Source organism: Dromiciops gliroides, chromosome 5 (genome assembly GCF_019393635.1).
Source record: "Dromiciops gliroides isolate mDroGli1 chromosome 5, mDroGli1.pri, whole genome shotgun sequence".
Classification (NCBI taxonomy): domain Eukaryota; kingdom Metazoa; phylum Chordata; class Mammalia; order Microbiotheria; family Microbiotheriidae; genus Dromiciops; species Dromiciops gliroides.
This window is the reverse complement of record NC_057865.1, coordinates 118,000,134-118,142,990: the sequence shown is the minus strand read 5'-3', so window position 1 is coordinate 118,142,990 and position 142,857 is coordinate 118,000,134. Positions and strand designations below refer to the sequence as shown.

The window sequence follows — 142,857 nt, the reverse complement described above, 5'->3', positions numbered from 1 at the left end:
TGTAAAATGAGCTGGAAAAGGAAATGGCAAAACACTCCAGTATCTTTGCCAAGAAAACCCCAAATGGAGTCACAAAGAGTCAGATTCGACTGAAATGACTCCATAATAAAAACATTGATCTAAAAGTTAACAGTACAATCACAATCGCTCCAAGCCCCCAGTTAGGAAAATGCCTATCATTCAGGCACAGGTTTGGCTTTCTGCCTTAATTTACATTTATATTAATCTCTAGTTAATTCAATTGAGGGAAGATTCAGGTTACTGGAAACCTTGGAGTACAGAAGCTGCAGCATCTGTTAATAAACAGTCGGGGGGGAGGGGTCCCTCGGTGTGAGGAAATAACTGACCTTTACCTGAACTTCCCACAGTTTTTGAGGATGTCTTCTGTTCCAAGAAGCCTGAAGGCATGATGACCCTCCCCAAGGTCTCAGCTGTCACCTATTGTCCTTAATATAGAAATGATAGTCACTCCTAATTGTGAGTGTATTCTAATGTTTTTGCTGTTCAGTCATTTTCAGTTGTGTCTGATTCTTCATGATTCCCTTTGGGGTTTTCTTGGTAAAGAGACTAGAGTGGTTTGCCATTTCCTTCTCCAGGCCATTTTACAGATGAGGAAAGTGAGGCAAATTAGGGTTAAATAACTGGCCTAGGGTCACACAGATAGTAACTGTTCCTGATTCCAAGCCCAGTGTTCCCTCTACTTTGCCACCTAGCTGCCTTCTAATACTTTTAGGGAGCTTATAACAATTAAAAAGGTAAACAGTACAATTACAAGCTCTGTTAGGAAAATTCCAACCATTCAGGCACAGGTTTGAGTTTTTGCCATTGAACCACTGGTGCTATGCCGGCCTTTTTTTTCTTTTTTCTTTTTCTGGTTGAGTTCTTGATATCACTCCCTCTTCTTCATTGCCAGATCCTCAAAGTCTCTCCCCAATTATGAACTTTCTTGTTCAGTTGTGTCTGACTCTGTATGGGGTTTTCTTGGCAAATACAATGGAATGGTTTGCTATAACCTTCTCCAGTGGATTAAGGCAAACGGTGACTTGCCCAGGGCCACACAACTCATGAATGTCTGAGATTGGATTTGAACTCAGGTCTTCCTGACTCCAGGTCCAGGCGCTCTATTTTCAGGGGTACCTAGCTGTCCGCTCTAGTTAACTTAGAAGGTGACTACTAGCTCTGTACTCTGCCCCATCAGACCTCATCTGGAGTATAAATATTGTACTGAATTCTGGATGTTTTTGTTATTTGTCCTTCGTTCTCAGAGGACCATGACATTGGAGTGATGTCATGGCTTGCAACAAATTGGATTTAAGTGAAGGAAGGCTGTGCAAGGTCACCAACCTCACTCTCTCCTACAGAGCCATCTGGGTCCAGTGGCACGATATATATCAGGACAACTAGAGATGGCCCTGATGTCTGAGGGATTGAGATTGTAACTGGGAGCTTGTAACTAATTGTACCGTTAACTTTTAAATGAAGTGATTTGCCATGGGGCACACAGCTAGTAAGTGTCTGAAGTCAGATTTGACCTCAGGTCCTCCCAACTTCAGGGTCAGTGCTCTATCCACTGTGCCACCTAGCTCTTCTGGATTCTGGATGACTTAGTTTAGGAACTGCTAAATTAGATAACAACAAAAGAAAAGAAACCAGTACTAAAAAGGGCCTTCAAGCTCTATCAGATAAGGATTGGTTAAAGGAACTGGAGATGTTTAGCCTGGGCTAAGAGAAGACTCAGGGACACATAAAAACTACCTTAAGTATCTAAAGTGTAGTTATGTATTAGAGAGATTAGGCTCTGTTCTGTCCTAGAGGGTAGAAGTAGAAGTGATAGCTGGTAGAAGTGAAGATGACAGGAAAATCTTCCTTAACCCCCAAAGCTGTCAATGGGGCAGCCCCTAGATGAAGTGGAGTCCATCTCATCGGGGTTCTTCAAGAAAAGGCTTTTTTAACTTGTGGAATAAATTATAATGGGAATTCTTTCTGAGTACAGGTGGGTCTAGATAGCTGATAAAGTTCCTTCTAATGCTAAAATTCTGTGATCTGATAAACTTGAGATCTAGTATTTTTCAGGGTCCTCTCAAGGTCCCTGGGCTTCATGTGTGCATTCTCTAACTAGGGCCTTCTGGAGACAATGGTTAGAATTTGGTTTTTCCATTTCATTATATCCAGTGGCAAAAGTTAAATAAAGTCATTTAAACATATAAACCAGTACACATTAAGTTGATGTAAAATCTTTTTGGAACCAACTGAGAAACTGAAAAACAAGAGTATTTTCTCTCTCTCTCTCTCTCTTTCTCTCTCTCCCCTCTTTGACAACTTCTCCCCAGACCTTGTTGCTCCCATGCTTCTTATGTATGTATATGCACACATACATGTGTGCACAGGCACATTATGCATATACATATATGAATATATACATGTGTTATGATATATGTGTGTATAGCATTTGTGTATGTGTCCTTGGAATGTGACCTCCAGAGACTGTGCTCTGGATGAACTGAGCTACTTTCTATCCTAGACTGCGTTATCCTGCCCAGAATAGTGATTAATGATCACTCCTGTAGCCCATGGAGGCGCATAGATGTGTGTATGTATGTACATGTGTACATGCATGCATGCATGCATGCATGAGCTACGGGAGCATAAACCATGCTTCTCCATCATCTTCTTGCCATGTGGCTGCTTTCCAATGGTGACTTCCCCATGCCCTTGGGAAGCTAAGCTATTGCCTTCTGCTCTTTCGGTTTCTGGCTTTGAGAACAGTAACCAAATCAGCCCTGTCACTGCTTCTGGAAAGTAAGGGTCAACTGATTGGCCTGTGGCTCTACCCACCATCCCAGTGACTTCCTAAACCAAAACACCCCTTCCTGGCCACTTTCAGCTACCTAAGTAATTGTATAAATTGCCGAGAAAACACTCCTCTGCACAGTAGAGCTCCCTATGCCAGAGAAATCACAGACCTAGCCCTGTACTGATACCACTTACCTAGCACATTCATTGGCTTTACATGCATCGATCCTCCCAACAATCCTGTTAGGGATCCATCAATCAAGAAGCACTTATTGAGCACCAGTAAATGCAGAGCAGTTGCTCTGCACCACTGCTCTGTACGAGTACGTGGACTTCAGTTATTGGAATGCTCCACCCACTAGTAAGTACCTTGAGGTAGGGACCGTTTCTCTTTATATTCATAACCCCAGCACTTAGCTGCCTGAAACATTACAGTAAATAAATAATACATAAAAAATGTTTTTTTTTAATTTCATTCATCTATTAATTCATTATGTATTTTATGATGCTTCAAAAATTTTATTCCAAGAATATTACCAGCCAGTCTGAAAAGCAACATGGGAAGAGCATTAGATCTGGAATCGGAAGAGTCTCATGCTCCTCCACCCGATGTCAGGATCCTTCTTACAAAAGCCCCTGGCCAGATGTCATCCAGCTTTTTCGAGAAGGCTTCAAGTGAGAGAGAATCCACTGCCTTCTGAGGCAGCCCCGGGGAGTGTCCCGGTCTGTTGGCCATGCCTTAGATTAAGCACATCGTCAAGGACTTTTTGGACAGCTCTAATTGGTAGGAACTTTCTTCTTTCATCAGACCCAAATCCGGCTTTTTGCAACGTTCAGGGTTGCTTCTTGTTCTGTCCTCTAGGGCCAAGCACAGAGAGTCGAATCTCTTAGACCTGATAGCTTTTCTAATATTTGTTGACAGCTCTCCTGTCATGCCAAATGGTTTCTTCTCCAGTCTGAGAATTCCCAGTTCCTTCAACTGGGGGCATGATCTTAAGGCCTCTCTTGAAATTCACCAGGTTGATTTTGTCCTTCCTAAAATGTAGTACCCCAAACGAAGCACATTGTTACTCAGGGATGGTCTGAGCAGGGATGGTCCATGCCCCCCACTGACATTCATCTGTTATTACCTATAAGATCCTAGATAAATCACTGGAAGTTTAGTTTCCCTTATCTATAAAATGAGGGGATTGGACAAGATTAAAAGCAAAGTCCTCTCCAAATATCTATCTATAAATATAGATGTACACACACACACACACACACACACACACACACACACACACACACACACACACACACACGGTGGGCCAAAAGTCACAAAGGAGTTTCAATATTGATTAACTCCTTTATTTTTTGTTTTTAATTTATAATACCATAGCATCACATAGAGTATATATAGGAAATGAATTCATATTACATGTCAAAAATCAAATCGGGTAAATGGTGAAAAATAAATTAAAAAAAAACAAGTTTCAAAAAGTTATTAAAACATCATGAATTTTGGCCCACCCTATATATGTGTATACACACATATATACATACACATCTATGTATATATACATACATATATATACACACACATATATACATTCCCCAAAAGCTTATCAAACCCCTCACGTTAAAGATGTAGCTGAGGCCCAGACAGGCTCTTACTCAAAGTCAGTTGGTGGTAAAACTAAGAACGGAGACCAAGGCTCCTGACCTTCCCCCCCACACCAATCAGATCTTCCTCTGGCCCACCCCCTTAATCGGGTTGAAGCCCTTTATAATCCCTTTTCGGCTGTGTCAACACCATGTGAGCAATGAGTTGCAAGCAGTTCAGCCAAGCATCCAGACCCTTTGTCTCTATCATGCCAAACATCCAGATATTTGGAAACTTGGACAGAATGACCTCTAAGGTCCCTTTCAGCTCTAAATCATAGATTGCTCACTGGTCATTGTGCAGATGCAATCTCATTCCCCTTAATACATTCCTAAAACCCTCTGATGGAATTATGGAAGCCCCTAGCATCTGGAGGAAAGCTGTCTCTGAATATGCAAGCCTGAATCACAACCATCTCTGACCTTTAGCTGTCCTGCCCAACAAAGAGGGGAGAATGGAGGAAGGGGAGGGAGCTGAAGTCCTTATCGCTGCTCCAGAGCTATTTGCATCCATTGAGATTAAGAGGAATATGACAGAATGGCTGCCGAGCCAGCCTGGGACACCAGGAAGACCTGTGTTCCAGTCCCATCTGACACATCACTGGTCAAATCACTAACGTCAGCTGCCTAAGTAATGGTATAAATTACAGAGAAGACACTCGTCTGCACAGTAGAGCTCCCTGTGCCAGAGAAATCACAGACCCAGCCCTGTCCTGATAACACATTCACTGGCTTTACATGCATTAATCCTCCCTACAGTCCTGTTAGGGATCCATCCATCAAGAAGCACTTATTGAGCACTGATAAATGCAGAGCAGTTGAATGAAAATGAAGCAAGGGGGGGGGGGCGGCTAGGTGGCTCAGTGGATAAAGCACTGGCCCTGGATTCAGGAGTGCCTGAGTTCAAATCCGGCCTCAGACACTTGACACTTACTAGCTGTGTGACCCTGGGCAAGTCACTTAACCCCAATTGCCCCGCAAAAAAAAAAAAAATGAAGCAGGACCAGGCTTCCAGTTTACATTCAGTAAAGGGAAAGAGCATGATCATGTCAAAGCAAATATAAAATAGATGCTCTTGCTATATATAAGACCCATTTTGCAGATTAGGAAACTGATGTTCAGAGAGGTTTGGGTGGCTTGCCCAGGGAAGGTGAGGTTCAAAACTAGATAATAGGCTCTTAGATTTATAGCTGGAAAGGACCTTTTAGGTCACAGAGATCAGCCCCTTCATTTTACAGATGAGGTCACTAAGGCCCAGAGTGACTTGCCCAAGGTCACACAGGCAGTAGCAGACCCAGGATTCAAATCCCAGTCTTCTGACATCAAATCCTGAACCCCTTTGCCGTGCCAGGTTTTCCCAACTCTAATCCCAGTAATCTTCCTGCTATACCTTGGAGCCCAAGGCTCCAGGTGTACGCGCAGCTAGAAGAGTGCTTTCTCTTACAAAGCTCAGACAGAGCCCCAAGTTTCATTTCATCCCTAGGTCGGCTACAGAGCTATGAATTTTTTTTTTTTTTGGTGAGGCAATTGGGGTTAAGTGACTTGCCCAAAGTCACACAGCCGGTAAATGTTAAGTGTCTGAGGCTGGATTTGAACTCAGGTACTCCTGAATCCAGGGCCAGTGCTCTATCCACTACGCCACCTAGCTGCCCCAGAGCTATGAATTTTTCTACCACAGCAGCTGGCAATAATGGTAATAGCAATGGTTATTGACAGTGCTAGTGCCTATTAAGGTTTATGACTTACATATTCTTTCACTGGGTCTTTCCCTCTCTATCTCTGTCTCTGTCTCTTTGAGACTGGATGTCCCTATCTCAACCAGTTTGGAAGTGCAGCAACCACTCACCCATCAGCTGGATCCCCAAACTGATCAAAATATGGGTATTTTGACCTGCTCCAATTCCAGCCAATCAGCTTAACTTGCTGAGCACTAGTGATCCACCAGCCTCAGCTGGTGACAGGCCTACCCCACCATGCCCAGCCCTACCTTCTCATTTGATGGTCGAGAAAACCTTTTGGGGCTCTCCAGGGCAGCAGAAGCCAAGGATCATGCTCTTTTTGGGGGAAGTGCTCAGGGAACACCAACAACACAGTCTAGGGAGGTGGTTTTGTTATTCGGTTGTTTCAGTCCTGTCTGACTCCTTATATTCCCATTTGGGGGATTTTCTTAGCAAAGATACTGAAGGAGCTTCCCATTGCCTTCTCTGCCTCATTTTTCAGGGGGCAATGAGGGTTAAGTGACTTGCCCAGGGTCACACAACTAGTAAGTGTCAAGTGTCTGAGGCCAGATTTGAACTCAGGTTCTCCTGAATCCAGGGCCAGTGCTTTATCCACTGTGCCACCCAGCTGACCCCCTTCATTTTTTACAGATGAGAAAACTGAGGCAAACAGGGTTAAGTAACTTTCCCAGGGTCACATGGCTAGTGTCTGAGGCCAGATTTGAACTCTGGAAGGTGAGTCTTCCTGACTCCAGGTGCAGAGGTGGCTTGGGAAGTTGTTGTTGTTTGTCCTTTGTTCTCAGAGAGTTCCAGGAACTCCAGCAGAGTGTGTATGGTGCACAAAATACTAGAAGAGAGAGATAGTTTGGTGCTTTAAACTTGGAATAAGCAAACTCAGTAACTAAGAATGAAATTTGTGACTCACCTTGGTTGCAGTTGCTGGTTTATAAAATCCACTTACTTCACAGTGATCTTTAGAGGAGTGTTTGCAGGCAGTGTGTCTGTCTGGCTGCGGGGATGGAGGAGGGAAAGGAGATACAACTAGAGATTGCAGAGAGTGGAGGAGGACCTCCTAAGAGCCAGGGGAACAGTCATGGATAGAAACATCTCCTCCTGTTTTTCCTTTAAGTGGTGGTGGTAGCAAAGAGTCAATCAAAGATATAGATCAGGGGCAGCTAGGTGGCGCAGTGGATAAAGCACCGGCCCTGGATTCAGGAGGACCTGAGTTCAAATCCAGCCTCAGACACTTAACACTTACTAGCTGTGTGACCCTGGGCAAGTCACTTAACCCCAATTGCCTCACCAAAAAAAAAAAAAAAAGAGAGAGAGATATAGATCAGGTGGAAGAAAGCATTGAACCAATCTCCTGTGGCTACAGCCTCTGGGACTTTACCATCCTTCCAGGCTGTCTCTGCCTGGTATGTTTCACATAACTCCTGTGACAAGGTAGGCAAATGTATTCAGAAACACTTAACCTCTCTATTAAACCTGATTAAGAAAAATCAGGCCTGAAAGGCCACCCTGGAAGACATCAAGAGTGACAATCTACAGGATCCTGGCTCAGGCCCCAAGATTATTACTCATGCTAGATGAGGGAAGCATGGAGGTGTGATGTGGCAGGAAGAGAAATCAAGAGATCTGGATTCTAGTCTAGGGCCTTTTGGCAGGCAGGTCACTTGCCTCTCTAGACCTGTTTCTTCATTCGTAAAATGACTAGATGATCTCATCTAGAGAATGACTAGATGCTTCTTTAAGTCTCAGGAAAAACTGTGAAAATGTAGGACACATCAAAAATACAGTGATGTAAGGGCAGCTAGGTGGCACAGTGGATAGAGCACTGGCCCTGGATTCAGGAGCACCTGAGTTCAAATCCTGCCTCAGACACTTGACACTTACTAGCTCTGTGACCCTGGGCAAGTCACTTAACCCTCATTGCCTCAGCAAAAATAATAATAATAATAATAATAATAATAATAATAATAATAATAATACAGTGATGTCAAAAGTCTATTTTTGATCTATTCTTTTTCCCAATTCAAAGTGCTCTTCCCACTTGTGCTGCTACCATTCTAATAGAGAAAGTTTTTCTGATTATACCTGTTTCCTGATCTGTAAAATGAGGGAAATATACTAAATCTTCAGGGTCTCTGCTCATCCTGGGTAACATGCCCCTTAAAAAAGAGAGGACAATGTAAATCTCATCCAAAGAAACTGATCTCTAAAGATGGAACTGCAGCTATCAGTTGGGATAGATTGGGGTGAAAGCCATTCCCATTACCCTTTAGATCATGCCCATGTCTATTCTGCCCACTTTTAATGCAAACCCCAATTAGCCATAAACATTAATTAAAATCAGAGCCAGTTTCCTTTACTCCCAACTCAGAGCTTCCCCAACTAATCCCTTTGGAGTTGTATTTGCCATCCCTGGTAAGAAAACTTGTGCCAAGTCAATCAGTTCGTTCCAGAGTCAGAGCTAGTAGGGGAAAAAAATAGTCCATTTTTTTCTATTTTCAAAACAATTTCGCTTTCTCCCCCTTCTCTTTCTGGTATGTTAAATGATTCAGAAACAGCTGAACTCTGAAAAACTGAAATTTGCACATGTCTAACCCTCCCTAAGGAAGAATCTCTCGGGCCCTGAAGAGAACATTTTAAAATAAAGACGTTCCAAGGGATTGAAAAATTGCTTATGAGCACAGCACACTGTCTAAGGGAGAGGTTAGGATGACAGAGCAGACAGAAGAAATGCTGGGAGGACAGTTTGCTCAAATAGCAACAGAGGAGATTCAAAGCTAATGTCTGAAGTCGCTGAATTCTTCCTAGGGAGACACTAAATCCTATAGATACTAAAATCCAAAGTCATCAAACTCAAGAATTGCTGGATCAATAGGCTATATCTAAATGAGGCCAATTAAATTATCTATTGAATGAATGCTCATCTGGGTCCCAGAACTCTTTTTTTTTTTTTTTTGGCCCCATAATTTACAAAACCAAGACATCAGGGAGAGCAGCCAGTGTGGAACTCACAGGGTTTAGATCTGACAGGGACCTGAAGAAGTCACCTAGGACAACCTAAAGTTAAGGAATCTGAGGCCCAAAGTAGAGTTGTCTGACATCATACCTAATAATAATAATGGTTGTTTAGTCATTTCAGTCCCTTTTGTGCCCCATTTGGGATTTTCTTGGCAAAGATACTAGAGTGGGTTTGCCATTTCCTTCTCCTTCGCATCTTATTGATGAGGAAACTGCAGCAAACAGGGTTAAGTGACTTGCCTAGAGTCACACAGCTAGTAAGTGTCTGAGGCTGGATTTGAACTCAGGTCTTCCTGTCTCCACCCTATCCACTGTGCCACCTAGTTTCCTAGTGATGATAATAGCTAGCAATCATTTAGAGCGTTGATTTGCAAAGTGCTTTACAAATATTCTATCTCATTTTATCCTTACAACAACCCTGTGAGGATGCTATTGTTATCTTCGTTCTACAGATGAAGAACCCAAGGCAGGAACAGGTCAAGTGACTAGTCCAGGGTCACATATTCAAAAGGGTCTTACTGACTCCAAGAGCTCCAGCACCGTGTCCACTGCGCCACCTGGTGACGACTGAGATTCTGACCTTCATCCTCTACACTGCAATGGAGCCTGAAAGGGTGCTTTCAAAAGAAGCCTCCAAATCATGTTTTCTTTCCCTGTGTCTTCCTTTGGGGAAAGGACAATGACTAGGCAGTAACTTCTTTGTGAATCTCATTACTGTTCTCCCATTGAGGCTGGCAAACCAGACCCACTTCAAGAGGCCCTCAGTTTAAGAAACTGGATTAAAACCTCCTGACCCCAAAAGAATCTAGGTGAGAAACTAGATGACAGTTTGGCCATCTGATTCCAAGGAACCAGAGAATCACCCACTTCTCTCTATGCAGTTGTAGACATAGTCAAGCTTACTACAGAAAGCTGTAAGCATTCAGAATTGCTCAGGATTGCTTAATGTCAAGATAGATATCAAATTATGGGGGGGGGGTTGGAGGAAAGAGGAAAAAGGAAGAAAAGGGCATGATGTTGGGAGAAATGGGTCCTGTTTTGAATGGATTTCACCTATCACGATTTCTATGTTGTCTTCTTCAGAGCCAGCAGCCCAAAAAAAGGCTGAGACTTTCACCACTTGAGAGTTTTCCAAGGCAGAACACCTGCCTAATCAAGAAAGCGCCCTGACGGTGAGCTTAGTCCAAGCCTAGGAAATCTATTTCCTCCTTGGCTCCCTAGGGATGGGCATGCACCATGGACCCCAGGGCCTGGCTCGGAAGCAAACAGGAAGAGGCCAGTTACTGCTTCACCTCTCCCTTTTTGTGGTTCTGTTGTTCTCTGCAGGGAACCTTTCCCCCAGTCCTGTAGAACTCTTCTCCCCCCACCCCCTTGAATGGACCAGACTGTTCTGTCTTCGAAGACTCTCAACATTCCTTTGCAATTGGGAGATGGACCCAGAATATCACATGGGAACTTGGCATTCTCCTTACACAATCCCCCAAACACAATCTCCTCCCACACCCCACTTCTTACACAGAATGCCCTCTATTCTGTGCCTGTGTGGGGTAGGTGAATGGAAGAAGGAATAAATAAAGATGCAGCTCTCGTGATAAAACTAGTATTAGCCTTTCCCCAGGTCTCTCGCAGGATAATCAAAATGTAGGAAACCCACAAACCCCCCAGTTCTAGCCAGATTGGCAAAACCCAGTTGCTTTCTCATTCTCTATAATGGCAACTCTCTCATTATATGGAAGGGTTTATAAATCCAACACCCTACAATCACAAGGAGCCAAGTTGTGACCTGATGACTACCCCTGCAAGTTACTGGCAAGGCGACATTTAGCTTTATACCACAAGACTATACAGGGGGTTGCTGGGGTAGCATACCACCAGTTCTTTGGTTCTGTTCATACAACAGAGAGGGATCACAGTGTTTTCCGATGTCCCAAACAAAACATTTTATTTGTCTATAATCCCCCCTGCACCTAAACACTCTAAATTTTCACAAATATTTGCTGAAGAGCAATAACAGAGTCAGAGAGTCGATTTTTAATTGGATTCTAGTCTCAACAGTTAATAAATAAACATTCATATTGGTGCTTCACTGCTCCAGGAATTGTGTTACAGTCTGGGGATACAGAGAAAGGCAAAAATGGTCCCTGCACTCAAAGAAACTACATTTAAATGGGGGAAACACGTGTAAATAACCATGAGTATACAAGAGATATACTGAGTATATATCTCAGAGGGGCATAAGCAGACAGAACTAAGGGATGGGCAAGGGCCTCCGGAAGGAAGCCAGGAGGCTCAGGTGAGGAGAGAGAGTCTCTAGGGAGAATGTGATCTTGTGGGAAGGACTGTAAGAAAGTCGGTGTTCTGGGTCATAGGTTATGAGGGTATGAAGACTGGACAAGTAGAAAGAGTTAGGAAGGTTAGGAAGTCTATGGGAAGGGCAATGGTGAAGGACCTGGAGACTGAACAGAGGGAGCAAAGTCCTATCCTGTGTGAATAGGAAGGAAATGAAATTTCCCCAGAAAACTGCCAATGCCATCAGTTCCGGAGTTTCCTGATTATCTTATCAGACCGTCACCAGTCCCTTAGGATCATAGACTGGGAACTGAGAGAGACCATGAGATGATCTAGTCCAGCCCCTTCATTTGACAGGTGAAGATACAAGGCTCAGAGAGGCAGTGACTTGCCCAAGGTCACCCAGGGGCTAAGTGGCTAGAGCCAGAATTCAAACTCAGCACTTCTAACTACAGATCTAGCGTGCTCTGTAGCATAGAAACGTTTCATTGTCTCACTTTGGATTTTAATTCACCTCTGAAGTGAAGCAGGCTGGCTCTCTTCCCCAGGGGCCCCGCGGGAGAAAGTGCCGCTGGTGTTACGGAGAGTGCTCCCCTGCTTCACACCCTGCTGAGCCTAATCACTATTGCTCCTGCAGTAACAGCAGGGGTGTTTGTTGGGGTTTTTAAATTATTATTATTTTCTGATTGAAAAGCAAGCCTCCATAACTCCCCAACAGCAAGAAAGACATTGTAAAACTGTTCTGGGCTCCTGCCTCTATTTGAGGTTCAGTGTGGCGTGGAAAGTTTTCCCCACCCTAGAACAGGAGTTGTAAGATTTCTTTTCCACGGTGGCATCAGAAGGGAGAAAATCTCATTAAAAGGATGTTAAGAGGATTTTTTAATTAAGAGGAGCATGCTGGTGATGGGGTGTCAGCTTGAGGACACAGAGGCAGCGAGAAAGAGAAAAGGAGAGAGGGACAGGGAGGAGAGGATAAAAGAAAAGGCTATTTCGGTGCTGGATTTTTTAATCACTTGAGTTTCTTGCAGCTAAGACTTCTAATGCCAGTGGATTCCATCACCCAGTCGGGCACACAGGGGTTACAGGCCCTTCTGGTAGCAATCGAACAATTTAGCTCCAAAAGCCACCACACTGGGCTAAGCAATACCTGTGGGGACCACTGACACATCCAAATAACAGGCAGCTACAAGGGTAAAAAAGGAGACAAACTGCATATGATAAATGAGGAAAAAAAGAATCCTAGGATTACTGAGAGGAATTAATAACAAGGGGTATGCGTGTGTGTGTGTGTGTGTGTGTGTGTGTGTGTGTGTGTGTGTGTGAGAGAGAGAGAGAGAGAGAGAGAGAGAGAGAGAGAGAGAGAGAGAGAGAGAGAGAGAGAGATTTCATATACATTTTCTCAAAGTAGCATATACCATGTCCTTCAGTATGAATCAATCCAGTGCCTGGATAAAATGGGGGGAAGTGGGGAGGCAAACTATTTTCATTCACTACTGGGTGCATGTCTGCTGAGAGATATATAGACCAGCCAGAGAGAAATTCAAAAAGTGAAACACTGTGAACACACAAGCAGGTTGAAGATGACCCTGCCAATCGAGAGGTTGACCCCTTACTGTAAAGAAAATTACACCCTGTGAATCGTGTGGACCTTCCTAGGCACCCAGGCTGAAATGATTGCCAATATGTTGCCCTTGAGATTTGGTCCCTGGTCTCTCTTACCCAAGGTTTGAATTCTTCCACCCCCTCTCCACGTTGCCAAGGTCACTCTGACATTTTTCACTGGCTTCTGACGCCATATTGCTAGGTCTGAAATGGTTCTGAAAGCCCGGGATAGAACACTGGATTGGATTCTCAGAACACTTTGGGTCCCGTTAGCCACTGTCCCTCAGCTATTCCCCTTCTCCCCACTCCTAGAAATGGAGATAAGTTGCCTCAGCTAAAGGTGACTTCAGGGTCATTCTGAAAAGTTACACTGAAGTACTGAAAAACAGTGAAGTAACTTATGGAGAAACCCAAGGACACTTCCTCCAAAACAGACACAACCATTTAGGATTATACATACAGAATGTTGGGGGTGGGGGAAGGCCTCGGGGAAGTCATCAAAAGTGGTAAACAGCGGGGCAGCTAGATGGCGCAGTGGATAAGGCACCGGCCCTGGATTCAGGAGTAGCTGAGTTCAAATCCGGCCTCAGACACTTAACACTTACTAGCTGTGTGACCCTGGGCAAGTCACTTAACCCCAACTGCCTCACCAAAAAAAAAAAAAAAAAAGTGGTAAACATGAGCTAAAAGGATCAAAGCCTCTCTCAGTCCTACAAACCTAAGAAATACTGCTTTTTTCTCCTTAGCATGAACTTTTAAAAAATAATAATAGCACTTATGTGGCAATTAAAGATTTACAAAGCATCTTCCATGTATTACCTCACTTAATCCTCACAATAACATCGGGAGGAAGCTGCTAGAATCATCTCTATCTTGCCGAGGAAGGAAATGAGGCAGATGGGTTCAGTGACTTGCCCAAGGTCAGCTAATGTCTAGGCCAAGATTTCAACTTGGATCTTCCCAACTCCAATCTGATGTTCTACCTACTACCCCATCCAGCCACCTGAAAAAAAATAAGGACAACTTTTCGGGTAGATATATTTTATTAACATAATACAAAAGGTTGCCATGAAATAACTCAAGAAAGGAGAAGCTAGTTTGTCCTCTAGGATACATTGCAAGCTACTATTGCCTAGCCTGAGGCCTCATTCCCCCTGGCTAATTCTCCATTTTGAGCCTCCCCACAGAAAGCTCTGGCTTGGAGGTTGTTTCTCTGAGCTTACTGCTTTGGCATGGTTAAACACTGAGAGAGAATAATGATTACTCAATTGTAACTGTATCATTTAACTTTTTTCTTTATTTTCTACATATCTACCATGTTGGCCTGAAAATAAAATCAGAACTGTTCACCGATCTGCCCAGGGTTTCACCCTGGGAGCGGAGGGGCAGAGCAGGAATTCCACTGCTCCCAGCCCAGTCTGATCTGGCCATTCATTAGACAGGTCAATAACTTGAGCCTGGGAGCTAGGTGTAGAAATATTGCTCCTTCACAAAGTTGGAGAGAGTCATTCACTCATTCAATAAACACTTAATGGACTACTGTGTACAAAACACTGTACTAGGCACTGGCAAAGATACAAATTTTAATTATAGGAAATGTCTGAAATCAGCTGACTTCTTCAAGTCACTTAACTGTTGAGTCAAGTAGAAACCAGTGTAGACAAGAAATACAGAAAATTCAGGGTCAATATAGACAAGCAATGCAGAAAGCTGTTTCCTCAGCAGAAGAGAATTTTTTAAAAAAGACAATGTATTTATACAAGTACATATTCATGTTACATCACTAAATTCCCCTCTCCACTCACTTGGGGTAAAGGTTGTCAACACTCATTGTCAGCACCTCTTTAAGGATAATTATTTCCGGCAAAGGGAGCTATAAATTAAACTTCCCCAAAATGAACCCAACTTCCCCACTGACATGATGAAATAAAACCATATTGGCATGGGAAATGGTCCCTGACAGATTGAGGTGAAAACTTTGAGCTTGTAGGAGGTTAAGACGGCGGCTAAGTCTGCAATATTTGGGGTACCAGGAATGTTTCTAGGGCATTTAAAAATATTTGTAGCACTTTTTAAACTCACTCTCACATTCTTTATCTCTTTCCCCTGGCTCAGACCATTAGGAATTTCTCCAATACATCAAGATCCCAAAGACACAGCTCTCTAAACTTTGCTCCCCTTCTTCCCCTTTTGTGTGACTAGTTACTATAATTTTAAGTGATGCATACCTCTATGATCTGAGACAACCCATGGTAGCAAGGTTGTGCCTGAGGTGTTTCTCCCAATATACGCTGAGAAGCTATGGCATATGGTTTATAACAGCATCTCAGAAAGAGGCACTGGTGGGGGAGAGGCATTTGAAGACAGTGGGCAAAGTAGCACTCCTCACAGGGCAGGAGAAGCCTATTGGACCACTGCATTCACCTACAGATCAATGCAGTCGTCCCAAAGGCATCCTGTGAGATTAGAGAGCATCGTTTTCAACTTCTCCGTGCTGACTCTTATCTGGCCAGCTCTCCATGCGCAGCACACAGAGATTAGACACAAGGATAGTTCGTGAATAGCATGATGAGCTGTTATTTTTAAAACATCAAAAATGTTTCCTTGAGACAGGATGCTTATCAAAACAGACATATCAAAAGTCGTCACGAGAAGGAATTTTTTTACAATTGTTTTCCCTCAAGAAACAAGAATAAATATGGAACGATGAGCTATGGCTCCACAGAACAATCTGGATATAAATACCAAATGATCATCACAACATCTTTCTGACTTTTCTCTCGGTGGCCAGCAGACCTCAGGGAGAGGGGCTGTTGTCCACTTCAGGGCTAAGAAGATGCCCCCCTTGGCAGTCCATTGTCTCTTTCCTGCCACCAGGCAGGATGTTGGGCAGTGTAGCAAAGGAGGCAGGTGCTTACGCCATCTGCTGCTATGGTTACGTGTCAAACCATTTGCTCTTCTTTCCAAGAGGGGCTCCCTTTGTGGGTCCTAGTATTTTCTGCTTGTACTGTTCGACCAGCTGGTTGAATCGAATTTCTGCCTTATTTCCCTTAGCCTTTTTCTTTGGTACCTACAGAAGAAAGGGAAGGGGGCAAAAGGGAATTCATGTGAAATTTCGCCTTTATCTAGCCATCCAGAGAATGCAGTATTCAGAGCGTTTGTTCACCAGTAAGTCTTCCCAAGCTAGACTCCATTTAAGAAATCCCAGACAGGAATCCTCAAAGAGAAGACCTCAAAAAGATCTCTATCATCTTCCTGACACTGCTGAAAAAAAGAGGATCTTTCTGAGTGCCCCACACCTATAGGCAGCAAACCTAGAAACCCGAGGGAGAAGGCAGAGGTGTGTGTCCAGGGCTTTGAGCCACACAGTTCAGGCCGTTACCTCGTCAGCTTGGCAATGTCAAGCCAGAACCTGGCCAGGGTCTGAAGGAAAAAACCCTTCCCAAGAATCTCTAGAGAGGGGGAGGTGGTTAATGAGCCTGGAAGGAGCACAGTGACCCTTGAAACTATCACCACGCCTGGGCCTTCCCACACCCCTCCCTGCTCATCTTCCCCCAGCACACCAGGAAAGAATCTTGCTTACTGGCAAAAGGACTTGGGAAGGATGGCTGCAGCCCAGCCCGAAGCCTTGCTCTTTGCTAGAATAACAAGTGACAAGAATGTGCCTGCACACTGTACTCACCTGAACAGGCATGGAATGTCGCTTCTGCTGTTTCTGCTGTCTCATCTGGACCTTTGGCTTTTTGGGTGGAGGGGGTTTAGCCTTGCCTTTGTCCCGCATTCTGAAATTGGAGAGTCAAGCATTCACTCTGGGTTACCTCTCAGGGGCCGAATGGGTCAGGAATCCCACAATCAAAAAGACAGTCTCTCTTACAGTCTGGCAGGCTAAACAATGCCCTACTGCAAACACTCTCTAGCCTCATAGGAGGTAGAACTAATTTTTAAATGACACTACAGCAGGGCATTTTGATGTCCAGTCTTTGTATCCTTGTTCCACAAACCAATCCAAATGGCTTCCCATTTCAGCCATTCCACATTCATTCATTCCACAAATACTCACTGAGTACCTATTGTACATGGATATGACACAGCAGTGTGAGGTATCCATGGTATCATGTATTAGAGAAAACAGACTTAAAATTTCTGCCAAAGCGTCCTTTCTGAACTCAAGAGAAAATCTAATGAGACGAATCTCAGCAAATACTGAAAGCCCCATTTAGAAAGTAAGGTCTTTGTCCATACTGTTCTCTGGGGCTTCTCTACACTCGGTCGTGAACCACACAGGAGTGATACGAAGCCCGGCCCTCAGAAGATCCCCAAATCTAAGGTCCCATGCCTACATGTGTTTTCCTCCCAAAGTCTGACAAGGCATGAGTACCACTGCAAAGATGGGCTCTTTGGGGAGTCCTTCCAAATAAGATTTTGTTGTACAGTCATATTCAACTCTTCCTGACCCCATCTGGGGTTTTCTTGGAATGGTTTGCCATTTCCTTTTCCATCTCACTTTACAGATGAGGAAACTGAGGCAAACAGGGTTGCCTGACTTGTTCAGGGTCACACAGCTAGTAAGTGCCTGAGGCCAGATTTGAACTCAGGTAGATGTCTTCCTAACTTCAGAGCCAGCACTCTATCCACTGCACCATGGAGCTGCCTCTGAACAAGGTAACACATCACTGAATGTCCTAGTCATCTGTCCCCAAAGAAGACAATAGCTAACTCCTGACTTTGGAGTAAACTTCTGTGAAACAAGGCCTGGCTTAGAAGCATCCTCCTCACCTGCCACCCATCCACTGCTGCCCTCCCTAAGCTTCCTCTCACCTGATTTTTGGCCCTCGATGTGAGGGGAGCATCAAGACCTTTCTCCGCTTCTTCCCATCTGGCATCTCCACATGCTCCACTTCTGCCTTGGTCTGGAATCCTGCCCATGAGCCTGTTGTCCCTTTCGGTTTCATAGGAAGCTTGCTTGGGCCCTGGGTGTGACTATGAGCTGCCTTATGCTTCTGGAACTTCCCAGGCTGTTGCTGCTGGTCTTTTGGGGGCCCATCAGCTACAGACTTTGATTTCATTTTCTGCTGCATAAACCAAGAGTTCACAGTGATTTTCCCACCTGGTTTCTCTATAAAACCTGGCTGCTGACAAGGCTCAGCAGAATATGGGCTTTCCATGAAGTGGGTAGAATCAGAAGAAAGAAAGAGCAGTGCACTTTGGTTTCCCCAAACCTATGGGGATTAAGAAAAAAACAATAGGGGCAGCTAGGTGGCACAGTGGATAGAGCACCGGCCCTGGATTCAGGAGGACCTGAGTTCAAGTCCGACCTCAGACACTTAACATTTACTAGCTGTGTGACCCTGGGCAAGTCACTTAACCCCAATTGCCTCACTAAAAAAAACCAAAAAAAACAAAACAGGCATTTGACATGCACTTAGCTGTCAAAAAGGGTCAGAAGAGAGGACTCTGCCTCTTCTTTGATAAAAATAAGGAGGAAAGAAAATACTCAGGATCTAAAAGCAAGAAACTTTAGAACTGCTTCCAAAGCAATAACACAATAATATTTTTAGATAATAACTGCACGTTTCCTTTTTATAGGGCATCAAAACAGTCCTTGAATAACACTTAAATTTACACTCCCAGGTTTTCCATGCTAGGCTTACTGTCCTATTTAGATTTCACACGTAAATGACCTGCACCCCAAAAGCATGCTGAATAGGCAAGTTAATTATGATTTTTTTAAAAGCCATAAATGCAAAAACTAAAATAAGAATAATAGTTTCTATGTGTATATATACTGTGTATCTATTTTTTAGAAATATATGATTAGAACTCCAATGTATTATACATTGCACAGTAAACCAAAAGGCAGTGAAAATCCAGGGAAGGATACCATTCTAATCTTAGCTTTAATATCTATCCTGACCAAATGTTTAACCAGTCATAATATCAATCTAGAGTTTCTTCTCTCTTGTCCCTTGCCCTCCTTCTAGTATGGTGTGGTTTTTCCTAGCAAGAGGTCAAAGTAAAATGACCAAGAGATGAAATTAGCAGGAGGAAAAAGGGTCTGAATAATCAATAAATTGGTAGCCCCCAAATAATTAAGAATTAAAGATATGAAAAGCTCTGAAGCAACAGGGACCTAAGCTCTAGGACTTGCATTTTAAATGGCTACAAAAACAAGCTCAGGTCTATACCAGGTTTCGCTGGGCCCTCAGTTCCTTCATCTTCAGTTTCCTGCGATCTTCCAAAGAGAACTCTACTATTGGCCTCTGCATAAGGGAAAAAGAGAAAAGCTTTCATTAAATCACTTATGGGTACAGTAGATCATGTGAGTGTGCAGTACAAGCCAGGCCTGGCTATTTACTTCCTTTACACGGTGGTGAGCTTTACTAGTTCTGCAAGCAACCTGTCCAAATCACAATTCCCCTTACACCCAGCCCTTTGATTTCATGTCCTTAACTACTCCCACCCCTCTATTCTATTACAAGGGGAAAATAGCCACAACAGGTCCAGCCTGGGCAGTCCATGCCTCTCCACAGGACACCCCTCACCTTCTGAGGTCCAAAGATCTCTGGGTTGTTGTTAATGTGACGAAGGGCTGCCAACGAATGCTCATGTTCTTCAAACTCCACAAAAGCGTAACCCAAGGATTGTCCCTTCACATTCCCATGTGCACCTTTAAGGTCACGCATCACTCGACACTGTGGGTAATGAAGGGAAAGAACAATGATGATCTGACCAAGAGAGAAAAACATCATCCCTGTCCTCAACAGGTTTCTGATACGGATAGATCTAACAATACCAAGTTCTTTGGCTACTTAAAACAGGAAAACAATCCTCATCCGGGTCACTATCAACCTGACAGAGCACTTGGCTGGGCATTCAAAGTATGTGTTAAACAGATAAGAGTTCCCTTACCTCTAGGAACTTATATTCTAAAAATATACATCAACATGAAAATCAAATTTCTATACAAGTGGGGCAGCTAGGTGGCACCAGCCCTGGAGTCAGGAGGACCTGAGTTCAAATCCGGCCTCAGACACCTAACACTTACTAGCTGTGTGACCCTGGGCAAGTCACTTAACCCCAAATGCCTCACTTTAAAAAAAAAAATTTCTATACAAGAGTAAAGGTAAGATAACTAAGTACAAAAAGAAATAAGCTGCCAATAGCTAACTGGCTCAGTGGATACAACACTGGGCCTAGTGTCAGAAAGGCCTGAGTTCAAATCTGACCTCAGACACATCCTAGCTGTATGACCCTGGGCAAGTAACTTAATCTGTTTGCCTTAATTCACTGGAAATGGCAAACCACTCCAGTATCTCTGCCAAGAAAACCCCATGGACAGCACTGGCTGCCACAGTCCACAGGGTCATGAAGAGTCAGACATGACTGAACAACAATTCAATAATAGGTAACCATTTCTTTCGCTAGAGCCCTACACCAAAGCTTTATCTTGGCTTAGAGGTGAATTTGGTTTTTCAAATACTATGCTAGTGGAGAACAAATTCTTTCAGTTTTCCTAAGTAGGAAAGTTTTTAAGAACAGAGCTGATGACAGATACCATAACTGTTGATAGAAAACGTAGCCCAGCTCATCACCAAGTTGACCAAAAGGTGATTAATTTTTTTGGCCATAGCCAACTCTTAAAAGATCATCTATTAGGGGCAGCTAGGTGGCGCAGTGAATAAAGCATCAGCCCTGGATTCAGGAGGACCTGAGTTCAAATCTGGCCTCAGACACTTGACACTTAGTAGCTGTGTGACCCTAGGCAAGTCACTTAACTCCAACTGCCTCACCAAAAAAAAAAAGAGTTAATAGTAATTTGCATTAGAAGAAAAGAGTATCCACCCACAGTGATGAAATTACAGGTTCACTTAAATATTAAAGTGCATATAAGCTTGGTCAACTTCAGTATGTGTTTGAAGGTGGAGAAAGCTCTAGGATTATATTGTGTCCAAACCTCTCTTTCCCTTGAAGACCTTGCTGAAGAAGGAAAGGAGTGGATTCTACTGGATTTGAGCAAAAAGGACATTCCAGGTATAGGAAGAACACGAAGAACATAAAGATACAGAGAAATGGAGAGAAGACTCAATATGGCTCAGAGTTCAGGTTTGGTGTGGGGTTTTTTTCTGTTCAAAATTTGTTAAGTCACTCCAAGTTTTTTGGATAACAGCATGCAAATAATACTAAGTGACTGCCAAAAATGACAAGGACTAAGACCTCAGGACATCAAGATGATGAATTCCATATGCAACAACTATTTGCTGAGGACCTATGTGTCTAGCATTGTGCAAAGCCCTGTCAGGGGCTTTAAAGTCCAAGAGATGGTCACTGACTTCGAGGATATTACAATCTTGATGAAGAGGCAAGCTTTTTACAAAACAATTAAATAACAGTGTAAATCAGTAAATAATATGCCAACAGGAAAGAGTACTGAATTTGGAGTTCCAATACTGGGTCTCACAATATTCATCATGTGGCTATGGGCCAGTCACATAATCTTTCAGGGGTCCCAGGGAATTCTCTAAGATTCTAAGCTACAAAAGGGCTGCTGATTTGCATCAGTGGAGGTTGTTGCCACATGAGAAATTCCCTGCACCTAAGTGAAATTACAGGTAAGAACAAAAAAAACCAAGTTGTTAAAAGGAACAAATGAGATGTTCGTAAAGTGCTTTGTGAACCTTAAATCATTATGTAAACATCAGTTGTTATCTCAATACATACCAAATTTAAAATGCATTAATCATAACCACATGCTACCCTTTATATCTGGCAGACAGTCAATAATATTAGTTGTTGAGGATAATGAAAATAATTTGTGGTGATGGATTTAGTTAGCCCTTCCCAGCAAGCTCCTCTTGTGACCAACAGCGCTTATTTACAAGCTAGTGAAGTAAAGTAGTCTGAAACCACAGAACAGAGGAAAGCGACTCGGTCGATGCTGGGACTAAACCCCCACCCCTGCCTGCATCATAGCACACAGTGCCTGACCAACTGAGTCACAGATGTTGGCATAGACCACCCCACCCCCTTTGAATGTGAGCAAATGCCAAAGGGATACTTTAAAAGAAATGGAAGAGAGGAAGAAAAAAGGGGCAAAGGGGCACCCTCTCACCTCCTTCAGGCGTACAGCCCTTCCGCCTCCGACTGCAGTCAGCACCAACCTCCGGAGCTGTTTGTCATCCGCTGTCTTTGGGAGATTGTGGAGACAGAGCCGGGTCTTAGAGACAAAGATGTTCTGATCCTTCAGCTTCTGATGTTTGAGAAGCTCAAACTGCAAGAACAATGAAGAACACAGAGCTCAAGTCGACCTTAAGAAAAGCAGACTTAGGGTTTGGCAAGAAGGAATATTAACGATAGTGAGGAGGTTAGCTACTGACATTTAGAGTCATAACTTCATTTGATTCTCACAAGAGGCCTTTGAGGGAGGATGTTATAGATGAAGGCCAGGCGAGAAGAGATGAGAAAGAGCCTAGGGTCACACAGCTAGTAAGTGACAGTGCCAGGACTCAAAGCCAGGCTTTAAACCCTGGTTCTAAATACAGTGTTACGCCCACCACACAACAGCTGCCTTCTAAAAGCAAGCAATTGTGTCATCAAATGAGAGAGAGAGAGAGAGAGAGTGTGTGTGTGTGTGTGTGTGTGTAAGTAAAATGGAAAAGGCTGGACATAATACAGTCTCACAAAGGAAGGAGAATACCAGGTGCTTTCCTTTGCTGTGCTAGTTTGTTTGTTCTGAAAGTACAAGATATCTTCTCAAATGACAAGACCTTCAGGAAATTCCAACTCTGCCATCTTGAGGCAAAGAAATGTCTGTACCCATAGTCATGTCACCGGAACTGTACTGTATGGCTACTTGACAACACAAGATACAATGTCTTTATTTAAATGCTGTCTTTTTTTTTGGGGGGGGGGGGCAGGCAATGAAGATTAAGTGATTTGCCCAAGGTCACACAGTTAGTAAGTTGTCAAGTGATGGAGGCCGAATTTGAACTCAGGTCCTCCTGAATCCAGGGCCGGTCCCTTATCCACTGTGCCACTTAGCTGCCCCATCTTTTTTTTTTTTTAAGTTAATTTTACTAAACAAACTGTGGTATATAAATGTGATGGAATATTATTCTACTGAAAATTATTCCATGAGAAATTATGAAGGGGATGGTTTCAGAAAAATCTGGGAACATTTACACGAACTGTTTCAAAGTGGAGCAGAAGCAGAACAATTTATACAATAACAACACTGATCAACACAGTGAACCACAATTCCAAAGGATTCATGATAAAACATGCTATCCACCTCCAGATAGAAGATGGACAGAGATTAGATTAAACATATTTTATTTTCTTTCTCTCTCTCTCTCTCTCTCTTTTTTTGGCACACAGCTAAGGAGGGAATTTGTTTTGTAGACTATACATATTTGTAATGGGTTTTGTTTTTCTTGGTTTCTCAATGGGTGGGGGAGAAGAAATGGGGAGAAATGTGGAAATGAAAATAAACTTCAAGAGTAAAAATTATGTCTCTCTCATGAGCTCCTATCACCTGTCCACTTGACTTTTCAAGGTGAATGTCTCATAGGCATCTCAAACTCAACACGTCCAAAACATAACTTATCATCTCCCATACCCACCCTTCTTTTAAACTTCCCAATTTCTGTCAAGGGCAACACCAGTCTCCCAACCATCCGAGGTTTACAATCTTGGTGTCATCAATTCTTCACTCTTCCTAACCAGACACATTCAATCAGTTGCCAAGGTCTTGTGTCTACCACCATACTGTTCCCATCTCTCTCCACACAGCTTCCACTCTAATTCAGGCCCTGATCTCTTTCTTATCTAGACTATCCCAACAGCCTCTTAATTGGACTCCCTGATTCATGTCACTCAAATCCATCCTCTGCACAGCTGCTCAAGTGACTTTCCTTAAATACACAGTTCTGACCACATCATAATTTCCCTAATATACTTCAGTGGCTCCTGCTATACAAGCACAGAATTTGAAAGCTGGAAGGGGCCTCAGTGGCCATATTGTTCAACTCGGTGCTGAAAGGAATCCAAAATATAATACAACTGACAAATGGTTCAAGTTCTGCTTGAAGACCTCCAGGGAGGGGGAAAGCCACTACCCCTGGAAACAGTTCTGGTACTTTTGAACAGCTCTAAATTGAGTTCGGTTTTAATGATACCGAGACATTTGGCCTCTTTTCCACCTCTGCCTGTTGCTCCTGGTTTTGCCTTTTAGGGCTAAACAGAACATGTCTTAACTTGCTCCCAAATGATAGCCCTTCAAATACTTAATAACAGCTATTGTGTCCCCCAGGGACTTCTCTTCTGCAAAGCTAAATATTCCCGGTTTTTCAACCAATCAATTTTTGCTATGATAAGAATCCAGGGCCCTTGGCCAATTACTGGCTGCTGACCTCCAAACACTCTCTTAAACTGGGGGCAAAATACAGTAGGATTAGCAGCCTCTTACTCCTAAAAAGGTACACCTCTCTGAATTCAGCCCAAGACCAAATTAGCGCTTTTGGTTGCCATACCACTGCCTCACACTGAGTGTGCACTGCCACTAAAACCCCCAAGGTCTTTTGGAGAAGAGCTAACGACACCTTCTCATCTTGTACTTGGCGAAGCTGATCTTTTTACTCAAGTATAAGACCTGACATTATCCTGATTGATTTTCAGTTTATAACAATCAGACTGTCAACCTATTGAGATCTTGTTTGGGATCCTGGCCACTGTCCAGCATCCAGCCTTTAGGATGAAATATAAACTCCTCTGTTGTTGGTTGGGTTTTTTTGTTTGTTTGTTTTGTGGGGCAATGAGGGTTAAGAGATTTGCCCAGAGTCACACAGCTAGTAAGTGTCAAGTGTCAAGTGTCTGAGGTCAGATTTGAACTCAGGTCCTCCTGAATCCAGGGCCTTGTACACTGTGACACCTAGCTGCCCCCTCTGTTGGTTTTTAAAGACCTCCACAAGCTGGTCCCAACCCACCTTTCCAACCCTGTTGTACATTACTCCCCGCTTCCTGCACTCTGCAGCAGTCTTGACAAGTGCCTTCTTGTTAGGTCTTGTACACCACACTCCGCTTTCCCTTCCCGTGTTTTTGCTCTGGGGCCTTCCCCTTTCTCACCTCCACCTCTAAGAACTCCACTACCCTCACAAATTAGCCCAAATGGCGCCCTCTGCATGAAGCCCTTCCTGCTACCCCAGTTGTTGGTGCCCTCATCATCAAAACTACTTGGGTTTCTTTTGCACATTCCTGTGTATGTATAATGTAAAGAATTAATTGTTATTTGAGGTTTTTATGCCTGGGTGCGCACTGGCCTGGGGCTCTGCAAACTGCACGGTGCTCCACCCACTGGTCATAGCCGTTGCCAGGGCTCTGGCACCTCACATCATCACTACTTGCCGACGCCTCCATGGGCCTGGCAAAATTATAATGACTGGAAGCCTAGTGAGGGCAGTCATGTGACTGTCAGAGCAGACATCCCATTGGCTGGGGCTGTGTGGGGTGTTTCAAGGTTTGGGGGGAGGAGAATTGGGCATTCTAGGTGGAAGCTGGAAAGCGACAGGCGTTCTGCTGTGTATTTTCGGCTCATTCCTGGGCGGTGGTATTTTTTCCGGCATTATAATTTCCCTTTCCCCATTTTATTTCCTTTCCCTTGATCCTACTGATCCTGTTTGTGTTTTTTTTTTTTTAAGTTCATTCTTGTTAAAATAAATCTTATTCTGTTTTGAGGGAGGCTGCTGGTCTCCTTCCTTGCCCCAATATCGCGGCGAGCCGCTTAGCTAGCACTCCCCAATTAAAAATTGGTCCCCACAATAGGCTGCCTACTTCCCCTTTCCCTCCTCTCACCAAGTACCAAGCATACAGCTCCTGACACAGAGTAGGAGCTTAATAAATGCTTACAGAGTGATACAGTGACTTGCTCAAGTTCAATCAACTAAGTGAATAACCTCTACACCTCCTAAATCTCAGAATTTCATGTGCAACTCAAAAATCCAATCACAGCTCTATGGCCTGATGGCCAATACAGGGTGATAAGAAAGTGATGTGGTGTCCATTCACCCCAGAGAAAAGGAAATAAAGAAAGAGACATTATTTCTGCCCATGTATACAGTCATTCTTCAACTGTGGGAATATCCAAAAGAGGGCCTGCTTCTGGGTATACTTACCCGTTCTCTCTTGGCAATATCAGCAGCACTCAGACCTTCTGCAGCTTTTGTCCCAGCACGAATCACTGCAAAAAAAGAGGGCAAAAGGCCAGGGGGTCACCAAGGGAGTTTTCACTGAGCAATCAGAAGAATATTTTCTGAATGATGCAAACTACATTCAGGACCCAGAGGGCTGTGCTGGTCAGGACACAGCAGTACAGCCTTGAAAGAGGCGACAATTCTCTGAACTCAGAACTGCCCTTAAGTCTAAAACATTGAACATTTTGTTTTTACAAAGAGGTTGAATGTATATGGAGAACATTGGATGGAGAGGCCCAGAAGTAGTGCCCAATGATTTATACTTCCCAGACATGTATAGGGCAAACTTCTCTAGCCCCTGATATGGAGTTTATCACCTACAGAGTGAAACAGACTCACTCAATTAAGTTAAACTCAACAAACACATTTAGGGCTTTCTATGAGCAAGATGTTGTGCTAGGTTCTGGGGATTCAAACATAAAAATGAAAGCAAACCCTATCCTCAAGGAGCTTATATTTTGTGGGAAGAATACAACATGTACACAAATAAATCAATTTGTACCTAGTCTTCACTGGCACTCTGAGCAAATAAGCAAAAGCCATCCATGAAGATGTCTAAAGAGGGAACTAATGAGAACAGATAATATGAAAGAATGGAGGATCAAACTCTATAAAGTCCAACCCAGGGCTCTGAAGAAAATGGCACTGGAAATAGTTCTGCATTTTTCTGAGGGCTCCATGATTCTGTTTGTGGGGACCTGCTGCTGTCAAGAACACTGTCATTCGGCTTTTTTGGAGACAGTTTTCCATAGCCCTTAAAAGAATAAGAAGCGGGGCAGCTAGATGGCGCAGTGGAAAGAGCACTGCACCTAGATTCAGGAGTACCTGAGTTCAAATCCGGCCTCAGACACTTAACACTTACTAGCTGTGTGACCCTGGGCAAGTCACTTAACTCCAAATGCCTCACTTAAAAAAAAAAAAAAGAATAGGAAGCAGCAGAGGTCAAGACAAGAAGGGGTCAAGTCCTGCCAGTGACACATGTGTGACTGCAGGAAAAACAGAAGTGCTAAATGCCCTCAGGGAACTCTCTGAGGCCTGAAGTGACAGGTGAACTGCTAGTCTACATCGGAAGGGGGACTTTTCCTAAGCTGAAAAAAATTACAGGTCCAGACTAAAAACAAAAGGAAGACTCAAGAATCCAAACATATAATGAATGTTAGCAACTGGTTTGAAACTCCAGTACAGACCTTTTAGCAGAAATGGTGACAAGGAGATAAGATTCCTGGTTTGAGTCTCCTCTGCCCTCTTTGCTCCTCACCACCCTCTGGTGAAAGGTTTAAATGCATACTTGCAAAGAAGATACAAGGACCTGGTTTTTCCACAACATGGAAAGTCACTTCCTCACCAATCAAAGTTATCTGCAAAGCTAGACTAACATATAACAGATGCTTAATAAATGTCTTTGAATTGAATAACACAAATAGAGCCAGAAGGTCACAGAATTTAGAACCTGAAAGAAGTCTTAGAAGTCATATAATACCATGTGAATCTCCGTGTAATAGAAAGTTTTTGATTTTCAATGCAAAATTTTGCCCAGAATATATTACTGCTGAATCTTTTCTGAGACATGAGAATGTAGCTGTGAAAATGCATTAGCTGAAAGGTGATCCAAGAGCCCCCTGAAAATACGGCATTCTCCCGGCCCCTGGAGCTGTGCGTAATGTCTCCCCTTACTCACAGCCTTCTCTGGCCAGATAGAGGTTCCGGGTTCCTGTTTGCTTCTTTACATTCTTGGTTCGCAATTTTTCAGCTTCATCCCGGGTCACGGCCAAGTCCACCTTGAGTTTCCGGCCATCCAACTTTAGACCTCCATCCTACAATAAAATACACTTCTATCTCTTAAGCTAGGCAGGCAGAAACAGACAGATAGGAAGAAGCAATTAAGCATTTAACAAGCAATACAGTGAAAGGGTAATCCAAATCCTTCTGTCTGAAATGTCAATTCAGGATATTCTGGTCTACTGGTAACAAGTGTGTACTAGCTTCTAGACTGAGAGCCAATGACAAATACGGCCTTGCAAATAGCAAACCATTACTTAACTACCGATTCCAAATAGTCCCTAGCTATCTAAATGGTCCAGAAGGCTGAATCAAGTCAGTAAGGATATTGTAAACTGCCAAATACTTAGTACCAGAAGTAAGGTTACTATAAGAACAAATGAGGATACACTTTATTAAAGAAAAGAGAATCATGGCAATACAGAATAACAGAATACCAAAAAATCATCCAGCTTTGGAATGCCGTCAAAAACAAAGTGCCATCTATACCTGGCATCATCTCTTATCTAGACTAACCATGTTGCTGGGTGAAGATTCTTGTAGGAATGCCACATCCTCCGAAAGTGCATCATCTGCCTTTATTCATGCTAGCTTCCAAATTTGAAAAATATCCCTTTGCTTCTTCCCTTCAATTCCAGCGTTAAAGTACCATGAAATTTTCACTACCTTTCCACCCCAAATGAAAGTGAGCTCTCTCTACAAACTCTTCATAGCACTCTGCCTAGACAACCTTGTATTCCAGCTATTTCTGTGTCTGTTTTAACCCTTCCCTCTCCCCTCCATTAGACTGTAAGTCTCTTGAATCGTATTCATTACACTTGTTTTGGGGCCCAGACCTGTGATTTCATCTATGTACATGTGGAAACTCTCACCATGGATGAAAATCAGCAACTCATCTGTAACCTATTAGAAAACTGCAAGGTCACACTGAGGTTAAGTGATTTGCCCAGAGTCACACAGCCAATGTTTCAGAGGCAGCCCTTGAACTCAGGTCTTCCTAACCTGCAGGACAGCTCTCTATCCATTGCTCCTTAACAAATGTTTACTGAATTAAATCTTCTTGTAGATAATCAAGAGTTGACAATAATCAAAGGTTTTGCCACTGGAAATCACTATGGCAAAAAATATAGGTCAAGGAAAATGTCTTACCTCGGTCTCTGCAGAAGCTGCTGCAAGACATGCCTGAGCTGCTTCCTGAGTCATGAACTGGGCAAATGCACAACCTAGAGAGAAACAGAAATGAGACATCTTCCTAGGGCCCATCAAAGCTAAGTCCAGGCTGTGCATACCCTTTGACCCAGCAATACCACGACTAGGTCTGTATCCCAAAGAGATCACAAAAAAAGGAAAAGGACCCACATGCACAAAAATATTTATAGCAGCTCTCTTTGTAGTAGCAAAGAACTGGAATGGAGGGAATGGCTGAACAAGTTGTGGTATGAAAATGTAGCGGAATACTGTTGTGCTGTAAGAAATGATGAGCAGGCAGATTTCAGAAAAACCTTGAAACACTTAAGGGGACTGATGCTGAGTGAACACTGTCCACAGTAACAGCAGCACTGCGTGGTGATCAGCTGTGACAGACTTGGCTTTTCTCAGCAATACAGTGATCCAAGACATTTCCAAAGGACTCATGATGGGGAATGGTCTCCACATCCAGAAAAAGAACTGTGGAGTCTGAATGCAGATTGAACTACACTATTTTTACTTTTTCTTTTGTGTTTGTCTTTCTTGAGGTTTTTTCCCTTTTGTTCTGATTCTTCTTTTACAACATGACTAATGCAGAAATGTGTTCAATGTGAATGTACATATATAACCTATATCAGATTGCTTTCTGTCTTGGGGAGGGAGAAAATTTTGGAATTCAAAATCTTATAAAAACAAATGTTAGAGGCAGCTAGGTGGCGCAGTGGATAGAGCACCACCCTGGAGTCAGGAGGACCTGAGTTCAAATCCGACTCAGACACTTAACACTTACTAGCTGTGTGACCCTGGGCAAGTCACGTAACCCCAACTGCCTCACAAAAATAAATAAATGAATAAAAACAAATGTTGAAAACTATCTTTACATGTAACTGGAAAAAAATAAAATATTATTAAGAAAAAAAAAAGAAATCAAGCCCAGTACATTGTAGAAGCTGATGTGAGCTAGGCTCATGATGCCATTTAGAGCATATCCCCTTAGTGAGCTCTGACCTTAGTCCCATCTTTCCTTTTTTGCTCCCTCCTAGCAGCCTGTCCAAGCCTCTCTTCAACAAGAGATCTACTTCTCAGTACTGCTGAGCAGAAGAAGTGGGGGCAGATGGCCTGAGGGACACAAGGAAGGGACACCCATTTTGTTTGCAGTTTTTTGCTACCACATAAAGCGTTGCCATGAATATGCTGTGTGCTCTGTGTGTGTGTGTGAGTAAGAGACTTTCTTTCTGTCTCTGACCTGCTTGGGGTATATGCCCACAAGAGGACTGATAGGTATGAGCTTCGTAATTTTTTGCTTTTCATGCTTCACAGATATTGCTAACTCCATGATTCTGAAAGAATGAGATTAATGGGCCCCTTACCACCTGCCCCTTTCAAAGTTGGAAGACATCAGAAAAACTTTAGTTCACATTACTGTCTGAATATAGGGATTCTGCTGTGTAAATTAGCTCTCCCTTCACTTATGTTCATACTATCCTTCCTTCTTTCTTTTGCAAGGCAATGAGGGTTAAGTGACCTGCCCAAGGTCACACAGCTAGTAAGTGTCTGAGTTGAGATCTGAACTCAGGTCCTCCCAGCTTCAAGGCCAGTGTTCTATCCACTGCACCACCTAGCTGCCCCCACAAACTATCTTTCTCAATGAATAAATGACTGAAGAGGCATTTATTAAGCATAGTGTAAAGCACCAGAGATCCACAAAAAGCAAGGCAATGCCAGCTCTCAAGGAGCTCACAAGCTAACAAGAAGGCAACCCAGAGAGAAAGGTTCAGCTGGAAGACTGGGAGGAGGGAGGAAACAAGCATTTCTTTTTTGGGGTTTTTGTTTGTTTGTTTGTTTGTTTTTTGCGGGGCAAAAAGTGACTTGCCCAGGGTCACACAGCTAGTAAGTGTCTGAGGCCGGATTTGAACTCAGGTACTCCTGAATCCAGGGCCGGTGCTTTATCCACTGCGCCACCTAGCCGCCCCCGAAACAAGCATTTCTTAAGCACCTACTATGTGTCAGGCACTGGCCAAGCACTTTACAAATATTACCTCATTCAAGCTTTAGGTAAAGCATGGCAGACAGTGACACACCTTCCTTGGTGTTCTCTCCAAGGATTAAAACAAGATCCATTTCCAGTATTTAACCAGTTGACAGAGCCAGGGTCTCTGGGCCTTCAGTCGCTGTGGCTACTGAGAAGACAAGGGCTGCAGCACCTACAGAGGGGGCTGTCAGGCCTTTTCTCCAGAGGGTAGTGGGTGCCAGGTTGGAAGAAAGGCCAGTGAACTGCAGGGCACTGCAATTCCCAGGGCTCCTGGCTCCAGGGCCTGAGAGAAAGCAGAGGTCAAGGTGGTGGCAATCACCTTGTATGTGTTTGCCCCACTTTTGGCTACCCTGTTTAGCCTGTCACAAATGGCAATGATTAGCAACTGATACAGGGAGTCGGGTGTGGCTTCCCAGTTCCAGTATTCTCTGATTTGGAGACTCCATGCTATTCAAAGCCTTATTTTTTAATGTCTGCATACAACTAGGAAGAGTAAAAAAACCTTAATACAGCAAGCATCTGTTTCGCTGTGACTTTCTTTAACTCCATTATCTTTCTGCAAGTGCAATAATCCTTTTTGTTTTGTTTCTAATATTCCTCCTGATTTTTTTTTTTGACCTTTTTGGTTATAGCAACATTCTGGGAGGAAGATTATCTTTAGGGAACAATCTACAATGACTAAAAGATCTCTTTGCTAAGGTGTAGGCTCAAAACTAATTGTCTCAATAGGTATAATTCAAATTATTTTTTCTCAAAATGGCATTTTTCACTTGCCAACATTGCATCTCATCTGCTACTTTTCTGCCTGCCTACTCACACAACCTGATGAGATCTTCCTACAATTCAAGTCTTTCAATGTGACATCATACTACCTCGAAGAGATGAGTGCCATCTGCATAAGTATTTTCTCTTTCTCTTCCAGATCATTTTTACAAATGTTAAAGACTAAATCCAACATTCTCATCCAGAGAACTGAGGGTTTATCCAGGTTGGCTGGAAAGAATTTTCTTTGCTCCTACACCATGCTGTTGTCTTCACTCTGGCACACAGAAGGAAGTACTGGGATGCAGCACCCTTAAAGTCACCTACAAAAGCAACCAAGCTATCCTGTCCTTTTCCCTTCCTACAGAAAATAGCTGAGTAATGTCCAAACAACCTCGTAGATGTAGGAGATCTCCATCACATTTGAAATGGAGACAGACACAAACGTGACAAAAAATGCATCTTACATTTCTTTCCCTGTTGTCTGTTGCATGCCATACCTTCTTATTAATTCTTACATTAAAAGTATTCTAGGGGCAGCTAGGTGGCGCAGTGGATAGAGCACCGGCCCTGGAGTCAGGAGGACCTGAGTTCAAATCCGGCCTCAGACCCTTGACACTTACTAGCTGTGTGACCCTGGGCAAGTCACTTAATCCCAATTGCCTCACGAAAAAACCCAAAAAACCCAAAAAACCCCAAAACAATTAACATCATGAAGCATATGATACCCAGATCTACACAGCCAGCCCTAATGTCTCTCTGAAACCATAGTCCCACCAACTGTATGGTAGATATCTCACACTGAATATCTCAGACATCCCAAACTCAACATGCTGAAAACAGAACTTTCCCCCAGACCTGATCCTCTTTCAAACTTCTACAAACAGAACTGTTGTTCTTCCAGTCACTCAGGTTCACAACCTTGTAGTTATTCTCAACTCTCTCCCTCTTCTCCTCTTCTGTCCTTTTTTTGTCTTTTGGGGGGGGTGGGGCAATGAGGGTTAAGTGACTTGCCCAGGGTCACACAGCTAGTAAGTGTCAAGTGTCTGAGGCTGGATTTGAACTCAGGTCCTCCTGAGTCCAGGACCAGGGGATGTGTTTTTTTTAATTAATATTACTTCCTTTCTTAATCCCCATCATATCCAATCAGTTGCCAAGTCTTAACAATTCTGTCTTCAGAATTATCTTGCAAATACTTTCTTCTCCTCTTTATTCACAACTGCCTAGAGAAGATCATCATCCTAGGCTCTTACTATAATCTAATTAAACTCTCCTTTCCAATACACCTTCCACATAGTTGCCAAAATAATCTTCCTTAAACAAGTCTGACCAAGTTACTACCCCGATCCCCTTCGTGGCTCTCAGTGGCCTCTGGGATATAATATAAATTCCTCCACTGGGGATTAAGGCTCTTCCAATTTTGGCCCCAGGCCAGTGTTCCAAGCTTATTTCACATTATTTTCCCTCACCCACTAGGTGGGCCAGACTGGCCCATCTGCTGTTTCCAAAACTCAACGTGCCATTTCCCAATTCTGCACCATTGAACAGGCCTGAATCCCTCCAGCTCCCAGCATCCCTGATTTCCTTCAAAGTTCAGTCGTCTTGTGGGATACCTTTTCCTGATCCCTCTGGTTAGTGCTCTGTCCCTCTTCAGGTGATCACGAAGACTTATGTGCTTACACGCTGTATCCCCCCAACTCTGTCCTTGAAGACAGAGACTGTTTTCCATTTGTCTTTATTTCTCCACATGAGCAAAAGGGCCTAGCAAGTAGAACATACTTTGAACAAAAAAGGAAAGAGGAGAGGAGGGAAGTTTAGGGAAGACTAAGTGATCACAACATCTTAGGTGGGCCAGTTTTTCTTCTCCTTTAAGGATGGACACAACAGAAGACAAAAGGTAACCATAACATCGTCTTTTATAGTTGATTAGCTTTACAATATATTGATATTACTATGTAAAAAAATTCTTGCTGAATTGGATTAAATTGGAGAATAGCTAAATGAATTGGGGTATGTGAGCATACTGTATTATTGTGTCATAAAAAGTGACAAATATAAAAAATTTTTAAATTATAAAAATTTTTAAATGACAAATATGAGGAATTCAGAGAAAAATGGAAATATTTATATGAACTAATTTAGGAAGAAAGCAGATCCAGAAGAATGATATACATCATAATTATAATGTCAGTGAAAACTCTCAAAGGTAGATGAACTCAGATTAAGCTATGACCTTATTCACAGAGGACAGACAATGAAACACACTTCCCTCATCTCAACAGAGATAAGGGGACCACAGAATATTGTATGTACTGGCAGACCAGACCACTATATAACTGTTTTTCTTCGTTAAAAGGGAAAGTCTATGGGCATGGAATGTCAGGAAATGACTGTGATGTAAAAAATAGAAAGAAACAATACAAAACTTTTAAAATATGTAGGAGGGGACAGCTAGGTGGCGCAGTGGATAAAGTACCAGCCCTGGATTCAGGAGGACCCGAGTTCATTAACCCTCATTGCCCTGCAAAAAACAAAAAACAAACAAACAAAAAACATGTAGAAGATGACATTTCCCCATTCTTTCATGAGCTGCCTTTGGACAATGAACTAGGCTCTACATTGAAGGAGGAGAGCTTGTATTTCAGAAGTTATATAGCATTTTCAATGATCCTAAGCTGCTTTCTGACAAGTAGTCCATATTTAAAACAACAATATTCTCCTGATGATTCTACGTACACGATGAATCACATCAAAATCTCTTAAGAATCAAAACTTTAGGTGACTAGAAAGGGCAATGGATAGAAGTACAGTGGGCAGCGTATTTACAATTGCTTAGGCACAAGGAGTAGTATAAAAGATATCAACAAGGAAATCTATGCTCAGAAAAGGAGGTAAACTGGTAATATAGTGAGATCCAGGAATTAACAGACAACCTGAATGCTGTACTAATATCCACAAAGCGTTAAAAAGTCTAGAGCCGGAACACTTGATAGATTTCAGGAGGTTCAGAAACTTGGATAGAAAAAAAAAATTACATCTTTTTATGTTCAATAACATTTAGTTTCTTTTTTGCAATACAACATTTTTGATTTTACACATTTAAAAACATTAATCTGAGAGGGGAGTTATAAACTTTATCAGATTGCCAAAGGATTCCTGGGTGCAAGAAAGGTAAAGGGTCCCTGATGTAGAAGGCCTCCGGTTCAATGGTTAGATACTCCAAAGGAAGCTGAGTAAGACTTGGACAAGAATCTCAAAGAATGAGAAGGCAGGAATGGGTTTGGATCTGCACCACCAGAGACAGAACCCACAGAGCTGAGATTAACAATTTACTGAAGTATCAAAATATAGGAGATACTGCTACATTTTCAATTAAAGGGAATAATGGAAATCTATTAAACCTGTTACACTAAGGAATCCAGTACAGAGAGACAACACTATGGATGAGAACCCCTTCATAGTTATTCGTGGGTAGCTAGGACTGTAATGAATACCAAATGAGCTTCATGAACAGCAACCACAAAAAATCCTTTGGTACTTCTGTTACAGACAGAACATGGAGTAAACCACCAATCTGACAGATAAAGCACTTCTTATGTTCTCAAGTAAAATAGCCTATTAAAATTGTACCTTGTAAGGTTATGTTCTATAAGACATGCTACCCAAAGAAAAATTTTCAATGTGATTTTAGTAAAAGGTCTTAAATGATACTACATAAAAGATCACTGGAGGCAAAGATCAGATCTCATTTTTCTTTTGATCTCCTTCAGCACCTTGTACATACCCTGAACACAGATAGTCAACGAAAGGTGAATGTGTTTACTAGCAATAGCAGCGGGCTCCAGACCTCTTAAGGACCCAACCAGCTGCCAATAGTTACCTTTGGAATGCTCTGTGTCTCGATGTAAAACAATACGAACATACTTCAGGTCCCCAAATTGCTGGAGGATCTCTCCCAGGTCCTCTTCCTCTGAGTCAAAGGACAGGTTTCTATGAAAGACAATCAGAAGTCACAAGAGCATAACCCATTACATATGCAAGGTCCGGTGTCCTTGCATTGTCTGAAATGCCTCTCCCATAGCTGCTTGAACTGAATGCAACTGATAGAATTTATCAGTTTTATCTGACTGCAGCTGCTAGGAAATTCAGATTTTAGTTGAAATTTTGAAAAGTAGCCAAAACTTCAAAATAATAAACTTCCAGACTTAAAACACAAGATGTTTACAAGCTTACTGAAAGAAGAGAAAATAGTTACAAACCCTTTATTTTTCTAGATAAGATTTAGGAATGTTGGAAACCATTATTTGTTTTCTGATATTTCAACACAATGTTAAAATTCCGTATTTCCCCAGCTGTGCACACTCTTCCAGGAACAGAGAAAAATGGATTCTAATACAAATCTACAGAGTTTGACTTTTTCTCCTTAAGTAGCTATCATAAACTCTGTGCACAATTATTTCACACAGAAGACCAGATGGATATTCCAGACAGCATTCCATACTGAGACACACTTTATTTTGTCTCTCTCATTCTCTCCATCCTTTGCACATATGGTTGATTCCTTTACTTTGCCATATTATTTACTATTTGAGAATTTGTAAGAAATGCTCTCCTTGGTTCTAAGAGAACTATCTTCTGACTTTTGATTTTTTTTCTTCCAGTTATTCCTTGTGACAATATAATTATCTTCACAGAAGTCTCAAATTATAACAAAAACAGAAGTCTGTAACTTTGGGGGCAAAAAGGCAAAATAAACTATAGGAAGTGATTTGCATTCATTCTGAATGTAATTTTATATGTACATGTTCTCTCCTCCTCCTTTTATTCCTGATAGGACAGAGACTATTTCATTTTTGGTTTTCTATACAAGATGCCTAGCATAATGCCAGATACATCATAAATCTTTGTTGATTTCCTGGCACTGGTATGAAAGACAGCCTGAAGAAGTGAGCAGAAGCAGGAAGAGCCATAAAAAGACGACTGCTATAGTTCATATGGGTGGTAATGAGGGCCTGTTACAGGATAGCAATTGTAGAAAAAGAGGGAGGGATCAAAGGATTACTTTATAGAATTAGGAAAAAGATAACACAATTCCTTTGGAAGAACAAAATGTCAAGACTCTCAAAGGAAATAATGGCAAAAGGAGGCAGCTAGGTGGTGCAGTGGATAAAACATGGGCCCTGGATTCAGGAGGACCTGAAGAAACCGAGTTCAAATCCGGCTTCAGACACTTGACACTTACTAGCTGTGTGACCTTGGGTAAGTCACTTAACCCTCATTACCCCAAGCAAAAAAAAAAAAAAAGTACAACGAAATAATGGGGGGGGAAAAGAGAAGAAAGGGGCTTAGAAGCATCAGATCTCAAACTCTACTGCAAAGATTTAGGACTGGTTAAGAAATAGAAAGGTCAATCAGTGGAACAAATTTGGTACACAATATACAGAAGGAAACAAGCCCAGTGGCCTAGTATTTGACAAGCCTAAAGATCCCAGATGTTGGCAGTAAAAACTCACAATTTAACAAAAGCTCCTGGGAAAACTGGAAAACAGGCTGGTAGAGATGTCAGAAATGTTCAAGAGAGCAACATCTCACACACCACTAAGCTTCAAAGATAAGCTTCAAATGAGCACATGATGGAGAAATAAAAGGTGACATCATAAACAAATCAGAGGCCCACGGCAGAAATTACCTATCAGATCTAAGGAAAAGAATCCATGACCAAACAAAAGATCGAGAGCTTCACAGGAGGTAAAATGGACAACTTTAATTACATAAAATTAAAACATTTGTGCAAATCAATTCAACAAAACAAATTCGACTAAAATTAGGAGGGAAACAGAATTGGAGGGAAAAAAATCTTTGCAGAAAGCTTCTTTAATAAACATCTCACATTTGAAATAATGGGGAAAAGATTCAAAGACTTTTAAAAAGGCATTTCCCAACTGATAAACAATCAAAGGATGTGAACAGGCAGTTTTCAGAGGAAGAAATTCAAGTCATTAAAAGTCACATGAAAAATACTCTAAATCACTAATAATTAGAGAAATGAAAATTAAAACAATTCTGAGGTACTATCTCCTATCCTGGATTGGCAAAGTTGACAAAAAAATGTGACAAGTGCTGAAGGGGCTGTGGAAAAACAGGTACATTAATATACAGTTACTGTGCCCCCAAAGTTTTTAAACTGTGCATACCCTTTAACTCAACAATACCACCATGACCTCTATACCCCAGAGAGAATAAAGAAAAGGACATACAAAAATATTTGTAACAGCTCTTTTTGTGGCCTAGATGGGAAACTGAGGGGGGATGCCCATCAATGGGGAAGAAGTTATGGTATATGAAGGCAATGGAATGTTGTTGAGTTCTAAAAAATGATGAAGGTAGGGGTGGCTAGGTGGCGCAGTGGATAAAGCACTGGCCTTGGATTCAGGAGTACCTGAGTTCAAATCCGGCCTCAGACACTTGACTTACTAGCTGTGTGACCCTGGGCAAGTCACTTAACCCCCACTGCCCAGCAAAAAAAAAAAAAAAAAATGATGAAGGATACAGCTTCAGAGAAGACTTTGGGAAGACTTTGCACGAACTGATGCACAATGAGCAGAACTAAGAGAACAATTTCTACAGTAACAACAATATTGTAAAAACAACTTTAAAGACTTAAGAACTTCACAGCAACAGCAACATCGTGTGATGATCAGCTGTGATAGACTTGGCTCTTCTCAGCAGTGCAATGATCCAAGATAATTCCAAAGAACTCATGAAAGAAAACGTTCTCCACATCCAGAAAAAAGAACTGTGGATTCTCAATGCAGATTGAACCATACTGTTTCTACTTTTTGGCTGTTTTTTTTTTCCTTTTTTGAGGTTTTTTCCCTTGTGTTCTGATTCTTCTTTCACACTATGACTAATGCAGAAATATGTTTAATGTGATTGCACATATATAACCTATATCAGGTTGCTTTCTGTATTGGGGAGAAGGGAGGGAAGGGAGGGAGAAAAATTTGGAACTAAAAATCTTATGAAAATAAATGTTGAAAACTATCTTTTATGATAAAAAAAATGATAAGCAGGATGATTTCAGAAAAACCTGGACTTACATGAATTGATGCTGAGTGAAATGAGCAGAACCAAGAAAACATTGTACATAGAACAACATTTTATGATGATCAACTGCGATAAGACTTAACTCTTCCCAGCAATACAATGATCCAAGACAAGGCCAAAAGACTTATGGTGGAAAATGCTCTCCACATTCAGAAAAAGAACTATGGAGTCTGAATGCAGACTGAAGTATACTATTTTCACTTTTGTTGTTGCTTTTTTGTTATTGTTCTTGTTTATTCTTTCTTCCTTTTTTTCCCTTTTGTTCTAATTAATGTGGACATATGTTTAACACGATAGTAATATATTTTTTAAAAAAAGAGTTAAGAACTAATCAGTACAATGACCACCACAATTCCAGAGAACTAATGATGAAACATGCTGCCTACCTCCTAACAGAGAGGTGATGGGATACAGACTGAGACATATATTTTTTCTTTTCTTTTTTTTTTTTTTGGTGAGGCAATTGGGGTTAAGTGACTTGCCCAGGGTCACACAGCTAGTAAGTGTCAAGTGTCTGAGACCGAATTTGAACTCAGGTCCTCCTGAATCCAGGGCCGGTGCTCTATCCATTGCACCACCTAGCTGCCCCTTGGTTAGTTTTCTTATTGATGTGGTTGATTATGTTAATAGTTTTCCTAATGTTGAACCAGCCCTGCATTCCTGGTACAAATCCCACCTGGTCATAGTGTATTATCCTGGTGATCACTTGCTGTAATCTCCTTACTAATATCTTATCTAAGATTTTAGCATCAATATTCATTAGGGAAATTGGTCTATAAGTTTCTTTCTCTGTTTTTGCTCTGCCTGGTTTTGATATCACCACCATATTTGTGTCATAAAATGAATGTGGTAGAACTCCTTGAGGATAGGGACTACCTTCTTTTTCTATATGTATCCCCAGTGCTTAGCACACTTCCTGGTTCATGATGTTTGTGTTTACTGAGCAATGACTATATGCTGGTCTATGGCTGATCAGAAGGCCTTGACTAGACACAATGATTTAGGAATCATTTGTATGGAGGCAGCTGTGAAAGCTGTGGAAGTGAGGGTGCACAGGAAAAAAGTACAGATCAAAAAGGAAAAGGAGGACGAGGACCAAGTCTTGCCAAACACCCACATGAAGTGATGTAAAAGACAGAGCTGGCAAGGAGAGGAGGGAAGCAGCATTCACAGGAGCCAGGCACTGTGCAAAGCACTTTTACAAATATCATCTCATTGATCTTCACAACCACCCTGGGGACAGAAGGTATTATTATCCCCATTTTACAGTTGAAGAAACTGAAACAAGCAGGGGTGACTTCACACCCCTAGGGTGAAATCCAGTCTGAGCCAGATTTTAACTTAGGTCTTCCTGAGTCCAGAACCATCGTTCTGTGCACTGTAGATAAGTGTTCAAAGAGGCAAGAGGAACACCAGGTATCTCTAAAACCCAAGACAGAATGTCCATCAGGAGGACATGGCCAAAGGTACCAAAAACTAGAGAGGTCAGAAGATAAGGCATGAAGAAAGGAGAGTGAATTTGGGGGTTACCTGTGACCTCAGAGCAGTTTCAGGAGACGGATGGAGGTGCAAGTCTAAGAGCAAGAGGCAACACAAAAGAAAAAGAGGGAGTGAAGTAGACACTTTGGATGCAGGAAACTTTTTCTGGCAAGGCAGTGAAGGTTAAGTGACTTGTCCAGGGTCACAGAGCTAGCAAATGTCAAGTGTCTGAGGCTGGATTTGAACTCAGGTCCTCCTGAATCCAGGGCCGGTGCTCTATCCACTGTAGTGCCACCCAGCTGCCCCCCAGAAAACTTTCAGTAAGTTCAGTAGCAAGGAGGAAACAGGAAGGGAGCTAGATGGGGCAGAAGAGCCACAGCAAGGCTTTTTGGGCTTACTGAGACTGTTTGTTGGTAGGAAGACAAGAAGGATAAAACAATGAGAAAAAACTTGAAAACAAATGAGAAAGAAGGGAAGAGCCAGGCATTAAAGTCAGGCATGACAACAAATAATGGTGAACCTTACAGATTCCTTTCTGGCTCACTGAAACCTCCCTTTACCATCATTTCTCAGTACATTCCTAGGCTTCAAAGTTGGGGTGTAAGTACCCTGGGCATTGTCCTTCAGGGCTCATCTGCAGCACTGACCCCCGAGTGGCACATAATGTCATTCTGTAGGAACACGGCCTACCTGATAAATACGGTTTTCCCCTCATTCACATCAGATGGCAACTTCCTTTTCTTCTTCTTTGGAACTTCTACATCTAAAGAGAAACGGAAAGAGGCCTGAACTCACAATTACAGAAGAAAGGAGATGGGCGGGTGTTGTCATTAAAACACTTCCCCTATAAAAGGAGGGCATGGTTACTAATTCAATAGCAATTTCTGTACCTGCAATGCCTTCTTCAAAAAAGCTTCCAGGGTTATACTCAACTGCTTTGGACTTTCCCATGGCAACGTGGCATAAATGTTCCAACAGGTATTGCTTCTTTTTGGGGGGGGTCCAGATTTGGGATTCCATTAGAGCAGGGAATATTCAGTGAAGAAATTCCCTTCATCAATGTAGGTGAGCAACTATTCTCCAACCAATAACAATCTTACAGAATTGTCTGGTCTACTGAGAGGTTAAATGACTTGCCCTGGGTCACAGAGCCAGTAGATGTCAGCATTAGGATTTGAACCCAGGTCTCTCTGACTCCCAGATCCCAGTCCTTTAGTCACTATATCATCCTAGCTCTCACTGACATGTTTAGGAAGTACAGTTGCAACTTTAAGAAGTGTTCCAGGGGGCAGCTAGGTGGTGCAGTGGATAAAGCACAGGCCCTGGATTCAGGAGAACCTGAGTTCAAATCTGGCTTCAGACACTTGACACTTACTAGTTGTGTGACCCTGGACAAGTCACTTAACCCTAATTTCCGCCCCCCCCCCCCGGAAGAAGTGTTCCAATAGGTCCTATAATACCTACAGTGTATATGAGGTATAGGTGTATCACCCATGGTGAGAGGTAGACAAATCTTTTGAATGTCTAAGCTATCACCCTCTCTGCTTGAATATTTCACTTAAGTAGGATAGTGTCCAATGACTATTTAATTTAGGTTTTTAATTCACTAGGGAAGAATATTCACCTTCCCAACATATATACTTCCTACTCCAGCCTCTCAAAAATGAGCTCTGAGTAAGGTGACAGAGCAGGAAATAGATTTCTTAAAGTAAGTTTTGTTTTGTTTTTTGTGGTTTGTTGTTGTTGGTTTTTTTCAGGGCAATGAGGATTAAGTGACTTGTCCATGGTCACACAGCTAGTAAGTGTCAAGTGTCTGAGGCAGGACTTGAACTCAGGTCCTCCTGAATTCAGGGCCAGTGTTTTATCCACTGCACCACCTAGTTGCCTCTTAAAATAAGTTTTATACAAATATGAAGGGCCTATTTAAAGTGTTTGGCTTGACTTCTTAATAAATGAGTAAAGATCTGTACTCAATACAAAACAGTTACTAGGCAAACCTTGGTCTTCTTCATCTGAATCCACTTCATTCTGATCTTGCTCCTCTTCATCCTCACTGCTATTTTTGTCCTCCAGGTCACTGTCTTCATCTTCCTCACTGCTCTCTGCATCCAAAGAGAGTGGTCTTTTGCCTTCCCTGAAAAGTGAACCATCAGCAATTAAGAATCTATGCCAGAGGGGCAGCTAGGTGGCGCAGTGGATAGAGCACTGACCCTTGAGTCAGGAGTACCTGAGTTCAAATCCAGCCTCAGACACTTAACACTTACTAGCTGTGTGACCTTGGGCAAGTCACTTAACCCCAATTGCCTCACTAAAAAAAAAAAAATGAATCTATGCCAGGGGGCAGCTAGGTGGCACAGTGGATAGAGCATTGGCCTGAACTCAGGAGGACCTGAGTTCAAATCCAGCCTCAGACACTTGACACTTACTAGCTGTGTGACCCTGGGCAAGTCACTTAACCCCAATTGCCTCACGAAAAACAAAACAAAACAAAAACAAAAACAAAAGAATCTATGCCAGTCAAGAGGCCTTCCTGGTTTCACCAGACAAATCAATTCTGTCTCCAAACCAATAAAGTTGTAGTTCCTCTACCTAAAGACAATTAGCAAACCTTCCAACTAGAACCCTTCTCTCTATTCGCAAAAAAGGCTTTGCTGCTCACCTCTTTTGAGTCTTTGCTCCCTTGGTCACTTGTAATTCTTCCTCATCGTCCTCTTCCTCTTCCTCTTCTTCCTCCTCCTCCTCCTCCTCCTCCCTGCCCTCCTCTTGACTTGCACCCTGCTGTCTGGGTTCAGTGGTTTTCTTCTCCTCACCTGTGAAGTGAAGTAAGGAATGTAACAGACCATCTGGCACAAAAAGCCAAGAAGCTTTCGAATACCACTACAAGGTATGTATCCCAAAGAGATCATAAAAAAGGGGAAAGGACCCACATGTACAAAAATATTTATAGCAGCTCTCTTTATGGTGGCAAAGAACTGGAAATCGAGGGAATGCCCATCAACTGGGGAATGGCTGAACAAGTTGTGGTATATGAATGTAATGGAATTCTATTGTGCTGTAAGAAATGATGAGCAGGCAGATTTCAGAAAAACCTGGAAAAACTTAAATGGAGTGATGCTGAGGGAAGTGGGCAGAACCAGAACATTGTACACAGAAACAGCAACCTTATGTGATGATCAATTGTGAAAGACTTGGCTCTTTTCAGCAATACAATGATCAAAGACAATAATAAAATCTAACCCCAGTGGCTTTATAGGTTCCTCAGGGTTTATTTTTTCAGTTGCTAAGAGATTAAATGGAAGGTGAGGCTCGTCATTCGACTTTTTAAAAATCTCCCCCTTCCTACCAAAATACTGAACATTATTCTTACTTAGAATAAAGAAAAAGAGTCTGCATCAAAAACCTTATTTTGGCCTGACATAAAGCTCAAACCAAAGACCACCATCCTAAACCAAAGTCACACAACTTGCTCTCCCATGAAGTCTACTCTTTTGAGCTGGCCATGAACTGAAAGTTACTTGTTTTCTCGGTCAAAGGGGTATGGCTAAACAAATGGTATTGCTAAGTCAAATGGGCACGCACAGTTTAAAAACTTTGGAGACATAGTAATAGTGCATTAATGTACCTGTTTTTCCCATAGCCCCTCCAGTATTTGTTGTGCAGTCTGCAGGTTGTGGTCCGTTAATCCCTAGATCTCACTACATTACCAGCATTTTCTTTAATCCACTTACTCAGCAATGCTGTGAATTAAGTCGATGAGCAAAGATAACAAACACAATACTACATGACATTACAGGGGAAGCAGATTAAACAAAGTGTTGGTAGTATAATGAGATGAGGAGGTATCACTTGAATTTTAAAAGATGGATAGGAATTCGACAGGAATTCAAGAGGGTAAGAAAGGACACTCCAAGCATCCTTTCCAGAGAACTAATAAACACTTACCTGAAGTAGAAGATTGTGTTGCATTATATTTATCTTTGGCCACAGCCCAATCCACAGCCACTGTCCGCCCTGCCACACAAAGAATGGACATTAGAAAGAATATTTCCTTCCTTTAACACTATCCCTTCTTTGAGGGGCCCTTGGCCTACTAGCCTCAGGACACAAGGAACTGCCAGCCCAGAGAATGGTGGTACTGCCCCCTGCAGAAAACTTCTAGAATTGGCCTATGATCTAGATCTATTTAACGATATAACACATCCTCCAACAACAGCTGCCCCAATGAGGGCTGGAAGGAAATAGGAAATTAGAAATGTCCCAACTCCCCAAGTTTCCGGGGAGAGGAGAAACTGAAATGTCAGAAAGGAAAAATGGAGGGGACAAATAACACTGGACTAACAGAAGATCTGTTCAAAGTCTGTCTCTGACCCTAAGTAAATCAGTTCAATTCTCTGACCTGGAGGGTTTTTTTTACTTAAAAAGGGAAGGAGAGGGCAAAGGCTAAATATCTAACCTAGCAACCTCACAGAGTTGCTAGTACTTTATAAACCTTAAAGTATTACATAAATATGAGTTATTATTATCATCAGCCAATGTCTTCAGTGTTTGCACACTGTTAATTTAGCAGGACAGGGTTATTGGAACTGTACCTCTAGAGCCACAGCTCATACTGAGATGTCACGTTGTATCACTGCTTTTGTTTAATAATTTGGGTATATTTTCCTTACAAGGGAGGGCTCATTGAGAGGGAAAGATATATATATATATATATGGAAATAACCATAACAAAAGAAGCATCAATAAATCTGAATTTTCAAAACAAATCAAGAGAATTTGATTAGATCACCATAAAAGAGAGAAATACGGGGCAGCTAGGTGTCGTAGTGGATGAAACACTGGCCCTGGATTCAGAAGATCTTGAGTTCAAATCCGGCCCAAGACACTTGACACTTACTAGCTGTGCGGCCCTGGGCAAGTCACTTAACCCTCATTGTCCCGCAAAAAAGAGAGAGAGAGAGAGAGAGAGAGAGAGAGAGAGAGAGAGAGAGAAATACAAGACTCCCATCCTACCTCAATGCCAATATTCAGCCATTGTCAATTGTTTTAGGTCATTTGTCCAGCCAAAGTTTTAAAAATATATAAAGTAAGGACGAGCAAGAAAATGGATACTTTTAGTAACCTTGGTACTTTCAAATTTAACCATTAAGAGATACTGTTGTCAGAAAAATGTCACCAAACTGGTTCATACGGTGACAGTGAAAACTGACACATAAAACCCTGCATTTTTCAGAAGGTAGGAAGAAATTTACTTGTTATGCCACTTTACCTAAATACCATATATTAGGCCTTTATGGGACAAAGAAGGCAAAGCAGACCTACCTTTTATCTCTTTCATGTTTGTGCCTTTCAAGGCTTTCCCTGCTTCTAAGAGATTCTTGAACTGAACAAAAGCAAATCCTCGCATTTTTCCATCTGTAAGTAGACAGAAAGTCAAGTAACTGAGCAATTAGTGTTGGAAGGTAAGACCACAAAAACACAAGCTGCAAAGATGGAAAAAAATGTTTTTAATTGACTAGAGCCTCCTTCCAGATTAAAATGGTACTTTCCCCCACCAGAATGAGGTTAGCTCTATGACCCAAGTTCAAGGCAAATAATATATCTTTTAGGACCATATTCCCAAGACTAATAAGATATATGATCTATCCTGAAATATCCAAAGGAAAAGGCAAAAACCTCATACATGTGTTCTGGACAGTGTCTAACATAAATCATATGCTAGCTAAATATTTTTAAGACTTCATTCTGGGGGCAGCTAGGTGGTGCAGTGGATAGAGCACTGGCCCTGGATTCAGGAGGACCTGAATTCAAATCTGGCCTCAGACACTTGCCACTTACTAGCTGTGTGACCCTGGGCAAGTCACTTAACCCTCATTGTCCTGCAAAAACAAAACAAAACAAACAAAAAAGAAGACTTCATTCTGATTCATAAGATGGGCAGAGAGGCTCATCAGTACCTGGCTTCCTAGGAATGTTCACCTCCAAGACAGTGCCATACTGAGCAAACAAGGTCTTCAGATCATCTTCTGAACACTGAAGATAAAAATCAAAGTGATAAAAAGAGTGTAACCACAAACAAACCTGAAGCATCGGTCAGCTCTTAAGAGTTTATTTAGTCCACTAAGATGAAGGTACTTTTCGGTTTTAGAGAATAGAAAAATCAGATTTTTGGAAAGGGGGTGTTTCATTACAGAATCTATGGCAGAAAGGGTAGAAAACCATGGAGGACTTATGTTCTTCCAAAGCAGTCCTTCCTCTGCATTTGGTGCTCTCATAGGTTTTCATCTAAGCAGATCCCATGTTCGATACCACTATTGCTAAGACTCGTTTTTAAAAAGACAACAAGCTGCTGACACTGTCGCTGGCCGATGATGCCACTGACAATGCGCGTGTGTTACAGGTGACATTCTCCAGCACTCACGAGGCCCATTTGATGACCAGGTTCAGATTCTTCAGCGGCTCACGCCTACCTTAAAACTCAGGTTCCGGATGATCAGTCTAGCTTTTTTGTCAGCTACTTTTGCTTTTTTAGGCTTGGGCTTTGGTTCTGGTTCTTCCTGTGGAGTCACTGAACATTCTGGAAGACAAAAGAAAGGGTCAGAAGCAAATACTCACCCTTGATTATACAGAAAAAAAACCTGAGGATTTCAAGCAGAAAGTAATGTGGGAAGAGAAATGATAACTAAGATGACATCTATCAGAAAAATGAATGCCAGGATACAGAAACACTGGAGCTACAGAGAATACCTTGGGTCATGATCAACACCTTGAGGGAAATAATCAAGACCAAAATCCAAACACAGGTTTACTAAGGATAGCATCAAAATAGGACAGACCTTCCATGAAGTTGCCTATGCCCAGGAATTTCTCAATTTCAGGACTAAATGAAGGAATACAATGAGTAGCCAATGAGACCTGAATGCATTAGAGAATTAGAAGCTATTTTGGAGTCCTTAATCTCTAGACTCTCTGAGCCCCAATACCTATCTTTTCATATCCCAATACTTTCCTTCACCAAAAACAATAACTGACTCCTTTAATAACTTACGCTTCTTCTCCTTCTCCTTTGTTTTGTTCTTTAGTTTTCTCTTGGCAACAGTCACATTGATCTTGCAACCTTCAAAAGTGGTAACTTCTTTGAGGGCCCTCTGAGCATCCTCCAACATGGAAAAAGTGACATAGCCAAAGCCACGACATATCTTACTGCCTAAAAAGCAAAAGGGTATGGGGGAGGGAGGGGGGGGGAGTTATAAGCCACAGAAATATCTTCATAAAAAGGCAGGAGACCTGCTATAAATTATATCACAGTAAGTAGGCACACTTCAGCCAAGAGAGGTTAAGTAACTTGCTTAAGGTCACAAGGGTAGTGGCAGATCAAGACTTTTTCAAACTCAGGCCCTCTGAATCCAAATCCAACAGTTTGCTGCTGTATCATGTTGTCTCCCTCCTGTTATTTTTGTGTTTCAGGAAATACCGATGTACTGCTCCATCTGCTGCCTCTTATTCCCACTACATGATCAGTTTATCCAGTTATGCTGTGAGAATATCTTCTGTGCCATTTCTTGGGTGCTAGTTACTGCTGGTAATATGCTGCAGTCTGCTTAAACCCACAACACACATCTTTCCGTTACTCTTTCTGTTCATTGTACTTTTAAATCTTTCTAAACTTGTAGAAAGCGGTCAAGACTGAAAATGACCAAATAAATATGAAAGTGGCAGAGCAAGAAGCGAGATGGTTCTGTGGTTCAGTTTCAATTTAAGAAGCACATAACACCTGGTGAATTAAGAGCCTATTGTGACAAAGTTTGTCAATTAGGCAGATCAGATTCCAGTTTGATGGGTAGCCAAACAAAGAAATAAATATACTAGGGCAGGTAGAAATGGAGGATCAAAGTCCAATCAATCTGTCCTAGCAGTACACAGATGCTTTTGCCAGAAACCTTCTATTTTACTGTAGAACTCTGCTTCTCAAGGAAAATATATTAAAAATTACAAAATAAAGATTTAGTTTGTCCATATCCTAACTATTCCAGTACAGTTTTATCTCTTCTTTGATTTTTCTCTCTCCTCCCCATTCTTTTATTGTACTTAAAGTATACAAGCATAATGCTAAATTACTATATGTATACAGGTACAATGGTAATAGGTTATTTGAGGGGTCTTGTTTTTTTAACTAAATGGCCAATGCTATGTTTTCATCAAAATCAAACAGATGAGAACTAGCTAAACAAATTATAGTATATAAATTTAATAGAAAATTATTATCCCACAAGAACTGATGAAATGGATGGTTTCAGAAAAGGCTAGGAAGGCCTGTATGAACTGACAAGTAAAGTAAGCAGAACCAAGAGAACAATAACATTATTATAAAGAAAAACAACTTTAAAAGACTTGAAAATTCTGATGGATGCAATGACAAACCAAAATTCTAAAAGATTTATAGATGAAGCATGCTACCCACCTCTTGATGAGGTGATAGATTCAAGGTGCAGAATAAAACCTACATTTCTAGACATGCCCAAAGTAAGAATTTGCTTTATTTGTTTATATAGATTTATTAATTTTTTTTAAATAGTGGATAGGGAGGTAGGAATCAGAAAAAATGAATGCTTGTTATTTGAAAAAATATATTTTTTAAAAACTATCAAATGGAAATGAGGAAATGGAAAAACCAACTGCCTCTGTGAGAATATTCCTTTTTTCCATTAGTGGCATGTTCATTCATTTTTAATTTTTATTTTCCAATGAGTTATCTTACTCTCATGGCTAAAACACACACACAAAAAAAGCAAGCAAAAAAAAAATCCTTGCATTCCTCACTGATGGGATAGTTTCAGGATTTTTCTTTTATTGTAAAATACAATGTTATAATTTTTGGTATATAGTTGATACATGTAGGGCTATCTGTATTTAAGTAGGGATAATTACTCTAAAGAAACTAGTCCTAGATAGAATTCCCTTCAAATCGAGCATTTTATATAACTTGTTTAAAAATTTTTAGGAAATTATTATGTTCTATGATTCAAGGGCATAAAAAATCGCCAGAAGAATATTGTTGCTAAAGAAATGTGTTTTTCACTATTTGTGATAATAGAAAGCTGGAAACAAAATGAGTACCCAATGACTGGAAACTAGATGAAAAAAAGATCTATTAATGTAATGGAATGTTACTGTGCCATATGGAATGATAGAAATGAAAAATTCAGAAAAATAAAGGAAGATCTGCATGAAGGAACTCAGTGAAGAAAACAGAACCAAAAGAACCATTTAAAAAGTCAATATAGAGGGGTTAGTAAAACAAACTAAAAAAGCTAAAAGCTTAAACTAAAAAAAAAAAAGCTTAAACTAAAAGCTCAAGTCAAATAAGTCAGTTTTAGCATCATATTATTAAAATTAAGACATTTTTTTTTCTTTTAATAACTAACTTTTTCAGGAACAGTACTTAGAAGAGGGATGGGAAAGTCAATAAACATTTATTACGAGCCTACTCTGTGCTAAGTGATGGGGATACAAAGTGTTGGGTAGTATATTTGTGCCAGAACAAAATGTATTGGGGACAGCTAGGTGGTGCAGTGGATAAAGCACTGGCCTTGGATTCAGGAGGACCTCAGTTCAAATCCAGCTTCAGACACTTGACACTAGCTGTGTGACCCTGGGCAAGTCTTAAGTAACCCTCACTGCCCCGCAAAAAAACGCCAAACAAACAAAACAAAATGTATCAATCCTTTTTTTTTTTTAAGATGAACATGTGCAGTAAGCTTTTAAGTAGAATCAATGAAAGTATCTCTGTGGACGACCATGTGAATAAAACAGTAAGAATTCTTCACTTAATCAAGAAGAGCAACTAGATCTGACTAAGTACATAAGAAAGAAATCCATTTAAAAGTGTCCCAAAGAGGGGGCGGCTAGGTGGCGCAGTGGATAAAGCACCAGCCCTGGATTCAGGAGGACCTGAATTCAAATCCGACCTCAGACACTTGACACTCAATAGCTGTGTGACCCTGGGCAAGTCACTTAACCCCCATTGCCCTGCAAAAAAAAAAAAAAACCAAACAAACAAAAAAAGTGTCCCAAAGGGAGATTTGTGAGAACACAGGGTGAAGTACACAGAACTAAGAAAACAAAATATACAATGACCACAATAATATAGAAAGAATTTTTTTAAAAAACACTAAATCATAGGTAATTAAAATGACCAGGCTTGGCCCCAAAGAAATGAGAAAATACTACTTTCTTTCCTTTCTTTGCAGGGGTAGAGGGCTGCGTGAGGAACACTTTACATTCATGGCCTCAGCTGAAGTATTAGTTTTGCTGAACTGCTTTTTTTCCTTTTCCTTTTTTAAATTTTTCGTTACAAGGGATGGCTCACTGGGGGAAAAGAGAAACATTCAGACATGAAGATGCTATTTAAAAAAAGATATCAATGAAAATGAAACATTAAAAAAAACCAAGTATTCATGGATTAGTTCTGAAAAGAGGAAGATTTCAAACAAAAAAAAGAGGAACATTTCAGAAGAATGGAAAAGATGGTAAATAGTGCATATAGTGGGGAGAACAAAGATCAATGAGAAGATACCAGTGCTACTTCTGACCCATATAACTAATTTCTCATTATTATAAAATCTTTATGAAAATGTTTTACACACATATGCAGGGTATCATTGATGAAAATACTAAAAGGGAAATTTTCTGGGCAATTTTCTACAGCTGATGATAATTTTGGAATCACAAATAAGAGGTATAGAGAATATGAACTCCTATTCTGTGGTTTTACTGATTTTCGTAACTGCACAGTAGAAGTGCAAAATACAGGACTGAATATTCTCCTCCATAATACCTCTAATACCAAAGTGACAGAAGAATCCATCACAAATACAACTACAGAAATTGCTTTGCTTAATTATCCATTAAGTAAGAACAGCAATCAAAGCAGTTAAACATAAAGACAGAGGTTCAGGGGGCAGCTAGGTGGCGCAGTGGATAGAGCACCGGCCCTGGAGTCAGGAGGACCTGAGTTCAAATCCAGCCTCAGACACTTAACACTTACTAGCTGTGTGACCCTGGGCAAGTCACTTAACCCCAATTGCCCTCCCCCCAAAAAAGATAGAGGTTCAAAGGTGATCATCAGTATCACAAATTACAGACAGCTTAAAACAGAAGAAGATTATTGGATCTGAAATCAGAGGACATGGGTTCAAATCCTAGTTCTGTTACTTATTACCTGTTTAAGCCTGAACAAGTCACTTAAGTTTCCTCATCTGTAAAAGGAAGGGGTCAAACAATTACGTCCTCTAAACCTATGATCCTATTTGGTAAAATCCAGAAAAGGGAAAGCTGTCCTACTAATGGCAAAGCTCTTCAAAATGCTTCTACTTACAGCTGACAACTTATAAATTCCATAAACTTTGAATACTACAAATCCCTTTCAATGAAATCTAAGTAACATAAAAGAATCCATCCATTATGAAAAAAAAAATAAAAGATTAAAAGCACACATTGTCCAGATTATCACATTAAGCTAGATAAGCAACCAGTTGAATTAGACCATCAGCATGTACACTCTGAACAAGTATGGATGAGCTAGACTCAGAATTATACAGGAAAAGATTAGGTTGGAAAAGATCAAGGAAATTGGGTAATTTTTTCCCCAATTATCCCAAAATAAGAAACAGAAAAGATAAATGACTCGAAGCAGAGACTGTCGAAAGAAAAGTTTTACAGTGAGCTCAAAGCATGGCCTGGTCCCTTGATTGACAGGACCATGATCTTTCTACCAGGCATCATTTTCTCCCCAGTTACCAGGGTCAGAGGGGGACCATCAGCATTTATGTGTTATAATAGAAAGAGAATTGAATTGGGTGTCAGAAGACTTTTGTGTGAATCCCAAGCATTATCTATATGACCCTAAGCAACTCATTTAGTCTCTCTGGTCCTCAGTTTCCCTGTTGGTAAAATGGGGGAGTTGGATGAGATAATCATGGAAGGTCTCTTCTAGCTCTAAGTACCATTGTCTCTTTTTTGGAACACTCATTAGTGTTTCATGCAAATTATCACATCCAATTTTCAAATTAATTTTGGTGATCAATAAACTATTGTATGGCATTTTAAAGATGTTATATACTCACATTTTAAGGGCAGCTAGGTGGTCAGGTGGATAGAGTGCTAGGCCTGGAGTCAGGACAACCTAAATTTAAATCCAACCTCACGCACTAACAAGCTATGTGACTTTGTTGACCTCACTTAATCCTGTTGACCTCAGTTTCCCCATCTGTAAAATGAGCTGAAGAAGGAAATGGCAAACCACTCCAGTATCTCTGCCAAGAAAATCCCAAATGGGGTCACAAAGAGTTGGACACCACTGAAACACATTTTTATGGCTTACATTTTAAGCTAAAATAAGCCTACACCCCTTTTCCTCTAAAAGGATGAAAGAAGACTTAACTTTCTAAAAAACCATATCGTCTAAAGGTCAACCCTGTCAGAAAGGTACAAATCACATCATTTTGCCTAACATCAAAAAAAGAAACAGAATTCAAAAGCACTTCCCATATGGTTGCACTATATACTTATCCTGTACAAGAGCCCTGCAAACAGGTGATTGACCATATAATCCAATTAGATCTCATTATCTGGCAGCACAACATAGTTTGTTTCCTTTCTAAGTGAAGACACTCATATGTTAATTTGTCTGTTCACAATTAAGGAAACAGGACCAGCCGGATCAGACCCTGCTCTGCTTAGCAGAGACAAAAAGATGATTCTGGGACTGGGAGCTGTCCAGAAGCTCAATGTGCAGAGTTCCATGGCTTTGGAAAAAGCAACAGAACCTGCTGAGGCTTTGGGTCTGGTACTTAACACACATGGTAAAAATCTGCCCCCATATATAAAAGGTATAAAAGAAATATTCCTTATGTACATCCAATGTACATCCATACTCTTCCTGATTCAAAGAGAAGGGAAGAGGAAAAAAAAAAAAGATGGGGAAACATAAATACAGGTGAACAGGAAAAATAAAGCACATTTCTGCAGTTTCAGGTAAGACTGCATGGAAATACTAGTCTCTACAATGAAATGCTAAGCCACGAAAACCAAATGCCAAGGATTTAGTCTGCCCTGTTGTCTTGCAGCCCCACTCTCTTGCTTGTGTGTGTCTACTTAAAAGAGCAAAGATATAAATAGATGTTATGGCTCACACAACACTCAGTCCTATTAGCAGTAGTCAGATTGGCAATGGTGCCCTAACAAAAATAGAAGTTTGGGATATGGGTGATTATTAGAGAGGCAGTTTTCCCTGTTACTCATCTGATATAGAGGTTTCTGATCTGCCAGGGCACAACATCTATGTGATGCTGATTTCCCAACAGTCCTCCTGCTGCCACCTACACGAACTTCTTTGGTGATTCAGCTGACACACCTAGCTGCTCTGGGCATGTACCCCATTCTGGGTACCCAAGACAGTATGGAGAAAAGGGAAATGAACTTCTTAAGACTGGCTCCCCTCTCATTCTTCCACCTCCCTACTGAATCCACGCAAGCCAGTATCAGGTTGAGAAAAAACTCCCAGTTCACTGGAGCTATAGCACCAAAGAGACTAAAAATATATATATATAAATATATATATATATTATATATATATAATATATATATAATAAATATATATGTGAAAAGGTAATTTTTTAATTTGTTTTGTTTTTTAGTGAGGCAATTGGGGTTAAGTGACATGCCCAGGGTCACACATCTAGTAAGTGTTAAGTGTCTGAGGCTGGATTTGAACTCAGGTATTCCTGACTCCAGGGCCAGTGGTCTATCCACTGTGCCACCTAGCTGCCCCAAAATATCAATTTTACAAGTACAAGAGGGAGGAGGCTTGGCTCAACATTACTTTTTTTAAAAATCCAAGTGTTTTTGTTTTTGTTTTTGCAGGGAATGAGGGTTAAGTGACTTGCCCAGGGTCACACAGCTAGTTAACTGTCAAGTGTCTGAGGCTGGCTTTGAACTCAGGTCCTCCTGAATCCAAGGCCAGTGATTTATCCACTGGGCCACCTAGCTGCCCCTGTGAAAAGGTATTTTACGTACAAAAAGGTCTTTTATGTACAAAAATATTTCTAGCAGCTTTTTCTATAGTGGCAAAGAACTGGGAGGGCATGTCATCCATTAGGAAATGGCTGAACAAATTATACATTTAATATGATTACAAAAATAATGGAATAGTATTGCACCAGAAGAAATGAAATTATGAAGGGAATCATTTCTGTGAAACTTAGACTTATGAAGTGACGCAGAGAGAAGGGAGCAGAATCAGAAGAACAATTTATACAATAACAACACTGTAAATAAAAATAATGTTGAAGGCCTTAAGAACTCTCAACAATGTACTGGCCAACCATGGTTCCAAAGGACAGATGATGAAGCATGCTACCACTTACACATAGAAAACACAAGACAAGATGCAAAATGAGACACAGATTTTTTTCAACATGTCAGGGGTAGAGATTTAATCTTGCTTGACTATACATATTTGTTATTAGGATTTTCCTTTTCTTTTTCAAGGTGATGGAGAAGGTGAGAGAGAGAAAATTAAATACTTGGTAATTATTTTAAAATGTAAAATAAAAGTTACATAAAAAAGAAAAGAGGTCCCAGGTCCGACTCCCTCCTTTTCAAGTACTTCTGCCCCTCAGAGAAGAAAAAGAAAAAATGTATGTTGGAGAAGGAGACTGGGGGGAAAAGGGCCTGTCCCCTTTCTTTTAAATCAGTGGTTCTTAACCTGGGGAGCTATATACTTACTTTTTTAACATTTTGGTAACTATTTCAATAGAATTGGTTTCTTTTGTCATCTTATGCCTTTTATGCATTTCAAACAATATTGTGAGAAGGGATCTATAAGCTTCGCCAGAATACCAAAGGGGTCCATGACACAAAAAAGTTTATAAGAACCCCTACAGGCGCAGCTAGGTAGCGCAGTAGATAAAGCACTGGCCCTGGATTCAGGAGGACCTGAGTTCAAATCCAGCCTCAGACACTTAACACTTACTAGCTGTGGGACCCTGGGCAAGTCACTTAACCCCAATTGCCACACTAAAAAAAAGAACAAACAAAACAAAACAAAGAACCCCTGCTATAAAGTTTGCAGAAATCACTCTCAATCAACAAATATTCATTAAGCATTCAATAAGTGCTATATACTATGCTAACTGCCCGACACAAAGCTCCTGCTTTCAAACCTGTAGGCTCTCTCTCCTCTGTCTCTCCCTCTCCCTTTCTCTTTCTGTCTCCCTCTCTCTTCTTCTTCCCTGTCTTTCTGTCTCTCTTTCTGTGTGTTCCTGTCCCTCCTCTGTGTTTCTTCTTCTCTGTCTTCCTGTCTCTCTCCCCACCCTCCTTCTCCCTGTCTCTCATCTCCTCTCTCAGTCCCTCTCCTGTCTGTCTCTCTCCTCTCCCTCCTGTCTCTCCTTCTTCTCTGCCTCCCTATCTCTCATCTCCTCTCTCTGTCTCTATCCCTGTATCTGTCTCTCCTCTCTCGCCCTCCCGTCTCTTTCTTCTCTATCTCTCCTCTTTCTGTCTCCCTGTTTCTCTCCCCCCTCCTTCTCTCTATGCCTCTCATCTTCTCTCAGTTCCTCTCCTCTCTGTGTCCCTGTCCCTCCTCTCCCCCCCCCCCCCCGCCTCCCATCTTCTGTCTGTCTCTCATCTCCTCTCTCTGTCCCCTCCTCTCGGCCTCTCATCTTCTGTCTCTCTTCTCCCCCTCCCCTCCCGCCCACCACTTCCGGTTTATCCCCCAGGCCTCTCTCCGGCCAGTGAGCAGTCCCATTTCCATCCCTCTCCCCAGGCCCCTAACACGCCCCCTAGGATGTGGGCCATCCGGGGCCCCTGGCGGTGGGGAAGGGGGAGCGGAGAGGAAGAGAGATGTCCCTCCCACCCCTGCAGTCCGGAGACACAGCCTCCACCACCACCACCCCCGCACTCCCTACCTTTCTCGGTGACCACGAAACATTGCTTCACTGGCCCCACTTGACTGAAGAGACTCTCCAGCTGCGGGGTGCTGGCCGAGGCCGGGAGGCGCCCCACGAACAGGGTCTGACCCGCCATCGCGCCGAAAAGCAGGAACCGCGCGTGCTCAGAACGACCAGGGAACCGTGAAGAGAGCACGCACGCCGAGACGGAAAGCCTTCAGCACGCCGGCTCCGCCATTTTAGCCGCGAGCCGGGCCGGAAGTGCCCGCCAAAGAAAAGCGTCCGGCTGAAAGCGCGGGGACTGGGAGAAAGCAGTTCCGACAAGACCTGGGCTGCTCCCTAGGCCGCCGCAAGGGGGCGCTAACCTAACCCGGCTCCGGGAAGAGTTCCCGCCCCAGCCTCTCTGGTCTACTCCCATGCTTGCGCCTCCTGTTGGGTCGGAGTTGAGTTTTTTTGTTTTTTTGTTTGTTTGTTTGTTTTCAGCTCAATAACTCACCTCTTCTCCGGACCTACGCCCTCCATATTACCTAAGTAATTGACGACTTCCTGTTCTTTAATGTATATTTCCACCCCATGTTTCAGGGATGCCATGTGGCATCTGGCCATCTAGTCCCGCTCGTGGGAAGAGCTAGAAAGGACCTTAAAGATCAACATTCCCGTCCACAGAAGGGGAAACTGAGGCCCTTGTCTTGTGCAAGGACACAGAGAGGGCAAGTGGCAGAGGTTGGGTTCGAGCTTGGGTCCGCGGACTCCCAGATTCAGGGATGGCAAACAGCTCCAATATCCTTTGCCAAGAAAACCCTATGGACAATAGGGTCCACGGGGTCACTAAGAGTTGGACACAACTGAATGAACGACAACAAGCATTAGTAAAAGTCAAGGGGTGAGGGTGGACCCATACCCATGGCATACAATCTCACACTGACGATATATTTGGGGGAAGCACTTAATAAAATGCGAGAGCACCGACTCTGAAGAAAACTGGGGTTAAAATCCCATTTCTTATATTTAACTACCCCGTAACCTTAGGCAAATCACTTTCCCAGTGCCACAATCATCAGTAAAATGAGGGGGGTGCTTCTCTGCTCACCCTCCTTAGAACATATATTTGCAGATTGTTCGCCTATCCATGAGACGGAACAAAGTATATGTTTGTTTGGTTGGTGGTTTGTATTGATATTTTTTGCTTTTACATCTTCCAATATATCTCTCCCCCTTCCTCATTTCGGATGTCAAAAAATAAGAGAAAAAACAGTTCAGGAAAAATAAACAATACATCAACTACGTTGAATATTCTATGCAGTATTCCATACTCATACTCCACTACCTCTGCAAAGAAGCAAAAGAAAAGAAAAGAAAAGAAAAAAGATGCCTTGAACCAAAGTATTGAAAATATAATAACCTCTATGTTTCCTCTTCTGTAAAATGATGGGGTTGGATTAGATCAGAGATTCTTGACCTTTTTAATGTCTTGGATCCCTTTATTGGTCTACTGAAACCTAAGAACTCCTCCAAATACTGTTTTTTAATGCTCAAAATAAAATGCACAGGTTTACAAAAGAAAACTATATTGAAATAGTTATCAAAATATGTATTTTTTAAAACAAGTAGACTAGTCCCCAAATTAAGAATCCCTGGATTAAATGATCTCTGAAGTTCTTCTAGTTCTAAATTATGATCCTATGACCAAACCTCCATTCAGATGTCATTATTCAGAGAACAGCATGACATGTAAAACAGATATTTGCACCAATTAACACAATCACCACCAGAATAAGAAGAGATGGACAGACATGGGCTTAAATCAGATAAAGGAGACAGGAGTAGTTGGAAATTCTATGTGCAGAAGAAACTCCCAACATACACATATACATGCACTAACCCTTGTGAGAAAATAATTATTAATAATGGATTTCTAAGGGGGACCCAGAGATCAGTTTCAGTCCTTTCTCCCCCCCACCCCCAGAAGCTTAGTGAAGCACCACTCTTAGACACTGGACTTTGCCCTCAGCTAGGGTCTTTTGCCTACTCTTCTCTGATGTTATCTGTAGAATTCATTTTAATTTAGACCACCCTCAAGACATGTCAATCAGTGGAACTGAATGATGCTAACCAATTAGTTTTGATCAAATATAATGACCCATCTCTAAAGAAGTTAAAACTCTTGACCATGCCACGGTCCCTCTCTCTTGCCTGCTTCTCAGGAGCAATGTAGGTCTGAAGGCCGGAGACCATGAGGAGTTAGGAGATGCTCGGTCAATACCGATATATAATATTAATTAATAATAAATGTTTACTGGGGCAGCTAGGTGGCACAGTGGTTAAAGCACCAACCCTGGATTCAGGAGGACCTGAGTTCAAATCTGGCCTTAGGCACTTAACACTTACTAGCTGTGTGACCATGGGCAAGTCACTTAACCCCAATTGCCTCACCAAAAAAAACCCCACCCCAAAACAAATAATAAATGCTTACTGCCAAAACTGGTGCAATAGCAATTTTTTTCACTCTTTTGACTGTTTTATTTTTTTGTTTAATCATAGTTTTCAACATTTGTTTTCATAAGATTTTTTAGTTCCAAATTTTTCTCCCACCCTCCCTTTCCTCCCCCCTCCCCAAGACATAAAGCAGTCTGATATAAGCTATATAGGTACAATCACATTTAAACACATTTCTGCATTAATCATGATGTGAAAGAAGAATCAGAACAAAAGGGGAAAACCTCGAAAAAGGGGGAAAACCCAACAAAAAAAGTAGAAATAGTATGGTTCAATCTGCATTCAGAATCCACAGTTCTTTTTTCTGGATGTGAAGAACATTTTCCATCATGAGGTCTTTTGAATTGTCTTAGATCATTGCACTGCTCAGAAGAGCCAAGTCTATCACAGTTGATCATCGAACAATGTTGCTGTTTCTGTGTACAATGTTCTCCTGCTTCTGCTCACTTCACTCAGCATCAGTCCACTTAAGTCTTTCCAGGTTTTTCTGAAATCTGCTTGCTCATCATTTCTTACAGTACAGTAGTATTCCATTACATTCATATAGCACAACTTGTTCAGCCATTCCCCAATGGATGGGCATTAGCTCGATTTCCAATTCTTTGCCACCACAAACAGAGCAGCTATAAGTGTGTAATAGCAATTTAATAAAATACAGTTATGGCAAATAATAACAATTATAGAAAATACAATTTTAGTAATATTCATTTTAAAAAACATACCCCCTGGCCCTGGATTCAGGAGGACCTGAGTTCAAATTGTAATGATTGGAATGACACCACCTGCTGGAGACTTACTATAGGAAAGCTCCACCATGAGGAGAATGCCTCTGAGGACAAGGCCATGTGGCTTTTCCTTGACGTCAGGAAGTGACCTTTGCTCATGGGTACTATCTATCAAGGCTACCAGCCAATCAACTTGAGGATCCTCCCATTTCTGGGAGGAACACATGAAGGAGGAAGCCGACACTGGGGGAGGAGTTCATGCTCTTTGGGTTCCTGACTTCACCTTTGTGGAGGAGAGAGACTCCAGAGGACTTCACAGGAAAATTGAGGAAAGATAGTATTGCCAAGCTGTAGGAATTCTGTTCTCAATCTTTCTCTTTCTATCTTTCAATAAACCCTTAAAAGCCTAAACTCATTTTATCAGTGATTTTAGTCAGTTTCCCCCAAAATTTGGGGAACAGATTAGAACCCACATTTAGAATTTTAAATTACACAAAATCCAGCCTCAGACACTTGACACTTACTAGCTGTGTGACCCTGGGCAAGTCACTTAACCCTCATTGCCCCACAAAAAAACAAAACAAATACTGTGGTTTAGGGTCTCATACATAAATTTGACTCATGTGTCAATTGGATTTAAGTGAGGCAGAGTTACATGAAGTGGTCAGCCCTACTCTCTCTTCCAGAGTCATCAAAGTCCAGTGGGAAGACACAAGTCAAAACGACTGGCAATGGGGGCAGCTAGGTGGTTCAGTGGATAGAGCACCGGCCCTGGAGTCAGGAGGACCTGAGTTCAAATCCAGCCTCAGACACTTGGCACTTACTAGCTGTGTGACCCTAGGCAAGTCACTTAACCCCAACTGCCTCACTGAAAAAAAAAAGATGACTGGCGATGGTATGGGATGCAGTGGGTGACCATGGTGTCCTCAATGTCTGACCAAGCTCTAAGTGTTCCACGGCTATTGCTTCAGCTCCCTTCATGGCCTGTTGGAACAGATTGTTCACACCTGCCTATTCTGCCAGGGGAAGTCTTACATGCTCTGGGTAGTCATCCCCCTTATTCACCCATGGGTTTGAGGCCTGTTGGTCACCCTCATCCTGGGTTAGCCTGTCTTCAAGATGGTTTTACTGGGGCGTGGCCGTCCTGTGAGTCACAGCTTCTTGGAGCCACCAATGAGAGTTGACTGGATAAGCAGCCCTGAAAAGGGCTCAGCTACCCTCATCCCAGAGGTGCTAGTCCTCTGAATACTCCAATAAATAAATAGCCAAATAATTTGCAAAGACTGAACCGTTTGACAGTACCGAGGCCACTAGGTAGCCCAGTGGATAGAGCACAAGGTCTGGGTTAGGAGGACCTGAAGTAAAATCTGACCTCAGACACCTACTAGCGGTGTGACCAAGTCGCTTAACTCCTGCCTCAGTTTCTTCTATTGCAAAATGGCAATAACAGCACCTATTTCAAAGGGTCATTGTGAGGATCAAATGAGAGAATATTTGTAAAGCACTGAGTGAATAAGCGTTTATATAGCACATGCTAGGCGCTGTATAAATGCTTATTTGCTTCCCTACCGAGGTCTTTGATGGCAAGAACTTTTCTGGGTCTCCAGTAGCTGTGGCTATAGCACCTGCAGGAGCAGTTACCAGGCTGTATCTCTGCAGGATGTCAGCACTGCTAGTCACAAGACTCTTGGACTCAGGTTCCCAGACTGTCCCCATCAGGGTCTAAGAGGAGATAACGGTGGTCTGAGCCCTGGGAGCCTCTGAAACCCAGCACAGCGACTTCTCTCTAGTCCCAACGACCTTGAAAGGCCAGAAGCAGGTCTGGGAAAATGGTTATAAATTGGCATATTCTATGTACCTTATTTACTGTTTAGCCTGAAGCTGCCATAGGCCCTGTCTGCTTTCATAGAACCTATCTGGTCTTCAGAGGACATTGCAGTATTGACCATCAGAGGGCAGTAGCCACCCACAGTATAGCACTGTGGGCACCCAGAGACTGACGCATCACCCCCATGTTTCCCGAATCAAGCAGAGGATAGCCAAGCTCCCCATCCCAACCTTCAAAGCCTCTTGCTTAGCCTCAATCCCTTCCCCTGCTGCTTCAGATCTGGCAGGGCAAGAGGCTCACTCAGTCGAGAATATTCGTTCATAAATCTCCTCCGGACACATGCGGGGTATTTTTATTAAATAGCAGCAGCGGTGGTGCCCCTGCCCTACACCACTGCTCACCAGGCTGCCAGGGGAAATAAACGGGGAACTGCCTCCCATCCATCACTACGTAGGAGAACAAGGGACTGGCAGAGTCTTTTCCCAAATATCATCTTCCAAAGTCATCATCCTCTATCCATTCCCCTTTGGAAACCCAGGCTGGTTTGACCCACATTCTAAGTCCCACACAGTTTGGGGCAAAGGAGTGCAGCTTGGGACACAGATCAGTTGCTCCCCTGGAGAAGATACCCTGGGCAGGAAGCTGTGAATATGGCCCAAGGGGGAGGTTAGGAAGGCAGAACAAAGTATCTCTGAAGGCCTTTTGATGGGGTTGATGAAGTTAGGAGGGGTTCTTGCTTAAGAGACGGCAATGCTCCCCCTCACCAAAAACCTAAAAAACACCACCCCACAGGTAGAAAGATCTGAGATTCATAAATCTAGCATCAGTGGTCACTTAGTCCAACCTCTTAATTTTTTCAGGTGGGTATACTGAGGCCCAGAGCAAGTCACTTAACCCTGATTGCCTCTCAAAAAAAAAGAAAAGAAAAAGAAAAGAAATTAGTCATTCTGATTAATGATTTCCGTGTTTATTCCACTGCTGGGCTTCAGGCAGCCACTTGTTTTTGTGAGGCAATCAGGGTTAAGTGACTTGACACAGCTAGTAAGTGTCAAGTGTCTGAGGCCACATTTGAACACAGGTCTCCTCCTGAATCCGGGACCACTGCTTTATCCACTGCGCCACTTAGCTGCTCCTAGCCATCACCTTTTTGTTTTGTTTTTTGGTGAGGCAATTGGGGTTAAGTGACTTGCCCAGGGTCACACAGCCAGTAAGTGTTAAGTGTCTGAGGCCGGATCCGAACTCAGGTCCTCCTGACTCCAGGGCCGGTGCTCTATCCACTGCGCCATCTAGCTGCCCCGTAGCCATCACCTTTTATCAGGGGCTCTTAACCTTTTTTGCATTGAGGGCCCCTTCTCAGAATGTTTTAAAATATGCAAAACAAAATAATTTGTTAAATATTGAAATAGTTATCAAAATGCATTTTTAACTGCAAGTTAAGAACTTCTGTTTCTGTATGACTAGGGCAGGGATGTAGGTAATCAAATTTACAGCTAGATCATAAACCCCCTGAGGGAAAGGGTTTTCTTTTACTCTTCTTTGTATCTCATTCAGCACCTCTAGAGGATGCTTGACACTTAATTGGTGCCTGATAAATACTGGTCAAATTAACTTCATGTGAAGGGCTAGAGGGAGAGAATACCTAGGGTAAGGTACTTCCTGGTTTTTGTGTGTTTTTTTTTAAAGTGAATGAATGAGGGCAGCTAGGTGGCGCAGTGGATAGAGCACCGGCCCTGGATTCAGGAGGACCTGAGTTCAAATCCAGCCTCAGACACTTAACACTTACTAGCTGTGTGACCCTGGGCAAGTCACTTAACCCCAATTGCCTCACTAAAAAAAAAGGTGAATGAATGCCCAAATACCTAAACTCTAGAGGAAAAAAGGGAGCGCACTTATCTGTGAATCTGGGCTCACTGAGATAGGAGCTGAGAGGAGGCAAGATGAGGAGTTGAGCGCTGGAAGAGAAGAGGAGGGCTGGAGAAAGGGGAGAGTGGGGATCAGAGAAGCTTTCTCTTCATTCAAAAGCCATTCTCTTAATCAAGAGCAGCTGAAACAAGCCGGCAGCCCTGCTCTACCTCTGTTACTATCCGGGTGAGAAAGGCCGGGTGATTCAGGGGTTGGCAGCTTTTTGGGTCCTGGGCCAAAGTAAAGATGCAGCAGGATGTCTGAGCCAAGCCCCCGGTGATGGAGCAACCACGCCCCTCGCTACCCCTCTAATGGCTCTGTCTCCATCATCCCCACCTCCGGAGCACAGCTGCTCAGCGTTCACCCCTCTCTTGACACCTCCCACTAAGGGAACCAAGCCAGAACTCTGCACACCCCTTGTTCAAGGCAGTTCTTTATCTGTAGAGATCATAGCTCTGGCCCTTTAATCTCATCCTCCCCGCACTTTGGAGAGATTCTCTTCTCTCTTTCCTCCCTCTCCCTCTTCTCTCCTTCTATTGCTCAAAGACTACCCATTTCAAGCCCCAATATATGCGCCCTACAAGTCAACCCTTGGCCTTCACTAAACGCATAAACATGTGTGTTGTGTGTCTGTGTTTCTGCCAGATTTGAACCTGAAGCATTTATTCAGGAGTGTTGCTAGATTTTTTTAAATCGTGTTACACGCCTGATCCATAACTCTAATGTCATCAGGTCAACCACATTGACAGTGCACTGAAGAAACAAGTCAAAATGTCCTTATTACTATACTTCGGGAAAATGCCAGATGTACCTTGCTCTAAAACACCAATCCTCCTAGAAATACTGGAAAATTGTCATATGCCTGGCAGCTGCATATTTGTATGCCTCTGTGTCTCTCAGCCTTCTGACTTCTGCCCCATTGGTGAGTGGGAAAGGAAGCTAAGAGAGAGAATAATGCTATCCCTGAGAGATAGGAATTTTCCCCAGGAACCCCTAACGTATCTTCAGGTGGGAAGGAAGTGTGTCCCCACATTGGTGCTTGTGCCACTGTTGACATGTAAAGGATATAAGGGCAGATGTTTCTCTTTGTGAATCACCTATTTTTATCTTACCACGTTTGTGCACTGCTTGCCATGTGGTGTAATAGAAAGAGTCAGGAGAGAGCTCATTTAAAGCCCCACCTCCAGCTAGATGCATGACCGTGGGGACGTGGCTTGATCTCGCTTGAGTCTCAGTTTCCTCATCTATAAAATGAGGATAACGATACCTCACAGGATCATTGTGAAAATCGAATGAGGAAAATGCACACAAAATGATTCGCAGACCTTAAAATCCCAGGAAAATGCCAGCTGAAATGAGGGGAAAAAGACAGGCTGGCCAGGTGATAAGGGTGAACAGTTCTATTGGTGCCTTCAATACGTCAGGAAGAATCAAAGAAGGTTTCTTGGATTCCAAGTAGAGAACTCTATGAGAGCCTCACAAAGGATAGACAGTCGTGAATAAGTTATTTTCTGTATCAGTGAGGGGGGAAGAGGAACTTCCAAATCAATGAGTTCACAGATGAGAGTATTTCTAGTAGCAGAAGCAGGGGATCCCACTTGAAACTCACCAGGCCCTCTGGTAATGCCTACGTACCTAATCCTTTCCCATTCCCAGTGCTTTTCAGGGAAGATGGTCAGAACCTTCTGGTATTCACAGAGCTCCTGTTGGGTGCACATCCCCAGGCAGAATGGCCTTTGCCTTTCAGAATTGCGTTTCTATCCCATCTCTCAGTCCCCATGTTGATTGGGCTACGTGAAATTAACCTCCCAGAACCAGACGCTATGGGGCAGTTAAGGTAGATGAGCCCCAACTTGTCATCCCCTGGTGGTTAGTCAGGAGGTCCTCAGGAAGGTGTTTCCAGGAACAGCTGGGGCCCCCAGAAGTTCCAAACCCAGTTATGGGCTCAGGAGTCATGAATGTTAGAGCCCTTCTCTCACCACGTGGTGTTGTCCTCACATCTCTCCCAAATCATCAGATGCATCTCTTCAGAAAATATTTTATTGATAAATTAACTCTAGAAGTAGCCACTTTCCTTCCAGCCACCAGACGAGCCAATGGGGCCGTCCGTGGGGGACGGAAGGGCAGGAAAGAGGTGGGACCCATGTCACACACGCAGGCTATGGGATCCCTGGGAAGGCAGAAGTGGGGGTAAGAACTGACATAGGGGTTCTGAGAGAACAGCCCCCTACCACCACACTTACCACCCTGAGTGGAACCCAGGGTTGTCAGAAGGAATGGAGCACCTTGGAACTTTATTGCTGGTGAATCCAAGGAGAGTCAGACTCTGCCAGGCTGCAGTTGCCCATAGGGTGGGCATTGGGCATCAGTGCCCAGGGCTGCAGAGAAGAGGCCTTTCGGGTGCCTTCCTCTGATAGGCCCCATTCATGGTCACAAGCCCCAACCCACTCATCCCCAGGGGAGGGAAGAGACCAGGGGAGAAGGGGTGTTTGAGCCAGGCAGGATCGGGGGAGGGTTATAGTGCACGGGTCATGGGCAGTGCAGATGCCCGGAGGAACAGGGCAGAGAGAGGACAGCAGAGGACCGAGTGGCCCCTCACAGGTCTATGGTTTCGCTGCTGACGCTGAGCTCGTCAATCTGTCGGCAGGCATCCAGGAACTGCTCCTGAAGCAGGGCTTCTTCCCTGGCCAGCTCCGATCTTTCTGGGGAATTGCAGGAGGGCAGGGACAGAGCCCTGTAGCACCTGGGGACAGGGGGGATGGAGCTATTCCCGGAAGGTCGGGGGGTGCTGCAGATTCCTGCCAAAGACACTCGAGGGGCCTTCTCTGGGCTGGAGCAGAGCAGCATGGATGAGCTGTCCCTGGAGAGTCCGTAGAGAGAGCCTGAGGAGGCGCTGCTGCCTACCAGCCAGGCCCCCGGGGAGGGAAGCACTGGGGCTGGGGAGCTCGGCTCCTCTCCATTGACCCCATGTGTCCCGGTCCCAGAACTCTCCTCGCTGGAGGTGGTACCAGAGAGGCTAGGCCCCGGCGGGGTCTCCCTAAAGACAGGGCCCTGAAAAAAGCTTGGGGCGATGAGGACCTCACTGCAGAGGGCCTCGGCAATGCTCCGGTGCAGGTCGATGGGGGAGGGGGGGCAGAAGTCCACAGTGCAATCACTGCCTGTGCCCGGGGAAGAAGCTGCTGAAGGGGCTGTGTTGGTAGCTCCACCCTCGATGCCCAGGTGGCCACCGCCTGGGAGGAGGAGGTCAGGACCCGGCCCAGTCAGGGCACACAGAGGCAACAGCTCAGCCTCACCCTGTTCGATGGCATTTCCTGGGGGCAACTTGTTCTGGGGCCCTGGTTCCCAGCCTGAGGGCAGCAGGGGAGCCCCGTGACCCGGGGACAAACGGAACAGTTTGGCCCAGCATCTCTGGGAAAGACGGGGGCTGCAGAGTGCCGGGTAGAGCCCCAGCAGGGCTAATGGTAGTGCCACACCAACCTCGCCCAGCCTCATGCCCAGCTGGAAAGCCCACCAGGGCCAGGGCCCTGCCAGGCCCAGCTGGCCTCCATAGCCCAGAGTGTACAACACCATGTAGCCCTGGAGTCCCCCACTTAGCAAGCCAAAGGCCCCTGCCACCGGGGCTGTACGGGCTGCCCGCTGCCAGGACTGGGGCAGTGCAAAGGGGCCCCGGGGCAGCGGGGTTGGGGTGGGGCCCTTGAGACCGGCACCCCCCATGAGGACCCCTGGCCTCCGGCGGCTCCTCCTGCAGGAGAGAGCTAGCAAGAGTCCTGAGAAAAGGGACGCCAGGAGGGCGGCAAGGCCCCGGGAAGCTAGCAGAAGGGGAAGGAGGGGCCTTGACACAGCTCCGGCCATGGTGGCCCCCGCAGAGAGCCCCAGCACCAGGAGGAGCAGCGTGGCCAGGCCCCCGGGGCAGCGGGGCGGGTGAGGACGGGCCAGCAGCAGGCAGGCCAGCCCCAAACAGGCAGAGAGGCAAGGCAGAGACAGGTCATGAAGGAGCAGACGGACCAGGGCAGGCAACCTCTCTCTGTGCCCGTAGGCATCATAGAAGAGGGGGAAGGCCCTGGCAGCACCAGCTGAGAGCAGAAGTAGATTGAGTAGAGCTAAGCAAGGGGCTCCTGGTGGGCAGCGCCAAGGCAGGAGTGCCAGACTCAGCAGGGCCAACAAGGCCACCAGCCCAAAGAGAGCACCCACCCCATACACGTGGGCCTCCCATGCCAGCCCCCATCGGGCTCGGGCAGAGGCCCAGTCAGCCTCTAAGTTCAGAAAAATGGGGGGCAGTGGAGCCACAGGAGGGGGATCCTCAGGTTCAGGCAGATCCAGGGTGCCACAGGCCTCTGACCCACACTCTGGCTGTGCTGATGAGCTTCTCAGGCTGGTGGGAGAAGGGTCATTTGGGGTGGAAGTGATATCTATAGACAAGGGGACAGATAATTAGTAAAAGCCACCACGGGGCCAACCTCCAGCCCACTAAGCACCCAGCTTAGGTACTTCACCCTACACCATCCCTAGGATAGACAGGATTTGTTAGTCCATCCAGAGCCTCTCCTTTCCTTCTCTGGCAATCTGACCCTTGGGGCTGCTCCCCAGTCAAACAAGCAAGCTTGTATTACCTACCATGTGCAAAGCCACAGAGACACAAAATCAAAAATGAAACCTTGCTCCCCAATGCCCGAGCTCTCCCTGTGGTCCGCTGTCTACTCCTTGGGCCTCCCTTCTCCCTTGGTTCCGCCCCCCTGCCCCCAGGTCACATTCAAACTCCTCACCGCAGATGCTTAGCCTTGCTCCTGACAATTGTAACCCCCATAGTGCACATGAGCTTTTTCACATGGAACCTAAAATGTTTGAGAGGGAAGAGACTCCTGATCATCATAGAAGGAAGGGTCAGAACTCTCAGGACAGAAGGGTACCCATTTTATAGAAGTGGAACTGAACACCAAGGAAGTTAAATTGGTGGTATCAAATTCAGACAGAAACAGGGGCCACTGAACCATGCAGAAACATCTCTGAGGACCATATACCTTGTATTAAAAGTATCTATGTCCTATTGCATTTTTATTTATCTTATTAAATAGTCCATTTCCATGGACATGAAATGGACATTACATGAAATATTCCTATTACCTTTTGTTGTTTGTTTGTTTGTTTTTGCCGGGCAATGAGGGTTAAGTGACTTGCCCAGAGTCACACAGCTAGTAAGTGTTAAGTGTCTGAGGCCGGATTTGAACCCAGGTACTCCTGACTCCAGGGCCGGTGCTCTATCCACTGCGCCACCTAGCCGCCCCACCCCCATTACCTTTCAATCTGATTAGGCCTGATCTCAGGAGCAGCCTGGGCTGGAGCATCTGTGTCAGACTCTGGGGTAAATCACTCACCCAAGGTTTCCAAAATTGTAATTGTCAGAAGCAGGATTTGAATCCAGACCCTCTAACTTCAGAGTTGATTCTCAATCCAATCCTTCTTCCTACCTCCTCCCAGTTTTACAGCTCAAAAAAATGAATTCTGGGCCCAGAGCAGTGAAAGTGACTTGTACAAAGTTAAGCAACTGGTTAGAGGCAGAGCTAGAACCAGAATCCAAGTTTCCTGGGCTCCCCATCAGGAGTATTTCCCACCCTAGAAGAGTATTTTCCATAATGGTTCTTTCTCTTTCTTTCTCCTTTCTCCTTCTTTCTTTTTTTCTCTCTCTCTCTCTTCCTTCCTCCCTTCCTCTCTTTCTTTCTTTCCTTTTTCCTTCCTTCTCTTCCTCCCTCCCTCCTTCCTTCCTTCCTCTCTTTCTTTCCTTCCTTCCTTCTTTCTTTCTTCCTTCCTTCTCTCCCTCTCTCCTTCCTTCCTCTTTCTTTCCTTCCTTCCTTTCTCTCTTTCTTTCTTTCTTTCTTTCTTTCTTTCTTTCTTTCTTTCTTTCTTTCTTTCTTTCTTTCTTTCTTTCTTTCTTTCTTCCTTCCTTCCTTTTTCTTCTGGCAATCAGGGTTAAGTGACTTGCCCAGGGTCACAAAGCTAGTAAGTATCTGAGGTCAAATTTGAACTCAGATCCTCTTGACTCCAGGACTGGTGTTCTATCCAATGTTTTTTTTCTTCTTCTTCCCATCCCTTGTTCTGTACTATCCCCAGATCCTGTAACAGTCTCTTCCTGCCCTTCCCCCTCATATCCTTATCTCCTCAAGAAAGCTCCCTCATTCCTCCACCCCTCCCCCTTGCTCTCACTTCCCTGAAAGCCTAGGATAGATAGAAGTTTCCCCTCCCCCCGGGCATTCTGATAAGAGTACAACCTCTCCTCATTCTGAACCATCTAAGGGTCTCATTGGGTCTTCCTGGCAAACACTAGGAAGAAGACAGCCAAGCTAATCCCTGGAAAGTCTGCCAGGCTGCTCCTTTCAGGGCAGGCTAACAGAACTGAGATCATTTTTACTGAAGCAGACATCGAGATAAAGACGTGTCCCCAGCCTGAGGGGAGGGGGGATAATTGGGGAGGGGGTAATGGGAAGGAAGAAGAGTGAGTTCCTAATCTCTTCTAAATTGACAAACTCCCCCTCAGCACCCAGCTTGTGTTCCCAGAATTCCAGGTCCCAAATCCATGGGAGGTGGGAATAGGGAAGGAAATAAGCATTCATCTGGTGGCCACTATGTGTGCCAAGTCCTTAGAACCAGGAATACCTCCATTGGAGTCCTGCCTCTGACCCACATTGGCCGTGTGCCTGTGTGCAAGGCACTTAACCTCTTAACGCTTGAGGCTGCTATTTTATTTTTTCTTCTTTTTTGGGGGGGGGGGCATGTGCAATGAGGGTTAAGTGACTTGCCCAGGGTCACACAGCTAGTAAGTGTCAAGTGTCTGAATCCAGATTTGAACTCAGGTCCTCCTGACTCCAGGGCCGGTGCTCTATCCACTGCTCCACCTAGCTGCCCTGAAGCTGCTATTTTAGAGAAGGCGCCTACACCAATGGAATCCCAGGTTTAGGAGGAAGCAGAGATGCTTTGTGTTTGAGAAGTTGCAGAAATAGAGATTCTTGCAATTCTACAACAGGAGAGGAGTCAGGAGGGGTCACTGGAAGCCATGACCACCCATCAACCCAGCAGGCTCAGCTGTACTATGGTCAGAAAAGATGAGGGACAGGGACACTCTGAGAAGGGAGGGGGGGATAGTGTGGGAAAGACTGGAAACAGCTGGGAATGGGAAGGGGGAAGGGCACCTCACTACCAGACTCATGACGCCAAAGGCCTGGCCAAGTCAAAGTTGGTCAATCCAAGGAAAGCCCCAAAAATCCCCCTGGAGGCTGCTCTAGGATGGGCTCTTGGGACATAAACAGTCTCAGGGGCACTCAAGAGAAGGAAAGGGAAAGGCAGGAATCTGAGAAAGAACCTGGAGAATGAAGGGGGGGGAGAGAATTGGAGAGGTGGGAAGGGGTGAGAGTTAGAAAAGTCAGGAGGAAGGTGATTAGGACAGGTGGTGAGTGAGAGAGTGGGACAGGTGGGGAAGAGAGGAATTGAGGGGTCAGAAGGACTGAGTGCTCAAGAGAGCAGAAGGGCAAAGAGACACAGTTCAATTCCAGTTGGAAATTGATGCTACTGTAGCATCTCTATTTAATGCCACTTCCTAACTTACTCCCCCTTTCCAACCCACCCCCACCCTCTGCCACATATATGTCATGGCTTAAATCTATAAAATGTCTAATATTCATCACCGATCAGCAAAACCACCAGCTTCTGTCTTTATGGATCCTTCTTGTGGTTTATTTAACTGAAGGCTGCTGGGGGGGGGGGGGCGGGGAGGAGAAGAGGTTTTCAGCACTTCAGAAAGGTGCAGGAGGCAGAAGAATGAATAATGGGTTGCGGGTCAGAGGGTCTGGGTTGGAATTCTGACTCTGCCATTTACTTAGCCTGTTGATATGGGGGAAAATGGGGTACGGGTTGGGTTAGGGATTGGGGTTCTTGGGAATTCCTCTTTAAAGAATTACACCCTCTTGCACACAAAACGTAGTTAGAATAAGGTGATAGTTTATTGAGGAACAAGGGAAGGGAAGTGCGGGGGGAGGGAAACCATGAAAGAAATCCTTGGACTTTTCATGGGGAGATTTGGCATAAAGCACATGGCTCAGAGGTACCAAATCTCCTCGAACAGGAGACTGGAAGGTACTTTTATAGAGGACTGATGGGGGTGGACCATCTGCCCATGAAAAGTTCCTTTTGTGAGAGAGGACCATCCCCCACTGGTGGTAGCTGGGGGAATTGGGTGAGGGGTGGCTATGGATCCCTCTTCAGAACACAAAGGCCGAAGCCACACCCAAATTTATCTCCCCAGAGTAAGGGAGACCAGAATGAAGGGTAGGAATCAGAAGCTAGCTCAGTCCGGTTTGGTTCAGCTTATCTCTCTAGGCGTTATCTGTCCTCTGGTTTAGTTTCTCAAGGAGAAGATTCCTTGGTGTGCCCCAGAGAACTTCTGGGGTGCTCTGCACCCCATGACACTGTGAAACTTTGGGAAAGTCACTGAACCCCAGTCTCTTTATCTGTAAAATGAGAGGATTGGCCCTCTCATGGGAAAAAGGAGGAACCCCCTAGTGTATTTATTTAGTGATTCCTGCATTTGAGTCAAGAGATCCTCAAAGTTAACACTTCCTTCCCCAGTTGCTGAACTATTTATTGTATGGGGTACAAATTCTTATTTACTGGGGAGGAAAACACCTCGGGGAAAGGGAAGAAGGGAAATATAGAATTAAGCTTTTTCATCTTAATTTAATGCTTGACAGAAAATGAATAAACTATTAACTCAAGACATTCCACTTTTTTCCATCTGCATGATCTGTAGTTACAGCGACATGACAAAAATTCTCTGCCCTATCCTGATGTTTGTTCACGATGAGTTCTCAAAATTGTAAATGATAGCTCACTTAACCACTGAAATTTATCTTAACGTCTTTATCTAGTTCTTCAAGAATATATCTAAAAAAAAAAGGATATATCTGGTGCTTGCTTCAGCAGAACATATACTAAGAATATAGCTGTTTCTTCCTATAAAGAACTTTGTGTTTTGCCTTTTGTTGTATACAACATTGCAAAAATAAATAAAACTGATAAGCAAAAAAAAAAAAAACCAAAAAACTCCAAAACCCCCAAACCAACTTACTAGCTGTGTGACTCTGGGCAAGTCACTTAACCCTCATTGCCCCGCAAAACAAAAACAAAAACAACAAAAATAAAGTGTTGGGTTTTTTTAATGGCCTCCAAGGTCCCTCCAAGTTCTAAAGCTCTGGTCTTATGATCCTAATTAACATCATAAATAAATGTGGGGGCAGCTAGGTGGCGCAGTGGATAGAGCACCAGCCTGGAGTCCGGAGGACCTGAGTTCAAATCCAGCCTCAAACACTTGGCACTTACTAGCTGTGTGACCCTGGGCAAGTCACTTAACCCCAATTGCCTCACCCCAAAAATAAATAAATAAATAAATAAATGTGAACACAGTACATGGCTTTACTGAACTCAACAAATACCATTTGGATGTACTTACCAGTCTCTAATGAAGGCTGCAGTACCTAGTGACTAAATAAACCATTAGCTAAAGTAGTGAAAGGACAACAGACAGAATTTAAGTTTCTTCAACTTAAAAAAAAAAAAGTTGGACTAGGTAACCTTCAAGGTCACTTCTAGCTGGAAAGCCATTATCCTAATTAGCATAATGAATAAACATGAACACAATGCTGTACCAACTCCTATGATATGGCTATGTTAATAATCCTTAATTAAGATCTCAGCTCCGTAGTGAATAAACAAGTCATTGGGTTGGGCACTGATCCTGGCACATAGTAGGCTGCTTATTGATTGATTACCTGAGAGTTGAGGACAAGGTGAAGGACAACTGAGACATGACCTGTTCAGTTTCCTCAACTGTAAAATGAAAGGATCATAGCTTTAGAGCCAGAAGAAATCGTAAAGTTGGAAAAGATGGCCTCTGTTGTTCCTTCTGGCTCTGGCTCTATGATCTTATGATCCTACTTTATTGATCAGTAAGGTACATTAATTGGGTATTACACATCACCTAGGCAAACAGATATATTCTCTCTCTCTCTCTCTCTCTCTCTCTCTCTCTCTCTCTCTCTCTCTCTCTCTCTCTCTCGGTGTCTCTCTGTCTCTCTGTCTCCGTCTCTTTCTTCCTGACTCCCCCCCCACCCCCACCCCCCCGCCATTCTTTAGTGTCTTTTCTGTCCAATTCAGTCCTTCTATAAAGTTTTCTCTTGGACACCATCTCCAGTCTATCTTGTAGTATTCGCAGTAATAGCTCAAACAAGTGATAATTACTGACATTTATATAGGGTTTTAAAGTTTACAAAGCACTTTCCACCTCACCCCCAACAGCATTGAAAGGTAAATCATAAGAAAAGTAAAGGAACAGGAAGGAAATCCTAAAAAACCCCCAACACTCTTCTCATCCTTTTTCCTTTCCTTTCTTTCCTCTGCTCCCATCTGTTGGATAATCTTGTTTTCCTGGCCCTGAAGGCATGTCCACGAAGCTGCAAAGGAAGTAACCCTCCCCCTGGCACGGAACATAAAACTATCCAAGAAATCCACCCAGGTCAGAAAGACCCCAGAAGAAACAGAATGACCCCAACCCCACTCTTCCCTCTCATCACCAATTTCATTAGGATGTTCTGGGAAATCAGGCCCTTAAAGAGCTCTGGATTAGCCCACCCCTCTTTTCTCCCTTCATTATCATAGTCAAATTCATCCTTTCCCAAAGGCTTGCCCCCAACCCACTCTTCAACACCAACATCAGCCCTCTATATAATGGGGAAAGTGCCAGATTTTGGGGCGGGGGAAGAAAAGAAAACCCAGCCCCGAGCCCTGGTTCTGTCTCTTACAGCTTTTTGATCTTGAATAAATCATTTGACTCATCTGAATCTCATTTCTTTCATTTGTATAATAGAGATAAAAATACTGGCACTTTCTGCTTATTGCAAGGAAAGCACCTGACAAACCTTAAATTACAGAATTCTATTACATTAAGAATCATCATAGAATCTACCTCAGAGGGTTGTTGGGGGGTTCCAATGATAAAAATAATAACTGATATTTATATGCAAAGTGCTTTACAAACATCATTTCTTTTGATCCTCACAACAACCCTGTAAGGTAAGTGCTATGGAAACTGAGACTCAGAGAGGTTAAGTAATTTGCCTGAGGTCACACAGTAAGTACTTGGCAGTAATGGCATTTGAATCCAGGTCTTCCAAAGTCTAAGGCCAGCACTACCCTAGCCCCACTAAAACACTGTCTCAAATGAGACTCTTTTTTTGTTTGTTTGTTTGTTAGTTTTTTGTGGGGCTATGGGGGTTAAGTGACTTGCCCAGGGTCACATAGGTAGTAAGTGTCAAGTGTCTGAGGCCAGATTTGAACTCAGGTACTCCTGAATCCAAGGCCGGTTCTTTATCCACTGTGCCACCTAGCTGCCCCCTCAAATGAGACTCTTTTTGAACCCTAAGTATTATACGAATGGTGGCATCGATGAAGCCAATTTGTAGCCAACACACACACACACACACACACACACACACACACACACACAGAGGGAACCCCTGCAGATTCAGAGGCATTGAGGCAGGGAACATTAACATAGTCCACAGGAGAGGAAGGAGGTAGAAATGACTGCACGAAAGATTCTACTTGGCAAGCTCAGCCTCCACAACTCTTCCAAGTTTCCCGATTCAAGTCGTCAACATCACTCAACACCCACCATGTGCCTGGCATTGTGCTAGGTATTATTGATGCGTGTGTTCGTGCCCCGAAGAGTGGGGGTGTTACAAAAGAGAGAGAAAACTCAGTTTCTGCCCTCACAGAAGAGATGGAACTTTAACGTCGGTCTCTATGCCTTCTCCTCAACAGGATTCAGTTTCAATGCCTGGGACATCTCAAAGATTCTGCCTTTCTCCTCCATCTTTCCTGGTAAAGGGCAATAGTCTTCCGCTTTTTCCTGCCTGGGGGCACTGAGTGGAATTTCCTGGGTTCCTAGGAGTGAGATGTTAGTGTGGGGGTTCTTAGCTTTTTTTGTGTCACCGACTCCTTTGGCAGTCAAGGTATGCCTATGGACCTCTGCTCAGAATACTGCTTTTAAATGCATAAAATAAAATGCACAGGAATACAAAGGAAACCAATGGTATGGAAATAGTTACAATTTTCTTTAAAGTTCACACACTCCAGATTAAGAACCCTGGTTTAGAAGGACCTTAGAAATCATCTTGTCCAATTGTCTTATATCACAGATGAGGAAATGGAGGCACAAAAGGGAGCTAAAGTGACTTTCCCAAGTCACATAGTCGGTAAGTAACAGACCCAGAATTGGGATCCTGGTTCTCTGGCCCCCACTGCTTCTCTCTACCCTGAGGTGTTTCCCTTCAAGGTAGCTTCCTCTATAGCCTCCTGCCCAGTCTTCCAGTGGATATGAGGGACAAAAGGAAAAAACTGGAAGCATTAGTTTGCAGTTTATAAAAGTGGCTGAGGGGGGCAGCTAGGTGGCGCAGTGGAGAAAGCATCGGCCTTGGATTCAGGAGTACCTGAGTTCAAATCCAGCCTCAGACACTTGACACTTATTAGCTGTGTGACCCTGGGCAAGTCACTTAACCCCCATTGCCCCGCAAAAAAAAAAAAAAGAAAAAAAAAGTGGCTGAGGGACAGAAGCTGGGCCCAGGGGGTGGTAAGTCTGGAGGAAAAGCCAAGCCCATTTTATCCAGAAGTAGTCCAGATCAAAGGGACTAAGAGAAAGTCTGCTCTGTTCTGAAAGCTTGGAGGCCACAGCTGGTATAGCTCCTTATCACCCCACCCCCACTCCCACTCCATTCAAGGAGACCTTAAATTTCCACAAGGCATCTAGGGAATGGGACACATTGTGGAACTAGTCAGAGACCAATCTACAAATCTCACCCAGGTTCAAAAGACCTCAGAAAAATCAGATTGGATTCATCCTCCCCTGGACCAGGTTGGCCACTTGAGCTATCCCAGTTGGCCCGGTCAAGGCTCACTGACCTCTCCAAAATGTACCAACCATCCAGAGCCTGTCCCAGGGAAACAGGAAGAAAAGAGACTAGCTCCCCTAATTTCCACCAGCAAGGAGGGAGGAGGAAGAAGAGGAGGAGGACCTCGCTTTCCAACTAAGCTGAGCCGTGCTGCCCCTGACTGTCCAGAGTCATTAGGCCTTTCTTGGCCAAGGCTGTCACCTGGGCTGACAGGCTGCCAACCAGCATCCTTTCAAGCCATCTCCCACCCTGAGGGCCACAGATACCTCTTTGACACCTCCTTCCCATACAGACAGAGGTGGAAGGTGTCACCAGGACACCAGGACTGGCTGGCACCTCACCTGAGGGGGATTTCTATGACTTTGACCTGAGGAGGAAACATAAATAGCAGGATTAACTCAGCCCCACATCAAACTTCAGCTCCAGTTCACTCTTGTGGAGTCATGGAATGACTGCCTCAGAGTTGGTTTCTGTACCCAAGACAGTTTTAAGATGTACTCTCAAGGAGCAGCTAGGTGACACAGTGGATAGAACACTGGCCCTAGAATTGGGAGGACCTGAGTTCAAATCCAGTCTTAGACACTTACTAGCTGTGTGACCCTGGGCAAGTCACTTAACCCCTATTGCCTCCAAAAAAAAAAAAAAAAAAGACTCTCAAGACTCAATGTTCAGGATAGTTGAGTATCTTCCTACCCATAGTCAGCCCCTGAAAGCAATCCAGTGCGGATCACTTTGGAGCTGGTTGTCTTCCTGCCCAGGGAATCCAAGAAAATGAACAATCTCATCCTCACTGTGAGCAGTGCCCAGCGCCATCTTATACCACTGCATATGAGTAATTGGTGGGGGGAGGGCAGGTTTCAAATACCAGCTAAAACCTTACCTTCTATAAGAAACTTTTCCCAACCCCACTTAATGCCTTGGTTATCTCTAATTAATCTTGTACATATCTTATTTGATGTGGTCTTTTGAAAGTTGTCTCCAAAAAATAAATAAATAAATAAATAAATAAATAAATAAATAAATAAATAGATAGATAGATAGATAGATAGATAGATAGATAGATAGATAGATAGATAAATAAATAAATGAATGAATGAATAAATGAATAAATGAATGAATGAATAAATAAATAAATAAATAAATAAATAAATAAATAAATAAATAAATAAATAAATAAATAAATAAATAAATAAATAAATAAATAAATAAATAAATAAATAAATAAATAAATAAATAAATAAATAAATAAATAAATAAATAAATAAGGGGCAGCTAGGTGGCGCAGTGGATAGATCGCCGGCCCTGGAGTCAGGAGTACCTGAGTTAAAATCCGGCCACAGACACTTAACACTTACTAGCTGTGTGACACTGGGCAAGTCACTTAACCCCAATTGCCTCACTTAAAAAAATTTTTAAAAAGAAAGAAAGAAAGAAAGAAAGAAAGAAAGAAAGAAAGAAAGAAAGAAAGAAAGAAAGAAAGAAAGAAAGAAAGAAAGAAAGAAAGTTGTCTTCCTCATTAGGCTTCAAGGTCCTTGAGAGCAGGGATTGTCTTTTGTCTTTTTTTTGTATCTCCAGGGCTTAGCACAATAGGCACAATAGGCACATAGGAAAGAGGCACTTAATAAATGCTTATTGACTGACTGGCCAACTAATCAGGACATATGTATGTTGAACAGGCCTTGGCTACAGTTCAACAACAAATCAACAAGCACTGAGTGCTATGCTAGGTACATCGCCTAAGTACAATGGTGAGACACTTCCACCCTTGAAGAACAAGACTAGGTCTAGTGAAGGGAAAAGGGAGAAGGGAGCTCGGGCTTCCTGCATCTTCTGAAGTTCTCTACCTACACTACGGTGCACACAGAGGATTTGTTTTTGCTCCAAGTCTACGTTCTCACATCTTTCCCCTGAGGGGCCAAGCTCGGTCTGCTCCTGACAGCATGTCGTGTCAGATCCCACTGCAAAAGAAGATAGCAGCACAGAGAATCGAGAGACAATGGCAGGCCAGGCAGAATGTAGAGGAAAGAGAGAAGCTGGAAGGGGACCTTGAGGTCTTTATCTGAGGGAGGAGGGAAGCTTCAGATCCTAAAAGGGACTGAGCCTTGGATGCCTGACAATACATCAAAGATCTATGATTCTGTTGGCATAGAAACCCCTTCCAACCGCTGCAGGTCACAAACCTGACAATTTACTAGATAAGTCTAAGAAAGGTGTCTAAATGGGAGAGGGGTTAAGTCACTTGCCCCCATACAAAGCTGTTAAATGCCCAAGGATGCCACAGTGAGTAGACTATTGGAATGGGAGCCTGGAAGACCAGATTTCAAACATTGTCTCCTGTACTTAGTAAATACGTGACCCTGGCAGGGATCCTTCTCCCAGCCTCAGATTCCTTCCTGGTTTTATTCATTCATTCATTCATTCATTCATTCATTCATTTATTATTAATGTATTTACCTATTTATCTATCTATGCATTCATTCATTCATTTATTTATCTGTTTGTTTATTTAGTGGGGCAATGAGGATTAAGTGACTTGCCCAGGGTCACATAGCTAGTAAGTATCCAGTGTCTGAGGTCGGATTTGAACTCAGGTCCTCCTGACTCCAGGGCTGGTGATCTGTCCACTGTGCCACCTAGCTGCCCCCGCTTCCTTCCTGTTTCAAATCTATGAACCCATAGAATGTGTGAGGCATGACTTGAACCGAGGTCTTTCAGACTCCAAACCCAGCACCCTACCCACTAAGGCATGCTGACTCACAGGCCTTAAGAATAGTAGCCTCTAAATGTGTGTTTGTTGAATTTGTTGAATCAGCCAGTGTTAGTAGAAAGCAAGGAGAGGGAGGGGAGTGCAGCAGCTGTAGAAATAACTAATGGAAGAACTCTTAGTTGGCTGCCTGACTTGTCTCTTTGTATATTTATTTGCCTCATGGCATCAGTCTTAAACTAAGGCAGCTAGGTTGGCACAGTGGATAGAGCACCAGGCCTGGAGTCAAGAAGACTCATCTTCCTGAGTTCAAATCTGGCCTCAGATACTTATTATGTGTGACCCTGGGCAAGTCACTTCCCCTGTTTGCTTCAGTTTCCTCATATGTCAATTAAGCCAAATAAGGAGACGGCAAACCACTCCAGTGTCTTTGCCAAGAAAACCCCAAATGGGGCCACAAAGAGTTGCACATGATTGAAATGAATAAAAATCAGTCTTAAAACCATACTCTCTGGTAGGCAAGAACTGTGTCCACGTGCCTTCCTACAACACCCAGCACAGCAGCAAAGCAAGGAGTAATAACTTCTCCTCCACTAGAATGTAACCTCCTTGAGGGTGGAAATAGTTTTGGGTTTTGTGTGCCCCACAGTGCCTGGCATATAGTAAGTACTTAAAAATGCTTTTTGACTTGATAGCTTCATTTGAGGAGGAGGAGGAGATGACAGCAAGCTCTTACCTGGAGGTTCACTCCCCACTGAATCATTGCTTGGGGAGGGGCCTGGGCCCACGGTACTGTTGGTGAGGTTATTCTCCAAAGGTTCCAGCTGGGAGGACAGGGTAGTGCCAAAGAATCCTGCAAAGGGAGCGGGAGGCCCTGAGACCATGTCCCAATTCACCCACCCTTCCTCTCTCTGGCCTGTCACAAGTGTACTTGAAGAGAGCTTAGGGAGAAAAGCCCAGAGGCTCACAGGATGTGGAATGGGATGAAGGAAGGGTCCCTAGACATCATGTAACCCAACCTCTTGGGTACATGACTTGATCTAAGTCACACAGATAACTCAGACCAGAATAAAGTGTTTTGACTTGACTTTCAACATGCCTCAGCCCACCCATGACATGCACTTTCTCCTAGACACAATTCCTAAGTAATCAGGTAGGTGGGCCTGGAAGATATATCTACACGTGAGTTAATGGGATGAAAGACAGATGCAATGCATGAGCTAGGGTCTGCACCAGCCATTTCATAAACAGTACACACCCCACTGTCTGAGACAAGCACAACTCATTCCAGTTCAAAGTCTAAAAGGATGGGAAAGGGTTGGATCCATGGTCCTCTCTCCTGTAAGCTGGGGCTAGGGTAGCCCACCAGTGGTTTCCACATCCTGTCTCTGGGGCCCCCATGGCTAGAATGCAGGTACTCACCAAAGGGCCCCAGGCGGCCCGCTATCTCTGCCAGGCTGGCCCGAAGGCTAGGTAGCAAGGGCAGCATCTTGTGCCCAAGTGTAGGTGCTGCCCCTGCTCTCAGTGCCACATCAAACTTCAGCTCCAATTCACCCTTGTGGGGCCATGGGGTGCTGGGTGGAGGGGCTGTGGCTTGGAAGGCAGTGTCCAGGGATAGTGTGCCCAGGAGAGGGAACCCCTCTTTAGGCCTGGGGTTGGGAGAGGTGGTCTGCCAAGGCAGAGTGGAGGTACTGGAGACAGCGCTGCCCTCGGCAGATCCCCACTCTGGGGAGCTCAACAGTCCAGGAAGAGTATCAGTTCTCAGCCCACCGACCACGTCATCAGGCCCCTGATCCAGAACTTGGAGTCGAGGCTGGGTCTCTGTGGCAAATCCTTCCCAGGCAGATCCAGGTCCCCGAACGTGAAACTTAAAGTTGAGGCCCAGGTTGAGAGACAGCATGGAGGCCTCACTCTGAGGGCGTGGGGCCAAGGTGGTAAGAAAAGTACCAGGAACTGGGGAGCCAGGCTGGGGGGCCACAGGAGCACCCAGGAGGACCCAGCAAATCAGCCCCAGCCCTACCCAGCCCTGCCCAGCCATGGCCCCCACACTCACCTCCAGAGAGAGAGAGAAGCACCGTCCTTCTGTCTATCCTAAAGAAAGGACAGATGCCCCAGTTAGTCTAGCTTGCCAAGGGAAATGCTTTGTCCTCCCCTGTCCCAGGGACAGACACATGGATAGGGGGTGGGGTGCGCTTCTGACTCAATGAAAAAGGTACTGGGAGGGCAAGTAACAAGATCCTACGGAGAAGGCTGAGGTCTTTGGTCCCTGGAAGGGGATTCTGGAAGCTGTCCTGGCTAACTTAGTGCATTGCACATCGTAGCCACTGGATTTATTGAATGAATGAACCTCTCTCACTCCATCTCCCAGCCTTTTATTACTCTGGCCAGCGGCCCTGGCCCATCCCTTGCCTCCACAGATCTGGGGCTGTGTGTCCTAAATGCTGCAGTGCACATCCCTGTGGCCCCATCAATTCCCTCCAATGCTTCCTCCTACCCTTTCTTACCTTAACCTAAATCAACCCTGTATTCCCCCACTCCAATTCACATAGGATGCCCACATAGGATGTGGGGGGGCTTCCAGCCTTTTCTCTGACTCACCCCCACCTGTCCACTTTGCAGGACTAGAATGACTGACCCCAAGCCAGGACACCGGCTCTTTAACCTAGCTGAGCAACCAGGGCATACAGGAGACAACTGGGACCTGGGGGAGGGGAGTGAAAGAGGAGGGAGGACCCATGAGGTGGTTAGGGAATTGGGAGAGCAAATGGGGGGAGGGGAGCTTCAGATTCTAGCAGAAGCCCCTCCCAGCATAGGAAGTTCACTCCTGCCTCAGATTCTAGCTCTCTTCTCCTTCTTTCTCAACTTGAACCCCCGCCCCCCAAACCCAGAACCTTCTTGTGGCTTTTCTGTCCCTTTCCCTACAGGGAGTGGGGGTTGGGGGGTAGGATTTTCTACTTCAAGGCCCCAGGCTCCTGGCTCCCCAGGGAAGAAAGCCAGGCAAACCCAGACTTTTGACTCCTGCAGCTGATCACAGACACACACACCACCACCACGGATGGGATAAGCAGCCACATCAGGCTGGGTGGGGTGGGGGATAGGGGGTGGGGCCGGGAAAGGAGGAAGAGAGGGTGAAAGGAATAGGAAGGGGGAGGGATGAGATATAGATACACACATGCAAAAACAACCCTCCCATGTAGTGCACACACACACACACACACACATGCACCCTATTACACACACCCCCTACAGACACCCATATAGGCAGCACACACACCAGTCCATTCTCTCACACATTCTCTTCCCCCTATTCAAGTCCTCCTTCACTCAACGTGCCCCCACACTAGTAACACCTATGTCTTCACTCACACCCCTCCCCACATACACACAACCCACAATCCAAACCATTCCTACACACAAGCACGCGCACACACATGCATTTACACTCCCCCAAGACCAGGGATGCGCTCATCCACCCCCTCTCCACTCCCACTCAGCCCGATTCCATTGGGCTACCCCTGGGGTCAGCCTCACCTGAAAGTCCCCTCTCAGAAAGGGGAGGAAACAGACCTTCCCCGGTCCAGCCCAGCTTGGAAAAGGCCAGAAATGTTGAGCCCCTTCCTCCGCCTCCCCCCCCCCATCCATTCTTGGCTACCCTCATCTTTGGTAATGAAAGGAAGAAGGGGGTAATGAATGGGGGGGCGGGGTAGATGGATGGAGGGTCTGCCCTTGAGACATCTACACACACACACACACACACACGCTCTTCCCCTCTCTTGCCCACCGCCCCTCGTGTCCAGATGCGTATCGCGAATCCCCCGGCTTTCTCCAACCCTTGGTCCTTCCTCATCACCCCGTCTCCCGGTCACGGTCATCGCCCATCTGCGGATCCCGGAGCCCCGCATCCCTCGGCCCCAACCCGAGTCCCAGAGCCGGCTCTCACCGTGCCCAGATCCAGAGGCTCCGCTGCCTCTCGCTTCCTGCGGGCTCCGCCTCCTAGCTCTGAGCCTCCAGCTCCAGCAAAACCTCCTCTCTCTGGGTTTTGGTCTCTGTCTCTCTCTGATGATTTTTCCCTCCCCTTCTGCCTCCCTCACTCCCTCCCTCTCTCCCTCTCTCCCTCCCTCCTCCGTCCCCTTCTCCACCCCCTCCCTTCACCCACCACATCAGCTGCCAGTGTGAAACCCAATACACAACCGCCCAGAACCACGTACACTCAGTCAGTATTATCACTCCGACAGTCCTACACACAGCTCACCCATACACAAGTCACCCTCACTCCCATGGCCATGCGTTGTGCAATCCACCATACACAAATGCAGTTGCACGCTGTGCTCAGAGTCAATTTCAACACACACACACACACACACACACACACACAACCATAGGCATAGCAACCGCTCTAGTCACACATGCTTAAACACAGCCCATTCATAACGAGCAAACCCTGGAAACCCCACTCTGCAATAAGAGCAAAGATCTAGTACCCCGAGCTCCCTAAACCATCTTCTCCCTGAATTCAGCTTCCATGCTAGTCAGCTCTCTGAGCAGTATAAGAGGCTAAAAGAGCTATCCTCACCAAGTGTTGATTTGCTTGGTTTAACCGTATTTATTAGTTGCATGGGAGGGCTCAATTAAGAGTGAAAGTTGACTGGTGAGGGAGACCCAAATGGGGAGACAGTCAGGCAATAAAGCAGACAAGCAAACAGAGAGACACACACAGGGAAAGACAGAGACAGAGAGAGGGAGAGAGAAAAGAAAGTGGAAGGAAGGAAGGAAGGAGGGAGGGAGGAAGGAAAGGAAGGAAATTACCTATTTTGTTCCAAATTCTTGCCAGGGGTGAAATTAATTCTGGGGCTATCCCAAATGAGAAGTAAATCTTGCACCCCAGGTCCCCCTTGCCCTATTTATGTGTGTGTGTGTGTGTGTGTGTATGTATGTATGTATGTATGTATGTATATAAAATCAGGCAGCCCACTTCTTTAGTTTTGTAGCTCTGGTTAAATAATTTTGATTCTTTGAGTCTCAGTTTCTTTATCTATAAAGCAGGGCTAATAATGCCACCATGATCTACTTCATGGGACTGGTATAAGGATCAAGTGAGATGATATAAGTATGTAAAGTGCTGCCTAAACTTCAATGTGCCATATAAATGTCACCTCTTATTACCCCTTATATCACAGTATTGTTATGAAGAAAGTGCTTTGTAAACTGTATAGCATTATATAAACTCAAGCCATTGGTGGAGCTTTTTAGTATTATTGAAGGAACTAGGTATTTTAAAAAACTCTATTTCATCCCAGAATTTAATGACATAAATTCAAATTCCAAGCCTCTACACAACTTTCTCCACTTTCCCCAGAAACTTCTTTGCCTTGTTTCCCAAAGGATCATTCTTTCTAGTGTGGTTCCCTGAGCCCTAGAAAGTCTGCTTGGGTCATAGTTGTAACTAAGGTCAGGGAGTATTTCCTGACTTTCTCCCCAAGTACCTAAGGGCATTTTTCAGCTTGCTTCGGGGGACATTTTCCTTGAATCCTTCTTAGAGACTCTTTCCTTGCTAATCTCTTTTACTTAAATAAACTCAAAAAACCAAAATAACCCAAGAAACAAATAAACCCAGATGGGATTGTAAATACCAAAGCATTTTCATTTAAACAACCCCCATACACCTCCCCCCCCCAAAGGAGGCACTTTCAAGATAGCAGGCATCTTTGCCCCTTCCCCCAAAGCTGGAGTTTCCATCTCTAATACACATCACACGTAGGGCTCAGGATGAATAGCTGTGATGTTACTCAAAAGGAGTCTAGAGAACTGGATTCTAGTCCTGCTCTGCTATTAACTTGCGATGTAACACTGGACAAGTCAGCTTCTTTGAGACTCAGTTTGCTCATTTGCAAAATAATGGAGTTGACCCATATTGGGGTTCTTTTTATTTCAGAGATCAAACCCTTTGACAATCTATTAAAATCTGTGAGACCTCTTCTCAGAATAATGTTTTTAAATGCATAAAATTAAATAGGGTTACAAAGGAAAATTATGTTAAAATACAGTTATATATATACATATATATGTATGTACATATGTATATTATGTATATCACAAGCTCCCAGGTTAAGAACCTCTGAACTAGATGACACAATAAGAGCTAGAATTTTTATATTACTTTAAGGTTTGCAAAGCACTTTGAAAATATTATCACATTTTATACAATACAATTCAGTAAATTTTTACTAAATTCCTACTATATTCTGAGAACTCTGCTATGCTCTGGGAAAAGATGCAGAGTTTAGATGCAAAATGTAGAACACAGGTCCTACCATAGTAGATAGATAAAACACCAACACAGATACTATAAGAGCTACATGGTAAGTGCATTAGAGTTTACAAAACAAAGTACTATGTGAATTATGAAGGATAAAGGTTGTTAACTGGCTAGGGTACTAAAGAAAGATTTCTAGAAGAAACTACATTTGAATTGGGCTCTATAGGTTAAGTGGTATCAATAGTCAAAGAACAGTAGGAAGGAAATTCCACATATAAAAAATTATGAAAGGGAGGGGCAGCTAGGTGGTGCAGTGGATAAAGCACTAGCCTTGGATTCAGGAGGATCTGAGTTCAAATCCAGCCTCAGACATGTGATACTTAACTAGCTGTGTGACCCTGGGCAAGTCACTTAACCTCCATTGCCCTGCCCCCCCCAAAAAAAAACCAGAAAAGAAAAGAAAGAAAAGGCTTGGAGGCAGGAGATTTACATGTTGAAGGAACAAAAAGTAGAATAAATTGGCAATGTATATGAAGGGAAACAACATGAGAAAAGGGCTGGAAAAATAAGGTAGTATCAGATAGTGGAAGATCTTGAATGCTAGGCAGAGTAGGCAATAGGGAACCATGGATGATTTTGAGCAGAGTACTGACTTGATCAGATCTATGTATAAGAAAATTTTTTCTATGTTTATAAAAGCAGGTTTTGGGGTAATAAAGAATTGAAAACAAAGTAGATGGACATCAAGTGAAGAATCCACATCAATATGAGATAGATGAAGTCAATAGAATATTACTGTTTTGTAAGAAATGACAAATACGATTAATATAGAGAACCATGGAAAGATTTACATGATTTGATGCAGAATGAAGTAAAGAGCCAAGAAAAGATTATACACAATGACTACAACAATGTAAATGGAAAGAACAACAATGACAAATCCATCAAGATAGAATGCTGTGAAATTCTTATACAAAGAATAAGTCTGGTTATAATGAGATATGAAAATACACCACACCTACCCTTCCCATTTTAAACTTAAATAGAAAATGAATTTTTAAAAAAGAACATTTCAGGGCAGCTAGGTGGCGCAGTGGTAGAGCACCGGCCCTAGAGTCAGGAGTACCTGAGTTCAAATCTGGCCTCAGACATTTAACACTTACTAGCTGTGTGACCCTGGGCAAGTCACTTAACCCCAATTGCCTCACTAAAAAAAAAAAAAAAAGAACATTTCCATGTACACAGCAGAACACAGAAGATTCGATGTAAAACAAACTGTTTCAAACTGTTTACTTAGAAAAAAACCTATGTAATAAACACTACGCATTGTTTTCAAAACTACCCAACCTTGTTGTACTTCCTTCTAAGTTTTCTCTTGTTCTTTGCTGTGCTCTTTTAATTTTTTTCTCCCTCCCTTTCTCCCCACTCCACCCTAGAGAAGATTACAATTAAATACAGATGTGTATGTATACACATACACATAAATACCTATATACACACATATACATATAATGTAAGACCATACTATAGATATTTCTATTTGTCAGTTTTCTCTAGAAGTAGATAGCATCTTCCTTCATAAATTCAAGTCTTTCCATTCTTTTCTAAAATCAACCAGCTCGTAATTTCTTATATCACAATTTTGTCACAATTATATACCACAACTTGTTTAGCCATTCCTCAGTTGAAGAGTATCATTCATTTTATCCAATCTGATAGGTGTAAGATGATATCTCAAATTTGTTTTAATTTGTATTTTTTAAATCAATAATGATTTAGAACATTTTTTCATATAACTATACATGGTTTTGATTTCTTCATCGACAATTGCCTGTTCCGATTCCAAAGCACGCAGGATAGAAAATGCTCTCCACATTCAGAAAAAAAGAACTGTGGAATCTGGATGCAGATTGAACCACACTGTTTCTATTTTTTTTCTTCTTTTTTTGAGGTTTTTCTCTTTTGTTCTGATTCTTCTTTCACAACATGACTAATACAGAAATATGTCTAGTGTGATTGCACATGTATCAAAATATATCAGATTGCTTTCTGTCTTGGGGAGGGGGGAGGGAAGGGAGGGAAGTAGAACAATCTGAAACCTGAAATCTTAGAAAAACAAATGTTGAAAACTATCTTTACATGGAACTGTAAAATAATAAAATGCTTTTATGGTTTTAAAAATTGCCTGTTCATAGGGGGCGGCTAGGTGGCGCAGTGGAAAGAGCACCGGCCCTGGAGTCAGGAGTGCCTGAGTTCAAATCTGGCCTCAGACACTTAACGCTTACTAGCTGTGTGACCCTGAGCAAGTCACTTAACCCCAATTGCCTCACTTAAAAAAAAAATGCCTGTTCATAACCTTTGACCATTCATCAGTTGGGGAATGATTCTTCTTCTTTTATTTGTTATTTGTTATACTGGGTCACTGTCTGGGAGAGGAAGGGAGGATACTGAAATTCTGGTGATATAAAAAAGATAAAACATTTTTTAAAAAGATTATTCTGGCTACAGTGTGAAGGATACTTTGGAAGAGGATGACATTAAAAGCTGAAAGATCTACGGGGAAACTATTGCAATAATCCGGGTGGGTGGCCTTGTACTAGGATCATAAAATTTAAGGCTGAAGAAAATCTGGGAGATCATCAGGGCCAATCCCTAATTTTTGTTTTTTTTGGGTTTTGTTTTGTTTTGTTTTTTGCAGGCAATGGGGGCTAAGTGACTTGCCCAAGTGTCAAGTATCTGAGGCCTGATCTGAACTCAGGTACTCCTGAATCCAGGGTTGGTGCCTTAACCACTGTACCATCTAGCTGCCCTCCAATCCCTAATTTTACAGATGAGAAAACTGAGGCAGACACAAGTTCAGTAACTTGACCAAAGTTACATAGGGAATATAGAGATTGTTGGTATTCCAAAGTCAGGGCTGTTGCTACTACACTGTAGTTGCCTCTCTGGTGGTGGCAGGGACAATGGAGAAGAGGGAACAGAAAAGATGCAAGAGTTGTTGCACAGGTGGAATTGATAAGATTTGGTCATTGATTGGCTTTAAGAGGTGAGAAAGAAGGAAGGGTAAAAGATGCAATTCCAGGGTTTGAAAGGTAAAGTAATTGATTCTGCCACAGACAGAAATAGTGCAGTTAAAACAATAAGCAGTTTTAGATCAAGAGTTCATGATAATAATAATAACTATCATTAATATGGAGCTTTAAGGTTTGCAAAGCACTTTATAAATATTATGTCTTTTTTTTGTGTGGGGCAATGAGGGTTAAGTGACTTGTCCAGGGTCACACAGCTAGTAAATGTCAAGTGTCTGAGGCCGGATTTGAACTCAGGTCCTCCTGAATCTAGGGCTGGTGCTTTATCCACTGCATCACCTAGCTTCCCCAGTATTATATAATTTTATTCTCATAATAACCCTGGGACATAGGTGCTATTATTGTCCCCATTTTACAGATGAGAAAACTGAGGCAAAGAGAGGTTAAGTGACTTGCCTGGGGTCATACAGCTGGTAAGAGTCTGAGGTTGGATTTGATGAACTCAGGGCTTCCTGACTCCAGGTTCAGCACTCTATTCACTGTACCACATTGGCTTGTTTATTTTTATTTCTTTTCAGTTCCCAAATCCTCTCCCTCCTTTCACCCAACCTCTCCCTCATTGAGAAGTGAAGAAATATGATACCTATTACATATACATGGTATCATTATATATATACATATCTATCTATCTATATACATATTAGTCATGCAAAACATATTTCCATATTTTCCATATTGGGGGTGGGGTGGGGAAAGCTTCAGTTTGCACTCAGAGTTCATCAGTTCTCTCTGGAAGTGAATAACATTTTTCATCATGAGTTCTTTGCAATTATCTTGCATCATTGCATTGATAAGAGTAGCTAAATCTTTCACAGTTGATTATTGTTACAATATTATTGTCACTGTGTATAATCTTCTTACTTCACTTTGCATCAGTTCTTATAAGTCTTCCCAGGTTTTTCTGAAACCATCCCCTTCATAATTTCTTACAGCACAGCAGTATCCCATCGCAATCATATTCCACAGTTTATTCAGCCATTCCCCAATTGATGGCCATCTCCTTAGTTTCTAATGCTTTGCCACCACAAAAAGAGCTTCTATAAATATTTTTGTACATATAAGTCCATTTCCCTTTCCTCTAATCTCTTTGGGATACAGACCTAGTAGTGGTATTTCTGGGTCAAAGAGTATGCAGTTTTATGGCCCTTTGGGTATAGTTCCAAACTGTTCTCCAGAATGGTTAGAGCAATTCATAGCTCTACCAATAATGTATTAGTGTCCCCATTTGTCCACATCTCCTCCAGCATTTGTTATTACCCTTTTCTGTCATATTAGTCAATCTTATGGGTATAAGGTGGCACCTCGGAGTCATTTTAATTTGCATTTCTCTAACTACTAGTGATTTAGGGCATTTTATATGACTTGATCTTTCATATGACTTTCATCTTTTGCATGACTATTGATGTTCCTTTCTTGACTTAATGAGTCTGAGGTATCAACAAATTTCCCTTAGGAAATATGAGATCCATGTCTTTAGCTCAGAGAAGACATGTGACTGGACATACAGATTTTGGAATCACTTGCATAGAGGTGGCAGTTGAATCTAATAAACATTTATTAAATGCCTATGACATGCCAGGCAGTGTGCTAAGTTCTGGGGATACAATTAATAAAAAGAAAGGCAATTCCTGTCCTCAGTGAGCTTACAATCTTTTTGTCTGTTTGTTTGTTTTAGGAGCAGTTAGCAAGTTTATTTGGTGAAAGCAGAGAGCAGGTAGGCCAAAGAGGACATGTGGTGGGGGTTGGAAGGAAGGATGTTGGTAACCCTGACAATGTATAGTTAGTTGCTTCAGGGCCAAGAGGATCATTTTCTTTTTTTCTTTTTTTTTTTTTTAGTGAGGGCAATTGGGGTTAGGTGACTTGCCCAGGGGTCACACAGCTAGTAAGTGTTAAGTGTCTGAGGCCCCTTGAGGATCATTTTCACACTGAGAAAATTGGGGGAGGTGCAGCTAGGTGGCGCAGTGGATAGAGCACCGGCCCTGGAGTCAGGAGGACCTGAGTTCAAATCTGGCCTCAGACACTAAACACGTACTAGCTGTGTGACCCTGGGCAAGTCACTTACCCCCAAATGCCTCACCAAAAAAAAGAAAAGAAAAGAAAAGAAAGTTAGGGGATTCTTTGTGGAAAAGGGACTTTTGTTCTCAGCCATTCAGCACCATTCGGACTAGCTCTTCATAGTTGATACAACCATTGCTGTGCTCATGCCCTACCACCAACACATCCACTTCTTCCTCTGTCATCTTCCCACGCAGAGTGATGAGGATGTGCCGTATTTCAGCCCCCATGACTGTGCCATTCCCTTCTTTATCAAACACCCGAAGCCCCTCTACATAGTCTTCATATGTGCCCTGGTCCTTATTCTTTGCAATGGTCTGCAGCAAAGTCCAGCCCCTTCACATTCATCTCATCACTCTTGGGATTCCCTAAGACCTTGAGCACCTCAGCATTGGTGGGGTTCTGGCTCAGGACCCGTATCACATCCCCACACTGGCTGTAGAAGATCTTTCCATCCCCCGTGAGGTCCAACAGCTAGAAGGCCTCCTTGAACTCTGCCATCTGATTCTCTGTGCAGTCACACATCTTGGTCGGGCAGCTTGGTTGTAGTGCTGCTGCTGCTGTAAGTAATGGCTCCATTGGAGCTTACGATCTTAACAGGGAGACAACCCCCAAAAGGAGGCAGGAAAACAAGGTGGGGGAGGGAAGGAGGAGGAGTGCCAAAGAAATTAAGGGGATGACCAAGAAAAAAGAGGGAAGCACCAAAGACAGTTCCTTGGGTAGTTAGGGCATCAAGAAGAAAAAGAGCAACCAGTGATGGAGACAGGAATGGATGGAGAGGTTGCAAGAGAATTAGGAGAACATGGTGTTTCTGAAGCCAAGTAAGAAGAGGGGGATCTGGTAAAATATAAATAACTGAAGAGAGTTTGAGAAGTATAAAGAATGGAGGGGGAGGGGCAGCTAGGTGGTGTACTGGATAAAGTACTGGTCTTGGATTCAGGAGGACCTGAGTTCAAATCTGGCCTCAGACACTTGACACTTACTAGCTGTGTGACCTTGGGCAAGTCACTTAACCCTCATTTCCCCAACCCCCCCCCCAAAAAAAACCACATACACAACACACAAAAAAAAAAGAAAGAAAGAAAGAAAAAGGGAAGTATAAAGAATGGGGGAAAACAATTGGATGCATTGATTAGGTCACTGGTTGTCTCAAAGTTCTTAACCTTTTTTGTGTCATGGGTAAGAAGGAGGAAAGGGTATAAGCCTTTGCTAAATATATGTAAGGTACTGTGCTAAACATTTTACAAATGTTATTTCATTCATTCCTCACAACAACCCAGTGGGTAGGGGCTAATTGTTATCCCTATTACACAGATGAGAAAACTGAAGCACACTAGGAGGTTGGAAAATGGTAGTGTTTTTAACAATAATAGGGATACTCGGAAAGGGAGAGCTTAGAGGGAAAAGATAAAGAATTCTGTTGGTTTTGAGATGTCCCCAGGATATTCAATTTGAAATGTCCAATCAGTAATCTAGGATCGAAGTTCTGGGACTGAATGTACGTCTGGGAATTATTGGAATAGAGAAAATGGCTAAGCCTATAGGAATTAATGAAGTCACCAAGAAAGCAAGTCGATATAGAGAAGAGTAGAGAGCCTAGGACAGATTTTTAGGGAACACTTATAGTTAGTGGGCATGATATGATGAACCAACCAAGACTGAAGAAGAGTCTGACTGCTGTTGGGTAGAAGAACCAGGAAAGCCCAGAGAGGAGAGGGTGTCTAGGAGAAGAGGTAATCTATTGTCAAATGCAGCAGCAGATAGGTCAAGGATTTGGCCTCTGAAATCAGATCTGACAATGGAGAAATCTTTGGTAACTTTGAAGAGACAAGTTCCAGTCAAGTGATGAGGTCAGAAGCCAGAAGAGAGGAAGTAGAGGCATAGAATGTAGCCAACTTTTTCTAGAAGTTTGGCTGAGAAAGAATGAAAGATATAACAGGGGGATGGTAGCATCTAGTGACTTTTTTTTAAGGATGAAGGAGACTTTGGTATATTTGAAGGAAGTAGGGAAGGAATCCGCAGATAAGTAGGATTTGAAAGGGAGGGAAAAGAGGGAGGGGGAGGGAGAGAAAGGAAAAAAGAGAGGAGGGGAAGGAGAGGAGAGAGAAAGAGAAAGAGAGAAAGGGAGAGGTTGAGGGAGGGAAAGAGAGAGAGATGATTGAGGTTGCAATCGACTGGAGGAAACAGAAGTAAATCTGATCAAGGATAAATGTCAATCAGTAAGCCTTTACCAGGAAATCCACCTCATCGTCAAAGACAAAATCACTGAATGGATGTTGTCTCAGATAAATTGAGACCTGGGAAAGGCTTAGTTTAAAAAGGCCAAGGTCTAGGGGGCAGCTAGGTGGTGTACTGGATAAAGCACTGGCCTTGGATTCAGGAGGACCTGATTTCAAATTTGACCTCAGACACTTGACACTTAACTAGCTGTGTGACCCTGGGTAAGTCAATTAACCCTCATTGCCCCACCAAAAAAAAAAAAAGCCAAGGTCTCCCACTGCATCCCAGGGCATCACCAGTTGTCCTGACCTATGCCTTGCTACTGGATTCCAAATGACTCTGGAGGAGAAAGTGAGCTGATAATTTTGCACAGCTTGGCATCACTTAAATCCAATTCACTTGCAAGTCAAGACATCACCCTTCAGATGTCATTGGTCCTCTTTGAGAAAGAAGGATGAAACAAAGACTAGGGAAAAGAAATAGACAATGGAGGATAGTGTCAAAGAATTTTAAGATGATGGGAAGAGAGGAAGGAGATCACATTGTATGGTCTCAATTTTCTCAGTAAATTCAGAGTACAAATTCTCAGCTGAAAGAGAAGGGGAAAAGGGGGGCATGGAAGGCTTGATGAAAGAAGAGAAAGTTTAGAATAGTTTCTATGATTAATGTAGAGTGAAGTGAGCAGAACCAAGAGAACATTGTGCATAGTGACAGCAATATTGTTTGATGAAGAACTATGAATGACTTGACTATTCTCAGCAATACAATGATCCAAGACAATCCCAAAGGACTAATGATGAAGCATACTATCCACATCCAAAGAAAGAACTGATATTGATTAAACACAGACTGAAGCATGCTATTTTTCACTTTCTTTCATTTTTTTTCTTTTATACAAGTTTTCTTATTCAAAATGACTAATATGAGGGACAGCTAGGTGGTGTAGTGGATAAAGCACTGGTCCTGGTTTTAGGAGGACCTGAGTTCAAATCCAGCCTCAGCCACTTGACACTAGCTGTGTGACCCTGGGCAAGTCACTTAACCCTCATTGTCTTGCAAACAAACAAAACAAATGAAAACAAAAAATGACAGATATGGTAATGTTTTACATAATTGCACATGTATAACCTATATCTGATTACTAACCACGTCCAGGAGGGGGAGAGGAAGGGAAGGAGGGATAAAATTTGGAACTCAAAACTTTAAATAAAAATGTTTATTTTTTTTAAAAAAAGAAATGATGAGCAGGCAGATTTCAGAAAAACCTGGAAAAACTCACATGAACTGATGCTGGGTAAAATGAGCAGACCCATGAGAACATTGTACACAGTAACAGCAACATTGTGTGCTAATCAACTGACCGATGCATTGTTTTTCACTTTCTTTCATTTTCTCTTTTATTCAGGGTTTCTTATACAAAATGACTAACATAATAATGTTTTACATATTTGCACATGTATAACCTATATCTGATTGCTCACCGCGTAGGGGCAGGGAAGGGACAGAAGGAGGGATAGAACTTGGAACTCAAAACTTAAATAAAAATGTATATTATTATTTTTTTAAAGTACAAAAAAAGAGAATAGCTTCTTTGAGGAGTAAGAAAGAGAATCAATTAGAGAAGAATAAAAAGATTGTCTTGCTATAATGAAGGCCCCATTGAGGTTGGATAACATGAATCTGTAACGAATCCAGTCAGCGCAGTTATACACCTTCCTCCAGCTCGGTTCAGCAGCATGTGAGTAGTCAACCAGCATTTATTAATCTCTTACTTTGTGTTAGATACTATGCCAAGTGCTGATGATACAAAAGAAAGGCAAAGAAAAAAAATTAGTCCCTGTCCTCAAGCATCGTGCATTTTTTTTTAAGGGCAATGGGGGTTAAGGGACTTGCCCAGGGTCATACAGCTAGTAAGTGTTAAGTGTCTGAGGCCGGATTTGAACTCAGGTACTCCTGAATCCAGGGCCGGTGCTTTATCCATGGCGCCACCCAGCTGCCCCACCATCATGCATTTTAATAGAGGAGATATTCTAACAGGAATTGGAGTGGGGAAAGCAAGGGTAATAGTGAAAGTAATCCTGGCCTGAGAACAAGAGATCTCCTGATTAAGGTTCAGTCACTTCAGTGGAATTGCTTGGTTTGGAGCTACCCCTTTCACTTCCTGGAGGCTGCTGAAAAGAATTGATTGGCTTGATCCCTTGAAAGCATGGGCTATCTTAGGAAAAGTTGGTCATTGTGATGTTGCACTGCTCTCTAAAAGTGAACTAGCAAATCCATTCAGTCTTTTGTCTTCTCTTCACCATTTTCCTTCTGCCTTTCTTTTGGTGAGAAAGCAGCAAGTTGGAGGAGGGGGGAATTATGTTTCTCTAGTATCACACGATACTGGCTGCACATGGGCAGCTGTGTGTGCTTGCCCAAGCCCAGAGGCTAAAATGGGGGAGTTCCTGTCTACTTCTGCCTTTCTTTTTTCCCTTTCTGAGCATGAAACCCAAGAGTGAACTTTCCTAAAACAAGGCCCTGCAGAAATGACCTGGAGAAGTACAGAAGAATGACATCTGTTTGCTCATTGGACCCAAAGTGGAGTTCATGAACACTGCCATTCTTTGTTTTGTTTTGTTTTGGTTTTTTTGTTTGTTTTATTTTGTTTTGTTTTTTCGGTGGGGCAATGGGGGTTAAGTGACTTGCCCAGGGTCACACAGCTAGTATCAAGTGTCTGAGGCTAGATTTGAACTCAGGTCCTCCTGAATCCAGGGCCGGTGCTTTATCCACTGTGCCAGCTAGCTGCCCCGAACACTGTCACTCTTGTACCCCAATTTGCCAATTAGAGGAGGAGAATTTACAATATAATCACAGAAAGTAAGGAAATTTCTTGAGCAGCTCCAACCTTGGAGGTGGCTTCTTAAACAACCCCAAATTCAAGAATTTGTATCTATCGAGGAAAGAGAAAATGTCTAAGTATAACGTCTATTAGGAAGAGAAAACAGGGGGCAGCTAGGTGGTGGAGTGGAAAGAGCACCAGCCCTGGAGTCAGGAGGACCTGAGTTCAAATCTGGCCTCAGACACTTAGCACTTACTAGCTGTGTGACCCTGGGCAAGTAACTTAACCCCAATTACCTCACCAAAAAAAAGGAACCATGATACCAGAGAATGTAACAATAAAAATAAATATGGTTAAGAGAAAACAGTTACCCATATCAACCCTTCAGCTGGAGGAGCAATAAGAGACTGTAGCCATAGTATGAGGGAGGAAAAAGCCTTGGCTTTGCTCCTAGATATTACATCAAATTATTTAGATAGTACAGATCTGACAGGAATTTAGTTGGCTGTGGATCAGCTCCAACGTGTGTTTTCCTTCTACAGGGAGTTCAATCAATCACTGTGAATTTGTTAACTTCTTACTATATGGCAGGCATAGTGCTAAACACTTCAGGATACAAAGAAAGGAAAAAACTTGGTCCCTTCTCTCAGGGAGCTCCTATTCCAAACCACAAGGTAACAATATGTTAGGGTTGCATGCTGTGGGAAAGAAGTATTCATCAGAATATTGAGATTTTACTTGGGGTCAGTCCTCTGAAGGGAGTCCCAACCATAAGGTGGAATTGAGTCTGTGGAAGGAAAGGGGAACTGCCAGAAATGGAGAAGAATTTCATCCATCACCAGAGAACAATTTTGAGTTCTTTATGTATTTTCCATATTGCCTAAAGGACTCCTTTGCATATTTTGAATTTTCTATGGGGTGATATAAAAGCTGAGGCAGCTAGATGGCTCAGTGGATAGAGTGTTGGGCCTGGAATCAAAAAGATCTGAATTTAAATTCCTAGCTATGTGATCCTGGGCAAGTCACTTAACCTCTGTTTACCTCAATCTACTAGAGAAGGAAATGGCAAACCACTCCAGTATCTTTGCCAAGAAAAAGGAGTCATGAAGAGTTGAACGTGACTGAAGGACAACAATGATATAAAAGGCTGTGTTATGTACAACATGCATTTATTGAGTGCTTATATGAGAACAAGGGGCCCAATTACCCATGTTTATGGAAACCTGGACACTGGCTATGCATAAGCTGTATTCTGAAATTTCCCATAGTAAACTTTGGGTGGGCTAATGACAAGCCAGAGATATTGAAAGATTTAGAGCCGCACTCCAAGACTAGATTGAGATCTGGGAGCTTAGGATGGGTCAATAAAAATTAAGATTGTACATCTGTTTATTATTTTGTAAACAAAATGTCATGCAAATACTATTTATTATTATTGTTATATACTGTTATTATTATTAGATGGTGTGGTATAAGGGTAAAAGCAACTGATTTTAGAGTTATATGACCTGGGTTGCTACTTTACTACCTGTTTGACCTTAGGAAAGGTCTGTGAAACCCTATGGATCTCAGTAAAATGAGAAAGTTGGTCTAGAAACTCTGTAAGGACTTTTCTGGTTCTGTGTTCCTAATCCTGACCCGCACTATAGGCCAGGGAAGTAAAGAATGTCTATAACCCATTGAGATGCCCAAGAAGTATGGACTTAATTAGCAGAGAGTAACTAGTTTAGGGAAGGAAGTGACTTGCCAGAGAAGGGAATGGCTAGGATTTGGTTGTTCCCTGGGACAAAGAATAGGTCAGAATCGAATAGTTTTTCTGGAAGATGGCGATGGCCCTGTAAAAGAATAGCAAGGGGGGCAGCCAGGTGGCACAGTGGATAGAGCACTGGCCCTGGAGTCAGGGGGACCTGAGTTCAAATCCAGCCTCAGACACTTAACACTTACTAGCTGTGTGACCCTGGGCAAGTCACTTAACCCCAATTGCCTCACTTAAAAAAAAAATAGCAAGGCCCGTAAAAGTTTTGACAGAGGGGGCAGCTAGGTGGCGCAATGGATAAGGCACTAGCCTTGGATTCAGGAGGACCTGAGTTCAAACCCAGCCTTAGACACTTACAAGCTGTGTGACCCTGGGCAAGTCACTTAAACCCCATTGTCCTGCAAAAAAAAAAAAAAGTTTTGACAGAGAGCCTGCCTGCAGCTAGGTGGCGCCATAGTGCATAGAGTGCCAAGCCTAGATTCAGGAAGACTCATCTTCCTGACTTCAAATCTGACCTCAGACACTTAGTAGCTGTGTTACCCTGGGCAAGTCACTTAACCCTCATTGCCCCATTAAAAAAATTTTTTTAATTTTAAAAAATAAATAATAAAAAGAGCCAAGGTCATCCACTGCTACCCCAGACCATCACCAGTCATCCTGACTTTTGTTCTGCCTTTGGACTTCAATGACTGTGGAAGAGAGAGTGAGACCAATAACTTTGTGCAACTCTGCTTCATTTACATCCAATTCATGTTTGAGTCAAGACATCACCTGGGATGTCATTAGTCCTCTTCTAAAATGAAGGCTGCAGGATGCAGGAGGAGGAGTTGGAGAGGAGGGGAAGAAGAAACACCATCACCACCTTGGACGTGAACCACCTCATTTGTAACATAAGGAAAATAGACTAGATGGTCTCTAAGGTTCCTTCTACTTCTAAATCTACTATCCTCTGAATTTCCAGAATTTCTGTTATCTTAAAGCTGGCAGCTACCCTAGGGAATAGACTTCTGCTGTTCTCCTTTAGCCAATAAAAGCAAGGTGGTGACATTACCTGGGCTTCTCCTCTTCTTAACTAGAAAGTATCTGCCTCCCCCCCCCCCCAAGAATGGTGAGGTATGTGGAAACAGGCAGTGTTGACAGAGGAAACTATAGCTAAGGAGCCCCCAAGTTTGGGGAGGGAAGGGTGAAGAAACATTGGAGGAATGGCCCAGGATTACTGTTACCATCACCAAAACTAGTCAGTGTGTAGGGAAAGAAAACCACTCTCTCCTATCTCCAGCTGCGAATGAAAAGCAATATCAGAAGAAGGCCCCTTCTTCAGGGCCTCTCACCTCCCTGCCCCTTCCCAGTGGGGAGGAAAACCTCTCAGGAATTTCTGTCCCGTCCCAGCTCTCCTCTGAGACCCGATGCTCTTATTACAGAAATGAGAGGATTATTATCGGCAAGCCTCACTCACCCAGGGGGAGACCCAGCCTTCCCACCTGTGAGAAGTGACTACCAAGAGTAACCGGGTCATGAAGGGAGTAATCTCTACCTCAGGGCTGACAGAGAGGAACCTTCCAAATGAGTCGCTGCAACTGATCCCATTCCCTGGGCAAACCTGTTAGGCTCGTGAGGGAGGGATAGAGTGAAAGTTTGACTTGGGCAGAGTAGACTCTGGCTTATAAAAGCACTTTAAAGGCTACAGCATCTTTTATCTCTTTTGATCCTCTGAAGCACCTGGGGAGGTAGATGCTACAGACATTATTATCCCTCTTTTAAATTTTTAAAAAAATTTTATTTTTTGTAGGGCAATGAGGGTTAAGTGACTTGCCCAGGGTCACACAGCTAGTAAGTGGCAAGTGTCTGAGGCCAGATTTGAACTCAGGTCCTCCTGAATCCAGGGCTGCTGGTGCTTTAGCCACTGTGCCACCTAGCTGCCCCCATTATTATCCCTTTTTACAGATGAGGAAACCAAAGCTCAGAGAAACTAGAGACTTGTCCATGGTGACACCATCTAGTAAGCTCAGGAATTCACCACTGGACCTCGCCCCAACCCTTTCTCTACTGCTTCCAGCTCCATTAGGCGCCACTGAATGTCCTGTAGAATTAAGTACAGCGACATATTGTCCCTCCATCTTTTGTTCCAGTTCCCGACCTGGGCCTCAGAGCCCATCGGTGTAGCTATTTTCCTAGGAACCCACAGAAGGAAAGGCTCCCACTCATTCATCAACAAACATTTATTAAGCTCTTACTATGTGCTGGGTACATACTAAGATCATCAACAAAGATGATGGACTGGGGGAAAATGTTCATTGAAATGCTCACAAGAAATGCTACAGTAGAGGACAGCTAGGTGGTGCAGCGGATAAAGTACCAGTCCTGGATTCAGGAGGACCTGAGTTACTAGCTGTGTGACCCTGGGCAAGTCATTTAACCCTCATTGCCCACCCCCCCCCCCCCCCACCAAAATGCTACAGTACCTCAGGCTCCAGGTAAACAAGCTACTTTGAAGCCTAAGTTTTATGAATTGGAATTGATGGTTCAGAAAACTCCATCTCAAGACCTGGGCATTCCAAAAATGGGCCTTAGCTAACCTTAGCTAGAAGTCAGGATTCCTGGGTCCCAGCCCTTCCATAAAGACAACTGAGGGGTTCTCCACTTTCCTTCTCAGACTGGGCTGCAGCTGGGAGGAGAGTGACGTCATGTCTCTGAATTGAGAGTGAAGGGATAGGGGGGCAGCTAGGTGGCCCAGTGGATAAAGCACTGGCCCTGGATTCAGGAGGACCTGAGTTCAAATCCGGCCTCAGACACTTGACATTTTTACTAGCTGTGTGACCCTGGGCAAGTCGCTTAACCCTCATTGCCCTGCACCCCCCCAAAAAGAGAGAGAGAGAGAAGGGATAAAGACAAAGGAGGAGAGGGGGGGGTGGTTTGGGTTAGGATGGGGGAGAAGAAAATTTATCAGGGGGCATGACTTGTTAAAGACTGGCCAAAACTGGAGCAATACAGGAGGGACCTGGCTTGCACATTAGGAATATTGGCACTGTCGGTTGGAGTGGAATGGAAGATAAAAGAGGATCCCATAAGGTGATTCTCTAGTGTTCTACCCAGGGCAGAGATGGAGAGCCAAGAGTAGGGGTGAGAAAAACCTTAGTCTGATACCCTCTGACGTGTACCTCTTACCCAATCCCAGTACTCCTCCCTTGAGATGAACCCAGGGCATCTGTCCCTCATGACTTACCCTGGGAGGAGGAGGAGGATGTATGGAATTCATTCTCTGCCAAGTTCAGGAAAGGAAACAACCTTATTCCAATCCAGTTCCCCCACTAATAACCAGCACTACACACCCGGGGTGAAGCTAGTTGGGGGAAGGGAATGGGAGAGGGATTAAGAGGGAGCTAAGAGGGTAGGGGAGCACCTCCACAGCAAATTCCAGCCTCAGGTCCTTGAGAGGACAGATCAAGAAGTGCTCCCGGGGCAGCTAGGTGGCGCAGTGGATAAAGCACTGGCCCTGGATTCAGGAGGACCTGAGTTCAAATCCAACTTCAGGCACTTTACACACTTACTAGCTGTGTGACCCTGGGCAAGTCACTTAACCCCAATTTCCCCCCACCCCAAAAAAAGAAGTGCTCCCCACCCCATGTCCTGCTAGTCCTGGAAGGTCTAAGTCTGTTCTGTCATGATTGGATTTCTCTCACAAGGACCTCAGTATCGCCAAGGGAGAGTCTCTGGGCTATGGACCGGCAGCTCTGAGCAGGCTTTCTTGGAAAGGAGGCCAGAGATGGTTGAAGGGCTCTTCTCCATGGAGTCAGAAGGCAGGCTCTGCTCCAGTCTCTCTCTTCTACGACCTCCTCCTCTCCCTCCATACATTATGACTTAGTGACCTGGTGACTGATGACACCTGCTGGTAAGAAACAAAAGCCACCCCTCCCCAGGACCAAATGAATTGTCTCATTGCACATGGGGGGCTGCAGGAGAGAGTTGAGGTGAGCTTTGAAAGCATCCCAGATGCTGCCTTCTTCCTTCTCCTAGTGATCATGACACTGAAATTCGGTTTCCCCCTGAGACACTGGAAGGACCCAGTGACTGTGGGTGGGGGGAGGCCTGAAGGATATTGGGCAGAAAGGCAGAGTAGGGGAGAGCCTCCCATGGGGGAAGGGGAGTCTGGCAGGCACTGAGCGCCCAGCCCCATGACCTCACCCATGGCTTCGCCCAGAGGTACCCTTGCCGGATGCCTGTCAGCCCTGAGTTATCCGCCTGACTGGCCCAGAAAGGGATTCCTGTACAGCCAGCGATGGGGTGGGGGTGGCCACAAAGGGCAGGGAGCCAGGGACAAGGAGCTCACACAGACTGAACTAAGGTGAGAGGGGATAGTCAGATGGACAGAAGGGGAGCTGGAGGGCAGAGGTGAAATGAGAGGCTGGCTAGATGACCTCTCTCAGGAATGTCCCCCCAATCATTCAGTATCAGTTGGTGTCTCCCCCTCTGGCAATGCAAAGGTGGTCTGACCAGAAGCACCCCTACCTGGAGCATCTCCAAAAGAACTCTCATTTCGATGGGAGATTCCAACTTCCAGCCTCCTCAGTTCAGCCTCCAAAGTTTCCTCATCACTATTTCTACCATCTTCCTTTTCTTCTTCCTTTTCCTTCTTTCCTGTCTTTCCTGAGTCCAACCTTCCCCTGTATTCTGCTGCTTTCACCCTAGGAAGGTGTCCTAGGGCTCTGACACCCAATCCTTAAGTCTCTCCCCAATATTATTCTCTGCTTCTCTGGCTTAGCTGTCAACTGCTTCTTCAGTCTCCTCTCTGAGTCTTGGAATTTGAATGTACTCCTTCCCCTCCCACTCCCCTGCCCATTAGTGCTATCCTATCTTGGCCTTCTTTTCTCTCCTTAAGAACCCAACTGCTGTCCCGGATACAACTCCAATTCTATGGGGATGATGTTGACCTATGCTGGTCCTCCCTCAGTGTGTCCCTGAATCCCTCACCCTTCACTTAGAGCTGTATCTCCGGCAAACTGGACCCAATCCAATCCCTCTCAACTTCCTAGCTCCTCACCCTGTGGTGGGGGAGAGGGAGGAGGACCAGTCTCCTTGTCCCTCTGGTCTGGAATCTCTGAATTGCCTTTTCCAAGATTTGCCCCTCTCCTCCTGTATCAGTAAACTGAGTCAGGTAAAGCATCTTCCACCTGCTTCCTCCCAACTTCTTGTAGATCAGGCGGGTTCTAGCTTTGCGTCAGGGGGCGGCTAGATAGCACAGTGGATAAAGCACCGGCCCTGGATTCAGGAGTACCTGAGTTCAAATCTGGCCTCAGACACTTGACACTTACTAGCTGTGTGACCCTGGGCAAGTCACTTAACCCCCATTGCCCCACAGAAAAAAAAAAAAAAAAAGAAAGACTCTAGCTTTGCCTCAGGGACTCCCAAATGCTGGCTAGACAGGAAAAAGACTCAGTACCAGGGGGTTGGACAAGGCAGCTTCTAGCTCTCAGTCTACATGACTCTGTGGCTGCCACCACCATGAACCCCAGGGATGGAGTGGGAAGGAGACACTCATGGCTAGGCCGGATTTCCCTGGGATCGCTTCAGAACAGAGTGGGAGCCCCCACCCCCCTGGTTGCTAAGCTGCAGGGAAGCAAAGCTTCATCAGTAAAGGCTGGGGATGTAGTTATTCACATTCCCTCCTCATCCACGGCTGCTGGCTGGCTGGCTGGCGTTTCCATGACACTGCTCTTTTCTCCGTCCCTGCAGCCATATATATGGATGGAACTTAGGGTCCCCTGAGCCTCCCCATTCCCCTCCCATGCCCCCGATTCCACCTCTCTCCTACTCAACAGGTTAACTTTACCCTCCCACCCACTACCCAGTTCTTTCGCTCCTTCTCTCCCCTCCCAAGCAAAGTTAAATTATGGAATCAGAGCTGTCCTACTGCCTCGTGGCCAGAGACCAGAGACCAGTGTCTAAGGGCCGCTCTTAAAGCCTGGACCACACAGGGCATTCCATCCAGGCTCAGAGAAGCCACAGCCCCTGGTTTTCCTAGCTGGACGGTGGGGGATGCTGGCGCCATCTGGTGGATAAGGGCCCATAACTCAAAAGAAGAAAAGTATCCACCCTCTAACCCCAACGCGAGGAGAGGATCAAGTTAAAGGAGAGGGCCCTGAAGCAAAAGCTGTTTACCTTTCCTGACCTCCTGATCCTCAAAGCTCCTCCCCATTCAGCCTCTCAACTCTCACCAGTCTTAGCTCCCACTTATTTCAATGCTTGGACCACCTATGATCTTCCTGATGCCAGTCCCCAAGGCGCCAACAGAACTTAGCAGAGCCGGATGGCTACAAGATCCATCAGCCTGCAGCCAACTTGAGGATGACTCAGGATTTGACGGGCTGGGTCTTGGATGACAGACATACGTTATAGGGCCTATAGCTGGTCAATCAGCAAACACTTAATAACTGGCTTATCAGGTGCCAGGGAACCACAATGAGTGGTCCCTGGCCTCAGGGGGCTTACATTCCAATTGAGACAATGCGTAAGTGACTGGACGCATACAGGATAGACACAGCACTTACGTTCCATCTCCTCTACGGACCAGAAAGGCCCTTTGCAGGAGGGATTGGAGCCAAGTTGAAAAGAGCCCATAGGGGCAGCTAGGTGGTGCAGTAGATAAAGCACCGGCCATGGATTCAGGAGGACCTGAGTTCAAATTCGACCTCAGACACTTGATACTTATTAGCTATGTGACCCTGGGCAAGTCACTTAACCCTCATTGCCCTCCCAGAGAAAGAGAGAGAGAGACCTTGCCTTTCTAGTCCAACTCCCTCATTTTACATATAATGGGATTTGGAAAGCAGAAATAAGCCGTCTGTCCTCTTGGGAGTTGATTAATTTGGGGTATTTGGTCATTTGGGGACATGGCCAGTGCAATGATTTATATTATTTGACTTCGCATATTTGTTTTAAGGGTTTTGTTTTTCTTTTTTCTTTCAAGGGAGAGAAAACAGATTTTTGTTAATTAAAAAAAAAACTCATCTGATATAAACCTCATCATTTTGTCTCCTGGTCATGCTGCCCAGAGTGTCTTCTCCTGATATTCAGATACTCAAATTCTTAGCTCTGGGATTTGTGTACAGGAATGGTGGAAGATGAGAGGAAAGGCATGCTAAATAGTAAAACCATAATCCCGACCCCCACCACACACACACACACACACACACACACACCCACACCCAAAAACCCATCTACATGCACACTGAATTCTCTGGAGGATTTTAAATTTTTTTTTTTTTTTTTGCTGAGGCAATTGGGGTTAAGTGACTTGCCCAGGGTCACACAACTAGTAAGTGTTAAGTATCTGAGGCCAGATTTCAACTCATTCTGACTCCAGGGCCGGTGCTCTATCCACTGTGCCACCTAACTGCCCCAGGATATTCTAATAATGCCCCCCTACCCAATACCTATGCCCACACCCAGTTCTCAGTGGGATATTCTAACAACGCTCTCTCCTTGACCCTATCAGTCTCTACAGCCAGCCAAATTCTGACTTGGACACCAGGCTCTGCCTCTTACTAATGCCACTGCTCTCCTTGGGAACAAGCCCATCCTGCTCTGTCAGCCTCAGGGGTTTGAGTCATGAAGCACCCAGAGTCAGGACTGGCCAACACTGCCATTGCTACAGGGCTCTGAATGGACTGGCATCATGCCCACCCATGCATGGAACTCATCTTCATTCTTTTAATGAGTCATTACAGTCTTTCTGAGACAAGGGGAACAGGCCTTTCCCTTGAGACTTAGGGGTCTTAGTCAATGATTACATAGGAATGTGAGTGTTACACCTCCACATACCACGCAATCATGAGGCTTCCTGATTGGCCTAGAGTCATCTTGGAACTAGAGAATTGGTGAATCCCAGATCGGTGCTCTGGGGAGGAAGCTGGATGAAAAAGCGTAGAAATCAAGTAGCATCCAGTGAAGATGAGGTAAGTTTTCTTTTATTTGATTTTCTAATTGCCTTACCCAGGTGGGTTATTTCTGACTTTATATATCCTCTCTTCCCTTGTAGATATTGCCAAAAAAGCCCTACTTTCCCTGGTCCGTGAGATAAACAAAATTAAGGGGAGAAGGAAGCAGGTACTCTCAGGCAGACAGTTATGTCAACAGGGGTCCCCCCAAAAGGGAGACCAGTTTACTATAATCTCTGAAGCCAGGGTGCTAAGCAGGTTGTTCAGAAATCTCATGTCTGGTTGGGAATTAGGCAACAGTGACAATTACAAAAGTGAATCATGAAGGCCCTAGAGCCACATGCATGACATGCATGTCCTCATGGGTTCTATTTTTTTTTTTTAGTGAGGCAATTGGGGTTAAGTGACTTGCCCAGGGTCACACAGCTAGTAAGTGTTAAGTGTCTGAGGCCAGATTTGAACTCAGGTCCTCCTGACTCCAGGGCTGGTGCTCTATCCACTGTGCCACCTAGCTGCCCCCCCCCCATGGGTTCTAAACTGGAGTCGGTGCCTCTGGAAGCTCAAGCAAAGAAAGGCCTAACATCCAGGGTTGGATCCTTCATGAGATCAAAGAATCTTATAGCTAGAAGAGAATTTCAGCAATCTAGTTCGTTCCCACTTCACAGGTAAAGAAACTGAGGCCCAGAGATATGACACTAGAATAGGAAGTTAGTCCCTCTGCTCCCACAGTTACACATCTTGTGCCCCCACCAAAAATGGTGTTACTTAGCGTCATTCCCATCTGTCTTGATGCTTTTCCTGCCAAACTGGGCCAGTTAGCACCACGGCCAGGGAACTCAAAAGTAGGTAGCTTGGGTGTGATGCCACTGGTGTAATGAGCAACCCCTGGGCAGTGATTTGAGGGCACCAAAACAAGATGGTGTCTTTGGAAGGTCAAGTATCGTCTGTTTACATGTATGTGTGTGTGTATTCCTGTTTCGAGATTTCTTCCAGTCCCAATCTCTTCAACTGTGTTTCTATTTGGGTCTCCATGGCTCTCAGAAGTTCTTAACCTGGGGTTCATCAACTTTTTTTTGGGGGGGGGCAGTTGGGGTTAAGGGACTTGCCCTGGGTCACACAGCTAATATCTGAGGCTGAATTTGAACTCGGGTCTTCTTAACTGCAGGCCCAGTACTGTTTCACTGTGCCACCTAGCTGTTCCATGATAAACTTGTTTTTAGAAACATTTTAAAAACTATTTCAATATAATTTCCCTTCCAGTCCTATGTATTCGGTGCATTTAAAAACATGAGCCAGGTTAATAATGGAGATTTATCTAGGGATAGGGAATTGAATCTGTGATTTAACTGATTTAGTGAACTCTCACATGAAAAAACTCCTACCAGAGCAGCTTGGTGCCTATTCTGCAGAACCCTCCTATAGTTTTAGAGAGTTGTCTAGAGATGAAATGACTTGCCCAGGGTCATACATAGTCAGTGGCAGAGGTGGGAGAGTGTGGACTCAAATTTTCCGAGCTGTACGGCTAGCTTTTTGACCACTAGATCACGAGTGTCGAATCTGTCCTTCCCCCCCCCCAATATAATTGGGAAAAATTTTAACAAAATAAAAATATAACAGAACATGTCATGCAGTTGTGTCTGACTCTTCATGGCCCCATCTGGGGTTTTCTTGGCAGAGACGCTAGAGTTATTTGCCATTTCCTTCTCCAGTTCATTTTACAGATGAGGAAACTGAGGCCAACAAGGTTGAATAACTTGCCCAGGGTCATAAAGTCAGTGTCTTGAGGCTGGATTTGAACTCGGGTCAGGTCCAGCACTCTCTATTACGCCACCTAGCTGTCATGCAGTAGAATACAGATGTCAATAGGTAATTTTCTAAGTCGGTATGTGCTCTGCAGGGATCCTTTTGTGGTTTTGCAGCTTGTTTCTGCTTGGGTTTGAATAAAACCCACATGGGCATTGCTGCGTTCAATGTGAGGCTCACAATTCAGTAAGGTGGAGACTACAGGTACTCATTCCTATTTTAGAAAATGAGGCAAATGGAGGCTCAAGGGGGGTTCAGGGTTTGCCAACAGTCAAACTGCTAAGGGGTAGGATTTGAATGCAGATCCTTGAAACCCAACACTTCACATACTATACCACAAGAACTCTATATGCAGAGGGAGACAGGAGGCAGCCATTCCCATGCTCTGGTTTATTAAGTGCTGCCTGCTTGGCGTCCAGAAGAATGGGGAAGACCAAGTCCAAGGCAGTCTGTCCTATCTGTCTGAAGATCAGATTGTAAATAAACCAACATCTGAATGTGTGGCAGCATGCAAGTCTCTTCCATGTATTAGCAATGGAAGAAATTGTTTACATAAATGTGTGGGATTTTTTTTTTAAAGCCTCACAGCTCTCTAGGGAAATCTCCAATTTTCTTTTCTTTAAACTGGGTCTTAGCTTCCCCTAACTTCAATCACACTCCTGCCTCCAGAGTAGTTGGCCAGCTTCCCGTAAGCCCAACCCAAAGCTCATTCCAACCCATCGGCTTCTTACATTACGTTTTTCTGCCCGTAGGAGTCAAGCATCCAATGCCCACACAGGAGGGGGTGCCCTTAAGGGAAAAAATGCAGGCGTTCTTGTTCTCCCCACACCAGACACATGGCTGCATGGAGCCCTGGGAGCTAACTAGCTGAACTGGGGTCCTGGCTCAGCCACTCCCCAACTGGAGGGCCCCGGGCAGTTTATGTAAATCTCTGGGCTTCAGACTCAGGACAGAATGAGGGGATCAGATAACCCCGCAAGTGCTGCCCACTGAATTAAACTCCCCACCTTGTCTTGTGTCCCAGAAGTAGGGACAGTGGGCACACTGCCTCCACCTGTGCCCAGGACATAGTGCCATTGGACTTGGGAGCCAAGGGGATAGGGTTCAAATGCTGCCTACACTTAGTATTGTGCAATCCTGGTACCTCAGTTTCCTCATCTGTGAAGGGAGAAGTTGGGCTGGACGGCCTCCAAGGTGTCTTCCAGCTTCACATTCTGTTTACCAGTATCAGCCCCATCATGGGCAGTCCCAGAAGCCCCCCCACAGAGCACATACATGGGAAGGCCTTCCCGTGTATCACCTGGCTGCTGTCCTTTGAAAAGGTTGGAGCTGGTGACCCTGCTCCTTCCTCAAAGAAGTACACACGACCTGAGGTGGGCACTGGGCCTCAACCGCTAGCCTAGGCAAGGAAATCCAGGGACCCCAAGGTGCGACGAGGGAAGAGAGCAGGACCGCTAAATCCTTGGAGACCCGCTTGCTTTATTCAGCTTATTTAATACACAACAACACAACCGTGGCCCCAAAGTGTGCAAAGTCAAAGCCTTCAGCCGTGGCTGGGGATGGAGAAGGGGCTATGGGCTGGAGCAGCAAGGGAATGAGACTGAACAGGGTGCCTTCCCGCTCGGCAGTCTCTGCCTCGGTCTGAAGTCTCGGTCTGAAGACCGAGTCCCTGTGGGCAGCTGGAGGGACCAGGGGAAGGGGGCAGAGACCTCCCTCTGGCTGGTGGGGCGAGGAGGGGGCGTAGAGGAGCAAAGAAGTAAGTCTCCTTGGGCTGGAGGCCCACCGTCTGAGGAAGTGGACTGCAGCTGGACAGAGGTGGGAAGGGGGAGGCAGGGCCAAGGAGAGCACCATTCGCTGTGGGGCGAGGGGGTGGGAAGCACCCTACAGGACAAGAAGCTAGGAATGCTGGGGGAAGGGCCTTCCCGGGAGCCGACACCGTACCCACCTCAGAGCCGGGGCCTCAGAACAGCCCACATTTAGAGAACAGGAGCAGGGTGCAGCAAGAGAGACCTGAGGCAGGCGCAAGGCCTGGACAACCAGGCTACTGGGCTCACAGGGGCCTGAGGCGTGAGCGGCTCCTAGGAGGAGGCCCCTAGAGAGAGCAGTCCTGGCTCGAGGGGAAGGGGTGGGGTGAGGGGTGAGGGGGAGAGACCACAGCCTCCTAAGGGGCCAACTCCAGCTCCCTGCTCCCCTCCCGGGATCCCGTAGTGCAAATCCATGGGGGCCTCTCAGTTACGGAGGGAGGCGGTGCCTGAGGGGGCCCCACGGGGGACTCCTCCACCCCCTCCTCGGCCACCGCCGCCGTCCTCAGTACAGCCGCTTCTCGTAACTGTGAGAGAAGGCAGAGAGAAGGCAGAGTTAGCATCCTTGCCCTGTCTCCATGGCAACCCTTGTCCACTCCTGCCAGAACAGCACCCGGGAGCACCGAGGGAGCTGAGGGCAGTGGAGCCAGAGGGGGGAGGGCAGAGACAGCAGCAAAGGATGCTGGATTGGGGCTTTTCTCCCGTCCCCCAGCAGCCACATCCAAGACATGCTGAGACCGGGGATAGAAACAAGAGCATGATACCACTTCGGCAGGACCCTACACAGCCACAGACAGACCAGAGGGTCAGGGGAACTCTCCCATAATCCCTCCACCTGCGTAATACACAGGCTCTGGGTTTCCAATCCCTCCACTCCGATGCTTTCTACCCATGTGAATCTGGACGAGCCATTTAAATCTCAATGCACCTCAGTTTCCTCATCTGTAAAATGGGTGGGCTGGGTAAGAAAATCCCTGAGGTCCCCTATGGTCTTCTGTTTCCCCCACAAGTTGGTATCACCCTCATGACTGGGTTCCCCACAAGGCAGCGCAAGTGCCCACACTGGACCCTGGATTGGACATGCCCTTGGTATGGGTGAGCGAGGATGGTCTTTAAAGACCACGGTTTTCACTGGAAGGAATCTCGGAGGCCACCCAACCCAACCCCCTCATTTTACAGATGAAGAAACCGAGGCCCCGAGAGCCATAGTGACTTGTTCTGGGTCACTCGGGTAGTCAAAGGCAAAGCCAGGATCAGAACTCAGGTCCTGTACCCCAAATCCAGCACCCTTCCCACAGCACCACCTCCCCACCTCCCCGACCACCCCATTAATCAATTCCCTTGGCGAGCTCTCCTGCCCCCGGCCCAAGGAGAGGGACTGAGGGGTCACCTCTAGGGGTAACTGGCACGCTGCAAGTTCCCACCTGCCCACCTGGTTTGGGTGGTGGAGGCAGCCAAGAGAAACAAGGACAGGGTCGTGTGTACCGCAGTTGTACCCCGAGGCCTACCCATCCCGGCCCCCCCATCCCCCAGCCGTCCCCCACCCACACTAATGTCTCTACTCTACTCTACGCTGGGCCCCGGGCTTTGCAGTTACTTACATGGCAGAAAGGTATAGCTACGGGAGGGCAGGGCAGAAAGAGACACAGGTTAGATGCCCGCCTGGTGCCAGGGAAGACAGGACCCCTAGCTACCCCCAAACCAGCCAAGTGCCAGGGCCACATGCCCCAGACTGCTGTCACTGTGGGTACCACCCGCTTCCCCTCAGCCCTCCCAATGCCAACACTATTCTCTAATCACCCTGCTTGAATGCAGTGCCCCTACCAAAAGCCCCTTGGCAACCTAGGCACCACCACCACCAGCGAGAGCCCGCAGCAGCCCCAGCTCTCCTGCTGCCAGCCACCAAGCCCCCGAGGCCAAGCCACACCTACGCACAGGTTCTCAGAACCAGGTGGCCATACCTACCATTCCTATGCCCAAGGAAGGGAAGACATGATTGGGGGCCAGAGCTCTAGTTCATGGGGAAGCCCACAGAGTGGGCAAGAGCTTCCTGGAATGGACAGAGCCAACAGGAAGACTCGCCTGGGCCAGGCCCTGCAACTAAGCCAGCTAATGCCGCGAGCCTCACCACCAACTGCGGGGCCTGCTTCCACCTCCTTGATACCCAGATGGACCCCCACTACTGTCAGGCTTGGAGAGGGGAGCCCCACACTTACGAATGGAGGCCATGGACGCCGCCTTCGATCTGGGCCGACATCGTCCGCTTCTCAAACTTAAGCTCTCCAGAATACATCATGGATCTGGGGAGGTGGGGGGAGGAAGGAAGGGAGAGGTTGAGAAAGGAGAGGGAAGCCCGCCCTTCCCCCACCCAGAGCACATCCCTCCCCAGCAAGGAGCACTGACCGCAGGACAGAGAGACTCCGGGCACCGATATCCTGGCAGCCGTGCTGGATGCCAGCGATGAGGTAGGGTACAAACTTCTGGATGGAGCCTTTGTCTTGAATGGAGCCCGAGACACCCTGTGCAACCTTCACCTTGTCCCCCTCACTGTAAGGGACAAAGAAGAGAGCTCAGGAACTCCATCCTACCTTGAGACCCTGTGCTCCATCTCACCTGGCAGCTGAGCCAAGGCAGGACTGGAGAGGATGAGACCTGAGGCAGGAATCCCACTGGAGATCAGAGCCGTGGCCTGGACCAGCCAGCGCCAAGGAGGAAGGCACACAGCATCTCCAACCCAGAACTCATGGTTTTTCCAGTGTGTCCTGTGCTAGTCTACTGTACAAAAGCGGGCTAATGAACCTCCTAAAGGGAGCTCAGTGGCTCCCTATTACCTCAGGATCAAATGCTGACCTGACTATTTGAGGTTTAAAATTCTTCACAACCATGCCCATGGGCAGACACGGTATCTCAGTGGTTAGAGCACCAGGCCTCAGGAAGACCTGAGTTCAAATCTGGTCCCCGACACTTACTAGCTGAGTAACCCTGGATAAGTCACTTAACCCCCTTTGCTTCAGTTTCCTTATCTGTAAAATGAGCTGTAGAAGATGGCAAACCAGTCTAGTATGTGCCAAGAAACCACAAAAGGGTCATGAAGAGTCAGACAACAACACATACCACCCAGGCCTCTTCCCACCTCTCCAGGTTTCTTGCACTCCTCCCCTCCCACTCACCCTGTGACGAGTCAGCTACACTGGACCTGAATGATGCTGGCTGCCCCAGGCCTGAATGCCCTGCCCCTCCCGCAGCCTTCAAGCTCAGGCTCCAACCTCACCTTTTAGGGGAGGCCTTTCCCAATACCTGAAGCTGCTAATGCCATCCTCTCACATGTCTGTTTCTGTGCATTGTGTATGCGGCTTATCTGCATCAGGCTATGTGAGCTCCCTGAGAGCAGAGCTGCTTCTCCCCCTTCCTTGTCACCTTGATGCTCAGTGTAGGGCTTGGTATACAGTGAGCACTTAATAAATGAATGCTAACCAGCAGTATGAGGCATGTGGGGGCCAACAGAGGAGGCCTGCCTCCCACTCCTCAGGCAAGAGATTTGGAATAAGGTCTGTGTTGTTCAACTGAGGGGAAGGAAATCACCGGGAAATGACAGGGATCTTGGATAAGCATCAATAAAAGGTAGTCCTGATATACAAATGCCAGAGAGCTAGCTTTTTGAGGGTTCAAGACCTTTCAAGTCCAATCTTTTTTTCCTCTGTGTGTTTTTGAGGCAATCAGGACTAAATGACTTGCCCAGGGTCACATAGGTAGTAAGTATCTGAGGCCAGATTTGAACTCAGGTCTTCCTGAACCCAGGGTTGGCCCTCTATCCACTGAACCACTTAGCAGCTGCCCCCAGTCACTTAATCTTGCATTCTAAGATATTTGGTTGAAGAGGAAGCTTTCTCAAAATTAAAACAAAAAAACCCCAAAACCACACATTAAAAATAAATATATGGGGCAGCTAGATGGCACAGTCGATAAAGCACTGGCCCTGGATTCAGGAGGACCTGAGTTCAAATCCAGTATCAGACACTTGACACTTACTAGCTGTGTGACCCTAGGCAAGTCATTTAACCCTCACTGCCCCGCAAAAAAAAAAAAAATACATGATTTGTCTGTGCTCACATATAACTGATATCATATCACTTGTCTCTCAATGGGTAAGGAGGGAAGAGAATTTGAAACTCAAAAATTTTTTAAAAATGAATATTGAAAAGGCGCTTCTCTATGGTGTTCTTATGCGATGTATATCACAGGTACCAACTCCCCACCCCCATCCTCAACCTCCCAGCATCAGATAATTTTTTGTTTTGTTTTGGTTTTTTTGCAGGGCAATGAGGGTCAAGTTGACTTGCCCAGGGTCACCACCGCTAGTAATGTGTCAAAGTGTCTGAGGTCGGATTTGAACTCAGCTCTATCCACTGTGCCACCTAGCTGCCCCCTTTGTTTTGTTTTTTTAAAGACCCTCTAGTCCTTTTTAACTCGGCCCAACAAGGGCAGCTGCCCACAGCCAATCACGGTAAGGAGGCAGGCTCTGTCCTTGCCCACAGTGACCACAGGCAGAAGCCTGTGTAGCAGAAGGGAGCGAAGCACCCACCTGAAGTATCTCTTCTGGCTGCTGCTGCTCTTCTCCATGGCATCCAGAGAGCCCATGCCCCTGTACTTCTTGAGCCGCACGCCATCGGAGAAGAAGTACTCCCCTGGGGCTTCTGTGGTGGCAGCCAGCAGGGAGCCCATCATCACTGTGGGAGGAGCAGGAGGAATGACAATCAGGCGATCAGCACTCGGACACCTGCTTGCCACTTCTCCACCCACCTGGTTACTCCCCCTTTGTCTAGCTCTACTAGCCTCTCAAACCCTTTAGAAGTTAACCCACCCTACCCAGTTTTCCCCTTCCTCTTCTCCCCACCCCGAGTCACCTGTAGAGGCTCCGAGGGCCAGGGCCTTGACCACATGCCCCACTGTCTGGATCCCACCATCAGCAATGACAGGGACTCCAAAGCGACGGGCGTATTCAGCCACCTTGTACACAGCGGTGCCCTGGGGCCGGCCACATGCCATCACTGCCAGGGGATGGGGGTGGCAAAAGAGAGAGACATGAGGAGCAGATAGTGGCCGGCTCTGTGACCCTGGGCCAGTCATTTTAACCTCTCTGTGCCTCAGTCTCCCTGTCTGTAAAATGGGGTCAAAAAACAGTACCTGCCTCCCAGGTTTGAAAGGCTCAAACGTATACAAAATATAGGAAGGGCTCTGTACCTTCAAGCACTCTGAATGCTAGCTGTTATTTATTAACAACAACAACTTTCTGGGGGAGAAGAGAGATGTGAGGCTCAGCTTCAGACCTCTGCCAGCAGAGGGGCTCTACTGCTGTGAGAGACTTGGCCGTGTAATCAAAAGAGGGGAGAAAAACCTGGTTGGGGGGAGGGAGCCCAGACACAGGATGTGCCATGTGCGTTCGTGCACACACACACCCAGGGGCTACAGGTGGTGGTTTAGAACACATTTCTACAACACAGAAGCATCTGATAAAAGTTACAGGCCCAGGCAGCTAAATGTTCCCCAGCCTTTTGAGAATATTATCAATCACCATCATCAACAATAACAATAAAAATACTAAAAACTAGCTTTGTGGTTTGCAGGGTGCCTTCTACCTGTTAATTCATTTGATCCTTACAAAAAATGCTATGGAGGTGCTATTTGCTATTATCACCCCCATTTTATAGATGGGGAAACCAAGGCACATAGAACTCTGGAAAGTATTTTTGCCAGGATCACAGAGTCCCTAAGTGTGTGAGGCAGGTTTCAAACTCAGATCTTCTTGATCCCAAGTCCCACACTGTATACGTTCCTGTCCAGCAAATGCTAATGACACCTGAGTTCAAATTCTGGCTCAGATACTTTCTAGTTGTGTGAACCTAGGCAAGTTGCTATGCCTCAATTTACTAAACTATAAAATGGGACTCAATGACTCTTAAGGTCCCTTCCATGGGTAGTAAGCATTGGTTAGGGAGCAGGGAAGAAAGGGGAGGAGGAAAGTAGATCCCACACCTAGCTACAAAGCTGACTCAGGGCTCCAGAGCAGGAGACCACAGAACATAGTCTATAGTTCAAAGTCTCCTACTGCCAGATGCTTCCATGTCATGAGATCCTAGAACACAGAACTGGAGATCTAATGAGACCAAATACTGACCCATTATTTTACAAATGAAAAATCTGAGAGCCAGAGAAGTGACAATCAGAGCCAAAATTTGAACTTAGTTCTTTCTTCTAACTGCACACCAGTGCAATTTCTTTCTTAACTTTTTTGTTGTTTTTTTGCAGGGCAATGGGGGTTAAGTGACTTGCGCAGGGTCACACAGCTAGTAAGTGTCAAGTGTCTGAGGCTGGATTTGAACTCAGGTCCTCCTGAATCCAGGGCCAGTGCTTTATCCACTGCACCACCTAGCTGCCCCCTCTTCTTAATTTAAAAAGACAAAATTAAAAGTTAACAAGTATTTTATCCCCCACCCCACGCCCACCCCCCCCCAACCTTGGTTAAAAAAAAAAAAAAAGAGAAAATCCTTGTAACAAATACAAGGGTCCATGTGTATTCAATGCTATTGGTATTATGCCACCAGGAGGGATAAATGTGGGTAAAATCAGCCGGGATGCGTGGGTGCCACTCACCTTCCTGGGTGATACAGATGGAGCCACAGCCCATGCCCACTCGAAGCCCGTCCACACCTGCATCAATCAGGTTCTTGGCCTGTGCTGCTGTCACCACTGTAGGCAGGGGCACAGATAAATGAGGATCTGGATATGCTATTCTTGTCCATGATGAAAATAGCTAAGACGCCCCTTCCCCACAGAAGCACCCCATTGATGGAGGGTACAAACCAGATAATAGGCTGGGAAATGCTGCCACCACCACCACCCCATTGGGAGCCAGGAGACTGGAAGGAAAAGGGGGACCCCAGACTCACCATTCCCACCAATCACCTGCAGCTGGGGGTACTTATGCTTGATGTAGTGCACCATAGCAATCTGATACACTGAATTCCCTTGAGATGAGTCCTGGGGGGAGGCATGAATAGGAACCTCAGGTCCTCTCCTAAGTACAGGCACACCCTTACCTGTGGTGTGCGCCCCAACTCTAGGAAGGCACCTTTACCCCCGGGCACTCCCCTCGTGGGCACTCCCGAGAACCTCCCTCTCCACATCATACCCACTTCCCAAGCACCCCCTTTGCTCTCACCAGCACAATGACATCAGCACCCGCCTGTGTGAGCAAGTCCAGTCGGTATTTGTCATCTTCGCGGGTGCCCACAGCGGCTCCACAGAGCAACTGCTTGTGGGCATCTTTGGAGGCCAGGGGATAATCCCGGTTTTTCTTCAGGTCAGTCCGGGCGATGATGGCTATCAATTCATCACGGTCATTCACAATAGGCAGCTTTCCTAGCAAGGAAAGATGATGGCACAAGAGGGCAAAAGTTCATCACATTCCATACCTAAGTTACGGAAATCTAGTCTTTCCTTCTCTCTTTTTTTTTGGGGTATGTGTGTGTGTGTGTGTGTGTCATTTCACTACATCACCAAACACTGCCATGAAATGGCAGCCCCTGCTGAGAACACTTCTCAGGGCCCAGAGGGAATAATGTATCTCTGCCCTTGGTCACGCTAATTCTGGGGTGAGATCTCGAAGCAACTTTGAAGTTCCAGCCCAGGCCTGGGTCATCCCTTTCCTAGAGGACCCCAAGGTCTACTCCGGCATACTCATTCTAGAGCCACAGCCAAGCCCCTCTCCTTGGGAGCCCTGAAGTGGTCCATGGTTGGGCCAGGCCCACAAAACAATAAGAAGTGACCTTTACAGACAGTGTTAAGGTTTGACAGGTGCTTTACAAACCTAGCGTTCACTGCCTGGGGAATGGCTAAACAAATGAGGGACTGAATGTCATAGAACACTAATGTGATATAAGAAATACAACAAACATGACAGATATAGAGAAGCATCAAAAAACTTATATGGGGGGCAGCTAGGTGGCGCAATGGATAGAGCACTGGCCCTGGAGTCAAGAGTACCTGAGTTCAAATCCGGCCTCAGACACTTAACACTTACTGGCTGTGTGACCCTGGGCAAGTCACTTAACCCCAATTGCCTCACAAAAACAAAAACAAAAAAACTTATATGAACTAATGCAAAATAAAGGAAGAAAACCCAGGAAAACTATACACAATGACTACAATGATGTGAATGGAAACATCTCTTCCTGTTCCTTTGTAGGGGTTGGGTTGGGGAGGGACCATTGTATATAAACATTTCTTTCTTTTTTTTTTTGTGAGACAATTGGGGTTAAGTGACTTGCCCAGAGTCACACAGCTAGTAAGTGTCTGAGGCCGGATTTGAACTCAGGTCCTCCTGACTCCAGGGCCAGTGCTCTATCCACTGTGCCACTTAGCTGCCCCCTATAAACATTTCTGTTGATTGTTTTATCTGATTGTTTTTCTTTTTAAAAAGATTCTTGGGGCAGCTAGGTGGCACAGCAGATAGAGCACTGGCCCTGGACTCAGGAGTACCTGAGTTCAAATCTGGCCTCAGACACTTAACACTTACTAGCTGTGTGACCTTGGGCAAGTCACTTAACCCCAATTGCCTCACTAAAAACAAAAAACCAAACAAACAAAAAGATTCTCTGTTATTAGGGGTGGCTTTCTGGAAGCAAGAAAGGAAAAGACACAGGGGAAAATGTAGATGACATAAAAACCAAGAGATGCCAACATAAGTCCAAAAAGCTTTTCTCCTTGCTAAGTGGCACGCCCCTCAGCATACCCTTAGATACCTTCACCATCTGCTACTGGGAAGAACCCATATTTGTGCTCCTGCTACAGTAAATAAAAGGCAACAGGGGCAATGTCATGGGGCTGCTGTCTGATCCAGGGGCAGGACCCCTCATGACAAGCTGGCGCCAGTCTCCCATAGACTGAAGCCCTACCAAGAGGCCCAGGATACAAAGCCACATCCTCCTGCAGGAGTATTGAGGGGGGCCCAGGGAGAGGTGGAACAAGCTAAAAAGAGTTGGTATTGCTTTCTAGGCTGGGTACTCCCCCAGTACCTTTCTTGCTGCGCTGCAGGATCTCATTGGCTTCCTTCAATGTCACACCCGCTGGTGCCACCACCAAGTCATTCCGACTTGTCATCACCTGTTGGGGTTAAGTAGAGTAGGTATGTTAGTCAGAAAGCAGCCGGGGAAGGGAACCTTCCCTTTTAAGGTACTTAGAAACCCCACCTGTTGTCACCTGTCCCGCCAGCATGAGCCCTTCCAGGGCCTGCCTTAGAGGATATCACCCCGGCCTAGCAGGCATACCTCACTGAGGTAGGTCGAGTGGTCCTTCTCGGCGAGGAAGTCTATGTCACGGGAAGTAACAATGCCAACCAGCTTGCTGCCCATGGTGCCTGTCTCGGTTATGGGTATGCCCGAGAAACCATGCCGCATCTTGGCCTCTAGCACGTCTCCCACTGTGTGTGAAGGGCTCAAAACAACGGGATCTGTGATAAAGCCCTGTTCAAATTTCTGAGAAGAAAGAGATAGTGTAGGAATGAGGTTGGAAGCAAGCAGGGAGACAAATTAGGGCAGGATGTCCTGCTCAAACAAAGCAGGTACCCAGACTCTGCTTACTCTCAAGGCAGAGCCTATGGGGCATGATGTGGGCCAGAAGACCCATCCCTGCCCCCCACCCCCTACCCCACATCACCACCACCCTTGTTACAGAAGGTAGAGAGCAGCCAAGATAATAAAGCCTGGTACCCAGTAGACAGGTGTCTGAAAGTAAAGTTAGTGAAAGGCATGTGGGGGCAGCTAGGTGGCGCAGTAGTTAGAGCACTAGCCCTGGAGTCAGGAGTACCTGAGTTCAAATCCAGCCTCAGACACTTACTTACTAGCTGTGTGACCCTGGGCAAGTCACTTAACCCCAATTGCCTCACTAAAAGGGGGGGAGGGGGCAGCTAGGTGGTACAGTGGATGGAGCTCTGGCCCTGAATTCGGGAGGACCTGAGTTCAAATCTGGCCTCAGATACTTAACACTTACTAGCTGTGTGACCCTGGGCAAGTCACTTAACCCCAACTGCCTCACTAAAAAAAAAAAAAAAACATGTGGAATGTGTCCCATTGGCCATGGATAAAGCAGATGAAAGCTGTTCTGTGGGTCTCTCCAAAGATTCTAGTACTCACCTTGACCTTGCGCACCTCATTGGCCTGGAACTCAGGGGTACAGTTATGGTGGATGAAACCAATGCCACCCATCAACTGGAAGGAACAAAGGGCAGAGTCAGAATTGACAGTGGTCCTCCCCGTTCCCAACTGAAAACCCAGCTGATCACACCCCTACCCTCCAGCTTCCAATAGGCCTCCAATCTGTTCTTTCCCCACTCTCTAGTTCTACTCACAGCCATTGCAATGGCCATATCAGCTTCAGTTACAGTGTCCATAGGAGATGAGATCAACGGTGTCTTCAGAGTGATTTTCCGAGTTAGAGCTGAAGTCAAATCCTAGAGGCAGAAAAAGCAGGAAATATAGGGGAAAGGAGGGGAGGGAGAAAAAGAGGGGAGGTATGATGAGGGGGAGAGGAAAAGCACTTACTAAGGACCCTTTCCTTCTCCATAATATCAAATACATGAAAAGTGCCAAGCAGCCCAGTGCTCTGTCACTGAGGACAGAGAGGGGGATGGTGTGTAGCAGGGCAGGGGAGCTGCTAGGTTAATGACAAATCCTGAAAGTTGTTTTCAGTCCTGTCCCACTCTGTGACCCCATTTGGGGTTTTCTTGACGGAAGCTACTAGAGTGATTTGCCATTTCCTTCTCCAATTCTTTTTGCAGATGAGCAAACTGAGGGCAACAGGGTAAAATGATTTGCCCACGGTCACACAGCTAGTAAGTTTCTGAGGCCAGATTTGAACTCAGGAAGATTGGTCTTCCTAGATCTAGACCTAGCACTCTGTCCACTGAGCCACCTAGCTGCCCTGGCACTGGTAGCAAAGGAAAGAAGGATCTACGTCACCAAGGAGTCAATTATTCCTGATTTTGGAATGGCTCTCCTCTGTCTACCAGAATACTGGGTCAGAGGCAATTTACCTTCAATTAGACTAGGGGGAAAAAACAACAAAGCTGTCCCGAATACTCCTAGCTGTCCCTTAATATTGTTTTTAAATAAATCATCTACTATGCTCGAGTGGCATCAAGGAAATACAGGCATGAAGAAGTAGGGCCAGTCACTCATCAAGATCACTGGTGAGATGTTAAAAAGAATAAACCAGGGGCAGCTAGGTGGCACAGTAGATAGAGCACTGGCCCTGGATTCAAGAGGACCTGGGTTCAAATCCGGCCTCAGACACTTGACACTTACTAGCTGTGTGACCCTGGGCAAGTCACTTAACCCCAAATGCCTCACCAAAAAAAAAAAAAAAAAAGAATAAACCAAGGAAGGCCCCCAGCACTTTGAGGCGAGATCCTGTGGTAAAGTTATGGCAGCTGAACACCATGAGAAAGCAAAGCAGACTGAAATCTGTATCACTGAAAGGGGTCATCTTATTGATAAGATCACAGTTCCAAGAAGCACTGAAGAATTCAGATGGGTGATTTTTTGTTTCTTGGAGTAAGGAATTCCATGAGTTTATTACCCCCTATATAAAATATCTCTCTATAAAACAAGTAGGAGGGCTGGCCTCATGGGCAACTGGGTGGTAAAATGAGAGGATGAGGCCAGATGAACAAGGCTCCTCCATCTCTCAATGCTACAAACCCAACCTCTTTTAAGCTCTCGACTAAGCTATGACCCTGTGATTTGGTAAACAAATTCACCCTCACCCAGCACAAACAAACTAGGATATAGCAGGCCTCTTATTGCTCCTCCTTTTATCTATTCTGGCTGAAGAATCTTGATTCTTTTTCAAGTCTTCCATCTACAGCTATTCCCTATCTCAAAGGCTACTTGTAGTATTTTGTTTTGTGGAGTTTGGGTTTTTTGTTTTTGGTGGGAAAAAGCTCAGTTCTCTAAACCATTTCCAGTGGGGTGGCACAGTGGATAGAGTGGCAGGCCTGGAGTTAGGAAGACTCATTTTCCTGAGTTCAAATCTGGCTTCAGGGGGACAGCTAGGTGGCACAGTAGATAAAGCACTGGCCCTGTATTCAGGAAGACCTGAGTTCAAATATGGCCTCAGACACTTGACACTAGCTGTGTGACCCTGGGCAAGTCACTTAACCCTCATTGCCCTGCAAAAAAAACAAAACCAAATCTGGTCTCAGAAACTAGATGTGTAACCCTGGGCAAGTCACTGCACCCTGTTGGCCCGTAAAATGAGCTAAAGGAAGAAATGGCAAACCTTTCCAGTTCTATTCCTTTCTTGAAGGGGAGAGACAGAACACATACTAAGTTGATTTTGAGAGTTCAGGTTTACCAGCACCACCCTGGGTCACATTTATATGCCTGAGGTAAGATTTTCTTTTTTTTTTGCAGGGCAATGAGGGTTAAGTGACTTCCCCAGGGTCACACAGCTAATAAGTGGCAAGTGTCTGAGGCCACATTTGAACTCGGGTCCTCCTGAATCCAGGCCTGGTGCTTTAACCACTGTGCCATCTAGCTGCCCCCAAGATTTCCTTTTAATCACCTCCAAGGAAACTCAAACATCTAATAGTTATATACAATGGGTAAATTTGATTGGATAAGCCCAATCTCTTCAGATTTCCTCATTAACCCACAATGCTAATGGAATCAATCAATCCCACAATAAGCAATTACTAAGCATCAGACACAGTGTTAGTTATGGACTTTTAAGTATTTGAGTAACTCTGTGGGTAGGCAATCTTTGTGTCTGGTTGACTTATTCTACTTGAGTATGAGAAGGGAGGGGAGGGGAGGGTTAGGTCACCAGATACCCATTTGTATTTTGTTTTTATCTACTGGTATGGGAAGAAGTTAGCTAGACAAACCTCATCATTCAATCAAATTTCCTAATCAGCTAAGAATGAATTCAGGATGCACTCAAGGGAAGGGATTAATAAATCCCATCAAAGGAGGCCAGGTAAGACTGATCATCCCAAAATGACTTAGCAGAGAGTTAGTTCTAAAATTGGACTGAAAGACATCTTCTAGTCTACTACCACCATTTTACGGATAGGAAATCCCTTGCCTATGGTCAGTGGGCTGGGAGTTAAAGGACAGGACTGAACCTAGGTTTTCTCACTACAAATGTAGCTCTCTTCTCCATGACAATAGGATGTGAGGATGAAGGAGTAATTCTCTTGAAGAACAGGAGGCTGGGGAGAGCAGTGAGAATAGAATAACTCAAGAAATATATATCATCTAGTTGAGGATTGGGTAGAGTTTCCATTCAATGCTTCTAATTAAATGCTTTCTCCCCCTTTAACTAGACCTGTGATCCCATTAGTTTAAGGAGAATCCAGTGAGGTGTTTCCTCTACCAAAACAGATAAGTATAGCTAGATAGGTCAGTGAGCACTGGCTCAGGAGTTAGGAGGACCTGGGTTTAAATCCGGCCTCAGATGTGTACTAGCTGTGGGACCTTGGGCAAGTCACTTAACCCTGATTGCTTCCCACAAAAAAGATATAAAACTTATCAGTTTTAGAGAGTTGCTGGGGGATTAAATGGATAAATATGTATAAGAGATAGGACTTCAAAAGAAGGGATTCCTAAATCCAGGATTAGCTCTCCTTGCTTCTGCCTAATTACCTTATAATGCATGGTATGTTATATCTAAATTTGTATATTTTCTTTTTCCTTGTAAATAAACTCTGGGGGAAAAAATGCACTCTCATGGTCTGGAACTCCTCAAGACTTGGGTTAGCAGGACAAAAGAGAAGTCGGAGCCAAAGCCAGACACCCAGACATGGTGACAGTGCAGAAGAAGGGGGACAGGTAATTAGGGTTTAAATAAGTAGATCTCTCTGGATGTAAGGAGTCAAGCTGTTTCAGGGACCCAGGAAGGTCCAGGAGGCTGAATGCCAGCCATTAAGGGAAGTCTGGAAAGTAGGGAAAGATGAAAGCCTTTAAAACCAAAGCAAAAGCCCCCTGGACAGGCTCCAAGCAGGGTAGATGTTGTCCTGGCAAGAGGGCAGGAGTCCTTAGGAGACCTAAGACTCAGCCTAAGGATGAGGGCACCCCTTTCCCTTTGTAAGAAAAACCAAGTAGGGGCAGCTAGGTGGCACAGTGGATAAAGCACTGGCCTTGGATTCAGGAGGACCTGAGTTCAAATCCAGCCTCAGACACTTGACACTAGCTGTGTGACCCTGGGCAAGTCACTTAACCCTCACTGCCCTGCCAAAAAAAAATACAAAAATACAAGAAAAACCAAGTAGGGAAGAGCCTACTCTCAAACCAAAACCAAAGCAGCAAACCCTCAAAAAAGGAGGTACTTACCACCTCATCCGCTGTGAAGTCGATGAATCCTGGCAGGATCAGGAAATCACTGTGGAGATACAGATAAGACGTGATTACTAAGGGGGAAGTGGAGGCAGGCGGAAAGGAAAGCCATCCTTCACAGTGCTAAGGACAACCCAACAAGAGCGATGTCCTCTGGACCCCTACCCATTTCTCTCCAACAACCCTTCTGGCCCATGCCCACTGCCCAGAGAGTGGATGCCAAGAACTAAAAAGGGGAGGGGGCACTTCTGGCTGGCAGCAGTCACTGCCCCTATTCTTCTAAGTCCCATTAGGGAATGCCAAAGTACAACAACTCCTTGTGAGGGCTGCTTCCCCTTGGCCTGATACACAGTAGGTGCTTAACAAACTTATTGTCTCCCAGTCAGTTGAATTTTTCGGAATTCCTACTAGATGCAGGAGAGTGCTATGTGAAATACCATGAGAAGCAGTGGCCCCATACAACCAAATGTACATGTGCTGTCCTTGCTCTTTTCCCATGCAATCACGAAAGGAAGAAAACCAACCAAGCAACCAAAAGCCCAAGAGCTTACTTGAGAACAACTCTTCTGCCCCTCTGAGTCTCTACCAAGAGACCTAGTTTAAACCTGTGATTTCACCAGTATGGGAAACTCCCTTTGCCCAAGCAGATAACAGTTTTGGGTAATTCACAGGCTGATCGGTTGGGGGGAGGGGAGCCTAAGGTTCTAAATGAACCTTAGCCAGTCAGTGTCAGAGTGGGACTTGAACCTGGGTTTAACAGAGCATGTTCTAAATGGATTAAAGAAATGTTTCCAGTCTCAAAAACGCAATAATCAGAATAGGGTCACAGTTCCATCAAGGAAGGAGTCCTGAGTGCATTTTAGAAAGAACATGAATTGAAGGGAAGACAGGAGAGATCATTCCAGATGGGATCTTATTGGTTGGAAATGGTTTAGAAACCGTGGGGCAGGGAGCAGAGTGCCTAGTCTTCAGGCCTGAGGGGAGGGAGGTAATTTGCCCCAAAGAGTGTCATTTCTTAAATGAGAAAGAGCTACCAAGCCACATAACTCCAGGGCCCCAAACAGCATGAACCTAACAGATCACACAGCCTGCCAGACACGCCCAAAGCAAACCCCCAGAGCCACTCCCCACAGTGCTAAGAGAAGTGGCCCAACTTCTGCCACGTCTAAGAGGTGCCACATCAGACTACAGAAGGAAGAGGACAGGCACCCTTTCCACAGTCACCTGGCCTAAAGCTCCCTGGAATCCAGGCTTTCAGGTACTGTGGCTAGAGCAAACCTGAGGAGGAAGCTAGCTGGCAAGCTGGAACTTAGATGGGCAGGTGGGGTTCTTCCACACACCCCCAACCCAACCTGTCTCAGCACTCACATCAGACCCACATCACTGTCAGACCCACATCTCCTGTGTTCTTTTTCTGGGCTGTCTCCTTGGGTATCAAATTTAGACCCTTCCCCTATTTAAGCCTTGGTTCTCCTGGCTGTTTTCAGTCAGGAGGAAGGATAAGCCGTGGGTGAACAAATAAAACTCTCAAAGATTCTTCAGCACCTAGGGAAGGGAAAAACTCTAACCAAGGTATGGGGATCCTCCAATCTCCACTGCCTCTCAGTTAAGGTCTATCCCATCCATCCTCCCACACACAGAGCCCAGAACCTAGGTTGGGACACTGGAGGCCAGCTCAACTATCCCCTTCATCTTAAGGAAGACCCACACCTATTAATGGTCTGACCCAGTGGACAATAGGGCCCAAATTCCCAGTACTTAACATTCCCCACTGGAACTGGTGCAGGAAGGATTGACAGAATCATGGATTTAGACACGGAAGGGACCTTAAAGTTCATTTAGTCCACTTCCCTGATTTTACAGAGTATGAAACTTAAGGCCCAAGGAGTGACTTGGCCCTAGGAGTGACTTGGTCATAGAAGTGATGGCAGGGCCAAGAACTGTACCAAACGGCTGATTCCAAATCCATTAACTCTTCCCATTGCACCAATTAAAGGAGGGCTGTCCTGCCCGATGCTGGGGTGCAGATGCCTTTGAGCTCGTGACCACCCCCTAGAGGCAATGATAAGGACTCCCTCTGGGGAGGAGGGTTTTTTAAACCTGTTCTGAGGGTCACTTTAACTCCATCCCCAATTGGGAAAGTAAAAGTTGTGTTCACCAGCACTACCGGGCAGGGGAGGGGACTGGACTGGCAGAGGGTGAGAGAAGAGGAGACCACTTGGCTTGTGAGGGACTTCTGCCACAGGCTCCAATGCTTCTGTCTGGCACGTGCCCGGCCCTGCAGCCATGATCCAGGGCTAGTGCCAGGCCTGTGGCCAGCCAAGCAGCTGGAATTGGGCCTGGGGAACAAAAAAGAGCCGCAGACCAGACGAAAGCTACCCCCTGCCCCCACACACCCAAATCAGAACGGAGAAGGCCAGAGGAAACTTGGGGACAAAACTGTTCACGTCAAAGTGAGCGCCAGTGCCAACCTGTGGGGCTGTGGAACCATCTGGGACAACTGGATGGGGAGGGCAGGGACGGAGAAGGGGAGGGGGGGGAGGGGGAGGCGACCCAATGCCGTGGCCCTTTCCCCTGCAGTGGACGATCATTATCTGGGCTCCAGGGGCCCCTCCACCAGAAGCAAGGCTTGGGCACCGAAATGCCCGTGGCAGAGCTGGGAGCCTGGGTATCCAGGGAGGGAGGCACCATTGGGGCAGGGGTCCAAGGAGAGAGCTCCGAGACTACCACTGTCCCTTCCATGAGACTACCCAAGAAACCCACACGAGAGGGACAGGGATCGTATCCCTTCCAGCCCTCGGGATCGGCCCGGACTCTGGGGGATCCTATGGGATCTCTAGGAACCCTCAGGCCTGCAGACCTGCTGCCACCTGTGTATGTGTACCATATGGAGGGCCGGGCCCCTCGCTCGCACACAGTAGGTGCTGCATAAATTATCTGCTGACCCGGGTGCCAACAACCGGGAAGGGGTGGGAGGCACGTGTCGGCTGGGATGCGGCTCGGCGTGCCCCTCCTTCCCCGTACCCGAGCCCCCGCGCCGCGGGCCAGCCAGGGGGCGGTAGTAGGGGAACCCCCGAGACTGCCAGGGGAGGGCCGGAAGGCTGCAGGGGAAGGGGCAGCCCGGGGCGGAGGGGGGGAGGGATGAGGGGTCGGGGTCGGCTCTGCGGCGGCGCGGAGGGGAGGTCCCCGGGGGGCGCGGGCACGCCGGCTCCGAGGCCCGCGGCGCGCGGACTTACTTGTAGGTGAGGCCGTCGGCGATGGCGAAGAGCTGCTGCGCCGTGAGCCCGTCCTCGGGCACGTAGCCGGTGCCGCCGCTGATCAGGTAGTCCGCCATGCTGCTGAGAGACACGGACAGCCGGCATCAACTACCCGAGCGCGCGCGGCCGTGCCGCTGGTGCGGCGCCCTCCCGCTCGGGCCGGGGGCTGCGGCGGGACTGCCTGCGGCGGCGGCGGGACGGACGCGGGCCACCGCCCTCCCTCTCGCTCTCCCGGCGACTCCTCGATCCCGGCCGCGCCGCACAAAGAAGCCCCGGGCAGAGTCAGGCTCCGTGTGGCGCGCTCAGAGCACGGGCCCGGGGGCGCGAGGAGGGGAGAAAAAGAGGAGGAGGAGGGGGCGGCCGGGAGGGAAGCGCGGGGGAGGAGGAAAGCTTAGAGGAAGGGGCCGAGCCAGCGCCGGGGACACGCCCCCTCCACCGCCCCTCGTCCCGACCCGCCTCCCCAGCCCCTACTGCGTGCGCCCTGCCCACCCCCACCCCGCCCTCTGCAAGGGGCTGTTTCGCCAACCCCTGCCGGCGTTCTCCCCTCCCCTGCCGGGGGGCCTCTCTAGCAGGGTCTCATCCCAGCCAGAGCCCGCGCCACCCCGCAGATCTGGAAAATGAGCTCAGCTCCCGTCCCTATCGGCGGCGGCGCTTTGGACCGGACCCTTTCGGACTTGGGTGGGGCAAGTAGGGCCGCCGCTCTCAGGCACTGCCCATAGGGGGCTGCAGAGCTCACACATCTCGCCCCTGAAGCTGCTCCAACCCCAGGGTAAAATGCAGTGTCACCAGGCAGGATGGTGGGGGTGGGAGGCATGTAAGTTTCGATAGGGGTGAAGGAGCTGGGAACATGCCTGGGCCTTTCATTAAACATTCCTGGTTTCGGAGTGGCCTTCTTCTTACAGTAGAATACGACACACGTTCGGATCATCAGGCACTGGACGTGTCAAAGTATGCCTCAAATCTAGAACGCTGGCCCTGGAGTCAGGAAGACCCAAATTCAAATTTGGCCTCAAACAACCCCTTGCTGCCTCAGTTTCCAAATGTAAAGTGGAGATAATAATAGCACCTACCTCCCAGGCTGCCTGGGAGGTATTAGTGAAGAGCTTTGCAAACCTTAAAGAGCTCTGTAATTGCTAACTATTAATAGAGCCGGAAGAGACCTCCAAATTCAGCCCCTTCTTGGAGATGAAGCAATTTGCCCAAGGTCGCCCAGGTAGGAAGTCAGGGGTGGGAGTTTAATCTGACTCCAGAGGCATCACCTGGCTCCTCCTGCCTACCGCGGCCCGGTTAACCAAAGCTACCCCCTTGATGCTCAGAAAGAGAACAAATCCAAGGTGACTCAGCGCTAGGGTTCTCCTCCAATTGGCCTTCCAGTCCAAAGGACCTTCCAGCTCGGGACTCCTGATGCATTTGGGGACCCTCTCTGTAACTTATGAGCAAACAGCTAATACTTGTCAAGGAAGAAAATTTAAGCCCAGGTCCTCTGAGCTCCAGGGTCAGGCCCCTCTTCATTATCCCAGCCTGCCTCCCACGTTAGCATTTCTGGCCTCATAATCAGGCAGGTGAAGATGGCCTTTGCTCTTCCAAGTCCCCACCTCTCACCTTGGAGGTAGAAAGGGTCTAGGTTCAAATCTTCACCCTGTTACTACCTATATAATATCTGAAGTACTTAAATTCTCTGGACCTCATTCTCCTCGTTGAAAAATGTGGAGGTTGGACTAGATGTCTCTTTCAGTTCTAAATCTGTGCTGTGTTTTCGAAGTGGAAGAAATGGCAGGAAGGACCCAGGCCCAGGATACAGTTATCAGGCTGGGCATATGCAGAACAGTACTGGGCATCACACTTGAACCCTGAGTGATGGGCTAGGTAGGTTGCTGGTCTCTCTTGCCCCTGCCTAGCACAGATCTCTGGTCCCTGTGGAGGCCCTGAGTTTTGTTTACTTTGTGATATATTGTGGTGGTAGGATGATGGCAGAAGACTCTCTAGGGGAGTCTTGGCCTCCAACCTGGGATCCTCCCTGGGATGCCCAGCCTTCCCGTTAATGACACCTCCAGGGAACCTGCTGGGAAAACACAGGCTTTTCCTACCATCTGTTCAAGGTTAGAGTGTATTGGGGGAGGTTGATCCTAGATACTTGAGGGCACCCAAAGCCTAATTAATTAGATCATAGATGACTGGAAATGGAAAGCAACCTTCCAGAGCAACCTTGTCCAACCTCCACACTTTATAGCTAAGGAAACTTGAGGGTCTAGAAGGTTGAAGCTCTCATAAGTACCTTACCACACCATGAAGGTAATGAACAACATAGGTTTTCCAGAGCTTTCAAGATAGCTCACACGCTCAGTGATCACTTGGGTCAAGAAGTTTGCTTCTGGGAGTTCTCCGTTCACTAGTAGCCCAGTGATCTCTGCTGAGGATTGTCAGGTCAAGGGCTAAGGCCAGGCGGAGAGTTAAGGATATGGAAACTTCTGTCATTTGGGGAAGGGAAAGAGAGGGTCTACTTAAGAGATGGGTTGCGAAGTTGTCTTTAGAGGTGTGTGTGTGGGGGAAATTGCTGGGTATGGAGTCAAAGGATTTGGGTTCAAATTCTGGTTCAGCAACTTACTGCCTGCATAATAATAATAATAGCTAACATTTATATTGCACTATGTGCCAGGCACTGTGCTAAGCACTTTACAATTATTATCTCATTTGATCCTCACAAAAACCTTAGAAGGTAAGTGCTATTATTTATTATCCTCATTTTAGAGATGACAATAATGATAATAATAATAATAATACCTGCTAACATTTATAGAGTGATTACTATATGCCAGGCACTGTGCTAAGCACTTTACAACTGTTATCTCATTTGATCTTCACAACTCAGGAAGGTAAATGCTGTTATTATCCCCATTTTAGAGATTAGGAAACTAAGGCAAACAAAAGTTGAGTGACTTGCACTAGTACGTTTCTGAGGCTGGATTTGAACTCAGATCTTCCTGACTGTGGGCTCAGTGCTTTGCTTGGACAAGTCACTTAACCTCTGAACTTTCCGAATCTACAAAATGAAAGGGTTGGAATATGTGATTTGCAGCCCCTTCTAGGCCTAAGTCTCTGAAACTGGAATCAGAGTTACCAGCTGTGGCTCGAGGTTGGCAGCACCTTGAAGCCACCTTTTGGCCTCATCTTTTCTAGAGAAAGGCAGAGCTGTGGCCTGAGGTAGCATTCACAGAGCATAACATGCCTTCTGCTGCAACCTCAACTCTTCCCATTTCAGTGGTCTGCTATGGGCCAGACATTTCTATAAGATAAGGGTACAGCAGGGTGTGGCTTAAGGCTAATAAAGAGAACACCTGGGTTCTGGTTCTTGCCTGGAATAATCCTGCTTCATGTCCTCGCTATGAGAATGTAAGAACCTTGGAGAGGGAATCTTTATCATTCCCAGTGCCTAGCACAGGTATTGGAACATTATAGATTCGTCTGTTGACTTGTCCAACCACTTTCACTGGTGTAGCAATCTTCCCATGGGGAAACTCCCTCTACTAATGCAGATGAGGAAACGGTTCTTTTATAGAGTTGACTGAAGGGCATTTAGAAGTTAACTGACTTGCCCAATGTCATACAGCCAATATGTGTCAAAGGCAGGACTAGAACCCAGGTCTTCAGATCCTGAAGTCAGGCAGGCCGGCTATCTTCCACCCTATGTTATAGCCCCTTAATAAATGGGTTTTTTGAGTCTCATTAAAGTGAATTGCCTCTGACCCGGAATTCTACTACAAGGAGGAAGGTCACTCCAAAAATCAGGAATACTTAGTGATCCATAGATTCCTTCCTCCCTTTCCTACCAACACAAGGGCAGCTAGGGGAAGATGGATATAATGCCAGGCCTGGAGACAGGAAGACTCCTCTTCCTGAGTTCAAATCCGGTCTCAGACACTCACTTCCCCCTGTTTGCCTCAGTTTCCTCATCTGTAAAATGAGCTGGAGGGGCAGCTGGGTGGCACAGTGGATTGAGCACCAGCCCTGGAGTCAGGAGGACCTGAGTTCAAATCTGGCCTCAGACACTCAACACTAGCTGTGTGACCCTGGGCCAGTCACTTAACCCCAATTGCCTCACCAAAAAAAAAAAAAAAAAAAAAAGAGCTGGAAAAGGAAATGGCCAACCACTCCACTATTTTTGCTAAGAAAACCCCACATGGGGTCACAACACAACTGAACAACAACAAAAATTACTACCAGCATCTTGAAATGGCCCTTGTCTCTCCTGGCCCTAGCCCAGCAACCTGACTAATTAAAGGGTCAGAGGCTGCTCATTACTCTAAGCTGCTGGGCTACTCTAAGCTTGTGGTATATTCCTGCCCTCTTCTAATAACCCTGCTAATCCATGATGTTCCCCCCTCCCTCTTCCTGACCTTCTCCAGCTGCTTCCTCCTTGGGAAAGGGAAATCAAGATTGCCCAACCCACAGCGATCTGTCCCATGCTTCTCCAGCCAGGTAGTGGCTGGGATAGGGCAATAAGACAGAGCTTGTTCCCAAAACAGACTGGCTTGGGAATGCCATGTTGGCTTCAGCCAACTCCTTGGGACAAAGGATGTGGATCATTTGATTCCAGCCCCCTGGACTTGAAGTCAGGAAGACCTGAGTTCAAATCCTGCCCCAGTCACTTGTTACTGGATGTGTGGCCCTGGACAAATCATTTAACCTCTCAATCTCAGTTCCCTCATCTACAAAATTGGGATAATAATAGCACCTACTTCACAGGGTTATTGTGGGAACCAAATGAGATTTTTGTATATAAGTAAAGTGCTTTGTAAACCTCAGAGCCATATATGACCATTGACCATCAGCTATTAATTTACCCAGTGACACAAATACTAAGCAGCAGGGTGGGGATTGGTCCCAGGTTCTCTGACTAAATCCATCACTAAAGTTCTCAAAGAGAAAGGTTTCCCCATTCTCCTAAAGTTTATGTTGTTCTGGAACAAAGGGGAGAGGGCTGGCTTGGACCAATTCAGCAGTTTCTGGCGTGAAAACTAAGAGCCATAGAGGTTCTTTCCAGAAGAAAGAAACAGGCTCTTGTAGGAAAAATGTCCTCCTTCAGGCAGAGATGGTATCTCTCAGAAAGGCCTTTACCTGAACTCAGAAATGTGGAATATTGAACTTAGGTCCTGGAGACCAGAGATTCTGGTTTAAATGCTGATTCTGCCCTATACTAGCTGTGTGACCATGGGAAAATCACTCCTCTCCGGGACTCAGTTTCCTCGTGATAATAACAATACAAGAGCTGCCTCCAACACAACATTGTTGAGAGGAAAGCATCTGCAAATATTAAATTATAGAATTATGAGTTATTACATTAAATAATAATAACAATTATTATTCCCGAGGAATTTAACTCTCATCCCTGACTTTACATTGAGTACCAGAAATAGGTACCTAATCTGCTTTCTGTAGAAGCAGTTACACCTCTGTGCGCACAAATAAAGCTTCCAATCACCCCTTACCCCAGTAAGTGGCTCCTGCCCATCCCCACCCCCAGGGCCTTTATTAACAGGATTTCCTGGGGGAAGATGTCCTGGGTCAGATCACCCAAAGGGCGGGGGTGGGGGTGGTGGTGGTGCTGAGTGGGACAGCCTGCGGCTACTTGTCGAGTTGGGGGAGGGGCTTGCAGTAGAGGTTAAGCTGTTAAAAGTTCTTACATAAGCACCCAGTCTCCCAGCGGGAGCTGCAAGGCTAATTCCCCCAAAGGACCCCCCCCACACACACCCCAATCCAGCTGCCAGGGTCACCTCCCCAAGCTGCTGAGCACCAGCAGATGGAGCCGGCAAAGGAGTCCAAATCCTTTGGACAGGAAGGACAACTAGTAGGGTTTCCATTTCAGGCTGCAGATAAAATCCATAGATTAGCTGCTGTCTCCTTTACAGTCCGGCTCTGCCAGGTCCCAGGTCCCTTTCTCCCCAATGATTCCCCCACCCCCTTACAGAAGGACCCTAGCTGCTTTCCTCCTCCCATAATCATTAACAGCAGCAAATGCTCATAGAGCTCCGACATATACTTGGCTTCCAGCCCCCCTTCTACCTGTTGATTGAAGGAGGTGCAGGGTAAAGAGAGGACAATGCCTAGCTATCTGCCATCCTCTCTGTGTGCCCCCCCTGCCAAAGTCAAGCCCGGCAAACCAGGGTCTCCGCAGCCCTTGATACCCGTCTCTACTAAGCCGACCCAGTTCAGAGAACGTGTCTAGGAAGAGCGTTAGCCAAAGAGATCTGAAGAAAGTTTGCTCTACCTAGGTAGGGCTGGGAAGCCAGGCAAGGAGGGGGACGTAGGGGTTCGCCCGCTGCACATGCCAGCATCCCCCTACCCACTCTGAACGGGGAAGGAAAAGGAGTTGGAGTAAAACGGCCCACCGCCCCCGCCCTAGCCCCTGCCCCAGCCCGGGGAGGATCCTGCACTTGGCTTCGCATCCCCATCCAGAATGTGCCAGGGGAGGGAGTGGGGGGTGAAGATGATGGAAGCGGCGTGGGGGGCTGCTCCCAGACCTCCTCCTCCCCGCCCCCTCCTGGCGGCGGGTCCCCTCCTGCCCTCCGGGGCCGGCCTCACGCCCCCCACCCACCCCCAAGCCCCGCCCCGGGCGTCACCTCTCGGGCTCGTAGCCGGCCTGCAGCAGGCGGGCGCTGTACCGCTGCGCCGCCGTCTCGTGGCCCGGGTGCTGCCCCCGAGCTCCCGGCTCCGGGACGGGCGCCGCGCTTCCGCCTCCCTGCAGCGACCCCGGCCCCGGCCCCGGCCCATGCCGGGGCGGCGGCGGCGGCTGCGGCAGCGGCACCTCCATGCGGCGGCGGCGGCGGCTGCTGCCTCTCCGCCTCCCGCCCCGGGGCGGAGAGAGGAGCCCCCGCCAAATCCCAGGCCCCGGGAAGGGGCGGGGCCCCGGGGGGAGGGGCAGAGGCGTGGGGCGGAGAGGAGAGGGGGCTCCCGGAGGAGGGATGCCGGCCCGAGTCCGCCAGAAGGATTCCTTTCCCGGCGTCTCCCGAAGGGAAACTGGGGCACGAACACGGGGCCTGGGGTCGGGACTGGAGAAAGAAGAACCCAGGGATGGTGGCTGTCCAGCTTTCACGGGGCAGAAAGTGGGGCTCGCTTTCCCTTGCCTGGCCCCGTTCTCCCTCTTCTGCGTCCCTCTGGCCTTTCCAATCTTAGAACCCCTTCTCTCCTGACCCAAGGAAACCCAGCTCTCAACTCCTGGTCCATTTCTCCTTTTTGGCTCTTTCAGCCGACCCCAGGGACAGAGAGGCTTGTCTTTGTCAGCTCAAAGGGGTGTTGCATTCCATTTTTGATAGACCTGAATTGTATTTCATCCTTCTTTCTATTCCCTCCTCCACTTTGGGAAAAGGAAAGTTACCTAGGTGATTGCACAGTGATTATGGAGGCGTGGAGGGAGTGTGTGCACACGCACACATACAACCCAATCAATCAGCAGGTTTTGATTGGGACTGGATATTCGGGGGTGTACCGGGAATGAGGCTGAGCCAAGCTAGGCTTCGGAAACTGCTGCTAGATCCGACTACCCTAGAAATTAAGAAACCACTCCCCCACTCCCAGTCCGAGTCGGTTTGAAGGAGATTTTACTTTACTTTTCATCTGTGTTCTATTTCTGATTTTATATCAGAGGACTTGGGTTAAAACCCTGCCTCTGAAGCTTACTAGCTTTGTGACCTTGGGAAAATCACCAAAACTCTGTTTTAGTGAGCCTCAGTTTTCTGCTCTGTAAAAAGAAAGGTGGGACTAGCAGGCCTCTGAGGTCTCTTCAGATCTAATAGATACATTATGATCTCTTGGTTTCCTCTCCAAAGTAAACTCTAGGCAACACACACTGTTGAGGTTTGGACTATTCGGTGATGTGGTATCAACAGACAAGCAAATAAACACCCACTGTGTGTCAGGCAGTAGAGATGCTATATTAGCTGTGTGATGCTGGGCAAGTCACTTAACCTCTGTCTGCCTCAATTTCCTCATCTGTAAAATGGGGATAATAATAGACCGTGCCTCTCAGGTAGCACAGTGGATAGAGCCCCAGGCCTGGAGTCTGGGAGACCTGACTCAGACACTTATTAGCTGTGTGACCCTGGGTAAGTCACTTAACCCTCCTTGCCTCGCAAAAAAAAGAAAGAAAGAAAGAAAGAAATGAATGGAAAATGAAAGCCCTTGAGCCCAAGACCAAGGTTGAGAAGAGCTCCTCCAACCTTAAGCTGGGGGATGATGCCTTAGTTATTTGACACTTGAGGCTTAGGGTTAACTGGGCTGTCAAACTCAAATTGATAGGGGCACTAAATCATACTACAGGATCCCTGGGGGTGTAGGGGGGTGGGGGTGTACATTGACTTAGAAAACCACATGTTAACATTGGCTACATTCCCCATATTTTTATTTATTTTGTTAAATATTTACCAATTCCATTTTAATCTGGTTCTGGCCTGACTCTAGAGAAAGTTGCTATGGCCTGGGGCCCTTGAGACTATTATTTGACCCTTCTGCTTTACCTCTAAGCCTGGAGGACCAAAGACCTCATCTACTACTCCTGGAGCTGGAAATAAACTACAGGCTTTTTGAGAGCTGGGACCACTTGTGTTTCTTTTGTCTTGCTTACTTCAAAGATTTGTCATTTAGTTGGTATGGATGGGTTCTCTCTTTGTGGAAGGTGGCAGCCTCTTTATGACTCAGTTGACAAAGCAGCCAGATGGCCCAATGCAGAGAGCCCAGGGCCTGGAGTTGGATAGGCCTCAGTTCAAAGCCTTCCTCAGTCACATGTTAACTGTAAAGACCCTGGGCAAGTCATTTAAGTCTCTCTCAACCTCACTTTCTTCTTCTGTAAAATGGGGGCTATAACAGCATCCATCTCATAGGGTTGATATAAAGGTCAAAGGAGATAACAAATGTGAAACACTTTGCAAATCTTAAAGGGCTCTAGAAATGCTGTTTTATCACCACCACCACCACCATCATAGGTCTTGAGAGATGCTATAGAGGAAAAATTGGTCCCACTTTGGCTAAATTGGTGGTAGCCTCTCCAAATATAGTTAGGGTGATTATCAGACAGCGGAAATGAAATTCATTGCCAGCCCACATTAGAAATCTTCCTAGCTTGGTAAGACATAGCAGGAGGCAGGTAGATGGCTCACTGGGCCTGGAATCAAGACCTGAGTTCAAATCCAACCTCACATACTTACTAACTGTGTGACCTTGGGCAAGCCACTTAACCTCTGTTTGTCTTAATCTGCTGGAGAAGGAAATGATAAACCACTCCAGTATTTTTGCCAAGAAAATCTCATGGACAGTCTGTCCCATGGAATCATGAAGAACTGGGCCTGATTGAGGGGTAGGTAGGTGGTTCAGTGGATAGAGCACTGGCCCTGGAGTCAGGAGGACCTGAATTAAAATCTCACCTCAGATTCTTTACTAGTTGTATGACCCTGGCAAGTCATTCAACCCTGTTTGCCTCAGTTCTCCATAAAATGAGCTGGAGAAAGAAATGGCCAACCACTCATCTGTTCGAAGAAAAGAAAATCCCAGACAGAACTGAAACAATTGAACAGCAAACATACATTTGAATACACACAGTTCCCAGGTACTTTGCCTCATTTGTGTGTGTTGTTCATTAGAGTTTTAAGAGGTACTTTGCTCCGTTGAGTCCCACAGCAATCCTGAAGGTTATACAGAGCTGAGGGTTTATTATCCTGATTTTAAAGATAGGGAAAAGGAGCCCTGGAGAGTATACTGTGTCACTGATAAAGCTGGTACTCTCTAATCCAGGCCTCCAAGACCAGTCTCTGGCCCCCTGAACTTTTTCTACTTCCTCCATTCTCCCATCAAGTGGCAATTTACCTTTCAGCTCTTCCTACACTTCCAATGTTTCCATTCTCCTAACTAACCCACCAAACCACCTCAACTAGCCACCAAAATAGTTCTCAGAAAAGGAAAAGGAGCTGGCTAGTCTGAAAACATCACCTTTCTTCCCCACTGACTTCAAAACACTCTTTAAAGGACTATGTATAGAAAGACTCTTCTCCAGATCCCTTAGACAGCAAATGTAATTCCTTGCAATATGTTCGTGGTAACAATTCCAATTTAAGAAAATAATCTTGGATGTCCCCAAGGAATTAGTTATTAAATGGAAAATTTAGCTGTAAATTGCTATTTACACAGGTATTGTTACTGCTACTGGGGAAACAATTTGTTGAAAGAGAGAGAGAGAGAAGTAAAGAAAGAAAAAGAGAGAGAAAGAAAGAAGGAAAGAAAGAAAGAGTTCCAGGAGAGATAATTGATTTAAATAAAGGCTCTGGCCTCTGTCATTGTCTCTTTATTGACTGAAGTAATCTTTTTTTTTAAATCATAAAAGTATTTTATTATTTTCCAGTTACATGTAAAGATAGTTTTTAACATTTGTTTCCATAAGATTTTTAGTTCCAAATTTTTCTCCCTTCCTCCCTTTCATCCCCTTTCCCCAAGACAGAAAGCAATCTGATACAGGTTATATTATATATGATCACATTAAACTTCTTTCTACATTAGTCATGTTGTGAAAGAAGAATCAGAACACAAGGGAAAACTTCAAAAAAGAAAAAAGAAGAACAAAAGTAGAAATAGCATGGTTCAATCTGAATTCAGAATCCACAGTTCTTTTTTCTGGATATAGAGAACATTTTCCATCATGAGTTCTTTGGAATTGTCTTTAATTATTGTATTGCTGAGAAGAGCCAAGTCTTTCATAGTTGATTGTCACACAGTGTTGCTGTTACTGTGTACAATGTTCTCCTGGTTCTGCTCACTTCACTCAGCATCAGTCCACTTAAGTCTTTCCAGGTTTTTCTGAAATCTGCCTGCTCATCATTTCTTACAGCACAATTGTCTTCCATGACATTCATATAGCACAACTTGTTCAGCCATTCCCCAATTGATGGGCATCCCCTTGATTTCCAATTTGAATGAAATAATCTTAGCAGCATAGCTCTAAAAGGGATCTCCGTGGCTATATAGTCTAGCTTTCCCCATTTTACAAATGAAGAATGTGAGGCCCAGGAAAATGTGATAACTTACCAGGGCTATTTAAGTGACCTCATCTAGGTGAACTTCCTCATTTTACAGATAAGAAAAATGAATTCCAGAAACTGTAGAGACTGACCCACTACTGCCACTCATGTAATATGGATAAAAGGGGAATTCAGATCCCTCTGAGAGACATAGCTCAATAAAAAGATGTAGGATTGGGAGCCAGCTAGCTGGTGAGAAGGAAAAGAGTTGTTACTCTTTCCAAATGTTCTTCCTTTCTTATTTAAAATATGAATCACAGCACCTAAGAGAACAAAATCCTTTACCTCAGAGGTGTCAAGACTCTTATGGCCCACAATACTCCCCAGCCAGAACCTGATTAAAATGTGGTCCCTATCCAATTGGAATGTGCTGACGTGGTAATGAAGAAGGAAATATGTAAACATGTAGCTTTCAAAGTCAACATGGAGCCAACCAGGATCCTTATGCATGGTTTTTTTGTTTGTTTGTTTCGTTGGTTTTTTGCAGGGCAATAAGGGTTAAGTGACTTGCTCAGGGTCACACAGCTAGTAAGTGTTGTGTCTGAGGTCGGATTTTAACTCAGGTCCTCCCGAATCCAGGGCTGGTGCTTTATCCACTTCGCCACCTAGCTGCCCCTTATGTATGGTTTAATGGCCCTCATTTCTATTCCAGTTTGAGCCGACTGCTCTGCTCCACAGCCATCATTCTTGGGAAGAGAAAACTGGGAGGGGAGGCTTTGACTTCAGTAAATGCAAGATCTAGCAAATGAATGGTAATACCAAGACTGGCACCCCAAATCTCTTGACACCCCCCCCCAGCACAATAGACCAGGTCCCCTCATTCAGACTGTACAGACCCATAGGTATGGATGAAGTTTATCTAGGCCTAGCTTGTTCTTCTTAAATCCTAAGTGTTTATAAACATTTCCTAGAATCATGAAGTCTGATGTGACCTTGGAGTCAGTTAGTCATCCCTTCATAAGGTCTGATGTCCATTTTTTTTCTGCTCTGACTCAGCAGAAATCCCTGTTCTTGGAGCCCCATTCTAAGAAGTCATTTTCTCTTAAAAAGAAAGAAAGAGGGGGCAGCTAGGTGGCACAGTGGATAAAGCACTGGCCCTGGATTCAGGAGTACCTGAGTTCAAATCCGGCCTCGGACACTTGACACTTACTAGCTGTGTGACCGTGGGCAAGTCACTTAACCCCCATTGCCCCCCCCAAAACCCCCCCAAAACCAAAACAAACCAAAAAAACAGAAAGAAAGAAGGGGCAGCTAGGTGGCGGTGGATAGAGCACCGGCCCTGGAGTCAGGAGGACCTGAGTTCAAATCCGGCCTCAGACACTTAACACTTAACTAGCTGTGTGACCCTTGGCAAGTCACTTAACCCCCACTGCCTCACCAAAAAATGAAAGAAAGAAAGAAAGAAAGAGATAGGGAGGGCAGAAGAAAGAGAGAGAGAGTGAAAGGAAGGAAGAAAGAAGGCTGATTCTATTGAGATAGCACTGTAGGAGCCTGAATGAAAGGCTTGAGCTCCAACTTTTTCTCTCCCTGTGTATGTCTATCTGCCTGTCTGTCTCTCTCGTTCCCTCTTTTTTCCTCTCTCATTCTTTCTCCCTCTCTTTTCTCCTCTTTCTCTATCTCTCATTCTCCTCTTCTCTTTCTCTCTCTCTCTCCATCTCTCTGTTCCCTCTTTTCCCTTTCTCTCATTCTCTCATTCTTTCTCCTCTTTTTTTGTCTCTTTATCTCTCCCCATGTTTCTCCCTTCACTCTCCCCTTTCCTTTTTTTCTTTCCTTTCTTCTCTCCTTTCTTCTCTTTCTCTCTCTCCCTGCCACTCTTATCCTCCTCTTTTCCTCTCTTCTCCCTTTCTCTCTCTTCTTCTCTTTTCTCTCTCTTCTATTTCTCTCTTTTACACACACACACACACACACACACACACACACACACACACACACACACACACACACACACTTCCCAGGCAAGAAAAGGTGGGAAGAGCTGGAAGAGATTGAAGTAAGCAATGTCAACACAGTATTTTAAGGCTCTATACAGTGACAGTCTAATAAATAGTGTTAACAGAATAATTTAGGGAAGATTGCACACTGAAGTGTTACTGTGATAAACAAAGAAACTCAGTGATTATAGAAAGAATGTCGTAAACTAGGGCTTAACTAGGAGGCCCAAGAATTTCCCAAGGGGTGCAGATCAAGTCAAATTTGGGGAAATATATTACTGGCTGGGCCAGTATGGTAATATCCAGAAGCTCTTGACTTTCTTTTTTCTTTTTTTTTCTTTTTTTTTTTTTTTAGTGAGGAAATTGGGGTTAAGTGACTTGCCCAGGGTCACACAGCTAGTAAGTGTTAAGTGTCTGAGGCCAGATTTGAACTCAGGTACTCCTGAGTCCAGGGCCAGTGCTCTATCCACTGTGCCATCTAGCTGCCCCTAGCTCTTGACTTTCTAAGCAATATAAGACAGAAAGAAGGAAGAAGATAGTCATTTACTAAGCACTTACTGTGTGCTGGGCACTCTGCTAAATGCTTTACAGGTATTATCTCTGATCCTCACAACAACCCTGGAAGATCAATGGTTAAGTCTCTTGCCTAGGGTCACACAACTTAGTATTTGAAGGCTGATTTGAACTCAGCTCTTCCTGACCCCAGGCCTAACTCTCTATCTGCTACATCACCTACTTGGCTGGCTCTGATAAAATAAAGAAACAAAGCCAAAGACCACTGTGAGGTCAAACCCAAGTCTTGAGTTTCCATTTTTCCAGTTTTTTAGCACTCATGTCTCTTGAGCCTATCCTTCCCCCTTCACACTAGGATTGGGGAGGGGGAGGGAGAAGGGGAAGGGGGCTGTGAGCAGCTTTGAAAATAGACCATTGAATTTATTATATACTTAAAAAGAAAAGCAAGCTGTTCACCCTGCAGATCCGTAGCTTCATATACAACACTCTCTTTCTGCTCTGCTCTGTATATGGAAATGCTGATCCTATTTGGTGTTGGTTGTTAAGAACAAGAAAAATAGAAAGTGTTGGATGTACAAAAAAAAGATGGAGGAAAGACCCTGGAGTGAGAAGCCCAGAAACTGAGGCAGAGGGAAGAGAAGGGAAAGACGACAGGAAAAAGAAGAGCTTTGCAGAGACTGGAGGAAGTAGGACTCAGAAATTTGGATGGGGAAGTAGTGAACCCAGGATTCCAGTAGCTGGTACTGGGAGCTGGCCATCTGTGCCATGAATGTATTGAGGTGAGTGAGGCTGGGTTATGGAGAGAAGCAGATGTGCTGGGAGATTAGAGGCCCAAAGGCCTGCATACCTGTGTCTCATTCCAGGGACCAAACCATATCTGAGCTCAAGGTTGACAGGAGGGACACAGGAACCTAGACACCCCTCCCCCCTCTGCAGTTTTGCTGTTGGCCCTCTTGCCTCTCGGTACTACCTTCCTCCTCCTGTTACAGGATCTCGTTTGCTTAAATACTCTCTTCCCTTATTCAGCTCTTTTGCATTCAAAATGAGAAATGAAGTCTGGGAACTTGTTACTTCCATCCAGATGCACAATACCGGATGATATGGGAGATAACCATGATGTTGGGGCCTCTTCTCCTATACCCCAGGGAAAACGTGTTCTAAGAAACCAACAGCTTATTACATGCACAGCCTCCAGGCAGCTCAGCCAGGCATGGTAGGAAAATCCATTTAGATCTGGAACTTAAAAGACTGTTCTAGCCCCTTCACTTTCCATCTGCATTCTGAAAAGCCACCCTTTGGTGGCTTATTCAACCATTTCTGACTCTTCACGACCCCATTGGGGGTTTTCTTTTCTTTTTTTTTGGTGGGGCAATGAGGGTTAAGTGACTTACCCAAGGTCACACAGCTAGTAAGTGTCAAGTGTCTGAAGCTGGATTTGAACTCAGGTACTCCTGAATCCAGGGCCAGTGCTCTATCCACTGCGCCACCTAGCTGTCCTGCAGGGGTTTTCTTGGCAAAGATGCTGGACGGCTTTGCCATTTCCTTCTCCAGCTCACTTTACAGATGAGGAAACTGAGGCAAAGAGGGTAGAGTGACTTGCCCAGGGTCACACAGCTAGTCAGTGTCTGAGGCTGGATTTGAACTCAGGAAGATGAGTCTTCCAGACTCCAGGTCTGGCCCTCTATACAGTGCACCACCTGGCTGCCCTTACTTGTTGGCAATGGGTGGCAAAGGACAGCCTTCCCTGAGTAGTAACTCCATTCTAGCCATGCCCTGCCCCACCCCCTTTCCGACTTATTCCCTAGCTCAGCCCACAGGGGGAAAAATGAAGCAATGTGCAAACAACACACTTTTCTTCCACTGAAAGGCCCTGACGCTGTCAGATTGTATAACATCCCCTGGCCTTCACTGCGTCAGCAGCCCAGGGATCTGACTGAGGGCTCCCTGGTCATTTCTGCCTTCAAGACAGGGCTCTGAAGTGGCAGAGAAGCAGCCATCCAAGGGTATGGGGGCAACAGAGATCTGACCGGCAGAGTTGAAGCCAAATAAAACTGGTGATTGGCAAAGCTACCACTTCATTGGGAGGCCTGGGTTGAAGTCCAGTAATCTTATGAAGGGGCAGTTAGGTGGCCCACTGGATAGAGCCCTGGGCCTAGAGTCAGGAAGATCCGAATTCAAATCCGGTGGCAGACGTACGAGCTGTGTGTCCCTGGGCAAGTAATTTGATCCCATTGGCCTCAGTTTCCTCATCTGTTAAATGAGCTGGAGAAGGAAATAGCAAACCACTCCAACATCTTTACCAAGAAAACCTCATATGAGGTCATGAAGAGCCGTGAACAACAACAGTCTTACGAAGTAGTTAATACAGGTAATAGTAAATGTTATAGGGCCTAGCACCCCAGAAATTCTCTGGGGTACATCAAAGAACCTTCTCCTTGAGAAATTAAACCAAAGGACAGATACACCTAAAGAGATAAGTGGACTGAACTAGCTCTGGGACCACCACCCTTCATTCCAGTCTCCCTCACCCCTGGGGAGATAAGATTGGGTGTGGCTGCTGCCTTTGTGTTGGGAGGAGGAAGGAGAGATGGCTTGAGAGATCCGAAGCCACCCCTCACCCAACTCCTCCAGCCACCACCAATGGGGGATGGTCCTCCCTCAATAAGGGAACTTTCCACAGTCAGATGATCACTCCCATCAGTCCTCTATAAAAGTATC

General features: G+C 45.1%; 3 protein-coding genes across 9 annotated transcripts; all 3 read right to left on the bottom strand.

Annotated features, from left to right (window-relative positions):
• Nucleotides 1–14,100: 14,100 nt before the first annotated feature.
• Nucleotides 14,101–56,855, bottom strand: RBM28 (RNA binding motif protein 28). 2 transcript variants are annotated; one of them, XM_043967847.1, is made up of 19 exons: nt 56,630–56,855; nt 47,713–47,871; nt 47,135–47,241; nt 46,622–46,697; nt 45,987–46,079; nt 44,610–44,678; nt 43,327–43,477; nt 42,665–42,801; nt 41,358–41,430; nt 35,962–36,071; nt 29,249–29,322; nt 27,999–28,134; nt 26,243–26,307; nt 22,186–22,344; nt 19,619–19,768; nt 19,262–19,336; nt 17,895–18,148; nt 16,759–16,858; nt 14,101–16,146 (listed from the first exon to the last, which is right to left on the bottom strand). In XM_043967847.1, exons 1-19 carry the CDS (start codon nt 56,745–56,747, stop codon nt 16,012–16,014), a joined length of 2,241 nt encoding a protein of 746 aa, XP_043823782.1. In that variant the 5' UTR covers nt 56,748–56,855; the 3' UTR covers nt 14,101–16,011. The 2 variants fall into 2 exon arrangements, with proteins under 2 accessions (XP_043823782.1, XP_043823783.1); XM_043967848.1 differs by having other exon boundaries at nt 17,895–18,145.
• Nucleotides 56,856–65,626: 8,771 nt separating this feature from the next.
• PRRT4 (proline rich transmembrane protein 4) lies at nt 65,627–83,331 on the bottom strand. Of its 4 annotated transcripts, none has more exons than XM_043967757.1 (4): nt 83,196–83,331; nt 80,678–81,346; nt 79,992–80,108; nt 65,627–67,971 (listed from the first exon to the last, which is right to left on the bottom strand). In XM_043967757.1, exons 2-4 carry the CDS (start codon nt 81,291–81,293, stop codon nt 66,158–66,160), a joined length of 2,547 nt encoding a protein of 848 aa, XP_043823692.1. In that variant the 5' UTR covers nt 81,294–81,346; nt 83,196–83,331; the 3' UTR covers nt 65,627–66,157. The 4 variants fall into 4 exon arrangements, with proteins under 4 accessions (XP_043823692.1, XP_043823694.1, XP_043823693.1 ...); XM_043967759.1 differs by lacking the exon at nt 83,196–83,331 and adding an exon at nt 83,086–83,182; XM_043967758.1 differs by lacking the exon at nt 83,196–83,331 and adding an exon at nt 83,037–83,136.
• A 25,322-nt stretch (nt 83,332–108,653) lies between these two features.
• Nucleotides 108,654–133,337, bottom strand: LOC122729954 (inosine-5'-monophosphate dehydrogenase 1). 3 transcript variants are annotated; one of them, XM_043969109.1, is made up of 16 exons: nt 127,165–127,312; nt 126,618–126,719; nt 123,379–123,427; nt 119,394–119,495; nt 119,179–119,253; nt 118,315–118,521; nt 118,063–118,150; nt 116,208–116,407; nt 115,936–116,026; nt 115,640–115,735; nt 113,893–114,036; nt 113,571–113,715; nt 111,392–111,535; nt 111,205–111,288; nt 110,590–110,606; nt 108,654–109,515 (listed from the first exon to the last, which is right to left on the bottom strand). In XM_043969109.1, exons 2-16 carry the CDS (start codon nt 126,713–126,715, stop codon nt 109,415–109,417), a joined length of 1,641 nt encoding a protein of 546 aa, XP_043825044.1. In that variant the 5' UTR covers nt 126,716–126,719; nt 127,165–127,312; the 3' UTR covers nt 108,654–109,414. The 3 variants fall into 3 exon arrangements, with proteins under 3 accessions (XP_043825044.1, XP_043825042.1, XP_043825043.1); XM_043969107.1 differs by lacking the exons at nt 110,590–110,606; nt 127,165–127,312 and adding an exon at nt 133,256–133,337; XM_043969108.1 differs by lacking the exon at nt 127,165–127,312 and having other exon boundaries at nt 126,618–127,047.
• Nucleotides 133,338–142,857: the final 9,520 nt, after the last annotated feature.

What these genes read in the sequence shown, in the direction of transcription:
- RBM28 (XM_043967847.1), bottom strand. Translation starts at nt 56,747, where the DNA reads ATGGCGGGTCAGACCCTGTTCGTGGGGCGCCTCCCGGCCTCGGCCAGC. An exon ending in AAAGGAGAAGGAGAAGAAGC is followed by an intron (nt 47,242 to 47,712) that starts GTAAGTTATTAA and finishes TTTGTCTTCCAG; the next exon opens with AATGTTCAGTGACTCCACAG. An exon ending in TTCAGATGAAGAAGACCAAG is followed by an intron (nt 41,431 to 42,664) that starts GTTTGCCTAGTA and finishes GTTTCTCTTTAG; the next exon opens with ATGTAGAAGTTCCAAAGAAG.
- PRRT4 (XM_043967757.1), bottom strand. Translation starts at nt 81,293, where the DNA reads ATGGCTGGGCAGGGCTGGGTAGGGCTGGGGCTGATTTGCTGGGTCCTC. An exon ending in GGGCCGCCTGGGGCCCTTTG is followed by an intron (nt 80,109 to 80,677) that starts GTGAGTACCTGC and finishes CTCCCTTTGCAG; the next exon opens with GATTCTTTGGCACTACCCTG. An exon ending in AGTGGGGAGTGAACCTCCAG is followed by an intron (nt 67,972 to 79,991) that starts GTAAGAGCTTGC and finishes CCTTGTCTATAG; the next exon opens with ATATCACTTCCACCCCAAAT.
- LOC122729954 (XM_043969109.1), bottom strand. Translation starts at nt 126,715, where the DNA reads ATGGCGGACTACCTGATCAGCGGCGGCACCGGCTACGTGCCCGAGGAC. An exon ending in ATGAGGTGCGCAAGGTCAAG is followed by an intron (nt 118,522 to 119,178) that starts GTGAGTACTAGA and finishes CTTTCTTCTCAG; the next exon opens with AAATTTGAACAGGGCTTTAT. An exon ending in ACTCGACCTACCTCAGTGAG is followed by an intron (nt 118,151 to 118,314) that starts GTATGCCTGCTA and finishes TAACCCCAACAG; the next exon opens with GTGATGACAAGTCGGAATGA.